Source organism: Leguminivora glycinivorella, chromosome 6, assembly GCF_023078275.1.
Source record: "Leguminivora glycinivorella isolate SPB_JAAS2020 chromosome 6, LegGlyc_1.1, whole genome shotgun sequence".
Taxonomy (NCBI): domain Eukaryota; kingdom Metazoa; phylum Arthropoda; class Insecta; order Lepidoptera; family Tortricidae; genus Leguminivora; species Leguminivora glycinivorella.
The window spans coordinates 19,295,987-19,440,165 of record NC_062976.1 but is presented as its reverse complement, the minus strand read 5'-3'; the positions used below and the strand labels follow the sequence as shown (position 1 = coordinate 19,440,165).

The 144,179-nt window shown below is 38.3% G+C and overlaps 5 protein-coding genes across 15 annotated transcripts in view; 2 read left to right on the top strand and 3 right to left on the bottom strand.

Moving 5' to 3' along the window:
* Positions 1–24,467: 24,467 nt before the first annotated feature.
* On the bottom strand, positions 24,468–64,709 carry LOC125227289 (dynein axonemal heavy chain 7-like). Its single transcript, XM_048131563.1, is given in 74 exon segments — positions 24,468–24,701; positions 25,038–25,181; positions 25,276–25,413; positions 25,486–25,637; positions 25,711–25,948; positions 26,666–26,832; positions 27,009–27,165; positions 27,535–27,776; positions 27,934–28,063; positions 28,145–28,297; positions 28,596–28,741; positions 28,837–28,903; positions 28,990–29,131; positions 29,489–29,652; positions 29,832–30,010; positions 30,078–30,219; positions 30,337–30,610; positions 30,683–30,816; positions 30,898–31,051; positions 31,142–31,299; positions 31,383–31,453; positions 37,049–37,244; positions 37,317–37,462; positions 37,543–37,768; positions 37,990–38,172; positions 38,395–38,620; positions 39,299–39,528; positions 39,622–39,810; positions 39,913–40,023; positions 40,160–40,273; positions 40,449–40,590; positions 40,697–40,869; positions 40,955–41,167; positions 41,395–41,542; positions 41,649–41,800; positions 42,240–42,415; positions 42,677–42,800; positions 42,883–43,080; positions 43,229–43,336; positions 43,424–43,537; positions 43,613–43,744; positions 44,230–44,412; positions 47,510–47,681; positions 49,252–49,412; positions 49,496–49,618; positions 50,149–50,274; positions 50,878–51,023; positions 51,977–52,142; positions 52,465–52,695; positions 52,950–53,086; positions 53,860–54,019; positions 54,209–54,324; positions 54,922–55,084; positions 55,639–55,767; positions 56,307–56,451; positions 57,218–57,444; positions 57,847–58,000; positions 58,095–58,217; positions 58,381–58,665; positions 58,777–58,898; positions 59,925–60,102; positions 60,181–60,305; positions 60,390–60,471; positions 60,594–60,815; positions 60,944–61,191; positions 61,339–61,467; positions 61,627–61,754; positions 61,757–61,817; positions 61,960–62,109; positions 62,197–62,350; positions 62,431–62,594; positions 63,500–63,635; positions 64,111–64,315; positions 64,490–64,709. Coding segments are annotated over 74 exon segments (11,931 nt in total). The 3' UTR covers positions 24,468–24,494.
* Positions 64,710–66,414: 1,705 nt separating this feature from the next.
* Positions 66,415–104,055, bottom strand: LOC125227386 (dynein axonemal heavy chain 7-like). Its single transcript, XM_048131694.1, has 75 exons — positions 103,839–104,055; positions 103,109–103,313; positions 100,024–100,159; positions 99,263–99,429; positions 98,631–98,784; positions 96,089–96,238; positions 95,817–96,005; positions 95,409–95,537; positions 94,983–95,230; positions 94,461–94,682; positions 93,975–94,056; positions 93,758–93,882; positions 93,336–93,513; positions 93,127–93,248; positions 91,089–91,373; positions 90,894–91,016; positions 90,522–90,675; positions 90,152–90,378; positions 89,926–90,070; positions 89,430–89,558; positions 89,069–89,231; positions 88,667–88,782; positions 88,421–88,577; positions 88,200–88,336; positions 87,893–88,123; positions 87,529–87,694; positions 86,791–86,936; positions 86,288–86,413; positions 85,977–86,099; positions 85,538–85,698; positions 84,677–84,848; positions 83,276–83,458; positions 82,894–83,025; positions 82,703–82,816; positions 82,494–82,601; positions 80,978–81,175; positions 80,667–80,790; positions 80,371–80,546; positions 80,114–80,265; positions 79,877–80,024; positions 79,582–79,794; positions 79,115–79,287; positions 78,897–79,038; positions 78,683–78,796; positions 78,481–78,591; positions 78,213–78,401; positions 77,883–78,112; positions 77,578–77,803; positions 77,124–77,306; positions 76,097–76,322; positions 75,859–76,004; positions 75,447–75,642; positions 75,231–75,301; positions 74,948–75,105; positions 74,544–74,697; positions 73,869–74,002; positions 73,517–73,790; positions 73,121–73,262; positions 72,313–72,491; positions 71,831–71,994; positions 71,605–71,746; positions 71,244–71,310; positions 70,852–70,997; positions 70,613–70,765; positions 70,397–70,526; positions 70,065–70,306; positions 69,558–69,714; positions 68,928–69,094; positions 68,575–68,583; positions 68,433–68,453; positions 68,078–68,315; positions 67,842–67,993; positions 67,434–67,571; positions 67,140–67,283; positions 66,415–66,796 (listed from the first exon to the last, which is right to left on the bottom strand). Exons 1-75 carry the CDS (start codon positions 104,053–104,055, stop codon positions 66,590–66,592), a joined length of 11,958 nt encoding a protein of 3,985 aa, XP_047987651.1. The 3' UTR covers positions 66,415–66,589.
* A 477-nt stretch (positions 104,056–104,532) lies between these two features.
* Positions 104,533–108,667, top strand: LOC125227098 (elongation factor Ts, mitochondrial). 11 transcript variants are annotated; one of them, XM_048131295.1, is made up of 5 exons: positions 104,538–104,691; positions 105,028–105,072; positions 105,442–105,579; positions 107,136–107,387; positions 108,021–108,667. In XM_048131295.1, the coding sequence occupies exons 2-5, from the start codon at positions 105,043–105,045 to the stop codon at positions 108,540–108,542; spliced, it is 942 nt and encodes a 313-aa protein (XP_047987252.1). In that variant the 5' UTR covers positions 104,538–104,691; positions 105,028–105,042; the 3' UTR covers positions 108,543–108,667. The 11 variants fall into 11 exon arrangements, with proteins under 11 accessions (XP_047987254.1, XP_047987252.1, XP_047987251.1 ...); XM_048131294.1 differs by having other exon boundaries at positions 105,430–105,579; XM_048131297.1 differs by lacking the exon at positions 105,028–105,072 and having other exon boundaries at positions 104,533–104,691; positions 105,430–105,579.
* Positions 108,668–118,437: 9,770 nt separating this feature from the next.
* On the top strand, positions 118,438–137,956 carry LOC125226832 (villin-like protein quail). The gene is given in 18 exon segments (XM_048130957.1): positions 118,438–118,597; positions 121,652–121,741; positions 129,612–129,725; positions 129,811–130,019; positions 130,271–130,386; positions 130,389–130,471; positions 130,627–130,932; positions 131,083–131,233; positions 131,382–131,527; positions 132,287–132,457; positions 133,428–133,514; positions 133,593–133,686; positions 134,164–134,394; positions 134,951–135,088; positions 135,949–136,104; positions 136,519–136,625; positions 136,708–136,893; positions 137,216–137,956. Coding segments are annotated over 18 exon segments (2,529 nt in total). The 5' UTR covers positions 118,438–118,567; the 3' UTR covers positions 137,330–137,956.
* A 22-nt stretch (positions 137,957–137,978) lies between these two features.
* Positions 137,979–144,179, bottom strand: part of LOC125226831 (rho-associated protein kinase 2) — a 23,533-nt gene continuing 17,332 nt past the window's right edge. Inside the window, exons 11-13 of the mRNA XM_048130956.1 lie at positions 144,076–144,179; positions 143,485–143,695; positions 137,979–142,725 (exon numbers count right to left, since the gene is read on the bottom strand). The exon at positions 144,076–144,179 is cut by the window's right edge and continues 22 nt beyond it. Coding sequence (XP_047986913.1) covers positions 142,632–142,725; positions 143,485–143,695; positions 144,076–144,179 — 409 coding nt within the window. The 3' untranslated portion in view covers positions 137,979–142,631. The remainder of the gene's footprint in view (positions 142,726–143,484; positions 143,696–144,075) is intronic.

The following is a 144,179-nucleotide window of genomic DNA, read 5'->3' as shown; positions in this document are numbered from 1 at the left end:
GTTGGATAGGTATTCAAAAACGAATAAGGGTTTACTAATATCGTTTTTTGATAATATCAATATTTTAGGAAATAATCGCTCCTAAAGGAAAAAAAAGTGCGTCCCCCCCCCTCTAACTTTTGAACCATATGTTTAAAAAATTTGAAAAAAATCACAAAAGTAGAACTTTATAAAGACTTTCTAGGAAAATTGTTTTGAACTTGATAGGTTCAGTAGTTTTTGAGAAAAATACGGAAAACTACGGAACCCTACTCTGAGCGTGGCCCGACACGCTCTTGGCCGGTTTTTTTTTATGTCAAATACTACAGAAGAAAATCATTTAATGTGCCAAATTTGATATGAGTCTAGTAGCCTATTGCGGAAGGCTCCTTCCGATCCCCAGTTTAGGGAAGTGAGAGGTAAGAAAGAGACAAAAAGTAGCCTATGTCACTCCCCATCCCTTCAATTATCTCCACTTAAAAAATCACGTCAATTCGACACTCCGTTTTGCCGTGAAAGACGCACAAACAAACAGACACACACTTTCCCATTTATAATATTAGTATGGATTCACGATTATGTTTCTTGCAACTTGCTCTTCTTTGTTTTCATTTCCCCATGTGGTTTAACAACATGTTCTAAATTACCACCAAGCACTGTACCACAGTTGTTTAGCGAATAAAGCATGTAAAGTTGTGGGCTACATAGTTTAGGACTAACTCTGCTACAGCTGGCTTTATATTGCTCGTCATGTTGCCGTGTAAATGCTTTTGTGATTGAGTTTTAACAAGCTAAGTTTTAAATTGCAGTTTACAGCTGCATTCATTTTAGCATTGTAGCTATTTTAGTTACTAAGCATTGTAGGAATAATTTTAACCGTCATATAACCCATCCGAAAAACGAAACATGTTTTTGATATTATTAACCGACTCCCAAATCTCAAAAGGAGGAGGTTATCAATTCGTCTGTATGTATAGACCGTCAACCAAATCTTGTCACTAGAAAAAGGCGGCAAATTTGAAAAATCGCGGGCTAGCAACACTAGTTTTGAAAATCGGTGGATATTCGCGTGTCATTTGTATCTTATCTGTGGAAACCTCCACCCTACGAAAAAGAGAAATATCTACCCTATATCCGTCCCTTTTTAATACATTATCTAATTCGTAAGGAAGTAAAGGATGAGTATACGCGTTTCATATGCTTTTTTTTATTAGGGAGGCATTCCAATGCTGCAGGCCCAATGAGCGCCTTGAAAAAAAATATCTGTGGCTGTTCGACGTACATTGCTGGTTTTTGTTCGTTTTATAGGGATACCATACTTTAGTTCGATGTACATTGCTACTGCCAAACTTTGGTTGACAGGCTATATTAGGGTTCCGTAGTCAACTAAGAACCCTTATAGTTTCGCCATGTCTGTCCGTCCGTCCGTCCGTCCGTCCGTCCGTCCGTCCGTCCGCCCGTCCGTCCGCCCGTCCGTGGATAATCTCAGCTTTAGCACTAGAAAGCTGAAATTTGGTACCATATTTTTTTTTTCAACGCCAACGTGTGGTATATTGTTGAATAGGTATTTAAAAATGAATATGGGTTTACTAAATTAGTTTTTTGATAAAACTAATCTTTTCGGAAATAATCGCACCTAAAGTAAAAAAAAGTGTGTCGCCCCTCTAACTTTTGAACCATATGTTTATAAAAAATATGAAAAAAATCACACAAGTAGAACTTTATAAAGATTTTCTAAGAAAAGTATTTTGATCTTGATAGGTTGAACAGTTTTTGAAAAAAATACGGGAAACTACGGAACCCTACACTGAGCGTGGCCCGACACGCTCTTGGCCGGTTTTTTAGGGTTCCGTAGTCAACTAGGAACCCTTATAGTTTCGCCATGTCTGTCTGTCGGTCCGTCCGTCCGTCCGTCCGTCCGCGGATAATCTCAGTAACCGTTAGCACTAGAAAGCTGAAATTTGGTACCAATATGTATATCAATCACGCCAACAAAGTGCAAAAATAAAAAATGGAAAAAAATGTTTTATTATGGTACCCCCCCTACATGTAAAGTGGGGGCTGATATTTTTTTTTCATTCCAACCCCAACGTGTGATATATTGTTGGATAGGTATTTAAAAATGAATAGGGTTTACTAAGATCGTTTTTTGATAATATTAATATTTTCGGAAATAATCGCTCCTAAAGGAAAAAAAAGTGCGTCCCCCCCCCTCTAACTTTTGAACCATATGTTTAAAAAATATGAAAAAAATCACAAAAGTAGAACTTTATAAAGACTTTCTAGGAAAATTGTTTTGAACTTGATAGGCTTAGTAGTTTTTGAGAAAAATACGGAAAACTACGGAACCCTACACTGAGCGTGGCCCGACACGCTCTTGGCCGGTTTTATTATTATTGCATGACATTGATTTAGTATCTTACGTATCTATAGCTTGCAACTATTATTATACCGTAGAAGACAAAATAAGTATTCACTAGCATCCTATTTCGTATAATCCTCACACTATTCACCAAATTACACCTACACCTCGGGCTTCGTCATAGTAATTTTCCGAATTAGTGGAAGGCTTCGGGGTATGAGCGATATTGAAAAGAGCGGCCTACAAAAGTTGACGGACGTCCGGCGTGATTGAGTGGGGGCCGATACAGGGCAGCGTGTGGTTTCAAACGCTTCGAGTGACAACGCATCAATTCGAAGTGTTTTCCGTGCTTCATATGTACATTGTGCAACAACGGGAGGAAGTTGAATATTACTAACGAGAGTAAGTTAAATCGCGACTCGAGTTAGTAATATTCATACAGCCCGAGTTTGTTTCTCATCACACTCGCAAAAATATGCAAATAGATGTAAAAATGTTAAGTACGGTACAAAAAATTTCATTATTTCCTCGGGAGAACGATTTTTCTATAACTCGCGCTCCGCCTGCGTGAAAGTACATTTAAAGTGCGGGTGTGATGAAAAAGTACAATACAAATGCAAATAAAAATTCAGTTGAATTGAGAACCTCCTCTCCTCCTTTTTTAAGTAGGTTAAAAAGATGAAGTTTTAAATGAGTAGCGATAAATTCTTTCGTGTATCGCATACGTCTTTTTCCCGCGTGTATCGTACGATGTTTTTCAGTACATACCTAATGGCCATTTGAAGTTTAGACATAAGCACATAATGAACCACTTCTCGTACTCGTTTCTAATGTACTATCCGCTGCAAAAGTGCATGGCGAATTTATCAATAAATTCATTCATAATTTCTCCGTGCACTTTTGCAGCTGATAGTACAGGGAGCTTCAAAATTACATGGCACAGTCTGGCGTGCGCTGCCATTACGTTCGGACGCATTCCTTTGTTTACTTGTTTGTAATACCGATTTTTAGTGATTTACAGCGAGTGATACAACTCTGAGTGTGTACAAAGTGATTATAATGTCTTTAGTATTGATAATACGTGAAAAACTAAGTTAATTCGTGGTTTATATTCGTGGAGGGGTTTTTTAAAACTACCCTCATTTTTTAATATGAGTGATCGGGAGGAGAACCCTGGCCCCGGGCCGGCTGGGATGTCCCCAGAATCAATCAGGAAGGTTATTTTGGGCTCCGAGGGCTCCCTTCGCGGAGATGGGGAGATGGACTTGCAGTGGGATGACGGAGATATGAGTTACGGTAACAATCACGCTCAGGAGCGCGAGATAGACGCTGCGGAGCTTCGAGGCGATAAGAGACGATTAGAGACGGAGATAGGGGGTGATGAGGATGATGAGGGTTATACGGTCGTATCTAGGAATAAACGTAGAGATGTACGTCGCTCACCCCTTCGATTAGCCCTCAGCCAAAGTCCGACGATATTGTCTATGAGATTTCCGTTAACTCCAAAGAAGTGCTCCCGAAACAGCTGGGGTTTGCAAAGCTTTTATCGAGTCATAATGTGCAGGGCGTCTTAAGAGTAATTTATAAAAGTCCGTACAAATTACTGATCAGATTTGATAGCGACATTAACGCAAGCAAATTTTTGGAAAGTGACGTTGCGAAGAAAGATGATTGGATTTGTAGAAATACTAATGAGTTGCCATTCTGCTACGGGGTAGTCAGAGACATAGACTTTGATGTTGATGAAAAGGACCTCAAAGATATTTTAGTGTGTGATTCAGATGCAGAGATCTTAGCCGTCAAACGATTAAATAAAAGAGATGGGCAAGGCAAGTGGGTAAAAAGTGAAACCGTGCGTATTTGCTTTCGAGGGTCAGTTCTGCCCCCTTATGTTAAGGCGTATGGATGTCGAATGGCGGTAGACTCGTATAAGTACCCGGTTACGCAGTGTTCGAGATGTTGGCGCTTTGGGCATGTCAGTAAGTTTTGTCCATCCAAGGCACAAATCTGTCCTAAATGCGGAGAAAAACACGAAAATTGTGAAACAAAGAAGTTCCAATGTGTGAACTGCAAGGGAAACCATTTATCTTTGATGAAAAGTTTATGTCCCGCGTTCCTCAGAGAGAGATCCATTCGCATATTCATGGGAGTAAATAGTTGCACATATAAAGTAGCTTTACAGAAAATTAACGAAGAAAAAAAACAGAAGACTGTTATAACTAGTGTATTCCAGGCTAGTCAAGCCTCGCTACCGAATTCAACCGGGGAATCCTTGAATTCCGCTTATAGAAATGTATGTGCTGGAGCTTCTGGTGTCAGTAACATACATTTGGAAGGAGAGCACCCTGAGATAGAAATAGAAGAAAGTGCACCTCAGAAGAAGAAAATTGAAAGCAAAAATAAAAAGCTAAGTGACAAAAAACAACGTAAATCGAGAAGAAAGGAGAAATATAATATGAGTGTTGATGAATCATCTGATACAGAAAGTATTGTTCCTTCAAATGACGCAGCCCCAGTTCAGCAATCTCGAAGGACTCGCAAAGAAAGAAAGTCATTAATTGATAGATTTCTAGACAAGATAAAAGAAGCAATTGCAAGCGAGGGAGATCTTGAAAATAAAGTAAAGCTATTTATGGATTTTATCTGGAGTGAGGTTAAGAAGTATGTTCAGAAATTTTTCACTATAGAGATGTTGTTAAAGCTATTTGAAAATCAAAATAATGGATAGTAACGCCCAAAAGGATTTGATAAGTATATACCAATGGAATGCTAACAGTTTAAAACCTAAAGCTCGTGACTTTGAACTTTTATTATTACAAAATAAAATCCATATGGCTTTTGTAAGTGAGACCTGGCTTTCTACTCAAACTATTCTAAAGTTTAGAGGTTATAACGTAGTAAGAGCAGACAGGCACGATTCTTATGGCGGCTTGTGTGCCATCATACATAGATCAATAAAATTCTCACATAGGCCTTACAATATAACTAATTGTGACATGCAAGTAATGATTATTGAAATATTTAATATTCCTGGCCTTAAACATATTATATCGATATATTGCCCTCCTTCCACATCTACTAATCAACATGATTGGGACTCGATCTTCAGTTTTGTTAAGTCAGAATGTTTAATCATAGGTGATATGAATGCTCATCATGCGCTATGGTCATCTAAGTCTGACCGAAGAGGAGAATCTGTCTACAAAGCTATGTTTGAAAATGATTTTGTATGCCTGAACGACGGTTCGCACACTCGCATTAAATGGGTTAATGGCAGTCTGCAGACTTCTTCACCTGACATCTCATTCGCTTCAACAGACATTGCTACTAATGTTACCTGGCAAACATGTAATGAAAATTTAGGCAGTGATCACGTGATAGTAAAGATGAACTGTGGATATATGCGCTCTAAAAATTTTATCAAGAAGAGGAACTATAAGGAGGCTAATTGGGCGGAGTACAATAAAGAAGCAGAAATAGTGTTTGATACTTCAGTGTGTGATGATGTTCAAACTAGTTATGATTTATTTTTGAATAACATCCAATCACTAGCTGATAAACATATTCCTTGGATCAAAATAAGTGAGGACCCTTCATCAAAATTTAGACCTAAACATTATTGGAACCCAGAAATATCCAAAGCAGTAGCAGAAAGACGTCTCGCCCTGGCAAAGCTGCGACGTAATCCCACTCCATTAAATCTTTCTTGCTGGCAAACTAAGGTGTCAAAAGCCAATGAGCTCATTAAAAAAGCTAGCTCGAAGGCGTGGAAAGACTTCTGCACTAGCATCGACCAAGAATCATCGGCTACCAACATGTGGAGGAAAATGAGGTGGATGAAGGGAAACTCTGCAGGCCGCGCTGGAGTTGACCCAGACAACGCTAGAATTTTGCTTCGATCATTAACCCCGGATAGTGTTGCTGAACCAGACCCGTCTTTTTCTTGTGGACAAACTTCTGTTTTAGAAATTCCAATTTCTCTCACTGAATTACTAAACTGTTTAAAAAAGAAGGATACTTCCCCAGGCGTTGATAACATTTCCTATTCTATGATTTATAACCTTTCAAACAATGGTAAATTAATGTTGTTAAAAATATTTAATCTCATAATGCAGACTGGTGTTGTCCCGGAGCAGTGGAGAGATATTCAAATAGTTCCTATACTTAAACCGGGGAGGGACCCTGGATTATCATCTTCATTACGTCCGATTTCTTTAATGTCTTGTCCGTGTAAAATCTTACATCTGATACTTATGAAGAGAATTGAATGGTTCGTTGAAAGTCGAGGTCTCCTTCCCAGCTCATCCACTGGTTTTAGACGGTCCCAGTCTTGTTTAGATAATTTAGTTTTGCTTACTACTGATATTCAGCAAGGATTTTCTAAAAAACAACCTACTGTTGCTTGTTTTATCGACATTGATAATGCATATAACAACATAAATATAAGCTCATTAATTGACATTTTACAAAGTGTAGGCATAGGTGAAAGGATATGTAAATATTTATGGAATTTTCTTTCTGATAGACGCTGTAGAATTCTTCAAAATTGTAAAGATAACCTTTTAATTAGACATACACACCAAGGATTAGCCCAAGGAGATCCCATATCGCCTCTCTTATTTAATATTGCAACTAGGAAGATAGGTAATAGTATTAATAATGTTTGTATTTCACAATACGCTGATGATTTTGTATTGTATAAAACAGTAGATAATGGGCGGACTTTAGATACAGTTAATGCTCTTCAACTTTCTATTGAATGTTTGGTTGATTGTTTAGAAAAAGTAGGCTTACATCTATCTGAGACTAAATCAAAAACATGTGTTTTTAAAAGATCACGAAAAGATGTTATGTTAATATAGTTGTTAATGGCAAGCCTCTCGAGGTTGTTCATAGAGTTAAGTATTTAGGATTATGGCTTGATTCATCTCTGAGATGGGGGCTTCATATAAAGGAGCTTTGTGAAAGAAATTACAAACATATTAATATTTTAAAGGTTCTAGCGGGCAGGTCTTGGGGAGTTCACCCTAAACATCTTAGGCGCCTTTATATATCGCTCTTAAGAAGTCGTCTGGACTATGGTAGTTTCATTTATGGAAGCTGTGCCTTCTCTCATTTGAAGAAACTTGATATTTTACAAAACAGAGCTTTACGCGTGTGCGGAGGCTTCATACGTAGCACGCCTATTATAGCTATGGAAAGTGAACTCTCCATTCCTCCCTTGTCTGTGCGGCGATATTGGTTAGGTTGTAGATTTTTACTAAGAATAAGATCTAAAACAAGTTGCCCCATTATATTAGCGTTACAGAACATTTTGACTAAACGAAGTCTATTTAGTGATACAAATTTTCCTTTGTTGGCAAACATATATGATGAATGGAATCATCTACCTGTACATCACTCTGACAAATTGGATATGTACTCTCTGAATACGTGGGTATCCTCGATCGACATTAGGTCATGTGTGATTGATAGAATTGATTATATTGATGTTCCTAAACGGCACCATCAGAATGAGGCGTTGAAAAATTCTACATTGAGAATGCTTACTGAGCAGTATGATCAATTCTATAAATTATACACTGATGGTTCGAGATGTGTACAGGGTGTTGGAGCAGCTCTGTTTGATCCTCAGTGCAATGTTTCACTCATGTGGAAGCTGCATGATGACGCGTGCATTATGCGAGCTGAACTTGTAGCTATTAAAGAGGCTTTGTCTTATGCAAATAATCTAGCTAATAGTACTCCCGTTGTAATACTATCTGACTCAAAGAGTGCACTTCAACACCTTAACCGTTGTGTTCATGGACAAAGAGGCATGCCTATTGCATATGAAGCTCTCCAGTTGATTAATGAGTTTGCTTGCAATGATAGGGTGGTCAGATTACAGTGGATTCCTTCCCACATAGGTCTAGCCGGAAACGAGAATGTAGATAAGCTTGCTAAGACCGCTGTAATGGATGGTTCTGTACTAGATTCTAAACCATACTCAAGTGAAGTAATTCCCAGTATTAAAAAAGGAGTTTACAAAAATGGGAATACCATTTTGGAGAACAATCGCTGTCAAAGGGTGTAGGAATCTGGTACAGAACTATTCAAGCTAGACCCTTATGGATTCCCTGGTTTGACTCTGCCAATCTCGCTAGAAAAGTGTTAGTCTCAGCTTTCCGAGTCCGGTCTGGGCACATTCCTACAAACAAGTTTCTGTGTATGATGGGTGTTAAGCCATCCTCACTGTGTTTAGACTGCCAGAAGACTGATGACCTGTCTCATGTGTTGTTGGACTGTGTCCGGAACTTGGACTTGAGGAATAGAATTTTTGGTGGTTCGGGCTCCATGCACAATGGACAGATCAATTGCTGGTTGGCAGAGCCAATGTCAGACAAGGCAATCAGTGTATACCACTTTATAGATCTCTCCCTTCAGTAGGGAGATTTGTAAGCACCCATGAGGCTGACATGTTCACCCAGAGTGTCCAAAGCCTCGACAAAAATAAGATTAAAAAAAAAAAAAAAAATTACATGGAAAAATTATGAATGAATTCATTAATAAACTTGCCATGACGACCGGTCTGGCGCAGTAGGTAGTGACCCTGCCTGCTGCGCCGCGGTCCCGGGTTCGAATCCCGGTATTTGTGTGATGAGCACAGATACCTATTTGTTCCTGAGTCATGAATGTTTTCTATGTATATAAGTATTTATATACACAATACAAGCCTTCTTGAGCTTACCGTGGGTCTCAGTCAATCAGTGTAAGAATGTCCAATAATATTTATTTATTTTTATTTATCCACTTTTGCAGCTCACTGTACCTACGACTAGTATATTTTTGCCGATTCAGTTTTCGTATGTGTTTGTCTAAATGATGGGTCATGAGTGCATGAGTCATATCTTAACGACTTTGGAGTCACAGATGACTATGAATCACATTACACTGGTTTACCCTGAAAACCGTTGGTAATGGCCGGTCATGTAATGGGAGCCGAACGGGCCGCGGGCGAAGGATCAATGAGGTTTGCGTAAGGCTCCCGGGCTCAAGGGCAGCTGGGGACCCGCGATTGTGATGGTAACACCACTGCCGGAGTCATTAATATACTCACTATGTTTATAATTGTGTTATGCTTGGACGGTGTTGATGTGTATCCATACTAATATTACAAATGGGAAAGTGTGTGTGTCTGTTTGTTTGTCCGTCTTTCACGGCAAAACGGAGCGCCAAATTGACGTGATTTTTTAAGTGGAGATAGTTGAAGGGATGGAGAGTGACATAGGCTACTTTTTGTCTCTTTCTAACGCGAGCAAAGCCGCGGGCAAAAGCTAGTATTTATATAAGGCGAAGTTGTACATATAACGGGAAGTTGTCATTGCAATACATTTTCTTATATCCGTGTCTTATTTGAACAACTAAAAATATACTTTAGCAATAACTGCGCAATATTTTATAATGGAATAGAGATAAATTATACCTAGAAATCCTAGAATAGATATTAATGACGAAGAATGCAGAGAAATAAATTGCATTTCGCTAAAAACTTCTCGTTCATAACCATGCAGATTTTAAAGCGCCCTCGAATTTTTACCATACTCAACTTTAAATAACGTGTGCGCTGCACAATTTTCTATTTGGATGTAAATGAAAATTCTCCTCGTTTTGGTAAAGATGTTTTTAACAGGTTTTGTGCATACGTCGCGTATCGTGTGGCGCGAGGCGCGCGGCTTGTTCGTTTGTTTGGGCTTCGCTTTATGAAGCGCTTGTTAGGAGCCGCCCACGTCTAGGATAAGTGGTGGAGGAGGCTGACAATAACAGCCATAACATCCATAACAGCTATAACTATTCGTTTAAATTAATTTACAAGAAACTAGCTTTTACCCGCGGCTCCGCTCGCGTTAGAAAGAGACAAAAGTAGCCTATGTCACTCTCCATCCCTTAAACTATCTCCACTTAAAAAATCACGTCAATTTTTATCGTGAAAGACGCACAAACAAACCGACACACACACACTTTCCCATTTATAACATTAGTATGGATTTCTTGCATATTTGACTCGATTTTCAAGATTTACGTAGAAACCATACATGTCCAAGTATGGTTTCTATGTGCACCCTGTGCTCAGAAATTATATAAGGGCTTAACTTTGTTAGTGTTCAAGCTTCTGTTGACAACAAATTGATCAATGCTACTCTTAGCAAGGAAGGGAAAAGAAAACTTGATTGTCATATACAGAGTGGGGCCTGTAACAAAGGCGAAGAATTGAACTGTAGGCTATTCTCCTTATACTGATCAACATTTGTTCAGTGACTTTTAAAAATTATGAAGTCTTTAAATTTTTAATTTTTCATACAAAATAAATATTAGCTTCAATGTAATACGCCATTATTGTTGTCATTGACGTTGTCTGTCACACTTTAGACTTAACAGAATTCGCAATACATTACCTCTTAGAAAAAACTTTCAAGGGTGATAAAAATCAAAATACAAGTTATTTTTAAAAGTCGCCGAACAAATGTTGATCAGTATAAGGAGAATAGCCTAGAGTTCAATTCTTCGCCTTTGTTACAGGCCCCACTCTGTATATTGCACTTATTGCAGTGACAGGTTGCGAGCTCGTCGAAACCGCAGTTGAACCCGTACCCCACAGTCTACTTCTACGACACACAGCGGGAAAGAGGGTAGTAAGCTAACTAACAGTCTTTGATATATAAAGAAATTTGTAAACAAGGGTGTAAAACAACTAAGCAACATCGAAATTATATAAACACTTGTCAGCACTAAAACACGATGCAAAGTAGTAAACTAAGGAAGCGCAGAAGTTTCGTAACTCGAGGGCTTTCTCACTCAGAGGCGAGGCGCTTTGAGCGTCTACAATATCAGCTTGCTCGTTTTGTTTTGCGATGAAATTAAAATCAAGGGGACGCCGACGGCCCGAAGCCCCGAGCTCCTCTTCTACAATTTTTACAGAAAATTGGCTGTCATGAAAAGCTCTCGCCTGCTTGCGGGATTTCCACGTAACGGGTAATTTTATTTTTCAATGTTACTCAAAAAGCTTTAAGCTTGCCAAAAGCTTACTTCACTGTTTAGTTGATACTCTTTGATCAATGCGATTGAATTGAGGCCCGTTTATGCATGTCTGTTACACCAGTCTCTTTTTCTTACATTGCATTTAAGTTTCTTACATTGAGCAATTAGGGCATATATGACGAGCTATATGACATCTTTCAAAGAAAATATTTCTGGGAAATACATGAAAGGCTTGATGTAATATTATTTCCACTTCTATTACTTTTTTTCAATCATACATTTGGAATTTAGAATCGGTTACACCAACATACTTAATAATATATAACAATTTTAATATCTTTTACCACTACTAAGGTCAATGGGACCCGTAGCGACATCTACCGTAAGAGTGATAAACATCATTTCGCTGGCTTGGTTGAAGTCTTGGTTGCTCAGAAAATAGCGCTGGAGTATCGATCCAGAGGCCTGAGTTCAAGTCCACCCAAGGCAGACATTTTCCACTTTATTAATTTATTCAAGCCTAACGGCATCGATTGCAGACGTTTCTGCTAATCAGAAGTTAAAAATTTTAATATCAACAAATTCTAATGCATGGCAAACTAAAACTAACTTAAATTATAAATATTTCAAAAATACTTACACACAAAAAAAAAACTACATCAACTCAATCATAAAAAAAACCCCATCCAAAATAAATAAATAAAATAATTTTATACCTAATGCATGACCAATTTTATACTCACAGCTTGTGTAACTCAATTCTATCTACATCATACATCTAGTTGGGTATGTATATTCAGCAGTTAATCTAAAAAAAACTTATTTTGCGTTTATATGATACGATTGTAGTAATCTAAGTGTACTATACTATTATTTAATCGAATTTATATCGGAAAATACTTCTAAAGAGGTTTATCTCTTGAGACGAACTTTGTCTTAAGTGTACTCCCAGTACTACATCACGTGTCAGCCCCTTTTAGTTGGATTAGTCGCTAGCTCGCATTGTAGCAGGATGAGATGTCGGAGATATGGTTCAAGAGGCATTAGCGGGCGGTGTCGCGGTCACTGGCGCGCTCAAAGGAAATCTCATTTCGCGTTCCTCCCTCCCACGCCGCGCCTGCCCGACCGGACATCTATTAAAATTATTTGAGATAACCACAGCACTTCGTACTTTGTATCATGGACTTGATGAGCTTTCATTTAGATACTATGATTTGGTACTGGATTTATTGTTCTTTAGAAGTTATGTTATTTGAAATTCATGAGAACTTGTTATTATTGCAGAATCACTAACTTGTCTAATCTATTGAGGATAGGAGGATATTAGTTATTTAATTTGGTTACAAAAGCATGCTGTCTTAACAAGCTGTGTGCAGGGTGTATGTATTAATGTCAATCTCTGAAAGTGTGTTATTGTTAAATACATTTTATATATCGATTATGTAACCGACATAACGATTATGTGACATTTTCGTTCATAATGTTATTTCCGTACATCTAATAAAATAATTTACTAAATGTTTCTATGCTCTCAGGAAAACGTACGCAAATGAAAAATCACAACCATATCCCTGTACACCCAGCCAGTTATTATCTAACATGCAATATACTCGTAGCACCGCGAGAGGATATCGCGAGACAAGTATAAATTCTCATCATCTACGGCGTAGCTCGTAGACCCGCTGTAGGTCGCGTAGCACTAAGTAATGGCAGTAATACATTACTGGGACGAGACGATGTATTGCTATACTGCAACTGTAGAATGCGTTATGATAGATTGAGTAAGCAGGTGATTATAATATTGAATTGAATATTTAGTTTAATTAGTAATAACGAAGAAAACAATGTAAAATTAGGAGGTTTAGAATATGTATTATGTAATATTTTATTTAATTTCATTTTTTTTATTATAAACGAATTCAACTTTAGCTGCGTCAAAGCAACTAAGTAATAAAAATAATATCAACGGCGAATTGCAAAAAAAACGCTATTAGAAATGCATCAAGCAATAAAAAGTTTAAGTGGAAATATTAAATCATCAAAAACAATTTAGGATTGTGCTCCAACGATCTCACTATAATATTTTATAATAAAAAGGTTTAGGTATTTATGTAGAACAAGTGAGAGAAACTCGTTTGTTTCTATAAAGGGAATTCGGAGTGGGCGTCGGCTTTCAGCGAGCATTACGCCTCATGCTTCTGTTCTGCTTTGTTCCGGCTCACAATTAATTTAGGCGATCGTGTAATCGCGCATTACGTCTTTCGCTAGAGAAGCTGCCAACAAAGAGCACCCGTACGTGAGCACGAGCGGCGAACACATAGGCGGCGTTTACATAGGTACTTGAATTATCTATGGAAAGCCCCGAGTACAATCCATCAAATTCGTGCCGTTTGACGAGCACCATTATTCGACGGCCGCGAAACAAATGATTACAAATGAATCGGGCGCGGGGGCGCGCGGGGCACGTAGCCATGGCGACGCGAGACGATCGATGCCCCGGCGCCCGCGCCTCCCCGCCACGTAATTAAACAATGATTCACACGTAAAGTGATGACTGGCACGCACGTCGCACCGGCCGCCCGAGCCTCCTGGGGCATAATCACGGCCTTCCTCCCGCCCGCTGACGACCTATCTGATGAAGTTTTTTTGGTATTACCGCTAACGAGTTGTACTAATTAGAGGCTGTGGTCGACGTGAAAGAAGTCTGTACGAATTCGCACGTAATGAGTCGCCGCCGTGCACCCCTCCCCACCACCAGCTCCCGTCTTTACAAACGACAAATAATTCAGATCCTTTGGAGCGTATTCCCTGCCTTATTGGGTTTGTCGTCTCTGTGTCAATAAGCCTACCTGCTACGTAAGTACATTTAAGTATATTTGCGAAATAGAAAAGAGGAAATGCGGCCGATCGTTCAATTCAGATATTTTCGTCACGCAATTCCGCACAAACGAGAAACACGTTGGCGTCAAATGAGATATACGTCAATGAGACGGGATCAAAGCCGAGTGAACACATTCCGTTGAGTGGATACCAATAATGTCATGAATGTTACAAAAGCGGCACAGGAGTTTGACAAGTTCATGCACGACTTTGCAACGTACTAACTAGAATTTGTATTTGCTGATGTGTTGCTAATTGCTGTTGGTTTTAACTACTTTACACAGTAATATTAATGCCCTTCACTTTGGTTTGAGGAACATAAACAAAGATAATATCTATTACTATCTACTACAGGCGTAATCAAAACAAGCCACTATCTACAAAGAGTTTTGATTCAGTACCTAACTGGGGGTCGACATTGCGCCTTCATTAGGATAAGTTTTAAATGTAATTAATTTCGATGCAAAATTCTTTTGAAATCTACTGAACGGAAACCACAATTTCGAACCCATTTTCGAGTTGAATGGACTTTTTAATTACGACAGATAGACCGCAACTCTTATTACATTGCTAAAAAGCAATATTTATTCGAAATTGGTTCGGTGGCGAGTGTTTGAACTAGCGGGCGGGCGGAGCGCGAATTAATTCGGTTCAGTTACATAACATTAAAATTGGAAGGCCGCCGGCGGACGCAGCCGCTCGGAAGGCTTTGCCTCCAATCCCAATAAGCGATTGGCTCCACGCTCTGCGCTGTGGCGGCCGAGCTAATAGCTACCACACACCCGCCTCGCCATATAAACACGGCCCGGGGACCCGATCGAACGGGCTTTTAACGGATCAGACTGTCTAAACTTTGACCAGCCACCCCAATAACGCTCTTCCAAATTATAAATGGGGACGAGCAATAATATATAAGACTGATTTTATATTCCGCCCGTATGGATCGGACTTCAAAGAATTGATAATCAAATTAAAACAAATTAAAACCTCTGGCGAAGGCGAGTGTTTATCATTTAATTAGAAGGGTTGGCAATACCGGCAGGTCGCTAACAAGTATGTGGGCCGGCGGCGACACGGGCCCGGCACGGCGGCGGCGGACGGGATCCGCGGCCAGATGTAAGTGCTGCATTTTAATTAAATCCTCCTTGCCCAGAGATAGCGCTGTGGACGGATTGTGCCGTTTTTTTACCGGTTTGCTCCTGAAAATTGAAGCAGCATTTAAAGCTAGAGAGCGAGCCAACACGCCTCCCATGATAATGATAATGCGCGCAACGGCTGAATTTTAATAAAACAGATTCTCTTAGCTCCCGGCGGCGGTTGCCGGTAATCTCGAGGATTATTATTATTTTTGCACACAATATTGTTTTTTGACGGCGGAGCGTGTCGGGCGGAGGTTAAATATTCAGCGCAAGATGAATAGGCGGCGCCGTGCGAGCTCTGCTGTTGACACGAGTCATTACGCCGCGTCACCGGGCACGCCGCACACCGCACGCCGCTAACAATGCGCCGTGCACCCACCTCATAACAACGTTTCTCACTTTCCTGTGACAGCAATATCATTAATACTTTTCACATACTACATTGATCCAACGCCGCAGGTTATGTACGTGATACTCTATAAAAACGCACACTCATCGCGATAGATAAGCGTATAAAAACATAAGCAATAATATTACGCAAAAAGCTACTCAGACTCCATATAATATTCATGGCGCACGCAGCGCGACTTTGCTTTTGCCGACCGTACCGACTCAAACTCTCATTTCACGGTTGTTATTTTTCACAAAACAAACTTTGTGCTCTTCAAGAACCGTAGCTCGAACAGTCCTCGATGCTGAGTGGGATTTATAATGAAATTCTTTACGAACGTTTCGGCTAAGCTTTAAATACCCAAGTATTTGTTTAACGAGGACTTCGCATTCAAATACAGGAGTTTTATAATATTAAAGAGGGATGGAATCCGGAAAAAGATAAATAGAAAAGTGTAAAATGAATCTCATCATCATTTTGAATAGCTTCACTTTACCTCAACGTACAGACATAAGTCTATTTACACTACCTAAATTGGGTATAACCTAATCTAAAGTGCCTAGGTCATTTTCTTGTCGTTCATTTGACAAATGTACAATTAAACGATGTCGGTTGTTACTTTTCTTTTATTTAGACTTAACTTTTACGGATTATTCATCATTCTCATCAATATTGATCGACATACATATTATTTAACAATGGCAATTGAATATAACTTGTACGGTGGACAGTCAGTCCCATAGCGGCCCTTAATGAAACCAACATGATAGCGTCCTCCTAATACTTATAGTTGTAACGAATCTCAAAGTCACATCAAACTGGTTTGCCGAATTAACTCCCCTGTACAATCATAGTCAATAATAGTCGGCCAATAGATTTTTACACCATGGAGGTGGAAAGGAACTTACTAAAAATATTGCTTCTTCGAGGTAGGACCCTATTTTTAAAGTTATAAAGATTTTAATAAGATACATTTTAAAAACGATAACATTATTTACATATGGTCTGCAAATTCAGAGTAAATTAAAATTTTGAAAAAACCCCCGACCGCGACCTAGTGAACCGATTTTCATGAAACATGGCTAAGAACACTCCCGACTAACTCAGCTTTCAGACAAAAAAAACTAAATCAAAATCGGTTCATCCGTTCGAGAGCTACGATGCCACAGACAGACACACACACAGACAGACAGACAGACAAACAGACAGACAGACAGACAGACATACACACAGACAGACACGTCAAACTTGTAACACCCCTTCGTTTTTGCGTCGGGGGTTAAAAACAAACGTAAGTATACAAAAACAAACGTGAAAATGTATATTAATGGAAGATTTTTTTTGATTGGGATATGTACATTACAGGCCGAAGTTATTTTTCATCAACCCTCCCCATCCCTCCCCCCTCTGCGTCACCCGTTGTGTAATTTCTGACAAAACCGTTGTAGATACCAATCCTTGATAAATTTACTACAAATCGTTCATTGAACTTTGGTTCTAGTCGTGATCCATCAAGATACTTGCAATTTTCTTTAGTGAACAGTTTTCTCCCAAATTGCTTACGAAATCTGTTTGATATTACTAAAATATTATAAACTGAAAATGAATTTCAGGGGGAAAAATCACTACCATGGGTGGGACTTGAACTCACGGCTACTGGATTGATACTCCAGGGCTCTACCAACAGCTACCAAAAGCTCATCCCCAGTCATAGATACACTATATAGATCAATGGTATTTAGCGACTACTACCGTGAAAATATTACGTCTTAAATAGTTAGAATTCCAAGACATATTGGAAATTCCACCCATGGTAGTGATTTTTCCCCCTTAATTTTATTTTAGTCATGAGTTACAATATTTTAGTTATATCAAACAAATTTTATTTCGTATGCATTTTGGGCGAAACTTAACAATTTCAAGTAGGTGCTGTTAAAGTGCTAATTCTTACAAAAACTGGGTTTGAAAGTAGGTGCTGTTAAAGTGCTAATTCTTCCAAAAACTGGGTTTGAAAGTGGTCCAGGAGTTTGCAAAGTGTATATTATTACGGTAAAAAACAAGCTTTAGAAGAGTGAAAGATTGATGGTGATTGTGATTAGTTGAAGACACTTTGGCTAAAATCATGATTGATGATAATGATGATTAGAATTAAGCATCCAAAACTTCCCCATTTTTTAGGGTTCCGTACCAAAAAGGTACAACAGGAACCCTTATGGTGCGACTCTGTCCGTCTGTCTGTCCGTCTGTCACATTGTTAAATATCTCGAGAACTACTTATGCTATCGATATGAAATTTGAAATAGTTATAAACATTGTGAACCTCTACAAGTTGAAAGTATTTTTTTTTAATTTTTTAATATAAATGATAGAAAATGGCCAAACTGAAAGGGGGGCAAACTGAAAATTTCAAGTAACTAGGTCAAGTGGGGTATCGTTAGAAAGAGCTCAAATTGTATATATCAAAACTATTTTTTATAATTTTTTGGTTGTGGAAAAAAAATGTTTTTTGAAGGAAAATGTAAAAAAAAATACCGTTCCCCCCCCCGTATCTCCGAAGTTTACCAACATAAAATTATGAAATTTTCACCAAACATGGCTATTATAATGAATATTACAGGAAAAATAAAATCGTATACGTATCTTGAAAACTTTTTTTTTATTTATAAAAAACCTTTCAGATTTACATTTTCAATTTCAACACCCTTGCGGGTGTTTATTGTGCCTGTATTTTTTAACAAAATAACAATGAAATTACCTGCTTTCAAATAGAGGCAAAATGGTTAAAATCGGTTCACGCAATAAACAATTATTCCATAAAAATCATCTTCCATACTAGCTCGCGTGCATTAGTTTACTCAATTTGCCGATAGATGTCGCTGTACGTTGAACGCTCATTTCCTACATCGCGTTTTTCCTGATATAATGAGGTCGGTTCAGGAGCGTCCTTGCGACATGTCGTAAGTCGTAAACTATTGAAGTCGAATAGTCTTGATTTTATTTGGACGTTGTCTAACAATAAAATTGTATATTAAAATATTACTTGTTATGTGGGAAATTGAGTCTTGAGGGATTTAGTCAAATCTGTAGAGTTCTCTGAATAACATTTTGATGATTTAACTATTGAAAGTTTGTACGGAACCCTCGGTGAGCGAGTCCGACTCTCACTTGACCGTTTTTTTAGCTAGGTGCCCATTTCACGGTCAATCAGACCCTGAATTGCAGATACTAATAATGTAGTACCTATCTAGTGCTCAAGTACTGCACCGTAGTTGCACGCTCCCGATTGATTCAATTATCGCGCCCCTGTTGCGAGCCGGCGAGCTCATGCGAAACATCTCGCTGAAGTTCTACTTAATGAAGTCGGGTTTTATTAGTGCTCTCACTGTGGGGTGTAGGTCAGTGATGTGTGGAGCCCGGGACACTAATGAAACGTTTCACGTTAAGACATTGATTAAAAACGTTTAAGTTTTTTAATTTCATGTTTTGTCCGATTCTTCTGATGTCCGAGTAATTTCAGCAAATAGTTATCGGTTAAATTTGATAGACATTGTTCATGTACACATAGCGAGTGTTTGATAAAGTCAACCTATATTGGTAACAATCAAAATAATAATTCTGGTAAGTACATTAAAACAATGGTAACATAATTATGGTTGCAAAGGTATCGTCTTCGATCGTCCATGACATGATCAAAGAAAATAATGTCGAATAACGTAGAGTATGTGCCAGGTTAAAAAAGGTAAACAATGATCAAAGACGACAGACCACTGAAATAGACAGGTACCGACGAATGTGACAAATGAAGAATGGGTCACGAAAGCAGAATGCAACGAACCTACGAATATAAGCACAAAAAAACGAATGGGACAATCTAAGACGATGTCATTTCAATTTCATATTTAAAACACTTTTTTAGAATTGTAAAAATATTTTTTTGAAATCGCAATCGCAACCATGTTCATGGATCTGCGTACAAGTGCCTTTTATCATTAGGGTTCGAGTTTATAGCTCCCGGCACCCGTTCGCCGTGCATTAATCACAAGTGTCACGGCGCAGCCAGTTGCGCCCGGTGGCAGGACACTCAGGACAGTCACTGTCACAGAGCCATCCGTAGTCAGCACACTATAGTAATTATCTATTGAGTTAGAAAGATTCTTGTTAATGAGTTTCAATTTGCTTAGAATTCGATTTTTAAACAATAAATATAAACTTTGTTGAAAGCGGGATCATGGTTGAAAAACAAATTTAGGGGCGTGCATGGATTGTGCCAATTTATTATTATTATTTATATATTTTAATATCAGTCCCTCTTAAAGCCAAAAAATACTTTTACGTGATGATGAACGAACTTCTAAAAAAAATAATCATTTTTGTGAGAGATTTGTCGATGCCACTGATAATCACGGCACAATAATTATGATTATATATGTTCTTAAATAAAATTCTACCTATCAAGAAAGTATGATCTTACTCGAACAAACATGTTTTGCTCCTGGAAATTTGTGGTAATAACCGTATTTGTTCAGTGTACGTGTTCAAGAAAACTTTCATTTTCCAACTCGGCTTGTTATTTTATAACTAGTGCGATTAAGTTGCAATTAAACCTTAAAGTTTTCTAGTCGCGCAGCTAATCAGTGTAAACGGTGGTTTACTTTATTCATTTAACAGTTTTGACCCTTAATCGGATAGCTAAATTTTATGATAGACTTAAGTAATGGACACTGGTTATGAAATATATGAAGGAGGCGCGTTCCTAGCACACAGTCTGAGCTCGTGTAGGTGAACGCGTACCATGCATGATGAGTGAAAGACAGGTCGACTGTTCGCGTTTTTGACAGGCGGTATCTGTGAGGTAACCGAGAGGAGGTGGGCGGCACTTTCAGCGGGGAGCGGCCATACTGTACGATAATACTCTTTATTATACTGTGGTAATGGTGGGGAATATATTATCCTTGTCTTATTGTACATCTATTAGTATCTGGGTGATAAGCTCGGAAAACATATATAAATGTGCATTTTCCCACAGATGAGACTACCAAAATACTGTAAATTTCATCGACATCGTTAGAGGCGTTTCCGTGATCCCCGAAATAAATAAGAATTGCTATTTTAAAGGTAGGTATACGATTTTAGCATCAATTAAAACTCTAGTCATGCTCAAGATTCCAGGCCATCCTGAAACATTATTTGCTCTGAAAATTTGAAAACACCTTCCTCATAAACCGTAATTTGCTCAGTTGCCATACGTTTCACCTATAGCTTTCCAGCCAGCTTAATAATAACAAAATTTAATAAACGGCACCACTTTTTCCCGTGTACCTAGCGTATAATATTATTAAGCCATAGTTAATATCACAGAGGACTCTTAATTTAATCAAGTTGCCGGATTACGCTTTCCACCGCATCACGAGGCATAAGTAAAATTTCTGTATTGGATTACGTGGAGTATGTTGTGCGAGTGTAATAAGTATTTTGTATCGCGGGAGGGTGACGGGTGGGTGGCGGTGCGGTGGCGGGTGGCGGCGCGGGCGGTCGAGCGGCAGAATCAAGGGCGCGCATGTGGCGGGGCGAAGCGCGGGGCGCGGCGCGCGGGCGGGATGCTGCGCGCGGCGCAGATCAATATCTCGCGTTACCGGGACGACGCCGTGCCAGACCGAGTGCCTCCCGTACTACGACCCCGCTCCACACCCCCTCCACCACCCCCACTACTCGCTTATTTAATACATGACGTATCTAGGATGCAAGCTTTTTCATGCTAAATGACAGAGCACCGTAATATGCCGAGTCGGGCTGTCAGCGCGTCCGCGGGCCGCGCGACGGGCGCAGCGACGCCGGCGAGCTGAGCCGCCGCTGATCCCACTCCTGTCAATAAATCTCCAATATAAACCATAATCTAATCTGCATGAGGTCTTTCTTTACCTATCCTTCATATATTCGGTACCTACTTTGCGAATCCACCTTTTATTACTTGCTTATTGCTAGCGTCTTCCCAATTACCGACTCATATTCCGAACATCAAAGGAACTACCGAGACGACATATTTACTCGTGAAATACCTTTAGCAAATGTTTCCACGAAAAACTAATATTCTTCATCTCGAAATAAATAGGTTTTGTAAGAACTCGCGCGAACAGATCGCGTAGCAATAAAGACTCGGTGGGGAATCACCTTGTGTAGTTGCTCCGATGGGTTCGCCAAGTTACTCGCAAAACAAATTGTGAGAAAATCTGCACCAGTCAAGCTTGCTTTAGAGCGATTGTGAACATACTCGTATCACGAAATCTGTAGTTCCAATTGGTATTCTGGTAAATGGTTAGTAATTTCTTCTATGAAAATTGCTGTTAGGATCAAATAAAAAGGATCCATATTCACTTGAAACATATAAATAGGGAAGTACTCCTTTGGAGACATATTCTTCTTGCTACTTATATTATTTATACTTAATCTAGTTATCTCTACATCAATCTACATGAAACTTATGTACATACTCAATACTCGTGTATCGCCATAGCCAGAAGGTGACAGCAATAACAACAAGCAGTGATCAGTAACGTGTAGCCATCGTGTAGCAAATGAGTCCATTGTCTCAGCAGCAACAGTTCATGTGCGGACGAATTAATTCCCGAGCTATTGTGCCGCCATTGTGCTGGGGTCGCCACGCTCTAAATAGGCTACTGGGTGCTTTAGGCTCTATTCAGCTGGTATTTACGTGGCTTGTAAAGATTATAGTCAGGCGAGAATGGAAGAAACATTTTAACCCACAATGTAAGGAGTGTTAAAGTACAATACAATACAATACAATACAAATACTCTTTATTGCACACCTCAATACACGAAACAACATAGCAAGTATAAACAACAACTTAAGAGGTAAAACAAGAGGCGGTCTTATCGCTAAAGAGCGATCTCTTCCAGACAACCTAGTTAGTGGAGAATAATAAATTTAACCTAACCTTTAATAAAGTAAATAATGGCTGAACGATTTTTATATTAAACAATTTTACGAGGTATTTCAATGTATTTGTATTTAACAGTTTTCTACATTATAATTGAAATTTGCAAGATAATTTCAATTATAATGTAGAAAATCGTTTTATCAACATTTGTTCAGCGACTTTTAAAAATAACTTGTATTTTGAATTTTATCACCCTTGAAAGTTTTTTCTAAGAGGTAATGTATTGCGAATTCTGTTAAGTCTAAAGTGTGACAGACAACGTCAATGACAACAATAATGGCGTACATTGAAGCTAATATTTATTTTGTATGAAAAATTAAAAATTTAAAGACTTCATAATTTTTAAAAGTCACTAAACTAATGTTGGTCAGTTTAAGGAGTGTAGCCTACAGTTTGATTTTTTGCTTTTGTTACAGGCCCCACCCTCTATAACCTTCACTGTCAGTATGAATGGTGACCTTGGGGCGACCGTTTAAAAGGTACCTACTTCTTTTGAAAAGAGTAGAAGTGATTTTTTGAATATTTACAAAAAAACGTGGCGGTCAAATGACGACCCTATTGTGTCATGAGTATAATGTAATAGGTAAAACGAATATTAATCGTTGAATTTGTTTATTGAGAATAAACAAAAAGCCTTAACACCATATTAAAACGAAGAATAAATAACAATTATCGCATACCTATATCTAAATAAAACAACAATAAAATTAAAGACTAGTTATATCGACTAGATAGGTAGTAGGTACATAAATCATTTATGTAAATGCTTTTATTCATATTCTATGAGTTCAATCACAAATCCCACCATTAGAACTAATTAACACACAAATTGATTTTGATTAATTTTGTAGTCAGGATCTTAAGATATGAATAACGTATTTTCAAAATTGAAATGCCGTTCTGTGTAAATAAATTATTATACAAATCAGGGAGGTCTAATCTCAGTAATGACTAGCTAGTCTAGCTACCAACAATAGGTGAGCGTCTTGGCAATAATAATAAGTAGAAAACATATTTCTAATCATGATTTAGCCAAAAATAATTCCCAAAAAAAGGGTCAAAATCAGATTATATCCCAAATCTCAAGTGTAAAAAAACTAAACGTCATTTGCGAGCAGTAGTACATTTTTAATGTGCCTCCTCTATGCGTCAGCGGTATTTTTGCGCCTCCCTCTGACGAACGAACCCAAGTAGGGATCGCTGGTAAGACGTCAATCTTAGAAGTTAATCTTATTACAGTCTGATTATCATGGTTAAAACATTACGTTATGGGTTCAAAATTAAATTAGGTAAGATCAAGTAGAGTGCAATAAATAGGAGGGTCTTAACTCATAAATGTATTACCTACCAATTTAGTTTGAAACAAGAATGATATTATGTTTCATGTAGGTAATAGTCCTTTGCAATACGGCCTAATTAAAAATTCGCTTTTAACTGACGCCATTATTGAATACTTCAAAGGGGTTACCAAACGCAGTCAAAAAACAGTTCGTCTCATAAGGACCAAAATTTCACCAAAAAAGTCAAAAGAAAGTAACTACTTACTACTTATAATAGTTTTTGTCACTCATCACTCCACATCCGCACAGTCTGTACATAGAACAACCTCACCTCGAAGTGCAGTTCTGTGAGCAGCGCGACGCTGCGCAGGATCCAGTAGCCGGGCGGCTGGCAGTCGCATAAACCGCTTTTGGTTGTTGGAATATCCTGTGGTGGACAGCATTCCGAGCTGGTCATAGTTCTTGTACACCGGACAGTCTTAGAACTCTCTAGAAGTGTAGTTGTGTGAGCAGCGCCACGCCGCGCATGATCCAGTGGTCGGGCGGCTTGCAGCCGGGCAGCCGCATGAACAGGATATAGTTGGTGGAGTGTCCCGTGGTAGAAAGAACACCACGGCGGTCGCCCGTCTTGTACAGCGGACAGTTGTAGAACTCCGCTACCGGGAGATCCACTGTCTTCATTGGGATCAGCCATACCTGATACCAAATCAAAGATTTACTACTATTGGTACAATGTGCGTGAAAGAGTGGAGCTGATTGTCACAAACCCACGTTTAATCTAAAGCGCGTGTGAAAGTCTAATCTTAAGAAAGCCCACAAAATGAAGGTAGTGTCAATCGTCACCTAGCTAATACAGTACACAATAGAATAAGGCATAACACGGGGGTGTGATATTTGAGGAAGGTTTAGATTTTGCGGGGATCACCTAAAAATTAAAGGTAACAAAGGAAAAAGTTAGAGAAATGTTTTGAAAGATCTTATGATATTTTTTTGTATTTTTGTCCAGTACTACTTTAAAAAACCAAGTCTTACCGGGGGGAATGTGTCGTAAAGAACTTTGGGGAACGACTCATCGATGAAGTAGGAATCCATGTTCCAGCGCGCGCCTTCCATAAAGAGCCCTTTGATGTACACCCCTTCTACTGGTGGCTCGTCTAGCTCGAGTATACGTTGCACCTGCACGTGGACAATACAAGTATTTGTACAATAAAGGTCACAAACAAAAGAGAAATGATTTTACTGTAGCTACTTTTGGTTGCGTTTTTAGTACCTCATAATGGAAGGCGAGCTGGTCGATGGGTATCTTGTACTTGCGGGCGTAACTCTGCTGCGCGGCGGTGAGGAAAGCTTGTGGGAAGTAGAAGCCCGACAGCCAGAACACCACCGGCGGTCCGTGCGCGTGCCATTGCTGTACAGAGTTAACGTCAAATAAATATACTCTCAGTAGGATCACTTCTAGCTTAATAGCAAAGAGAATCACCTGTAAGAAATCAAGTCGGGCTAGAAGATCGTCGACGTAGGATGCAAAGGGTTTTAGCGACGGGTAGCTTTTGCCGGCCCATAATGCAGGTATGCGTCCGCGAACCATGCTCGTCAGCACCTCCTCTGTTACGTCCGTTAAGACACTTACACCTGTTATATAGAACATTGCATTAATAGCTCACTCCAGCCAGATTACAGAAATTTTAGAGCTTAGATGTAGTACCTTGTACAGCGCCAATAACAGCTCGTGAGCTAGCCCGAACGATGTTGACGAGGCGGTCGAAGCGCGCCGCCTCCTGGATGACCACGATGGACATGGGGGACATCTCGGCCGGCTTGAGGTCGCCTTCGTGCGACGGCCCCGAGAGAATCTTGGCGGGTAGCCGCGCCAGCACGTCTTCTGCGATGGCCATAGCTTGCTCCTCCGGTGTTGCGCCTCCACCTCCGCCTGCCATTGTGTCCTACAAGCGAATTACTTATTTAGTTGTGTGGAAACACGGCAGAAAATTTTGTTGGTTTCTTCTGACTAAAACATGATTACATCCAAATCGCATTGAAAAATATTTATAGTAAGTATTTTAGGTACAAATTTGGCACTTACCGTAAACTTTCTAAATAAATCCTATATGCGTGCAAACAGGGAAATGTCAGAATCTTATTTACGTATATCATAATAATAAAAAGATATTGTAAAGATATTGTTGTTTTGTAAATGTTTTATATTTTATTTTTATATACATATTGTAAAAAACCTAGTAGCCTAGAGAATGAAAATAAATACTGAGAATAATAAAATATATTGTATAACACAAAAAAATTTACTTACCAGACGATCCTGATTTTGAGTACGCCGACAAGTGAATAAATGAAACATAAGAAAATACATTCAACACTAAACTACATACATATTATCTATCCTAGTGGACTAGTAAATTTAAGCAAGAAAAATGTTTCAATTTAACAAAGTTACGAATTTTCTAACTACTTATCTCAATAATATCGACAATTTAAGAGAAGCTACTGATACTAAATTTTGTATTGAGAGAACTTAGTTGGTTCAAATACCTAATAATTTGTATCAAAACCAGAACCCGCAACATACCTTAGACAAGGCCTTATGATTCAGGTAGCTGAATCATATAAAAGTAATAATCAGACTAGGTCAATCATTTTAGTACCTGTGTCTTAACGGCCGTGCCGAGCAGTTCGTTGGCCTCCTGGAAGTGTTTGGTGATGTCCGCATTGGAATGGAAGCCGAAGACGCCGGGCGGCGTGGCCACAGGCAGCGAGCGCGCGTACGCTATGAACTCGCCATGCTCCTTAAGCTCCGGGATGTAGTAGATGCCTGTATTCAAGGAACTTAAAAGTAATGATTCCGTGGAAGTACTACATAAACTGGCGAATGAAGCAATGATGGCTTGGTGTTCATAATCTAATTAAAAAGTCAATAAGTGCAGAGATTTAAGTGCTAATTTGAAAGAACCCTGAATACGCCGAAAAAAATGAATGTATTTCTCTTACCAGTTGAGTCAATGTTGTATTTCTTTTCGAAGATAGCTTTGGGGTTGTAAAACTTGAAGAGGATGGTGTTGAGGCAGCGACGATCCCAGTCATCTGTGACACGCCCGCCGTAGTTGCACTCGCCCGTCAGGTAGCGCAGAGCCACGAATTGTACGTCCTAGTAAGTATTTTAAGTAAGAGTTACATAAAAAGTGCTTATTGTGGTCTTCTCAAAATATTTTACAACCGTAAATCTCCTTTAGGTATTAAAATGAGCTCAGCCAAGTCAATACATTCCATTTTCAGGTTAATTTGCGACAATTTACGCTGGTAAGGGCGACTTGCACCAACGAAAATGGAGGGTTAACCCACCATTTTATATGGAATTGGACAGATAACAGCCCTCTAACTCTGAGTTAAGTGATTGGTGCAAGTGGGCAAAAGAATACTAACAAAACGTTCACGTTCAATTGTGTATTTAGTTCACTAAAAGATGGCAATGTCCACAAAATTTGAGGAAAGCTGAAAGAGGAGAAAGTATTCTCACTTTATATTCATTGAGGAACATGTTAAGCTGTGTGATGCTGATGCTGAGATCGGTCTCGTTGAACTCGTAGCGGATGTTCCAGCCGAGCGGGCCAAACTGCCGCCGCTCCTGCACCACGGCGTGGAAGAAGCACAGCGCGAACAGCAGCTTCTTGAAGTACACCGGCTGCTTATTGCCCTCGAACCACTCTGGGTTGTTGATGGGATCGCTCTGATATGACCGAGCGATATTTGCTCGCAACCCTGAAAGTACGTTCAAACAACAGGGGCTGAATAACATCAGCTACGTAACTATTTTAAAGATAAAAACATCTAAACGTCTTAAGAAATGGTGAAATTTCATGAATCGTCAAAATCATTTGAAATGTTTTGTGCGGAAAGGCTATTATTATTGTCTCACCTTGGGGTGGTTCATTGGTCATTTTGACTCCATTTTGTAGCACATAGACAGGGAAATGATCAGCGGGGTAGGAAGTCAACCAAAGCCTGAAATCCGGATGGGTAGTGTCCGGCTTTAGACCTTCACAAATCTGGAATAAGTTACCTTAATTAGACACAGATTCACATAGGAATGGTCCTATGTCATTTAGCAATTACGAATATATGAATACCTTTTCAAGCATTGGCATCCAACTTTTGGCTAGATGGCAATTCTGCAACACCACCCAAGTACCGCTTCGAACACCTTCTTCTATAAGTTTGACAGCTATAGGACCTTGTCCTTGGCCCAGTGACAGGGAGAAAAGACGAGAGGCTCCAAATCCCTTACAAAATAAATTAGTCATAAAATCGATAGACGGTCAACCAAATCTTGGCACTAAAAAAGGCGGCAAATTTAAACCTGCAAAATTGTTATCACAAAATGCGTGCCTGCCTAAATCTTGACGGTGGCGGAATCATCGACGAGAAATAACACTTAAAAATTTATTGAAAATGTAGGTTTAATTCCCATACAAAATTTGAATATCGCGCAATTTATTATTGTCAAAATTTGGTTAACCGTCTATACATTCATAATCAATTGGTTAAATATGCAAACATTGTTGCGCCTACTGGAATTACCTGATCGTCGGCAAATTTAAGCAGAGTTCCCATGGGATCTGATCCAGGAGTTAACACAAATAGAAGAGGTATGCAACAATGTGAATCCGAATATGAAGATTGTAAATCGAAAAGTGGAGGCTCAACAAACTTGCGACCCATCTTATCTAAAATTTAAAGTAAACAATAAAAGATTAGTGTACTCGTATTTTATGATACATTAATACGTAACTTATATAAAGGATCAAATCTCATTTCATACTTTGCACGAAGTCCTGAACGGCTGGTACCATCATGTCTAAACGAAGGCAACGAAGGATCATCATTTTCTGAAAGAAGAAATCAACGCGTTAATCCAAGAATACGGCATTATTATAAAAGTTTTTTAATATCAAATAAAAAATATATATTTAACCTCAAAGGGAGTACACTTCTTATTCCATGGCTCGGGCAGAGGCTGATCTTGTGGGTCCTCTAGGTCGCACCATTCTTTCCATATACTTATATGCGCCATGAAATGGTCCAATAAGCCATGAAATCGGTCGAATTCATTCAATCTGAAATTAATATACTTAGTAGTAAAAATAATACGGTCTTGTAGATCCGTAACTTTGCGTTTATCAAGAAGCTTGGACACTAACACTTTATGAAACGCAGCCCTGCAACGTCCTAGGGCATTTTGGGTTCGGATGATTTCGTCCTCCTATGTATGAGTATCCGTGACAGTGCATCCAAAGTATTTAAATTGTAGGTGAAAAATTAAAAAATAGCGTATTGATACTATGTACTGTCAAACTGTGTATGACTCCTCCGTCCTCCTGTTGCCAATGGTTCTTCACGTCAATTGCGCATTTTTACCTGCTGCTCATGTTATTCAGAAATCACTTAAAATGCAAATCATTTGCTATCATTACCCGACAAATTCAGCCCAGGCCTGGGGACCGAGGAACTGGACGGGGTTGGGTGGCACGTGTCTCGGCTGAGCGCCCGCCAGCAGGAACAGCACGTGGGCTTGCTCCAATTCGCTCTCGGCCACCATTATCGTGATCGTCAGCAACAAGGAGAACACCAGCTTATCCTAAGAGGAGGGAATAACGAGAGCTTAGCCGCTGATTTCCATTGACTTCGAACTATGTCTACCTCTAGTTAACTAATAAATGATGATATGTATCGTTGGGTCATTGGGTGACAAGCAAAAGTCCCTAATCAGGCGAAAGTGATATGCTAAATAAATAGTGTAATTATTTTTGTATGAACCTTTTCAAACAAACTCCTGCAGATGTTAGCGTACAGCGAGTATGTAAAGTAAGCGCGCAATATTCCCAATCGCTGTGGGATATCGTCAACCTTTTCTGTATTATTAATGGCAGCGGTGAACAAAGCTTCAAACCAACCCAAAGAATACTGGTACATCGGATCGATGTTTGCCAAGGACGCTGAAAAAAAATTATATAAATGTATGATACATTAACAACAAAATAACATAATAAATAAGTTGTTTACCAATGAGGAAAAACAGATTAGTAGAGTGAACAGCGATGGGTACGTAATCATCTCGAGCGGTATCAATTGCTTTCTCGGTGACCATGGCTACCTCCTGTTTTTCTTTAATTTCGTTCGATGTATCTTTAGCAGAGTTTAATATCTGGAAGTTAAAACATCAATTGACATGTTTCTGTAGGTTATTCGCACTGCTATTGTTCAGACATTAGAATGCATAGTAGTAGAGAACTCCAGTCACAACACATATGTTCTACTTTACCTGTACTGCCTCCTCGTCTTCTAAGAGATGCTCTGACGTAGACAATACATTAAGGATTTTTCTTTCAATCTCTTGCAGAAGCCTCCTGTGTTCGGCACCTTGTGTTGTCAGATCTGATTTAGCCTGTTGTAAGTCTGGTCTCTCTTTCGCAACTACGCGAGCTAGCAGTTGAGCTTCGAGGCCATCTTTAGCCAACATAAAGTTGACTAAGGTCACACGCACGCCCACTTCGGGTAAGTAGTGAGGGTTTGCTAACTTTGTGCTGATGTAAAGTCTACAAAAGTAAAAAATATAAAATAGACTGCAACAAATTAATGATTTATCATTATCATTACAGTATTCTTACTTGAAGTCCTTGCTGTATTCCACGATAGTATCACCTATTTTTATGCAGAGTGCGCCACCCTGACGAAACGTTTGCTGCTGGAGTAAAGGCTCCAACATTGGATCTAGTTCTTCTAGTACATTCTCTAATAGTACCTGTAATGTAGGTGCGTAACATTATATTAGTTCTATTATTATTTTTTGCATTTCAACAAATTATAAAAGTCTGAAATATACCGGCTGTCCAAATTGTACAGCATTTTCTAAAACTCGACCAAGATCCGCCTGCGTCATTCGCACTACATTTAAATTGTTAGGCTTTTCCATGTTTTTGATCCAGCGATTTGCTTGACCTTGTGGATCGATCATGAGAGGCCAGCGACGAGCTGTCCTAAAAACGATAACAGAAAGTTAAGATATCTATCTGTGTAAGAGTTTCCCATAAAATGTAATTAAATTTTAAATTTATATCTAAACTGACATTAGAATGATAGCGCTTTCAACGCTGAAGTCGTCTGCTGGCAGTCCGTCTATATTCCACTGTTGTATGGTGACTGGTTCTCCCAAAGTTTTAGTCAGGCTGTAGTTGAGAGTGCACACCATACCGCAAGAGTGACACGCGTGAGCCCATTTCTTAATCTGTGAATGGAATTAATATGTACCTAGTTATTAAAGCAATAACTAGTATAACTTCTTAGATAATAATTTACAAAATAACATACTTGATCAATTCGAAATGCAGCAGTAAATGGTCCAAGATAGGCAATAATACCAGCAGCGATGAGAATGTCACCTGAAAACAAATTCATGATAACATTTGTTTCATAATTTTATGAAGATAACTATACAATGGTATATTTAATAATCAAACGAACTTACCTGTGAAGTTTGATTACAATTATACGAGTATCCAAATCCGAGACAACAAATATTATTTACTATGCAGCACACGGAATCGTACCGTCCAAAGTCACACATTTCAGAGATATAAAATTTAAAAAACAAGTTCTCGCCATGCATACCTACTACCTTCAACATAGCCCAGCGCCCTGCGGCGTAAACCCATCATTATTTTAGAGTAGATCTTTTTGTGTCGTGAAACCATTTTATTGTTATTTTCGGGGTTGGGGGCGGGACTTTGTTGTCTCGGATTTGGATACTCGTATAATTGTAATCAAACTTCACAGGTAAGTTCGTTTGATTATTAATTATACTTCCTATCCAAATCCGAGACAACAAATATTATTTACTATGCAGATGTTCAGAGCCTTGCATGTCAATACAAATACTGCATGCGAAAATAAAATAAAGTAAGAACATCAAAATATGATATAGTGTTAAGTTTCGTATGAGTACCTACTTAATGGTATTAAGTATCTGATGATGTGACGTCATGATGACGTCATTAAGCAAATTAAAAGTTATTCCTATTATTTAAAGTTAAGTTATTCCTATTATTTTATATATAACCTATGCTTTTTTTTTTCATAAAGCTTAATATAAAATGTTATAATTATATTAAGCTTTATGAATGTTTTTGATATTCCCTGGTTATGGTAACACTGATTAGTTTGCAACTTCTAAGGTCTTAGAACGGCGCTTTTTGGCTTTTAATGAAATGTTTTTAAATTAGTATTAATTACGTTTTAAAGTCAAGGTCATTATAGTTTCATCAGTTTTCATTTAAGGTTTTTCTGATGTACAAGAAATCTCATGTAAAATTATGCGTAGCAACAAATTCCCTTTTGTGCATTGGCAATGCAAGCAATAAGCATACGCAGTTACAATGTTTTATTTATATTCTAAGGTGAATTAAAAGTCAAATTCAGTTACTATGCAATTAAAAAGTAAGTCCATACAATGCCTTAGTATACTACTTTCTAAATATTGTTTTAAAACGTCATATCACTTTGTTCATATAACATAAGTAACCTGGTAAGTATTATATTAATTTATATAGATGCCAACAAAAAAGGCTCCTATACTTAAAAAGGAAGAAGTAAACTTAGCTAGTTACTAGTTTAATTATTATGTAATTATTGCCGATGTTTTGAGGACAAAATATACAACATTCAATTTTAACATCTGATTGTAAAGTTGTAAAGAAGGCAAATGAGCAGACAGATCGCTGTCACCCATGAACACCAAAAACCTGAAGCATTAGAACTTTTTTAAAGGTGTGTTTGTCCGGTAATCCTTCAGAAGACAGTTCTGCTTATTCCACACTTGCCACAGTTTCCTTTATTAATTAATTGAGGGAGTAACAAACAACAAACATACATACTAATAAAATAAAATAACGTTACAAGCTGTACTATGTATTGTGATACAAAACTACAATTAACAAGAAAGAAAATATGTAGTTGGGTTATACAATCAACTATCATAACTATTTAAACTTTCTAGTTACTAAGCGAGACTGTATGTCAATCAGGGATTTCAAATTTAAATATTAATTTAATTGGAAACTTTATTTTCTAATTGGATTTATTAATCTAGCTGTTCACGGCTGCAATAACTCTGCATAACTGCACAACTATATTGTGTGTATTAGTTTCCATCGGCGATTTTACGCCCCGGGTATATAGGCCTAGATAATGTGCACCACCCACGAGTCAGCCCCTGTTTTCCGTACCACAATTCCCCTATAGTTTAGAGCTCTAAATATTGTATTAGATTTCTCTTTCAATCGAGGTATGTTAATTAAAGTGTAGGATGTAGGTAGTTAATGCGTATGTGGCAACGTACAGGTATAGTCGTTGCTCGCCTGGCCCCGTAGCCGAATGGCATTTCTCCGACGCCAAACGAAAGCGATACGCCGCTGGCTCTGTCGCGCCAATACGCAAGCGCGATAGAGATAGATATCTACTAGCGCTTCGTTTCGTGAGCGTTTCATGAGCGTTTGTGCCATTCGGCTAGCCACCCTGAAAGGGATTTATTGCGCCTTGATTATTTATTTTTATTATTATAACTATTATAACAGCGAGTAATTAATGATGACACGTACTAAGCATTGTAAAGTGATTTGTGTAGGTATAGGCTGTGGTATAGGTCATAGAGCTATGACTGAAGGGTTAATACGGCGTATATTTTATTATTTTAGTGTATGCATGATGCTCATATGGTGTAGCAACATTATATTGTATGTCTTGTCAGAGCAATAGTATTAGCAATTTTAAGGAAAATAAGATTTACATTTTTGTTTACTGTTCAATCATTGGTTCATTGGTTCAATCCTTAGACGAAAGTGTTCTTATATTAATTCTGTATAATGTGCGTTAAGTAGGTAGGTACCTACATAAGTTATATAACAACATTACATTACATTAAATCTGATTAACAAGTCTCGAGATAATGTAAATCTCATTAACATTAACACTTTTAAAGCGGAGTAATGTTACTATCTTTAATTTGTGAGAGACCAAGGAGCGGAGCGGCCGAAGAATAAACAGATTGAATACAGCGAGGAGAGAAGCAATCTAAGAACGTTGGAGTTGCGAGCGAAGAGCGAAGTGACCGATGAACGTAGCGACAGAAGCGTGAATCCACCGAAGCGTAAACCGATTGAAAAAACACAGTGGACAATGCACTGTGAGACCGGAATTCTCAATGTAGTTTGAACGAAAGAAGAGCTCCTGAGACAATTTGTGGAGAAAATATAGTCATTTTAAGGTTGACTTGATGTGCATATAGCTAGAACGCTATAAATACAATGTTCTCTATAAAATGTATCTATAAAAGTGGAGCCATCGATACAGTTTTGAAGCAAAGATCACACTATTAATGTTTATTTTATTTATTTCCTAATAAAGTGGAGCCCACAAAGTTTCAACAGTCAGAGAGCGGAGATCTTGACTTCATTCGTGGAGAATTACATAGTAAGTTTAATTTAAAATGATAACATTTTGTTTTAATTTCTTGTGTTTTATATATATAATTATGGTTAGTATTTAAATTTATCATTATTTTTTGACTAAGTTGTTTAAGATTATTTTAATTCCTTATTTATTGTATTATTATTTTTGTATTTTTGACATGTTTTGTTTATGCCATTAAAGGTTTTGAATTGAGTTGAATGGATAGCCTATCACTGTTAAAATGTGCCACAAACAGCTACTACGCCTTAAGCGGAGCCTTCGATACAACTTGTGAACAAAGATAGCAACGTTACTGTTAAAGTAGGGCACATATAGCTACAACGCATTTAGCGGAGCCCTCGACACAATTCATGAAAAAAAATTAGCCACGACACTGTTAAAGTGGGGCACATATAGCTACAACGCATTTAGCGGAGCCCTCGACACAATTTGTGGAGAAAAATAGCCACGACACTGTTAAAGTGGGGCACATATAGCTACAACGCATTTAGCGGAGCACTCGACACAATTTGTGGAGAAAAAATAGCCACGCCACTATTAAAGTGGGGCACATATGGCTACAACGCATTTAGCGGAGCCCTCGACACAATTCGTGGAGAAAAAATAGTCACGCTACTAATAAAGAAGGGCATTTTACTGTAGGTTCAGATATAATTTTGCATGCCATTTTTGGCTAAACATGTATTGCTAGTCAAAAATAGTAATGTACCAACTAATGTATACCATGTTTATCGCAATAAAGTAATTCATTCAATTCATTCACAAATGGCTACAACGCATTTAGCGGAGCCCGCGACACTATTTGTGGAGAAAAATAGCCACGCCATTGTAATCTCAATTTTCATCACTCATCAGGGTTTTATTTCTTTTCTACCCGATACTCAACCAATCATCCTTGACGCTATTATACTATCGGAATACTATTTCAAGACATGCTTACAATATTTATTATTGACACAAGTAAATCTTTATTTACAATAAGCTCTTATAATTATAATCTCTAATGTCTTAACAATGTCAAACAATATCTAATGTTCTAATGTCTTTATTTTTATTTCTTTATGATTTAATTGCTGGACATAGACACATGTCATCCAAATAGTAGGTAATTACTTACAAAAAGAGACTTGCTCACATAGGGTACTTGTCTTCACACAAAACTGATAGAAAAAATTTTGATGTGACCATGATGCCGAGCTAGAAACCCGTAATGTTCGCATAAATCCTTTCGTCGGCATCGAAGTACGGCCCGTACTATATACAACAGCAAGCAACAGGCAACACTGTCAACACATTTGTGATCCCTATTACCACGGCATAAAGTCTAACGATAGTCAGTTAAAGGTGTTGCTGTTTGTGCCATGGATTCGGTATTAGTTAAGGCGCCTTAGGTAAGATCGTGCAAGCGCATCCTGTTTAAATGCATCAGTTACTGGCAATGTGCAGTCGGTCATTATATTTATTAATACATTATTGAATGAATCAAAAGAAAAAATATAGTTTAATTATTGGTTCCAGTATTTGTAAATATTGCTACAACTATTGCTCGTTTGACTTATAAATATTGTTGAATGTTGTTACAATTTACATAACGATGCGTTTTTCTTTTAAACTTTTTATAAAAGGCGCTTTATCACCAACCAGAAAAAATATGTTTATAGATCAGACATGTTGTTAACGTATAATATACTGTTCTATACGCCTACGATATATACGAGTAAAATCATATTCGTAAATATTGAAGTCAGAGATCACATCGATTGTCAGTAGGTAGTTTAATAGTTACATATTACTGTAAGTAATCTGTGATTTACGTATTACTTAAACACATATACTAGTAATAAGGTAACACTACATCGTATTACTTTCCTACTGCAACTTAAGTATTCATACCGAAAGCCTTTTGTTTGAAAAAGAAGGTAGTCGTAGAAAATCCTATCGTATGACCAAATATGACCGCAAATAAATTTAGTATTTCGTTAACTTCTTAGTTCTAGTTATCAATAGGCAAGTGAGGCAAGCTACTTAAATGATAGTACAATTGTGTGTTAATGTGTAAAATCACATTAGCTCGTAGCTACGATCGAATGAAAAACAAAACTATTATACACTCGCCGATAACTAGACTAAACTCGCCGGTACTATACGGCGGTCGGCAGTTGTTCAAATATGGTTTGAATTCTATAATCACCATTTAGCGCACTATAGGTACATAAGTAGGTATTAAATCACTTACCGAACTTCATAAATTCACAACATTTACACTTTTAGAGGAACACTTATTTTGACGAAATTACGTGTGACTCGGACGACACAAAAACATGTAATGATGGGTTTACGCCGCAGGGCGCTGGGCTATGTTGAAGGTAGTAGGTATGCATGGCGAGAACTTGTTTTTTAAATTTTATATCTCTGAAATGTGTGACTTTGGACGGTACGATTCCGTGTGCTGCATAGTAAATAATATTTGTTGTCTCGGATTTGGATAGGAAGTATAATTTAGCATATACCGGTCAAAGAATTGTACGTTTCCCGCAAAGTTTTAGCTATCTGCGTCCACCTTGTCTTCTCTCCTCCTAATCCTGAGATAAGCATTTCGGCTCGCTTCAACTTGTTACTACAGTCCATCACCTCGTCATCGAGGATCCTTTGCTGACGACTTTGTTCAGCCAAAGCATCTTCTAATTTTGCTAATTTAAGTTGTACCTGGGAATCAAATCATGATATAAATTCTTGCAATTCTCAAACATGATTTAAATGTATATTATATCGATATACCTCTCTGAGCTGAGCCTGTTTAACAGCGAGCGCAGCCATAGCTTTGTCATAGACTGCTTGTGCGGCAGCGAGTCTCTGCTTTTTCGGCGCGACTACCTTTGCTACCTTGTCGTACTTCGTCATGGCAATCACCCACTTGCACATGCCTGCAAAATTCATCACATTTTTTATTATCATCAAATGCTATCTTGACAAGCAAAGAGAGTTAAATCGACAAATGTTATACCCTCGGCAGCGACGGAGACGGCTCGGATCTTCTCCGGCACGAACCCCTCGTCCAGCATGACCGTCTTCATGAGCTTGTTCATCACAGCGGGCGGGATGTTGTCCTTGTCATAGTTCTGCAAACCCTCTAGGAACTTGATGTCGTTTAGCAGTTTCTTCGATGGACCCCAATAGTCTTCTATTGTTCCGACTCCCGACGGGTTGGGAATCTTGTCGGGTTTCATTTCCTATTAAAATATTAAAACCTGTATTGTTTAATGTAATTACTTGAATCAGTAAAAGCCAGTAAATTAACAATCGTCGCCTTAAAGTGCTCTGTTTGAGAAAAATCTACTTACCGGATCGTCCTGTTAATAGGTAGGCATTAAAATAAAAATCTTATATTATAACAAGTACTTTAGATAAACGGGTAAGGCCGTGGACCGTTTAAATTATTTTTAATATTTACCTTTAAAATGCAAATAGCTTCCATCACGAGCTTGATCCCTTTAGGTGGACTTTTCATTGTTTTAATGAAGGTGATATCCTGCGGCGTGAGAGTATCAAGTGCTGCTAAAGCAGAATTAAGAATCGGCATGGCTTCTGCCAGATCTGCGTCGCACTCTTCTTTAATGGCTTGAGCTTCTGCTGCCTATAAATAAAACCAGTTGAGAAGACTTAGGCAATAATTTTTTTAAGCATTGGTTTTGCTGATTTGATAAATATTTTGGGCCAAGGTTCTATTATCCTTTTACATTTTTACTAATATATGTACAGCATGACCGAGGATTTTATCTATTATTTTAGAAACACACATAGATTAAAGGTAAGAAAGACGAAAAAACTCTTCTTTCTCCTTCTTTATTAGTCATACCTGTTCCTCAGCAGCAGCCTGATCTTTTAACACTTCAGCCTCCACCACGGCTACGCCTTCCTTCTCCAACTCCACTTTCGCGGTAGTCTCCGCTACAGCTGCAGCGCCAGCCGCCAATTTTGGCTGCAGCACTTCTAGCGCTTTCTGTAATGCTGCGACCGACTTAGCAGCTACAGCAAGTTGATCCAATCCAGTTAAATATCTCTTCTCACCCGTGAGTAATTCCCTGTGGATTTAAACGACCACATTCCTTCAATGTAAATAACTCTCATAGAGGAATAAGTAAGGGAAGTGTTGTAACTCGAGTCATCAGTAAATGAGGGTTATTTGTAGTGACATCTAGCGACAATCGCGCGCCAATCACGCGTCAAATAGCGTACATTATCTGGCCCCGTAGCCGAATGGCATTTCTCCGACGCCAAACGAAAGCGATACGCCGCTGGCTCTGTCGCGCCAATACGCAAGCGCGATAGAGATAGATATCTACTAGCGCTTCGTTTCGTGAGCGTTTCGTGAGCGATTGTGCCATTCGGCTAGCCACCCAGTACTGCTACTTGTCAATAGATGTCGCGACGAACGAAGAGTCTAATGCTCACCAATTTTTAACTAATATTACAATAGTATTAGTCATTATTCTGTTTTCAATTCCTTCTACTTTTAATATAAGTTGTAAACTGTTCTAATATTAAATTTTTGGCAGACGAGACACTGTTGATGCCTAGTATCGAGTAGTGGTACTGATAATTTACGCTATTTGACGCGTGATTGACGCGTGATTGTCGCTAGATGTCACTACAAATAACCCGCATTTACTGATGTATGGAGTTACAACTCTTCGCTTACTTATTCCTATTATAACTCTGTAAAGGATTAGCTAATTTAGGTACTTGTGTCTAATACTTACGTTCGTTTTTTACCCAGCAACGATTTGAACATATTGATAAGTTCAAGGTATGCAGTAGGTGTGACGTAGTTGTAGCGTTTGAGCCGCAGCAGAAAGGCGCGGGAAAGCTCTTGAGTGTCAGTGTGGAACACTTGACATAACTTGATGGCGGTGTCACGTTCCAAGTCAGTGAGCTCCACATCCTTCAAGAATCTGGTCGCTACCGCTAGCAAGGCATCCGGCGGCCATTCCTATGAAAATAGCATTTTGATTTTGTTTTTGTAAAGAATATTTGGCAAAACAATGATGAAAAAAATGAGATTTTCATCTTTACTAATACTTACCATGAACCAGTCAATGGTACAGCAGTTAACAAGCGAGGGGAACTTGCGGATGCGTGTGCGCAGAGAAGTGCCGGCGGGCGACATGGCTAGCACAATGTGCAGCTGGTCGCGCACGATCGACACGAAGTACGTGTACAGAGCAGTCGGACTACCATCTGTTTGCAACGACCTGTCTCTTTGTCTGTCAATCTACAAAAACACAATTAATAAAGTAAGTATTGTAACGTTATTATTATTACAAGAGCTATCTCTTTCTTATATCTTAGAGTTTTCTAGAAAACTTCTACTTACGACTCTTATCTTCTCACAGAGTTCTGCCTTTTCATCAGCCCCAAAAATATTTGGCACTTCTCCAGAGTTCAGCATGTTATTTACGTCTTCCAAAAATCCTTCTTCTTTAATCTTTAAAATTATTGAATAATCAGTACCTACTTTACCAACTACGGAAAATCATATTTAGAGTTCGCTACATACATATGGTATCTGTTTTCTTTGATTTATTATTTACTTGAACGAGAACGTTTATCTGTTATCTTACCTGAGATTCAATGAACAAGAACACCATGCACAAGTCGGGAGTACTAGACTTTCTCAATAAAGTCTTTAAGTCTTCTCGCCATTCGTTCTTTCCGTATGTACGGCTCATTTCTACCTAAAATTCAAATATTCGTTTAGTTCTGATTAGTCGTGTTAGTAAAAAGAATGGTGATATTTTTAAAATGTGTTTGCACGCAACGACCCGAAAGAATCACCTTAGTTGAGTATTGTTACGTTTCACATGTTCTATAACGAATCAGGAATGTCAATAAAATATAGTCGTAACACACCTGGAAAAGATCGTACTCGTTGATGCTGGCCGCGAGGCGCGTCAGGGACTGGCGACCGGAGCCCCCGAGCCCGACCAACAACGCGTGGGACGCCGGCTGCGCCAGCACGCGGCATATCCGTGACACATGCTCTATAGCGAACCTGCAATGAGTATTCAATCGTTCAAACAAAGAATACAAACATGTCATGAAACGAAGTTCCTCACTCATGACATATCTTTATGACATACACTAAGTGTAATACGAACCTGAATAACACAAGATTCATCGGTTTCTTTGACATCGCGTTGAATTCAGCGAGGAATGCATCTACGGTGGCATTCAAATGTTCCATGTCGGTTGTCTCCATGTAGAAACGTGTATCAACTTTCGGATTTGCAAAATTACAGTAGATTAGATTCCGAAGGTGTCTGTCAGTTATCTGTGGACGTAAATAGGCAATCATATACCTATTTGTACGCGATGTGGTCAACAGTATCATCCTTAAGTATTTTTAAAGAGTTTACCGAATCTTTAGGTCCAGTGAGAAGTCTCGAGAGCATTTTATCAAAGTTTTCGTTGAGGTACTCCTCTGTAGCTTCTCGTAAACATTTTACCATCCATTGCCGGTCGGAATCTTCAACTAGACGATCTGAGAAGACTCGGAGACATTCGTGTACCCATAAGCGCTTAACACTTTGAGTATCCGGGGTCACCGCCGGGACGGACAATAATACACCCTGTTTTACAGTAAATAGAAATTGAATAACGTAGGTACCAGCAGCGGCTGGTCCATACAAGCCGATTCCACAGGCTTGCCTAAAATTGATTACTAGTAAAGTACCTGATTAGGTAGGTTTCTTTTTGCTCAGTGTTGCCTAGCAGAAACTTTCACCAGCCGCCACTGGTAGGTACCAAACATAATCAATTTTAGAGAAGATTGCCAAGTAGGTAAAACAGGTCTTACCAGAATAACCCTGGAGAAGTCACGTAAGTTGAAGGTGTAATGTGACTTGGACGGTGTGGGTAGCAAATTTAATCGACATTGTTTATAAACTTCTAAAGTGCCGTTTACTACCTCTTCGATACATGGGTCAAAGTCTCTTGAAAATCCTCTAAAATTTTTCAACGTGTTATATTGAATTTATTCGAAAATTTCTAACATTATCATACCTCTAGGACTTTATGCAGGGTCATAACATAAGTTCAATATTAAATTACCTTGTATCTAGATGCCAAGCCATTATCCTGTTGAAAATGACTCTAAGGGTTTCGTCATCGAATTCATCAATGCACAAGAAGTTAAAATGACGAGAAAACCTAGGGGTTATCAGTTTTGCTCCAGGAGTTGGTTTGCCCATTGCGCACATAAACTAAAATTAGAATTATCTCGTTATAGCAGACAGTGTATATACCTATGTTAATTGAGAAAAGCTGGCACGAATGAATTAATCAATCATCATATGATTGACACCTGCACGTATCAGTATTAAATCAGAGCCATTATATTGCTGTGTGCGTAGCCGAATGCACAAAATGCTCACGAAACGTTTACGATAATATCTCTTTTGTAGCTATCTATCTCTATCACTCTTGTGCATTGGCGCGACAGAGCTAGACTACATTTCTGCAGCGTTTCGATGGCGTTTCGCGTCGTAAAAATGCCATTCGGCTACGGGGCCTGATTAATTAGATATACAAGTAGATATTTTTTATTCTCTCATTCATTCCGTTCGAGCCGATTCTTGTGAATTGACACAGGTCAAGTTTAACTAAAAAATAACGATACATTATGAAACATAAACATCTGACCTGAACATCTATTAACCGCATAGCAACATTAGTCTTGCGGTCATACCACAGCCCTAAATCTATGCCTTGCCGTAACACTTCTATTGGGGGTTGAGCGCCATAAGTCTCCGCCTGAGGCATGCTTACGTCGTCTACAAAAACGACGGAATAGCATCCTACTGGAGGACCGAAATAACCTGCAAAATATACGAGACATTTATTAAGATTCCATCATGTGTTGCCCTAGCTAACTTAGCACAATCCTTACTTAATATTTTATGAAAGTGACTAGATTGAACGAAGTTACCCAGATTTTATAACGTTTAGTGTCAAAGTCAAGCTTCGAGGTTCTAACTGAAAAAAAAAACTAGGTACATTCATGGCACCGAACATAAAAGTCACAAGTTAGCGCTATTCAGAAGTATCTACAAGCTGAACATATAATATGATAATTATACCTTTTCTTCTTTTGTCAAGTTTTCCCATAATTATGTCCTGCGTTTGATTGCAGTTAGTTTGAGCAGAGAATGCCATTATAAGTGCTTTGTATACTTTCGTGTCAACTCTTTTAATCAAATAATCCTAAAACAGTGAATTGTCAATTACATTTATAACTACAGTATTTCTGTACGATGAGGTCGATAAGAAAATAATGTAGACTTACAATGATATAGGATGATTTCCCAGTTCCAGTCGGTCCGACCATCATGACGGCCTTATGATGCGTGACCAGCAGCTTGAATAGAGCCAGATACGTGACGCTATCCAGGGTAGTTACCAGAATCTGATTCGGTGGGGTATCCTTGCTGATCGGAGGCGCGGAGATTACGTCGTCTTGCCAAGGTTTCCACTTACCTTTACCCTAGAATATGTTTTGTTTTTAAATATTATCATGATACCTTTCTGGTGCTGAGTAGCCAATAAGTATAGGGTAGGCTTCAAGTAGTTTGATTAAAGGGCCGAATTAAGTTTAGACTACAAAATAAATAATTTAATAATTATTCATGTACCTCCTTAATATAACGGAATTCATACACCGTTCCACCAGCTGGGATAGTAAGTATATACTGCTTTTCTGGTTTATTAATAGCTTTAGGATATTTCAATGCCTCCAGGGTCTGCAAAAAAAAAAACAAAATTTCCTCAAGATGTCTCGTGAGCTTCTGAAAATGATTTCTATTGAACTAGCCAACAATGGTTGTTACCGCATCTGGAAATTCTTTGTCTAGCAATCCTCGAAACATCATATCGAACTTTGGACGGCTAACAGCTTCCAATGTTGCTCCTATAGACCATATACAGGAAAAGAAGAAGACGCCCTGAAAGTTTTGTTTCGTTTTGTATACTCTGTAATAATAATTAGTATATTTTCATCAAAATCCGTCGTTATTTACCTCTAGTTGTGCTCTCACATCGAGATCAGATAATGAATCAACATATTTATCATTATAAAAATCATCCATAAATGTGTCATATATATTCATACACGAGTTTACCAAATTGCTTCGTGATGTTACGTACATTTGCTGTAAATGAACATGGAAAAACATTATAACTTTAATGATGTGTAGTAATGTACCTTGAACAGGCCATAATGGACACCTTTAATTTTATAAACACATTGACCGGGAAGCTGTTCGGCATGTTCTCTTATCGTAGCCATTTTATCTCTATCCGAAAACTGGAAACGGCTACAACCGTTAGGAAAACGTTGGTAGGTAGTTAATGCATGAAGACAGTGCCAGGTTAACACTTTAAATTCTCGCGTATTGTACACATTTTTTAAAGTCACACACTGGTCAACGCGAAGATTTTTTTGCCTTTTTTCCAACGTTTCAACCAAGTCGCGGAAGATTCACCACGTCTAGTGCAACCTGGCCAAACCGTTGAAAAAAAGTAAACAAAAAGTTATCTTATCGCGTTCAACCCGTGTATGACATTAAAAACACTGCCAAGTTTCCCAGAACAACAACAGAATATAATACCTTAGCCAAAGAACAGAATATAATACCTTAGCCTGTCCCGACAACTCAATTAGCCACAGCAACGGCGGCATGAAGCGTTTGAACAGCGTCCGGATGAGGTTGCGGTTGACGCTGTGCAGGGCGGGGGGGAGCGTGTTCAGCCATGACTCCAGCAGGCAGTGCCAGCCCAGCCCTTTGGGCTCTAAGTAGATCATGCCGCAACGGGATACCTAATAATAAATAAGATTTTCTGTCAAACTTAAAACAGTATATAGTTTCGATGAACTAAACATATTTTAATAGCATAATTGATTTCATGTTGAGGAATGATTATAAGATGTTGGTACAATCAGTTGTACACTCACGGACTTTAATTGTGATCCACTTCTAGCTCATTTTATACTGGAACGTTATAGCTTAACTATGAGATGTCCATAATATTGTCTTCGGTTACCGCGATAGTTACTCATGATATAAAACTTGAGCAACGTTGACCACGAACGCTGTAAAGAGTTCGAAACGTCGGGATGAATTTTAAATTCATTATACGCGATTTAATCCGTTTCCATAGTTTTATTTTATGAGATGTCCAGTATCGTCATACTTGTTATGGAGAATTTTTGGCCAAAAGCTGCACTTTTGGATGGAAGCAAGCCGCTTTGCATGGTGATAGTAGACATCATAGTAAACGATTTTTTCCGAGGATATCGAAATTTCATCCCTTAGGAAGCCGAGCGTAGCGAGGTGTTTTATGAAAATGAAAAAAATTCTATCTTTTTATTGTATCGTCCGATTTTGATAAAACGTATCTCAAATGAAAGGTATTGATTTGTGTAATTTAAAAAAAAATACAAAGAAAAAAAATTTGAAAGAAAAGTAAGAAAAAAATAAAAAAAGTAAATTTACGTCTCGCACTGAATAACTTCAAAGAATGACAGACAAAATGTACAATGTCGATATACGAGTTTTTTTAATCGAAGACAGATAAATTTTTAGTTGAAAAAACTGAAGACCGCATCGAAATCAGATTAGCATTTTTTAAGATACAAGTTGCCAAAGTTGGGAAAGATCGCTTTATATGGCCACTTTGAAATTCCTTTGCCAGAAAGTCAGAAATAATATGTTTTTCTGACACAGAAAAATACATAGTAACAGTACACATCAAAATAAAATTAAAAATTCCGAGGATATTATAATTTCATCCCTTAGAACGACGAGCGTAGCGAGGTCGGTTATTAAAACCGAAAAAAAAATCTCATTTTTTTGTACGTCGTCCGATTTTGACAAAACATGTTTCATTTGAAAGGTATTGCTTTATGTAACTTAAAAAAAAATATTGATAAAAATTGGAAAAAAAATGTAAGATTTTTTTTAAAAAAAACCTTAATTTCGTATCACACTGAATAACCGCAAAAAACGGTAGACACGGTGTATAATTTCGATATATGATTTTTTTAAATTAAAGACAAATAAATGCATGATTATAAACTAAAAACCGAATCGAAATCGAATCAGTAGTTTTTAAGATGCAAGTTGTCAAAGTTGGCTTAGTTTGTTTATATGGTCGCTTATAAATTCCTTAGCCAGAAAGTCAGAAACATTATATTTTTCTTACAGTTAAAAGTATGCAAAGGTAATAGACATCATATTAAACAATTTTGTACGAGGATATAAAAAATTCATCCCTTGGAAAGCCGAGCGTAGCGATGTCTGTTACGAAAAACAAAAAAAAGGCAGTTTTTTTTATTGGATCGTCTTTCTAAGGGTTTCTAAGGAATGAAATTTTTATATCCTTGTAAAAAAATGTTTATAATGATGTCTATTACCTTTGCATACTTTTAACTGTAAGAAAAATATAATGTTTCTGACTTTCTGGCTAAGGAATTTATAAGCGACCATATAAACAAACTAAGCCAACTTTGACAACTTGCATCTTAAAAACTACTGATACGATTTCGATTCGGTTTTTAGTTTATAATCATGCATTTATTTGTCTTTAATTTTAAAAAATCATATATCGAAATTATACACCGTGTCTACCGTTTTTTGCGGTTATTCAGTGTGATACGAAAATTAAGGTTTTTTTTTAAAAAATCTTACATTTTTTTTCCAATTTTTTTCAATATTTTTTTTTAAGTTACATAAAGCAATACCTTTCAAATGAAACATGTTTTGTCAGAATCGGACGACGTACAAAAAAATGAGATTTTTTTTTTCGGTTTTCGTAACCGACCTCGCTACGCTCGTCGTTCTAAGGGATGAAATTATAATATCCTCAGAATTTTTAATTTTATTTTGATGTGTACTGTTACTATGTATTTTTCTGTGTCAGAAAAACATATTATTTCTGACTTTCTGGCAAAGGAATTTCAAAGTGGCCATATAAAGCGATCTTTCCCAACTTTGGCAACTTGTATCTTAAAAAATGCCAATCTGATTTCGATGCGGTCTTCAGTTTTCAACTAAAAATTTATCTGTCTTCGAAAAAAAACTCGTATATCGACATTGTACATTTTGTCTGTCATTCTTTGAAGTTATTCAGTGCGAGACGTAAATTTACTTTTTTTATTTTTTTCTTACTTTTCTTTCAATTTTTTTTTCTTTGTATTTTTTTTTAAATTACACAAATTAATACCTTTCATTTGAGATACGTTTTGTCAAAATCGGACTACACAATAAAAAGATATAATTTTTTTAATTTTCATAAAACACCTCGCTACGCTCGGCTTCCTAAGGGATGAAATTTCGATATCCTCGGAAAAAATCGTTTACTATGATGTCTACTATCACCATGCAAAGCGGCTTGCTTCCATCCAAAAGTGCAGCTTTTTTTTCATAACTAGTATGACTAGTATAAAATGAGCTAAAAGTGGATCAACAATTAAAGTCCGTGACGTACCTATCAATTATACGTTTATATCAGACAAACAAAATATTATTATTATCAGATCAGATCAGAATAGTCATCTTTTTCTACTTTATTTAAATCCTGTTACCCGTTGCTGGGGTGTAGGGCTCGAGTCATATTTCTCCATCGACTCCGGTCTTGGGCAACTTCTAGGTAACATCCTCCCCCCTATCCCTTCAGCTCTTGTTGCACATAATATATTAGAATAGAATAGAATAGAATAATGTTTATTCAGGCAACACACACTATTGCATTACATAATAACAAATAAAGTACAAAGAAACAATTATAAAATCTAGAAGAAGAAAACAATACAAACAGATGAAAAGAATATGTGAAGCTGAAATGGTCTCCACTCAGTAATATATTAAAAGTGATCTACACTTTTTACACTTTATAAGTTATCTTAATATGAATACCGTGGCCGGAGAAGCTGCTTCAAGATCCATAGGTTCAAACACCAGGTTGGTAGTAGGCGCGAGCTGAATGATCTCGCCACTCATGAGACACAGCTTCTTATTGTCATCCAGCACGGTGTTCAAGTTCTCGATCCAGATGGCGTCCACCGGACCGTCAAATATTAACCACTTTCTACAAAAAATATGTTACTTCAATCGTGTAGTAATATTTTAAAAACAAAATTTTGCAAATGCTCGTCTTTATGGAGCGAAACATGTCGAGCAATCTTCGACTTTTTATACATTTGTGTGATATTTTATAGTGACGTAAAAACCGGCCAAGAGCGTGTCGGGCCACGCTCAGTGTAGGGTTCCGTAGTTTTCCGCATTTTTCTCAAAAACTACTGAACCTATCAAGTTCAAAACAATTTTCCTAGAAAGTCTTTATAAAGTTCTAATTTTGTGATTTTTTTCATATTTTTTAAGCATATGGTTCAAAAGTTAGAGGGGGGGGACGCACTTTTTTTCCTTTAGGAGCGATTATTTCCGAAAAAAATTTTTTTTTTTTTTTTTTTTTTATTGGAAAACCAACAGCACATGAAACATGTTAACAGAAACAATAGAAACAAGAGGCCAATTACAGGTTCTCACCGATAGAAATCTTATAGAAATTAACTTCACTAGGTATTAGGTATTACAAGTAGGTATACAAATATGCTTAGACTAGACAAGTACATAAATCTAATGTTAATACAGATGCGAAACAAAAGAAAAAACTGGGAAGATTAAAAAGAAGAAAAATTATCAAGCATACGAAATAGAAAAGAAAACAAAAAATAAAAATTAAAAGGCAAGCTCACATAAAGAATTTAAGATTTAAATTACGCCGTATAGCCTGGGTATTTGCATTAAATACGTCAATATCGTGCTCTCTAGATAGCCTGTTAAGTGTTCTAGCTGCGCGAACGAGGAAACTGTTACGTCTGTAGTTCGAGGACGCAAAGGGAATCGAAATAGGTGGATTGTACCTTTTAACCCTATTGGGAGTGTTGAACATAATACTACCAAGCAGATCAGGGCAATCAACGCTGCCGCTAGTGATTTTTAGGAAATAAGTAGTGTCAGCGATTTCCCGACGGTGATACAAAGGCAACATATGGTGTTTTTTGCATACACTAACATACTGAGATGAGTTATAAGGAGTACTTAATTTAAAACATAAAAACTTAATAAATTTTCTCTGTATCCGCTCGATCCTGTCTATATAAATATTGTAAATATTATCAAAAAACGATCTTAGTAAACCCTTATTCATTTTTAAATACCTATCCAACAATATATCACACGTTGGGGTTGGAATGAAAAAAAAAATCAGCCCCCACTTTACATGTAGGGGGGGTACCCTAATAAAACATTTTTTTCCATTTTTTATTTTTGCACTTTGTTGGCGTGATTGATATACATATTGGTACCAAATTTCAGCTTTCTAGTGCTAACGGTTACTGAGATTATCCGCGGACGGACGGACGGACGGACGGACGGACGGACGGACAGACAGACATGGCGAAACTACAAGGGTTCCTAGTTTACTACGGAACCCTAAAAAATGATCCTCCAACATATATTGTGATATAAGTACATACTCGTAATTAAAAGTATCCAAGCCGACGTCCTTTGAGGAAGCTTAATAATTTATAATCTTTCTTCTAGTGAAGTTAGGGATTGCCTCTCTCAACTCTCAATTCAATCTGTGAGGAAATTACCTGTTGTCATTAGGAGACACAGCAAATGCTCTGTAACTGACCGCAAGAATACCATCAGACCATTCATGCGAGACAGGGTCAAACTGACCGTACAATTGGCCCATTGTAATCGATTTTGGATTTATTACAGTCCACTCTACTGGATTTTCGCCCATCAAACCCTAGAAATAACAAACATATTTTAATAAGAACTACAAGTTACATCAATAAGCCAAAACATTTTTTGAACTATTTTAATACCTACTTTTTCATGGACACATCCTAGAGCTGCGCCGAGAGCGTGGTAACTTGCTGTTTTTCCAGAAATAGGGAACCCGACCAACATAAGCCCGTGCCGTACAAGTATCATTTCATATAGCTGAAGAACCTGAGAATAATTTATTAGTAGCTTTAATTTATTTTGTTGAATTTCGGATCATAATTTATACCAAAGAGGATTGAGTATTATAGAAAGTTACTGTCAAAGTAAAATGTGTAATCACAGTGCGTAGACTGCCATCTCTCGACACAAGCTTAAAACTTTTGAACCTCAGTTTTGACAATTTGGCCCATATTCTTAGCATGATATGTGTTAAAATGTCAAATCTTTTTAGTAGCGCCATCTAGCCGAGCGTTCCCCAAAGGTGTAACGCCATCTTGGCCACCGTACCTTTTTCATTATGGTTTTGAGGTACGTTTTTTTCTTAGAATTTATCCGTCTATACGGAGTTACATATGTCTTTGTTTATACTTACCTACAGTGCCTAAAAATAAATAACTGGAAAAGGGCTTACATTTGTTGCAATAAATGTAAATATATTTTCGAAATGGCCGTAAACAAGTTTATAATTGAAATTGCTCAAAATGCGTTACAATCTTTCAATAATAAGTTTGAGACTAAAACTATCTGTTACGTACCTTTTCGACGAAGAATTCATTAGCCTGTAAATTAAGAGGAACGCAAACTTCCTTTAAACATGCTACTAAGTGTGGTAAATCAGCCAAAGGCAAGGGTAATCCCGGGAACAAATCACCAATGATGCCCTAAAAATGAACAAAAATTGGTTGAAATAAAAATATCAAAAAACCTAAATTATAGAAATATCGACGACTTGCGGCTCAGCCACGACAATGGTCTAAGCGCGACAGCGGTGAGCGGCCATACATTGAAGCAAGACACAGCGATGGGACTTTTCATTCGCACGTATGGCTGCCGCTTACCGCTGTCGCGCTTAGACCAATGTCGTGGCTGGGCCGTTATGGTAGCCGCTCTTAGCTCTTTTTTTGAGAATATGTCTGCGGTTGGTTCCAATTTCTACAACACTTCATCTTGTCTGAAAATTAAGTCGTGGCAAACATGTTTCAAAAATATTTTAAGCGGGTTACTCACGTATCATGCGCCGCGGTGTGCGCCACGCTCTCGAGGAGTAAAGGCGGGGTCGCTAGTCTTGAAAAAGATCCTCGGAAATGGATCGAAACATGTCGAACGTTATATCGACTTAACACGTGAATAACCCGCTTAAAATATTTTTAAGTATGTTTGAGTCTCACGGGAATTTTATAGTAAATATTGTGGCAAGCAGACCGCAGACACATAGTATATTTTTTATAACGACCGTTTCCTAAGACATCATTCACAGAACATACCATGAACAAGGGCACATCGTGCTCAAGAAACTTGGGCAGGTTAACGTCCTTGATGGAACGCAGCAGGATGACGTCTTCCACCTCATCAGGGTAGCGCAGTTTCAGTGCGCCCGCCGCGCGCAGCACTGACTTCACGGCGCGCATGCCTACAAAACCGAAACAAGTGAAAAATTGGATAGATTGATACATATGTGATGGCCGCTGTACACACATGGCCAACAGTTCCACCAACCCCCTTGGCCATGTGTGTAGAGGGCTACTTGGCCGTAAGTTGGCAGTTGGCGCTTGCGCTTGCCGGCCAACCGATTCGTGTCGGTTTTTTGTCCACACATCAAAGGATCTTGGCGCCAATGGCCAACTGCGTTTACACGTTGGCGCTTCATTCAGTTGGTCGTCAGCCGTCAGAGAGGACGGTAGTGAAATATTTACGAAAATAATAAGTTTATCTATGTCAATAATAGTGTAGATTTTAGGAAATAAAATAACCTTGCAAATGTTTAATGTATTTCCTAAAAAAGATAAATGTTCTTATCATAATATTAAAAAAATTGTTAATATATCAAATAATTAAATTTTACTACGAGGTTATTATTTTTTAATCAAATTTTTCTGTCAATGTCTATGATCTAGAATTTCCTAGACTTTTCCATTCCACGTCCATCTTTCATGAAGAGCCAATGCCAAGTGATTGGTTCGCCAATGTGTAAACAGCGGCTCTTATCTTGGCCAAGGGGTTTCACAAAGGGCTGGTGGAACCGTTGGCCATGTGTGTACAGGGGCCATCATAGATGATATCTGAAAAAATATCTCCAAGCCCTGTTAATTCACGTTCACGTTTAGTATTGCAATTGAGACCTAAGTTGACAGTGATTTAGACAAATCCGCCGGTGAGTGTAATTTTTATAGTCAAACTAGTTATTCTCAAATTTATCTGTTTTAATGTTTTAATAAAAACCTCGCACATGCGGGCCTATCGAAGTTGCAGGCAACTTAGCTTGGTTTATATGACTATGGCTAATACACCAGTAATGCCTTAAATAAGGTGCCAATTTTTTTATAATAACTAGGTATATTAATTTGGTGACCAAAAATGGCTTACCGTAATCGTAATGACTCTGTGAAGACAACTGCTCCGAGCACAAACGATAAGTTGCTACAATCTTGACAGCGAGGGGTTTTGCATTCAAATACCCAAATGCATACAACTCAATCTCAGAAATTAATACATAATCCGGTACCATCATAGCCACGGAACGGAACAATGCCTGCAAATAATCAAATAAAGTCTGTTAAGCTATTTCCGTCTCTACAAAAAAGCGGCAATTCTGGCGCGAATGTTTATATTCTTATAGAAAATTTGACTAACGCGCCTTTCTCTAGTGACAAATTTGTTTTAATGGCTATATTAATGTTCATTTGGATTAACTTACATTTGGTTTGCATATCTATGGCTTTCCTTTACAAAAAAGGAATAGAATCAGAATATTTTCATCCAAAAGCTTCATATTCGACGTTCGTGCTTGTTTAATAGGTAAGCAAACTAGAAATATAATCTTTATTGCTTATTATTCAAAATATATGCTAAACCTTTAAATTATCCGGCAGCTCTGATCGTCCAGCGTAACCAGGGTTCATGGTAATAAACACAGCACAAGTCTTATCCAGCTGTACGAGAGTGCCTTCAAACACCATCTCCGTGGCGCCCGAGTTGATGCCTCGCTGGATGGACATGATCTGCTGGGCTACCACGGAGAGCACCTCCAGATCGATTCGGTTGAACTCATCGAAGCATGACCAGGCTCCGCAGGATGCCAAACCCTTGAATAGTAAAAAAAATGCACAACAGCACGATAAATATTATGAAACTCTTGATTCTTATAGAAATATTACCCTCGGTCAGGCGTCCCAGATAAGGTGAAAAACACTATGATAGCGAAAAACTTTGTGTTTCTCTATCATTCTTCCACCAGTTTTTGTTTGCTACGGAGCGTATACGATTGACTAGTTGGCAACGCGTTCAGGCATGTATAAAAAATCATTTATCATACAAAAATCAAGGAAAGATAAGGTACCTTAAAGAATTTGCCCAAAGCAAGGTAATCTAAACCATCAGAACAGTTAAACACAACGCATTGTTTCGCGACCGCCTTTGCCAAATCTTTCGTAGTCTCTGTCTTGCCAGTTCCAGCTGGGCCTTCAGGTGCACCGCCTGCAGTAATAACTTAAGTTATAGCAGCAAAGCTTAAATTAAATCATTTATTCATTTGCAAGAATGTAGTACACAAAACAAGTTATTATAGTACTTATGTAGTAACATATATAAGGGTCCACTGACTATCTGTTGAGTATTGGTAATGCTAAGTTTGCAGCGGCGATTTTGACAGCCTTTCGGTTCAAATGTTATTTTAAACGACAAATATGTATTAAATAAAAAAGTGAAGAATGTTTATTCATTTTTAAAACGTAGGTCAATTTACATTGATATGGATCTCCTAGTAGGTAGGTAGGCAGGTGGATCTCCTGCTACAGGTATTGTATACAGATATAGTGCGAAAAGATTTGCCTTCGTATTGTTCTGGAAACGTATGAACGGGTCATGTACAGGATGTACTGACATTGACTGAACTAGCATGACAAATACGAACATTTCCGGAAAAATACGAAAGAAACCCTTTTCGCACAACATCTGTACTGAAATGATAACATTTATTTTATTTAACCCATGTACAGTCAGCTGTAGAGAAAAGTAGACCCCCCTGCATACAAATGTGTATGCAAGGGGGTCTAATTTTCTCTGCAGCTGACTGTACTATCAGCTGCAAATATGCATGGAAAAATTATGAATAAATTCATTGATAAATTCGCCATGCACTTTTGCAGCTGGGTATCAAAATCGCTGCCAACTTACGTAAGTAGTTTGGTGAACTGATAAAATAACTAGGCCTCTAAATATAATAATAATTCAAGCATGTAACACTGTACCTAAATTCAAATGCAAAGCGCCGAAGAGCGTTCTAAAGCATCTGTCGGTGAGCGGAGTGACGACCAAGCGGCCCGCATTTCCGAGGTACTCGTAGCCGTACATCAACTGAGAGTTGATCATGCGGGTTGCAATTTGCCAACTTAGGTCCTCTTCTTGTTCCTTGGAATAATAAGAAATCGAGTTTTTTACGAGCCTATTGCTTTGTTTTTTTCATGGTATTTTATACGTTTCATATTATATACGTATAATAAGAGAAAATATAAACTCGGATGTCTCCGCAACTAAACTACGTGCTACGTCGTAACCCGTAGACAGACACTAGATACCCTAGAGCTTATGTAATCTTACCTCCCAGTAGTACCGTATCTGAGAGAGCCAGTTGAAATCGTTGTCGTGTTGCACTTTACATTCTATTAGCAGCATGAGCACATCACGAGCGTGCACATCCAGGACCACAAGGGCTCCTAAAAATGCAGTTTTCTAGTTACTTATGGATTTTAGTAATAATTAGAAATAATAGAGGTCATTTTTTTATACTAAGTTGGTGGCAAACGGGCATACGACCCGCCTGATGGAAATCACTCACAGTAACTTATGGACGTCTGCAACTCAAGGGTTGTCACATGCGCGTTGCTGCCCCATTTTAACAGACAATTTAATGATCGCGGAACTCAGTTGGAAAAGGTGCTATGCTAGGAATTTTCAAACTTGATCATGTATCTAAATACTAAATTATAATATTTTACTTATATTTTCTGCTCACCGTGACACAACTCGGACACTGGCGATGAAATATATAAAAGAGGCGCGTTCCTGGCACACAGTCTAAGCTCGTGTAGGTGAACGCGTACTTTGCTTGTATGAGCGAAATATTCGTCGACTGGTCGCATTTTTAACAGGCGGTAACTGTGAGGTAACCGAGATGGGGTGGGCGGCACTATCAGCGGGGAGCCAGAGTGGCCATACTGTACGATAGTACTCTTTATACTGTGACTGTGATATAAAATCCTTATTATGACGACGTTTTATTCCGATTGAAATAACTGATGTGATGAACGTACCCAAAGTAATTCTGTTCTGCAGACTTAATTCGCCACGAACCAAATCTACTATTTTCGAGATTTGGTAGTTACACTTATGCCAGTACTCCATCATAGCCGGTATATTGATGTGGATTGCATCCGTCACTTCTGAGGTCCAAAATGTCATTGCTACGCATTGCACCTTAAAAAAGTTATAACGTTTTCATAATGCTCCACCAATCCTACTGAATTGCAAAGTTTTTGCAACGAGTGCAAATATAAAGTTTTAAATGTTCAGAATAAAAATACGAAACAAATTTTCACCTTTATCAAAAATGAGTAAACTGCTAATGAATAGGTACAATTGAATTTAAAGAATGTAATATAAAATACCATAATGAGTTCTAACAAACAAAAGAAAATAGATCATTCTTGTTTATCTCATTCTGTCGTTATTATTGTTCCTATGATCCGCATAGGTGCGTAGGACCTTCACCAGCAGGGTCAGCACATGATTGCCGCGAGAGTATGTCGCCGCGAGATAGACTACCCGTCCTTATGTCATTAATACAGTTAGAAGAAGACGTGTCATCTATCTCGCGGCGACATACTCCCGCTGCAATCATGTGCTAGGCCTACAGATCCTTCTAAGTCCTATTTTTAGCCACACCTGCCTTGGCCTTATTCTAGCTCAATCCAAAGCCCACAAAATGCGATATTTACAAAAAGGGAGCCAAAAGTGAGGAGAATTCTTACGGCTTGTCCCGGCCATACGAGCACCCACTCCTGCCGCGCGCGCGCCAAGTAGTCATCATACGAGAGCGCCACCGCGTTGTGCACTGACACTTTCATTGATTTCTCCAACTCCAGCAACCATTTTTCCACCTATGTGAATACGACAAATCAATTGAGATTCAAAAACACAGTGCCATCTACCAGCTCCGAGAGTAACACAGGGAAATGCGCAATTAGCAAAAACCATTTATAGACAGATACAGAAATCGATATCGTCTAGGGTTAGGCAAACTGAGCATTTCTTTTTTTTTGCCAATAAAAAAAATTTGATTGTTTTAGGGAATTTTAGGTCAATTGTACTCAGAATCACGAGTACTTTCAATCTCACTGGGAGACAAAAAGTGTCCCAGAATTTCCATACATTTTTGTTAGTTTCCTCTTTTGTTACCCCATACAACATGTACGGAAAATGGTAACAAAATAAGAAAAAATCTTATGGGACAATATTTTTAAATACTAGGATTGAAAAAGCTAGTAATTCTGAGTAGAAATAGCATATTTTTTCAAAAATATCACACTTCATAAAAGTGGCAAAAAAAAAAAGAAATGCTCAACTACACGTCATTACGGATGTGATGAATTAATAAATATTCTTTTCATACATTATAAACTGAAAATATGTAACTAACCTGTCCTCTGGCAGCAACGGTGTTGATAGTCATAACCAGTTCCACGATTTCTCCTTCAGAGGAGCGCATATGCGTTACGACCATTTCACTTGTGAAAGATAGTTTAGCGATTCCTTCGAAACATTTTTTCAGGTGAGGCTGAACTCTGTGAATGAAAACCGCTATTAAAGTCCGTATTACCGTATTACAAAGGAGGTGGAAGAAAGACACTTAATCATTACAAAAGGTGTTTATTTTAAAAAAGTGATTTTGTTAAGTTTATCGATATGACCTCGAGTCGTTATCAAATTGATGAAACAGAATCGGCTTCTAATTTGAAAAGTAGCAACATATCTCAAATATATAGCTCAAAGTTAGCACAGGTTGATGTACGTAATCTAATTTGTAACGGGTTACATATAAGTAGTGACACATTTGGAAAGGCCCCCCCTTTTCAATTTGGAAATTTCAGTTAAATATATTAGTGTTATTAATTAGATTTATCAAAAAAAAATGTCCATTAAGAACAAGTCAGTTAAAAGATATTTATTGCGAAAAAATCTTTAAAATCGAGGTTCCGCTCTCGACTGTTTCCTCCTTCAAAACTTAATCAATCGTAACGAAATTTGAAAATCTGAACAACAATTAAATAATCTGTGTCGGACCGTTTAGTTCTTTGGCTAATTGTTACCAATCTTGAGTATCACACCTTTTTTACGCCATAATGAAAGACGTCGTTTTTAGAAATTTTTGATTGGCTCTAGCGTCTTTAAAAATAAAAATATCAAAAAAATCAAAACAATCCGACACAGATGAAAATAATAATAATCTGTGTTGAAAAAAATCATTGCTCTGTCTTCAAAAACCAGGAAGAAAATAGTCGAGAGCGTTTGTATGGAGAATTGACCTCTTCTGTATCGTCTTAAAATTACCGCATAGGATCTTTGGTCTCCGATAGAATTTCCAGCAACTCGTCATTGGACAGGAAGAAGAAGCGCGGGAAGTACAGCCGTTTCTTCTCTAGGTACGCATTCAGGCCCTTCTGGACCAACTCGAGCAAGTTGTTTGATCTCTTTAGTCGGTCTACCATTTTTTCTATCGTGATTACGTCTAGGACTCGAGGCTCCGTATAGCAAGCCTTCATAATTTCTCGCCACATCTGTGGAATCACCAAACATGTTTAAAAAATTAAAATCTACTTGATGCAGTAACGAATATGATATATTAAATGTACAAGTATCTCAGCTAAGCATAAGTCGCATAGCAACGCCGACGTAACTTGCGAAAATTCCTTATGACTGTGTGAAATGTCGCCCCCATTTAATTTCCCCGATTTGTGTCTGCGTCTAAACTTTGTCAAGCCATAGTCTAAACGTATGAAAAGTTTGACGGAGTTTAAGCATAAATGTACATTTCTGAATGTTGTTACGTTTATTTCGGAGTTATGCTTCCTACTCGTGCGTGAATATGCAGGAATACCAATCCTTCTAAATATGACACATAGATTCCATATTTTTAAATTTCTTAATAATATTCGATACTGTTTTTAGCACTGACTAACCTTATCAACTGCACTGAAGCGACGACCTTCTTCAGGGATCTGTTGTTGAATGTCAGGAGACGAAAATATAGGTTCTAAGTACATCCAGGTAGCCTGAACTTTTAACCATTCGTCTAAAATTTCTTGTAGCAGCACTAACTTTCCTTCCCAATCGCTAAAAAAATTTTAATTTACACGCATGTATAGTATGCATAAAATACATATTTTTACAAAATTTTACGAGTTCTAAGAACTTATTTTTTACTTACAGAATTATTTCTTCGAAAGGTTTGATGTACGGTGAGTTCTTCATAGTCTGTGTTTTTACAATATGGTCATCCAGCAGCAATTGAATTTCGTCAACACCGGATAATATGTAAGTTCCTGATTCTCTGAAATTTGTATATTTATATTTTGTATTCGTTCCAAAACTAATACAGTGTACTAGTAGATATTCCATAATATTATGTAGTTTTGTAATATTAATATAATTATACTTAAGCGCAATTTTTTAACTTCAAATCAATCGAAGCTCTTTAAAAATATTTCACTAACTTGTAAGGTAAAATTTCGAATCTCAAGTCTGCCCATTCCTTCATCATCTTATCCAATGTCTTCTCCAAGTTGTTTTCTTTAGTCGCAGCTTCTGAAATACTTTCGAACTTCTCGATGAAGTCCTCTAAGTTGAAGTCGATCACTTTCTGCAGTGTCAACTCCTCGTCCAGGATGATAGGAAACCCAACAATTGAGGATATCTTCTCCCAATGTCTGGGTTTTATGCCGGGGTTGCCTAGGGTTTGGACTATTGGCATATGCGACTTGAATTCGTCAATTTTTTCTCTAAAAATAAAAAAAGTGTTAAGTGTACCTACACTTGTCCAATAAGTGCTTTCTTAAAATTGGGGAATTTGTAAGATGAATATTTTTTTATGAAATTAAGCATGTACTCACCTAACGGCCACAGCAAGTCGGTATGTATCAGGCACATCTTGAAACTGTTTTTCTAGCTTAAAAACGTTTTTGTAATAATATCCTACATCGGCTTCGATGTCTTCTGGATCAAAAGTCCCAACCTAGAGCACAACACTCAAATAATTATAAAAAATACTGCTTTATGACAATAACTGTTATTGTTATAAATCAGTTGTGAATTACACAAATAACGTTTATTTCCTACAATTACAATTTTAAAAATAGTACATTGTTATTGTATTGATGCATCAGGGTACCACTATTAACATATTATAAATAATATTGTCTTCGGTTACCGCGATAGTTACTCATGAAATAAAACTATGGAAACGGATTAAATCGCGTATAATGAATTTAAAATTCATCCCGACGTTTCGAACTCTTTACAGCATTCGTGGTCAACGTAGTCAACAAAATGCGGGAGTATACAGGCTAGACTGTGAGTGCGGCCTGTCATATGTGGGACAGACGAAACGAAGTATTTCCACACGGGTGAAGGAACACATAGCGAATGTCAAGCACCGTCGGCGGCAAAGGTCTGCAGTCGAAGGGATAAAGTCAATCATGCTATAAAGTTTGACAAGCCTCTGGTTCTTGCTAAGGAAAAGCGATATATACCCAGAATGTTGCGCGAGGCCATTGAGATCAAGAAATATCCAAACTTTAATAGAGAGGATGGCTTTACTTTACCACCGGCTTGGGATCCAGTAGTACATCTGATAATGGAACAAGCACGACGAAGGCTGTGAGGCATTTGTTTTGTATGGTGTTGGACATTTGCAGTTTGTTTTTGTCAATTTTGTATAGATTAATTGGTTAATTATTTTTTAACATAGTAATGGTAATTTTTTTGAATATATACTAGCTTTATTAATAGTGTCTGAACCTGCCTTAAAAATCTATATTATTTGTGGTCATGGTTCGTTAATATTTCTTGTATGTGGGTAGCTTTTGCACATTGTAATTTTTCCTCAGTCACCCGTTGAACACGAACGCTGTAAAGAGTTCGAAACGTCGCGATGAATTTTAAATTCATTATACGCTATTTAATCAGTTTCCATAGTTTTATATTATAAATATATAACGTATTTAAAATTCTATTGACTATTGGAATATATTATTGATACCTGCGAGTTCACCCAGCTGTGATGTTTTTCGATAAATTCATAACCAGCATCAAATAACTTTTTAAATGGTACAAGTTTGTCATATACTACTTTCCTTTTTGGATACTGTGATAACTCATACCCAAATGATGCTTCTTCTTCATTAAATTGATCGATTTTGGTCAACGCTAAGGATAACCTGATATAAAAGTATTGAAAACATTTAATGATATGTAACAAAAAAAGAATAATTTACTAAACTTAAAAAACAACTTACTTATCATCAAGAGTTTTCGCTTTTGCGACATATATTGGCAACTCATTGATTTCTCCCCAATACTGCACCTCGTCACATTGCATTTCATAAATATCCAAATCATCTATAAACTTCGCGATTCGAACCTAAAACAAAATGTTTACGTGTTAAAATATTCAGTACTTTTAGCAAATGTTAAATTAGAAGTACAATGCAAGTATGAAACCTACCTTTAGGAGCTCCTGGTATTCTACCGTTTTCTGTTCACATATTACCTTACATTCTTCAATAATGCCCGGCAAGCGCGAATACCTAAATTCATCAACATCATAAAGTACATAAGTGTTTAACATTACTTGTATTAGGTTAGCTTTAAAGTACCTACTACTATGCAGCGCATGCACCTACATGTAATATTTTGCTATGTTATTTACCAGTGGAATGCTTGACTGTTGGCTTTGATCTCATTTGCTGTGAAAGTAGTATACTCGCCCAGAAACAAAATATATTGCATGACATTACGCAGCCTGTCTTCCATCTGATCTACTAAAACATCTTCGGCTTTTCCATAGTAATCTATCAGCTCCATCAAGGCTGCTGTATCTGGCGGTGGACGCAACAGAGTCGACGAAATATGTGAATAATCTTCGTGTATCCTGTTAGCACAATATTTTTGATGTATAGTTTCATCAATTTGATTATTTTATACAAGATTAGGCTCATTAAATAACTGGATAAATAATGAAGTATTACTAAAAATAGCTGGAATTTGAAATTAGCTTACGATTTTATCTCTCTCCGAAAATCATCAGTCATTCTTTTCAATATTATATTAGCCATATTCATCGCGGCTTGGCGCAGTATGCCGATCAGATCTGTTCTTTGCATCCTAAACATTCCAATAACGAGAGTTCCTTCCAATTTTAGTGTCATGTCCCTCGCTAACTCCACGTACTTGACTGCTTCATCGCAAAACTGCTCAAATGTTTTTTCAGGTACTGACTTTAAGAAAGCTTCAACTTTCAACCGGGACTAAAATAAAATATTGCTTAACTCTCTAGCAAGTTGTAAAACATACCCAACTAATCGTAACATCGTGTATAGGTTCTTAAAGACATGTTTTTTTTTAAATTAAATTTAAATTTAAATTCCAATTAAACTTTCCATTAAAATGCTCACCTCACCATTTAACAAGCAAATATAAGGAGCAAAATCTTTCGTTCGCAATTCGGGTCCAAGTCTCTGTTCATTAATTAAATCACTTATCTCTTTTCTGTATCTTTCCACAAGTTCCCGATCTATTTTTGGCTAAAATAATCAAATAACGCATAAATCATTTTTGCACATGTGTAGGTATAGTTCATAAATACTGACGACTGTTGTAGTTATACGCCTTTCCTAACATATCGTAAAGAAAAGCGGAAATAAGTCCTATAATTAACCGTGGCCTTCTCAGCGTGATTTTACCTGAAGCGTTGATCTACTATCAGGAACATAATCGTAGTAGAGTATAGTCTCCAATCGTGGATATTGTCGGCAAGCATCGATGAGGAAGTCGTATATAATAGCCAAGCGATCGATAAACTCATCAAACGGGGCTCGAAATCAATGCCATCATTTCGGAACACCGTGTTTATTATGAATCCTTGATTGTCGCCCTGTAAATGGAAACGTACCTATGATTATTACCAAGAGATATTCCAAAATTAATTCAATGATCCGTGTTTAAGGCTACGATGGTGGTTAAGTAGCTATACTATTCATTGAAATTAAGTGGAAAAGGAAATACATGTCAACTACCGTCACATCCATGATGTATTCTGTAAAATCTTTCATCGATTTCAAACATAGAGTTTGTAAATTATACGTCATCATGCAAGCCAGGCAATTGTAGTAATGCTTTATTTTACGCGCGTACTTTGTATCTGGAATCTGTTTCTTTTTGATTCCCTGTGAAATGAAAACACACACCTTTTATGTAAACCGATATCATATTAAACATACTGAGCACAAACATGTTTTATGTTAGAGTCATACTTGAAGAAAAACGGCCTGCAACGTCGGAATCCATTGAAGAGTAAGTACATTACAAGCTGCTTCAATATGTCTCTTGCACACGAAACAGAAATCTTGTAATTCGTACGCTTCATGAATTTGTGTTATATCCTTCATACTTATCAATCGAAGATTGCTAAAACAAGATTTGAACTAGTAATAATTATCAAAGCATTTAAAAAATTAATTGATTGTAAAAATATGAGTCAAAGTTACTTGAATTGTTTCCACCAAATTTGCAAGACTTGAGCAATACAAGGGTTTACGCTGTAGAGGTCCTTCAATAGAACTGCCTTAGAAGCGGCGTATCGGGTCCTTAATGAGCCGTCTTTAAAAACCGCTTCATTTTTAAACGATCCTTCAGTTCCTGTATCTTCTTTCTACGGAAAATTTAGAAAATTAGGATATTATGTTTGTCTAATTGTCTAAAAACTCTAACTTATCGAAATAGTACATTACATCAGAGGCCGGGAAAATGAGGATTTCCGGCCAAGTGGGTATATACGGAGTACAAGTAGGGATACGAGGCCGGGAATCCGTTTTCACGCCGAGGCATGTATAGTGCTTTTCTCAAACATACAATGAAATAAAAAAAAAATGCTCTAAAGGACAATATTTTATAAAGAAATTTCATGTCGTCGAAATTGTCTCCATAGTCATATCTCATATATTGTTGTATTTATTAGTATATGTAGTCTATCAAGCTTTTATATCTGTAGTATATGTATTTTATTTTATTATATTGTACAATACTAGCCTTCTCGTAAATTTTATTCCGAACGACTATCTGAAGGTTGTCTGTAAGAGACCGCTGTTTTAGCGATAAGACCGCCTGTTGTTACCTAATGTTGTATCTGTTCTGAATTATGTCTCCTGTAGTGTGCAATAAAAAATTAATTTATTTTTTCTTTATTTAAAAGCTTTTTATAATATGAATATAAAAGTAAAATACAAAAACACATACAAAACAATATAAAAAACATATAAACACATTATAAAAAACCTAACATGACAGTAGGGCTGAACAAAAGCTTACTTAAGAAAGTTACTTTGCAGGCCTAGGCCTAAAAAATAATATGAAATCCCTTTACAGTCCTCTCGAGTTGTTGCGCCCAAAAAGCGATACTTCCCAGTCCATTTTAAGGAACGTAAAGACAATATTTCATTGCATGTTTGAGAAAAATTAATTTACACCGAAAACGAAGCTGTTAATAATCTATTGGTAACTGACATCATGTAACAGTAGCTATGTGTATATGTGTTACCTATTTAATATGTGTCATACCTCGTTAGGATCTTTCAAAACGAAGTCCACAATTGCCTTCTTCATGCTCATGATGAAATCCTCACGCATTTCGGAAGTGATCGTGAACAGAGTGTCTTTCCATTGTCTCAGTTTTAGTGTCAGCAAATTATGCACCCTTGAACCATATAACAGTATGAGTAAATAAGATAGTTAATTGTGTCACAAAGGAGCAAAATCACATATATTATTTACAGTGAGTAATTTTTTTTGAGAGAATTCTGAGTGCAATCGGAAATACATGTCAAAGAATTAACGAACGATGTGAAAACCATTTTGTTACCGTGTGACACATAGTCTACCTCGTACCTACTTTTAACTTCACCTATGGGTAACGTATAACGGAGTACTTAATGTAAGTTGCAATGCTCTTTCTTAATGGTGCAAATTATTATAGGTACTAATACATATATCTAAGGACTAAAAGTAAACTTATCTAGAGATACATTAACACTTCAATTTGCATCTTAAATAAATAACCATGCGCTCAAGTGAACACGTACGTTACAGTTACGTAAATGGAACTGCCCCTAGATGAGAAAATTATTGTGTTCCTTAAATATTACTTGTAAATATGTCACAAGTAGGTATACCGAAGTATAGTTTTGTTGTCCAACGGTGCAACATGTATAGTATCGAGGCCATAGTGTATGTAGTAATAATATCGCGCTTTATTCTCCTCCTCAGTGGGGGGTCTGCCGTCTCCATCCTCGCCGGGTGCAGATTGACAAATTAAACTCATAAGTTTACTCCTGAATTCTTCTTTCGCTTTTCTTAACGCGTTAAAACTTTGAATCACTGCGTAAAATAAAAGAATAAGTGCAAATTAACCATAGCCATATATTATGATATTACTTTGATTAATACATAAGAGAAATAAGTCGAAAAGTTTTGTTAGTGATCTTGTCATAATTCGAAAGTTTTTTTTAATGTAAGAAATCTACCATACAATATATTATGAGTAGAGAATACCTGTAGGGCGTTTCTTTGCTGCTGGCTTAGATTCCTGCTTTTTCGATTTAGTAGGTTTCGAAGGAAATTTGAGAAGTTCTTCGGGTAATGAATAAAGTGGGTGCGTTCGTATCTTGAAGTCTTCCGGCATCATATCGAGTTTCCGCACTTTAGGCATACTACCACTAGAGGACGATTCACCTTGACTTTTCTTTCGGGTTGGTTTATTTCCACGTTGCATGATATCTAAAAATATACAACCAAAATAACTATAAATATTATTAAAGACACTATTTTGGATATTGATAACGCAAATAATTAGTTCTATTTTACCTGTTCAAAAGAGCCTCTCTTGAAGTTTATTGCAAACAAATTTTAACTGTCTAACTTATTCAAACTTAATTATTTAACAAAATAAATTATTCAGTATTTAATCTGAAAAACTAAAATAACAATGAACACTGACATATTCATAATATTGACAGAACAACAAATTATTCCGTCTCCATAGAAACGGCGGCTCGGTTTGTGCATAGACCCTAGTGACCCTTTGTTGACAACACTCAACGTCAACAGCCCAACCTATAATTATACTATAATTTCTGGGCAGGCTATAGGTATATCACCAAAGAGTATCTATGGTTCAAACTCTCTACGTTGCTTTAATATTTTAATACTAACAACATTGAAATCCTTCAACAGAAAAGTGCCGCTTTGCTCCCTCGTAACAGGAAAGAAAATTCCCCTTTCCAAATGGGTGGGGTAAAATCGCTGTTAGGTGCATTGTAAGTTTTAAACAGATTTTTAATTTTTCATACATTCCGTGGTCAAAAAAAAAGAGAAGTCTTGTAACTGTTATTGCGTAACATGACAGCAATCAGGGATCCGGTACCGGTACAGGGAACCTACAACGTAATTATAAAGGTTACTTCTGTTTTTTGAAATAAAATACCACGTTACATTTAAAATTAATTTAATATTTAAATAAATAACAACATAATTATAGCAGTAGTAACGAAGTAGTTAATAACACAAATATTGCACAAATAATACATGATCACGATCGATGACCAAAAGACTTAACAAATATGATGGAATAATGATATTCATTAGGAATGACATAAATTCTCAGTTTCTCTCTCAAAAAGTCTTCTAGGGATCTCTGGTAGAAGTAAACCTGTCTTGGTATTTGAATACAAAAATACTGTTTATTTCATAATTCCATGCTTAATCCGTAAGATGACATTAAAAGAGCTATAAAAATAATCTAAGAATACTTCAATGATATAAGATTATGCTGTATTATTTTTATAATGATGCGGTATTTAATTAAAAACCTGACTAGGGTAAATACACCGTGTTTCACTTAACACTAAAAACCTGAAAACCGTTTGTTCAGAATCGAGAGTAGAATCGATTGAGCTATATCTTGATGGGGGTAATATTTTTATTTAAATTAGTATGATTAGTTATTTTTTACGTGCCTATTCTATTGTATTCGTAATACAACATTGTGTATATATCGCATTGCTAAGAGGTTGTTTACCTTTTTCAGTATTTAGGGGTATTAATACTGGCTGGTTACTTGGGCGATTATTTTGTTCCGCTACGAGTTTGACGTTGTTTGTTAGTTTAATCTTAATGTTTATCATAAGTCATAACAAATTGAACTCGTATCTAATTACAACCTTGTCATTCTAAATATTGGGTTTAAATTTGCTTACTGCGATTACCTATCCAAATTGAAGTTTACTGTGACAAAGCTTTAAAGTGTTTTACAATGACATCTTAGCTGTCTATTGGTAAACCTTATGTCGTTGCAGTAACGTACAGAAATAAATAGTTTTATGGTTTATGATGGTACTTAGCAATTATTTTATTGAGTGTAGAGCTAAAAGTCAAGTAGAGCTGTACAGAAATCTAAAAATTCAATTTAAAAAAAGTAACCATCAGATTAAAAGATGAATACTCTTGATGAGTTTAAAAAAATAAAAATCTGTTGGGGTGTCTGAGGTTTTGAGTGATACCGGAAACACGTTGTATAAGTATTTGAATACGATAGCTGAATACCTAAACATTAAATACATAACATAAAAAGCATGGAAGCTAAGCCGCGATACTCTAAAACGGCAGTTGTGTGAGCAGCGCCACACCGCGCAAGATCCAGTGGTCAGGGGGCATGCTAGTGGGCAGCCGCATGAACAGGATGTAGTTGGTGGAGTGGCCCGTAGTGGACAGCACGCCGCGCCGCTCGCCCGTCTTATACAGCGGACAGTTGTAGAACTCTTCTTGGGGAATGTCGCAGCTCTTCATAGGAATGAGCCATACCTGAAGGACGAATAGAATATAATGTCGACGAGGCACGCTGAACCTCAGTGTCTAGCAATGACAGTGATCGTCAATGTTCAGTAAAAGAGCAATACTTTCGAGGAACTATGTACCAATCGGGCAATAAGTCAATCGGAAATTTAAAAAAGGCATATAATTAACCAGGCAACTAAAATATTAAACGGGAAGTTAAGTCGGGCATACATTAATATAATTTGGCTGTGTATTAATATTGTGGCGACAAAAAACATATTATATGAGCCTCAAATATACACTGACATTATTATTGAGACCCATGATGCCGAGATTGCTAAAAGGAGTAAGTTGTGCTATTAATTATTACCGGCGGGAACGTGTCGTAGAGAACCTTCGGGAAAGATTCATCGACGTAGTAGTCCTCCATGTTCCAACGCGCACCCTCCATGAACAACCCTTTGATGTACACGCCTTCTTCAGGCCGCTCTTCGAGTTCAAATACACGCTGCACCTGTTTAAGTCACGAGGAATAATGTAACGCTGTAAGGTAGCACGGGAAGATATACTAAAGTCCTATCAGGAAAATGATCTCGTATATAACAAAACTCTCTATCAACGATGTGCCGGGTAATATATACACACAAAAATGCAACTTGAATACCTCATAATGGAAGGCGAGCTGATCGATGGGTATCTTGTACTTGCGGGCGTAGCTCTGCTGCGCAGCGGTGAGGAAAGCTTGTGGGAAGTAGAAGCCCGACAGCCAGAACACCACCGGCGGCCCGTTAGCGTGCCAGTGCTGTACATACATAAAATGTAATTAAACCCAATCAGATATATCACTTACTGGGTACCAGAAGAACCTTCAAAATGTACCTAGACAAATTTTACTCGCATCATAAAGGCAAAGCTTGTCTCCCCATTCTTCACAAAGTCGGCTCGATATGGATGATTCTAAGATTTGAGTGTGTGTGTGTGTGTATTTACTGTGTAATGCATCTTCGTGTACATTCCAACAATGACATAATTAACTCACGCATGGTTTATTATTTATTTTGATAAAAAATACCTGTAAAAACGCCAATCGAGCCAGAAGATCATCGACGTAAGCCGCGAACGGCTTGAGCGACGGGTAGCTTTTGCCGGCCCATAATGCCGGTATGCGTCCGCGGACCATGCTCGTCAGCACCTCCTCTGTTACATCCGTGAGCACACTCACACCTGTGTTAACAATCATCATCAGTATTCCTTAGATTATTATTAAAGGTCTTAAGTTGTTCAAGCGTTGGCAGTGGCTGTAAGTACCTTGTACAGCGCCAATAACAGCTCGTGAGCTAGTCCGGACAACAGTAACGAGACGCTCGAAGCGCGCCGCCTCCTGGATGACCACGATAGACATGGGCGACATTTCAGCCGGCTTGAGGTCGCCTTCGTGCGACGGCCCCGAGAGAATCTTAGCGGGTAGCCGCGCCAGCACGTCTTCTGCTATCGCCATAGCTTGCTCCTCAGGCGTGGCGCCTCCACCACCTCCGGCCATTGTGTCCTATACGCATATAAAAAACATTACACAACACTTTTTTTGTTAAATTTCTGTTTACTAATGGTTCAGATTTTTTTATTAAGGAACAAAATACGTTTTATACATAAGTTTATTGCTTACCAAATATTTCTTGTGAAGATCCTTGTTGCGTGTGAATAATAGTAAATGTGTTTATTAAAATAGTACTATGTGAATTTCAAATTGTATTAGTAAATATCGAATAAATAAGTAAGTACTTTATAAAATTATAAATGTCACTTACCAAACGATCCTTGTGTCGCCAGCCGGAAAATGAATGGATGAAACATAAAAAAATATTGATTTCTACAATCTATGTTTTACACACTAAATGCAATATGTGAGTACTTATTGCTACTAATAGTTACCTAAACAAATTAAAATTACTATTAATAATAACTATTCTGTTTTGTCACTAATCTGTTCTATTTGTGTAACCAGTCTGTTCTATTTTGAATCAACTAAGCATCAAGTGACTACTGTAAGTAAATATTATTAGGTATATACTTGTCAACGTATCTATTTAAGTTGAGGCACTAGGCCACATTGTACATACACATCGAACATTAAACGACAGTAAGGTACAGTATAGGTTACCTGAGTCAGTATGGCGGTGTCGAGCAATTCGTTGGCCTCTCGGAAGTGCTTGGTGATGTCGGCGTTAGCATGGAAGCCGAAGACGCCGGGCGGCGTGGCCACAGGCAGCGAGCGCGCGAACGCGATGAAGTCCGCGTGCTCCTTCAGCTCCGGGATATAGTACGTGCCTGTATAGTACAAAGGATTTACTTATGTGACCGTCCACGGCTAAAGGGTCCTGATGGCAGGATCAAATGCCCCTCCCCCCCCATCTAGCGTCTCGCGAGCGTAGCGTCGGGACAACTGTATGGAAAAAGATGCCGCGTCGACGACGCGTCAGGCTTTGCCATGCAGTTGGCCCAACGCTACGCTCGCAAGACGCTAGATGTGGGCGGGGGGGGACATAATATGTTTAAAGACCGATTCCTTTGACCAATTTGAAAATATCGTCATCTTATTTTGATACGACCCCACTCTTAACATGCATGCATACCACCATCAGTCGTCCTTAGTTGCTAACATCGTCTTACAAGGCACGAAGATGTCTTGTGACATGATCTCCATTAAACTAAATACATAAATAATATACTTAACCTTATTTATACAAGTATAGAATTTTTACCTGAAAGTATATCTAAACTCACTACTTACCGGTAGATTCAAGTTTGTATTTGTCTTCACGGATAGTCCTGAGGTTGTAGAACTTGTATAGTATAGTGTTCAGGCAGCGACGGTCCCAGTCGTCAGTAACACGGCCGCCATAGTTACACTCGCCAGTCAAATATCGCAGCGCCACAAATTGTACATCCTGTCACAATATTTATATTATTACGATATACCTATCAGCATGCACCAGAAGGTACTAAACATGGTACAGTCAACCAATTGGAAACCTAGGCCACGTTACAACCATGTCAAAATGACATGCAGTAAAAGATTTCTTACAATCTGATTTATAACGTCACTATGACATAGTTCTACAGTGGCCTAGGGTTTGGTTGACTGTACCTTCATGACACCAATGTCATGTAACTGAATTCGTGTCATGCTTAGATGTGTACAGTGCCCTACTGTACACATCTAAGCTACATTATAAAACTTTATTAGTTTAAAAAATGTTAAGTCCAGAAGAAAAGTCTGTTGACTTGGGTCACTAACGTCATATTCATTGAGGAACATCGCCAGCTGAGTAATACTGATACGTAGATCGGTCTCGTTGAACTCGTAGCGGATGTTCCAGCCAAGCGGGCCGAACTGCCGCCGCTCCTGCACCACGGCGTGGAAGAAGCACAGCGCGAACAGCAGCTTTTTGAAGTTCTCTGGCTGCTTGTTACTTTCGAACCACTCTGGGTCGTTGATCGGGTCGCTTTGGTATGAACGAGCAATATTAGCTCTCAAGCCTAAAAAACCGGTTAACGACCATTAATTATTTAGGACCCTAAAAACAAGTAGACAGATAAAGCAAGTCCTGCAATGTTACAAAAAATTACCTTGCGGAGGTTCGTTAGTCATCTTGACACCGTTTTGCAGTACATAGACAGGGAAGTGGTCGGCGGGGTACGACGTGAGCCAAAGTCTAAAGTCGGGGTTCACATTGTCTGGTGTCAAACCTTCACATATCTGTAAACCATAAACACAAATTTGAAGAGGAATTGTCAAAAGAATATTCCCTACTTACTAGTATGAAACACACGAGATATACCTACCTTTTCCAGCATCGGCATCCAACTCTTGGCGAGATGACAGTTTTGTAGCACTACCCAAGTACCTATTCTTACTCCTTCATCGATAAGCTTCACAGCGATAGGGCCTTGTCCCTGTCCAAGAGACAAGGAGAAAAGGCGCGACGACCCAAAGCCCTATATAAAAATAACCATTGTTAATTTGTTTTACTCGTATCCACCATATAATTTCTACATGAATGTATAAAAGTATCTTTCTTCACCTGATCATCAGCAAATTTAAGAAGCGTTCCCATAGGATCTGACCCCGGAGTAAGAACAAACAACAGAGGGATGCAACAGTGAGACTCCGCGTATGAAGATCCTAAATCAAAGAGAGGCGGCTCAACAAACTGACGACCCATCTCACCTGAAAAATAACCTCAAAATAATCTTTGTACATTGATATTATTATTAATCTTCAATGATATCTAGATAGATTTATCTATCTATATATACAGATAATCTTAAATAATAATATGACAAGTTAACATTTTTGTGAAATCACTCTGTACACATGTACCAAATGCAACTTTTTATTAAGTCCCACAAGAGAGCTTTTACCAGCTGTTGTGGTGAAAAATAACCATAATCGATATACTTTTGTTTGCATTACCTTCTACAAATCTCTGAACCGCATGCACCATCATATCTAAACGCAAGCAACGTAAGACCGACAATTTCTGAAAACAACAAGAGATCAAGTTTTGTTTACGGATAACCAACAAGCCACTACAATGTTACAGTTATGCAACATCATTAACAAAAAAGCCTCTCTCAATTTTTTCAACGAAACTCTTTTAATGACCAGAATAACTACGAATTCGGATTATTATTTTTGAGTCACAACGTAATTTGTGATTCAAATAAATTCATCTTAATATATCATTAAATAACGCAATTTTATATAAAAAAAAATAAAAAAAAACAAACGATTAATTGTAAATAAATTTATCAAAAAGGTGATGAAGCTATACCTCAAATGGCTTTAATTTCGTCTCCCAAGGTTGAGGAAGCGGCTGGTTATGAGGGTCCGGCGTGTCGCAATATTCTTCCCATGCACTGATATGGGCCATAAAATGGTCTAATATCCCATGAAACACGTCAATCTCGTTCAACCTTTGAAAAGTGTCAAATATTAATTGGTCGATTATGGTTTATTGCCATTAATAGAAAAACTTAGAAAAGCATTTGTATACATACGCATTAAAGTCAGCCCAAGCTGATGGACTGAGAAACGAAACGGGGTTTGGAGGCAGGTGCTTCGGCTGGCCTCCACCCATTAGGAACAGCACATGATGTTGAGCAATGTGGCCCTCCGCCACCATTATAGTTATCGTTAACAGTAGGGAAAACACCATCTTATCCTAAAATACGAAAAAAATCCGGGTACAGCTAAGTTGGCCTTTTTAACCTATATCTGTAAAAGCAGTTACTAAACTGAACAAGGGCCGTAATTAGGTAGTTTGAGTACATAATCATATTTAAACGTACACAAATAAATAGTGTTATGGTTTATGATGGTAGTTAGCAATTACTTTATTGAGTGTAGAGCTAAAAGTCAAGTAGAGCTGAACAGATAATTAAAAATTCAATTAAAAAAAAAGTAACGATCAGATTAAAAGATGAATACTCTAGATGAGTTTAAAAAATAAAAATATAGGTGTAATAAGACCTAGATTAACCTTTTCGAATAAACTCCTGCAAATATTAGCATAGAGTGAATACGTGAAGTAAGCGCGTAGAATCGCCAGACGCTCTTCAATCTCGTCAACTTTTTCAGTATTGTCGATGGCGCCGGTGAACAGGCCTTCGAACCATCCCAACGAGTACTGATACATGGGGTCGATGTTCGCTAATGATGCTGTAAATAATACATTTATTAGTAGTATTTCATTTACAGCAGTTATTTGTTTTACAAGGGGGCAAAGTTGTTGTTTAACCGCATGTGTCAAAATTGATACCCGAGCAAGCGAAAGATTCCAATATTGAACCGCGAGCGTGGTTTAAATCGTGGAGTCTTGAGCGTTGGGAGGGTTTTAAGGCACTAAGGTTAAACAAACTTTGCCACCCAGTGATATACAAAATTGTTCACCACACCAACACATAAATAAAATACTGACTATAAAACATCAAAATAAATCAAATCCATAAATTTATTCAACAGGTATTTATGATTCAATCACCATTTACAGGTAAATTCTACCAGCCAGCTTAAGACATCAAGTTAAAATTTGTATGAAATTACTTTGCACTCTTGTGGATAAAATGCAATTTTGCTATCTGTTTTCGAATAGCAAAGAAAGACTTTAGCAGTTGGTGTTGCGAAAACTTAATTTATCTTTGAATTTTCATATGCTCGAGGGTAGCATATATCAGTTGAGCTGAAATACATTTTATTCCTTCTGCAAATATGAATATCGTATTTTATATCACTACGTAGTAGGTAGGTACTAAGTAATGGTAAAAGAAAGAAAACAAAATTAAGTTTACCAATGAGGAAAAACAAGTTCGTTGAGTGCACGGCGATGGGCACGTAGTCGTTCCTCGCTATATCAATAGCTTTTTCAGTCTCCACGGCCACCACTTGTTTCTCTTTTATTTCATTTGCCGTATCTTTCGCAGAGTTCAAGATCTACAAACGGAAATTAAATCAATATACAACGAACGAGCTCGTTGTGACTTTGGTTTGTTATCTTTGAATACATTTTGATTTCATCAATGGATGCAGTCCCATAATTTACACAATGAACTCTATACATTTTGACAATATGAAAAAAATATACTACTACTTCAAGTCTAAGAAATATTAGTAGTTCGTAGTCCAAGTATAGTATTTTGTTATGTAGTAATGCGTCGTAGTTTTCAGTAACTTTGGTTTTAACTTGCCTGAACAGCTTCTTCATCTTCGAGTAGGTGTTCTGATGTCGCTAACACGTTTAATATTTTCTTTTCAATGTCCTGCAAAAGCCTTCTGTGCTCTGCACCTTGCGTGGTCAGATCCGATTTGGCTTGCTGGAGGTCTGGTCTTTCTCTCGCCACTACACGAGCGAGCAGTTGAGCTTCTAGGCCGTCTTTAGCTAACATGAAGTTTACCAAGGTCACACGTACACCCACTTCTGGTAAATAGTGAGGATTGGCTAACTTTGTACTAATATAAAGTCTGAAAAATAAATAATCAGTAGACTTTTTGTTGGGTACTAATTCGAGACATCATTATTAAAGTAGGTAAAAATCTTACTTGAAATCCTTGCTGTATTCAACAATGGTGTCCCCTATTTTTATACAAAGGGCGCCTCCTTGACGGAATGTTTGCTGTTGAAGTAGAGGTTCCAGCATAGGATCCAATTCCTCTAAAACATTTTCTAGCAATACCTGTAGTAAATAATGTTGTCTCAATGGTCCATTCAATAATAACATTTTATTGGTTTTCTCTGCACATAATAAAAGGAGAACAGACTAGCCCTGTTCTCTCCAAAGAAATGTACTAGTAGTAGTAGTAGTAGTAAACACTTTATTGTACAGAACAAATTACATGTACAGAGAATAATTACAACGGTTATGTACAAAGGCGAGCTTATCCCTTTAATGAATGTAATGAAATGTTTAAATAAGTACGTACTACTAGATACAATTAATCCATACTAATATTATAAATGGCAAAGGGTGTGTGTCTGCTTGTTTGTCCGTCTTTCACGGCAAAACGGAGCGACGAATGGCGTGATTTATTTAAGTGGAGATAGTTGAAGGGATGGAGAGTGACATAGGCTACTTTTTGTCTCTTTCTAACGCTAGCGAAGCCGCGGTAAAAGTTAGTCGTAGATATTTAAAGAATGAGGATGCGTTTATATGCAAGTATACAATAATAGCGAAAGGTTACGCGCCGTATCAAGTTTGGTAAACGAATAAAATATACCGGTTGTCCAAATTGCACCGCATTTTCCAACACTCTGCCAAGGTCCGCCTGAGTCATTCTTACTATGCTCAAGTTGTTGGGCTTTTCCATGTTCTTAATCCAGCGGTTTGCCTGGCCCTGCGGGTCGATCATGAGTGGCCATCGCCGGGCCGTCCTGTAATATTACACGTTGCTGACAAAAACCATAGCCAACGTCACAATCGCTTACTCTTCGTAAGCGTATCTTCCGTAGTGCCGCGACAGAGCCCGATTGCATTTCGATCGCCACATAGCGTCTACGATTGGATTGTCTCGTTGGCTAGGTCAGCTAGTACATCACAAAGTAAAATACTCAGAACTTGAACGACAACCCAAGACAAATGAATGCATAAGATAGTATGTAAGTAGACAAGATTTCTGCTTACATGATAATAATGGCGCTCTCAACACTGAAATCATCAGCCGGCAAACCGTCGATGTTCCACTGCTGAATGGTGACGGGTTCGCCCAGTGACTTGATAAGACTGTAGTTCAGAGTGCAAACAATTCCGCAGTCGTGACATACTTGCGCCCACCTTTTAATCTGCATATTAAACATCTTAATGTAGACGCTTAGAAAAAATGTTAATTTAACAATTATAATTTGGAATATGATTCCAACTGCGAAAAAATCCAAGCCAAATATTACCAAACTACTTTTTAACATACCTGATCGATGCGAAAACTAGCTGTAAATGGACCCAGGTATGCGATTATACCCGCGGCAATAAGAATGTCCCCTGTAAAAAATAATTTAAAAAGGCTTATTGTAAACCTACTTAAATAAAGAATATTTTGAATTTGTACCTAATTTCTGCCACTGTAGTTTTTACATTTGTTATACATCTGCTTATAAAATGTATACACATTATCGAATACTCATACCCGTTAAGGAATTGTAAGTTGCTCGCAGATCTTTGGCAATTTGAGTCCATCTTGTCTTTTCTCCACCTAAGCCTGAGATAAGCATTTTGGCACGGTATAATTTGTTACTGCAGTCCATCACTTCGTCATCAAGTTTCTTTTGTTGGCGACTTTGTTCGGCTAACGCGTCTTCTAATGATTTCAGTTTAAGTTGAATCTAAAACATAAGCACGGAAATGTGACGAGTGAAAGAATAGTAAAAGAATTTACCTTATGACAGAGGCGAGAATCTGATCGCTTCGGGTGAACTCGGCTCAGGTACAGAAGATGTAGGTTATTATACTCGAATTAAGTGATGTCCACTTGCACACCAAAGTCACATGCAAATTCACATTCAAAATGTAAATGACTCCGATGTTTCAATGAAAATTACCTCTCTGAGCTGGGCCTGTTTGACGGCAAGAGCTGCCATGGCCTTGTCGTAGACGGCCTGTGCGGCAGCGAGCCTCTGCTTCTTTGGAGCTACAACCTTGGCCACTTTGTCATATTTGGTCATAGCTATAACCCACTTGCACATGCCTGTCAAAAGAGGACGAAACAAATGCATAAAATTCACGATTATGAATTAGGTCTTAAATTTCCAAAACGACAATATTCGATCAATTGTTTACCCTCGGCAGCGACAGAAACAGCTCGGATCTTCTCCGGCACGAACCCCTCGTCCTGCATGACAGTCTTCATGAGTTTGGCCATCACGGCCGGCGGGATGTTGTCTTTGTCGTAGTTTTGCAATCCTTCCAGAAACTTGATGTCGTTCAGTAGCTTCTTTGATGGGCCCCAATAATCTTCTATAGTGCCTACTCCCGAGGGGTTGGGGACCTTATCCGGTTTCATTTCCTGAAGAGTGGTATTAAAAAAATGTTTTAGTTATAGGTTATTGAATATATGTACCTATATGCGGGTAAGTTAAGAATGTGTATATGCAACTTACATTTGCTTATTTGAAGTAACTAACTAATATATACGGTAGCATTTTTAATTGAATCATGCTAATCAATTTTAAGAGTGATTATACTGATTATGTGACATTCTATATTTAAGACAAAGCAGTGGGAAATTCTAAAACCATGCAATATTTTTAAAACGCTTGCTGCACTGCGAGCTGTTGACAAAAAAAACCACTTACCGGGTCGTCCTATAGGCAAGTAGCGTTGAAATAGATAATTAAAACGGATTTTGTAAATAATTAGGCAAAACACAACGTTTTCTTTAGTCAATTCAAGAAAATACTCAAGTTTTCAGGGTTTTATTAACTTTTTAACAGGCATGCGCGTCCAACGTCCATGGACGGTTCATGCAATAACGCAAAAGTAGATATAGTTTGAAAAGGCTGTTCAGCCATGCACAAAATGCACATACATAGAATACACTTAGTATTGCAAATCATGAACATATCGATTTTAGATATATCCACTTCTCAGTGAGTTGACAAGACCACGTCACATAAGTGTTGTTTGACATGCAAGTTATACGCGTAGGCAGTTCACAAGTCGTAGTCATGTTGTTACTAACCAAATTTTTCACAAATCAAGTGATAAAGATTTCCCCTATTTTATATGTTTTTAATACGTATCCCATGACATAATTATGAGACGCGCGCCGACTTCACCGAATACTCCCCGAAAAACATGGTGTTACCTTCAAAATACAAATAGCTTCCATAACAAGTTTAATGCCTCTTGGCGGGCTCTTCATTGTCTTGATGAAAGTGATATCCTGAGGAGTTAAAGTATCCAAAGCAGCTAGAGCAGAATTGAGAATTGGCATAGCTTCGGCGAGATCCGCGTCGCACTCATCTTTTATACCTTGAGCTTCAGCCGCCTAGTAAAAAAAATGTTTGTTATATTCGAAGTAAGGTGGAAATTAATACACCTCACCCTGTGTGAACTGTGAAATTAATTATTTATTTAAGCTTTAATGCACAAAAGATAAACTTAATGTGCAAAAAGCGAACTTAATGCCATGAGGCATTCTCTACTAGTCAACTTTTTCATTGCCACACAATATCATCAGATATTAATTCCAATTCCAATTACTACAGGTCACAGATCCTGCCACTCAAAGAATTTATTTGATGAAATTATGTACCGACCTGCTCTTCAGCCGCTGCCTGGTCGACTAATACATCAGCCTCAACCAATGCAACTCCTTCTTTCTCCTTCTCCACTTTGGCTGTGGTTTCTGCAACAGCTGCAGCGCCAGCAGCCAGTTTCGGCTGGAGCACTACCAAAGCCTCCTGGAGCACTGCTACTTGTGTTGCGGCGACGGCAAGCTGGTCTAGTCCGGTTAGATATCGCTTCTCACCCGTAAGCAGCTCTCTGTTGATGATAAAATGTCGTTAAGGCCAGGGCAAGAGTTACAGTTAGCAAGAACCACGTATTTATTCGTTGTGCTTACGTCCGTTTCTTAGTCAGCAGTGCTTTGAACATGTTGATAAGCTCAAGGTAGGCAGTAGGCGTGACGTAGTTATACCGCTTGAGCCGAAGCAGGAATGCGCGTGTAAGTGCTTGAGTATCCGTGTGGAAAACTTGGCATAGTTTGATGGCAGTCTCCCTCTCCAGGTCTGTTAATTCTATGTCTTTTAAGAACCGAGTCGCCACCGCCAGCAACGCATCCGGAGGCCATTCCTAAATGTAGGTATACAATGCAATAAAACATTTGCCTATAACAAACATATCAAAACGTCGCTTATGTTTTGTAATTCTTTTCTATTATTTCTAATGGTACCTGGAACCAGTCAATAGTGCAGCAGTTGACAAGTGCAGGAAACTTGCGGATACGTGTACGTAGTGAGGTGCCGGCAGGAGACATGGCTAGCACGATGTGCAGCTGATCGCGCACGATCGACACAAAATACGCGTACAACGCTGTGGGCGTGCCGTCCGTTTGCAGCGACTTATCTCGCTGCCTATCTATCTACAACATAAAATTGTTCAAGTCAAAAGAAATCTTAAACCTACCTTTATTTGTATTATTATTCACAAAAGATACTTACGACTCTCATCTTTTCGCATAATTCTGCTTTTTCATCTGCACCAAATATATTAGGCACCTCTCCCGAGTTTAGCATATTATTAACGTCTTCTAGAAAACCTTCTTCCTTGATCTATTATTATTATCGAATAAAGAATTAGTATAATTTTTGTAATATATGTGGAAGTTATTTCAGTGAACACAACACATGTTTCGTTACTTGCCTGGGATTCAATAAATAAGAACACCATCATCAAATCGGGAGTACTTGATTTCTTAAGTAAAGTTTTCAAGTCTTCTCGCCATTCAGTTTTACCGTAAGTTCGACTCATTTCTACCTGTAATAAAGTTGATAGGTAAAATATTTCATGTGGACCAAGAGTTGATAGATAAAATATTTAAGTCTCTGTATTAATTTTGACTGAAACATGACCTTACTTGGAAAAGATCATAGTCGTTGATATGAGCTGCCAGGCGCGTGAGAGATTGTCGCCCTGAGCCACCGAGTCCCACCAATAACGCATGCGACCGGGGCTGCGCCAGGACTCGACAAATGCGGGATACATGTTCAATGGCAAATCTATTTTCACAAATAATAATTAGAATATTTGTCAATCATAGATAAATCGAAGGCTACAAAATTGATAAAAACGCACCTAAACAACACGAGGTTCATTGGTTTCTTGGACATATTATTGAACTCTACTAGGAAGGCGTCAACTGTCGAGTTCAGGTGTTCCATATTTGTCGTCTCCATATAAAACCGTGTGTCCACTTTAGGATTCGCGAAATCGCAATATATTAAGTTACGCAGATGAAAATCGGTAATCTGTGAATAAGTAAGTATATAAGGTTAATAGGGGTAAATGTGTCATAAGGAGAAGTTTGTCTGTCCTTCACATTTATCCCGTTTAAACCAATGATCAGTGTTTATTGAGAGTTCATACGTTTACCACTAATAGCAAGTATACTTGCAAAAACAAATGTGACAATGAATAAAAAGGTCGTGGAGGCCAGGCACACTTCCCCTTATGACAACACACATACCCGTATTGACCTTAACAAATTAGGTGTATTTATCATATTACAGGACACTAACATATCAATATTATGGTTCACTCACCGTATCGTTAGGTCCAGACAGCAGTCTTGAAAGCATGTTATCTAATTCATCATTAAGATGTTTGCGCGTGGCGTCCCGCAGACACTCGACCAGCCACTGCCGGTCCGCTTCCTCGACCAAGCGGTCCGAAAATACCCGGAGGCACTCATGTACCCACAACCGCTTAATGGATTGGAGGGAAGGCGTCACTTCCGGTACAGATAGCAGCACACCCTGTAAGATTTATTGGACAAGAGGATTGCCTATACTTTTACAGAGACAGCAAGCGTCAAGCCAAGCAATTGTCAACTCTCACCAGAATAACCCTCGAAAAATCACGCAGATTGAACGTGTAATGTGACTTGGCAGGTGTTGGTAGCAAATTCAAGCGACATTGCTTGTAGACCTCTAATGTTCCGTTCACGATCTCTTCGATACTGGGATCAAATTCTTTGGAGAAGCCTCTGAAAGTAATGATTAACATAAATGTTTCTCTTTTCTCCTTACGTCTTGTCGTCAAATAAAATAAAAAATATATTTTTCTCGGAAGCACCTTGTATCTAAATGCCACAGCATTATTCTGTTAAATATAACCTTGAGAGTGTCCTCATCAAATTCGTCGATACAAAGGAAATTGAAATGGCGGGAGAACCTCGGAGTAATCAATTTTGCTCCAGGCGTTGGCTTGCCCATCGCGCACATAAACTGAAAAAGAAAACAGTCAACTTATATAAACTAGTACTATTATGCTCTCGACGTAATGAAGGTAGATAATCATTAGTATTTAAATTAACTATTGCAATATGTTACCTGGACATCTATGAGATGCATAGCAACGTTGGTTTTGCGGTCATACCACAGCCCTAAATCTATGCCTTGTCGCAAAACCTCTATAGGAGGTTGGGCGCCGTAAGTTTCTGCTTGTGGCATGCTCACGTCGTCTACAAATACTACGGAATAGGATCCCACTGGTGGTCCAAAATAACCTGAAATATTAAATGTAAAATTATAAGCTTAACTTTATTGTAATGGTCAAAAGGTCCCTCAATCCGTTAATTGAAATTGAATAGTTTATAATATAGATATTAAATTAACCTTGACATTACCTTTTTTCCTCTTATCAAGCTTGCCCATAATAATGTCTTGAGTCTGATTACAATTGGTTTGAGCTGAGAAAGCCATTATGAGAGCCCTGTAGATTTTTGTATCTACTCTTTTTACTAGAAAATCCTAAAAATTTGGTGAGTTATCAGAGTTTAATCAAGTATAATGTTATGAGATGGTCGTAAAATAATAATAACTTCAATTTCGTTAGTAGCTAATATTGACGTGAAGCCTGGGAGGTTCGATGCCCTTGTCCAGTAAATTAATCACGCATAGAAACATGCTAAAATAATCATACACTAATAAAACTTACAATAATGTAGGACGACTTGCCAGTCCCCGTGGGACCAACCATCATGACCGCCTTTTGGTGCTGCACCAGCAGCCTGAACAGCGCCAAGTACGTGACGCTGTCCAGCGTGGTCACAAGGATCTGGTTCGGAGGGGTGTCTCTGCTGATAGGCGGCGCCGACACCACGTCGTCTTGCCACGGCTTCCATTTGCCTTTACCCTACGTATTCAAGTATTTCACATTCAATATGCTTACCCCCTTATTCAATAAACGTTCACTAAAGGTATCAAACCGATAAAGTTTGTCCCTTTCTCTCACACCAATACGTCAGAAAGGGACAAACGAACTTTATCGTTTTTTGTAAACGTTTATGAATAAGGGGGTTATAATGTCAATGCAATACCTAAATATACATGTCAAATATTACGAGGGTCGTTTCGAAAGTTTTTACCTTTTTATTACTGAACCGCTACAAAATTATGACACTAAATAGTAAAAAAAAGAATTGGGGGTGGGGCCCCCATACATGTAACTGAGGGATGAAAATTTTTTTTTTCGATGTACATACCCGTGTGGGGTATCAATGGAAAGGTCTTTTAAAATGATATAAAGTTTTCTAAAAAACATTTTTCTTAAAGTGAACGGTTTTTGAGATATCAGCTCTCAAAGTCGTAAAAAGTATGTCCCCCCCCCTCTATTTTTATAACTATGGGGTATAAAATTCTAAAAAAAATAGAGGTGATGCATGCTAATTAACTCTTTCAACGATTTTTGGTTTGATCAAAGTATCTCTTATAGTTTTTGAGATAGGTTGATTTAACTGTAATTTTGGCAGGTGTATAAATTGACATAATAAGTTTATTATATTTGCTGCTACGGAACCCTTTGTGCGCGAGCCCGACTCGCACTTGGCCGGTTTGTATCAGAAAATCGAATCTTGTATCAGAAATGGGTAATGCATACTACTTAATATTATAAATGGGAAAGTGTGTGTGTCTGTTTGTTTGTCCATCTTTCACGGCAAAACGGAGCAACAACTTGACGTGACTTTATAAGTGGAGTTAGTTGAAGGGATGGAGAGTGACATAGGCTATTTTTTGTCTCTTCCTGACCCCCCACTTCCCTAAAATGGGGCTTGGAAGTTTGTATGGAGCACTCCGCAGTTTTCAAATTTAACGCGAGCAAAGCCACGGGCAACAGCTAGTCTCCTATATATCCCTAAGAGCGTGGTTGCCCGTTTTTTTACATACATAGGTAGTTACTTATCTGTTGGGTTAACATTATCCATATTATTAATAATTATAAATGTGAAAGTGTCTGTTTGTTTGTCCGTCATTCACGGCAAAACGGAAACACGAATTGACGCGATTTTTTCAGTGGTGATAGTTGAAGGGATGAAGAGTGACATAGGCTTTTTTCTAACGCGAGCAAAGCCGCGGGCAAACGCTAGTATCTAATATGTGTAAATATACATGTCAAATATTACGAGGGTCGTTTCGAAAGTTTTTACCTTTTTATTACTGTTTCTAATACTGACCTCTTTGATGTACCGATAATCATACACAAGTCCGTCTTGTGGAATAGTGAAAATGTACGGCTTTTCTGGCTTGTCTATCACCTTTGGGTATTTCAAAGATATTCGGACCTGAAAAGCGAAGACGTTTTCACGGAATATTTAATGAGTCGAAAATTCGGTAAAGGTTCTAAGGCTAAGTATGAAAAAAATATTAATTAAATTATGTTTACGTCTTCTGGAAATTCTTTTTCGAGTAAACCTCTGAACATGATGTCAAATTTAGGGCGACTGGCTGCTTCCAACGTTGCTCCAATGGACCAAATGGTAGAAAAAAAGAAAACGCCCTAAAAATAGTAAATTAATTAATAGTGATTTACAATAGTTGCTATAATTTAAGGTGTGCATTGGTTGCATTGCGTACCTCTAATTGTGCCCTAACGTCGAGTTCCGCGATGGCGTCTGTATATTTTTCATCATTAAAGTCATCCATAAACGTGTCAAATAGATTGAAACACCCAGTAACAAGATTACTGCGCGATGTCACATACATTTGCTGAAATACAAAACTTTAAATAAAGAAAAATACATCAATTATATTATTAATCCAATCGTTTGGTAAGGTCTGGGTCGGTGCCATTATTGTGCCATTTCTTATTTTTAATTTAAAAGCTGTAAGAATGCTTCCGGGTCGAAAAGGTTGGATGATTGCTTTTTCAATGGTGGCAATTGAAATTTAACTAGAAAAACTAAAATTTATTGAACGAAATTCAACTTCTCATTTTCATGAAAAACTACTTCCATACCTTAAGCTGCCCCGATAATTCAACCAGCCAAAGTAATGGCGACATAAAGCGGTGGAAAAGCGCTTTGATAAGGGTACGACTAGCTGCATTCAAGAACGGCGGCAGAGTATTCACCCACGAGTCTAACAAACATCGCCAACCCAAACCTTTGGGCTCCATGTATATCATACCGCAGCGCGACACCTGTAAAATATTTAATAACTAATTATATGGACAAAATGTTTACTAAATGTGCATTAACTCAAAAAGGTAGAGGTATTAAAAAGTTGAACTGTGTAAATAGGATTGAATTTCGCATACATTTTTACACAGTTCAACTGGACCTATTCTGGATTAACGATTTGTTTTAATTTTGATTTTGTTATGAAATGACCTTTACTAAACTTTCGCATGCTGTGTATTTCATGAGGGCAGACAAATACAAGTAAGACACCTAATCTCATATCTCCCATTGCATTTCGGACACAGAGAACCTCCTATAGAGTGGCAGTCTTGTATATTTGGTTCGCGATACGAGTCACCAGTGTTTGGGGTGCGAGGAGCGGGCGGGGAATGTGTTAAGCGCGCTGTGATTGGCCGTTTCAAGGACGGCGGGCAGTCGCGCCAGATGAAAAGGGACAGAAGTATGACTGTCCCTCTACTGACGCGTAAGTGGCCAATGTAAGTTGACCTATGCCGGCTCTGAATAAATTATAAATATTACTTATTTGTGGAATGTAATGCCGTCTGTTTTTAAATTTGAGCTTCTTGTTACCTTTCCACACCATTTCACACTACAGGTGGACATCTTTAAGGCATCAAAATACCCTTTTCCAATTTTTTTGTGCGAAAAACACGCGCTGCTTTCGGGTCTGTTACTTGGTCGATACTGATCGGGCACGGCGAGCGCCCGCGCTTATATCAGTGCAAATACTAGGAAGGCTGGCCACCGCGAGTCGTCTTGTAATAGATGTCTATAGGGGTTGGTCTGTGATTTCGGATGAACCAATCAGCGCGAGGTCTTGATCATCGTATCATAACAAGATTCAAAATAAACAAATTGTAGGTTGGAATCGGTCTAAATAATATCGTTTTATCGTTTATCGACTTCCTAAATTGTAGAGTTTAATATTAGCCAATACAATCATTGGGCACGACAGTTCGAGCACACCTCGGACAATGGCGATCAAATATATGAAAGAGGCGCGTTCCTACGCACACATCAGTCTAAGCTCGTAGTGGTGTGAGCTCGTGTGTTGTATGCGTGAGATATGACAGGTGGACTGGTCGCGTTTTTGACAGGCGGTAACTGTGATGTAACCGAGACCGGGTGGGCGGCACTTTCGGCGGAGCGGGAATGGCCATACTGTACGATAGTACTCTTTCTCTTTACTGTGGTTCGAGCGTATAAAACTGTGATACCGTAGCAGGTGAAGCAGCCTCAAGATCCATAGGTTCAAATACTAGGTTAGTGGTGGGTGCCAGCTGAATGATCTCGCCACTCATCAGGCACAACTTTTTATTGTCATCCAGCACTGTGTTCAGGTTCTCGATCCAGATGGCGTCCACCGGACCGTCGAATACTAACCACTTTCTGAAATGTACTTTATAGATTTTTTAAAGAGTAATTAAAACCAGGAAACAACACTGGTTACAAAAACAAGTCATAGTGATTTTTGTCCCAGATATTTCTGCAGCGCGATATGTTTTACTATAGGGAATTCGATTTTAATAGTTTACCTATAATAATACTTACGCATTTGAACATAGGTGCATAATTACATACTGAAATTTTAGATCAGGTTTTATTATAACTATGGCACACCCATATGAACTCTTGATACAGATTCAGGAGTCAAGAGAGAGACACACGCACACAAATTCGTAACAAATTTCAACGAAAACTGTAGTAAACTGTTACAGAATAATCGGCATCCATCTTCATCATTCTTTATTTCCACTTAGTGTTCAGGGTACGTAGCCGAATGGCACAAGCGCTCACGAAACGCTCACGAAACGAAACGCTCGCAGATATATATCTCTATCGCTCATGCGTATTGGCGCGATAGAGCCAGACTACCTTTCGCGGCGTTTCGTTTTCGTTTCGCGTCGCAGAAATGTCATTCGGCTACGGCACCTGAATAGTTCTGAGCGAGCATTCGTTCGTACGTTCGTGCGCAGATAAAAGCACTTGACTTCCATATCTTTATCGCTCTGTTCAGAACACTAAGTGAAAACGCAGCTTCGCGGAAGATGTTCAGGTCTACTTTGCGATCAAATTACCTGTTATCGTTAGGAGAAACTGCAAATGCTCTGTAGCTTACTGCCAGGATGCCGTCAGACCATTCGTGGGACACGGGGTCGAACTGCCCGTATAACTGGCCCATTGTGATTGATTTCGGGTTTATTACCGTCCACTCTACATGATTCTCGTCCATTAATTTCTAAAACGATAAAATAAGTTAGATACAATTCGGGGTTAATGCTATCATGATGACACTTACAGCGTCGCGTAGGTATTAAATAAATCCTTCTGGTGCCCATGTTAGTAAGAAGAAGAGCGCTAATTATGGTATCCAGTTCCAGTATTTAATTTACGTAATTCTTATTTTATTTGTATAGGTACTTTAGACGGGAGTGAAGCCAAACGCGATTCAATGTTATTTAAGTTCGCGTTTGAGATGAACGAGTAAAAGTAAATAACAGAGACAGGATGGCATACCTTGTCATGCACACAACCTAATGCTGCACCAAGAGCATGATAGCATTTCGTTTTTCCGGAAAAAGGGAATCCTACCAACATGAGGCCGTGCCTTACGAGGATCATTTCATACAATTGAAGAACCTGTAAAAAATATGCGACTTTGTTTTTAGTTCTAACGACCAATAATTTTTGTTCCCACATTATTTTTACATTCAGCTACATCGAGAACTACCCTCAAATTGCTGTTTATAATTCTGAATATCTATTTTAGTTTCATTTCATACCAATATTGATATTAATGCACAATTTCAATAAAGTTTTAGCAAAACCTTCTCAATGAAAAAGTCGTTGGCTTGCAAATTGAGCGGAACACAGACTTCTTTACAACACTGCACCAGATGCGGCAAACCAGCTTGTGGTAGTGGTAAACCAGGGAACAGATCACCAATAATACCCTGTAACAAATAGGAGATAAAACTCATAAACTTCTTTATCCTACCGACTGCGCCATATACTTTATTGAATAAAACAATTGATGAGAATGATGAGGTCTTCAATGGTGTATTTATTATGGAAAAATAACATAGTTAACTTGATTCAATATTTCGTTAAGAGTGAGTTGTTACTCGTATGGTCTAGAGCAAAGAAGGCGGAGCAAGATGTCATGGATAGCTAGGTTTTGTTAAGACCGCGTGACACCAATCAGTCTTAAGGCGAGTACACACTCTACTACAGTACCTACCTCATTTACTTGTTATTACGGATTGTACATTGTAGGAACGCATGACAATAAACAAATGCACGTAAAATTGGACTATCACTTCAGGCTTACCATAAAAAGTGGAACGTCGTGTTCAAGAAACTTGGGCAGGTTGACGTCCTTAATTGAGCGCAACAAGATGATGTCCTCATCCTCGTCGGGATAACGCAGTTTCAACGCTCCTGCCGCACGCAGCACTGACTTCACGGCTCGCATGCCTGGTACAGTTAATCATAATATGGGGACTAAATATTATCTAAGTATATTAAAATCTTAGTAACAAATAGAGACAGATCGTTTTTAGGATTCCGTATTTAATATAATATGACATACTTATAATATTGTCTTCGGTTACCGCGATAGTTACTCATGAAATAAAACTATGGAAATGGATTAAATCGCGTATAATGAATTTAAAATTCATCCCGACGTTTCGAACACTTTACAGCATTCGTACACCCCCGTGGTCACCGGTTGACAACGAATGCTGTAAAGTGTTGAAACGTCGGGATGAATTTTAAATTCATTATACGCGATTTAATCCGTTTCCATAGTTTTATTTCATGACATACTTATGTTGTTTGAATCTTACCTCTTTTATTAAAGTAATTCGTCTCAGTGCATCATTATTAGACTATTAGGAACTTCATACGTCAACTAACAACGATTACAATTAAGGCACTTAGGATCGAATTTCAATGGTAATTGAAAACATTTTCGCTACATACGGGGAAACCCATGTAATCGGCTACGCTTCTACGAGCGGTGTGCCCGACAGTCGGGTTCCTGGTAGCGAAAGTGTTAACTTACCGTAATCGTAGTGACTCTGCGAAGACAGCTGTTCTGAGCACAATTTGTATGTTGCCACAATTTTAACAGCGAGTGGTTTTGCATTCAAATAACCAAACGCATATAACTCGATTTCAGAAATAAGAACGTAATCCGGTACCATCATGGCCACAGAACGGAATAGAGCCTGAAATAGCATAAACAAGGATTTTAATTTAACATGCAGAACTAGTGATAAACAATGCAGAATGAAATGGACACATAAAAAGACGACTTAACTATTAGTGATTGACACATATCTGATTAAAAAATCACCTTTAATAAAAATCAATCATTAATTTGACAAATACTCAAGTAGCAGAAGTCCTTACAATATGATAATTACCTTCAAATTGTCAGGCAGTTCTGAACGCCCAGCATAACCCGGATTCATAGTGATGAACACAGCACAAGTTTTATCGAGGTGCAATAAAGTGCCCTCAAACAACAACGTAGTCGAGCCAGAGTTGATGCCACGCTGGATGGACAAGATTTGTTGCGCTACCACAGAAAGCACCTCCAGGTCGATACGATTGAACTCGTCGAAGCATGACCAAGCACCGCATGATGCCAAACCCTGGAAAAATATGTATTAAATTATAGTAACAAATATTTAGGAATGTAAAACGTAGGTCATTAATACTGATTGTAACCTTGAAGAATTTTCCAAGCGCAATATAATCTAGACCGTCTGAACAGTTAAACACGACGCATTGTTTAGCGACGGCTTTTGCCAAATCTTTTGTAGTTTCAGTCTTGCCAGTCCCTGCTGGGCCTTCTGGAGCTCCACCTAAAATAATATATCGTAAGGATGATTAACAGTTGCGTCACTTAGTCACTTACAGTTACAAATCAGCCTGGAGTTATCGTATACCTAAATTCAAGTGTAAAGCGCCGAAGAGCGTTCTAAAGCATCTGTCGGTGAGAGGAGTGACGACCAAGCGGCCCGCATTTCCGAGGTACTCATAGCCGTACATCAACTGAGAGTTGATCATGCGGGTTGCACACTGCATGCTCTGATTTTCTTGTTTCTAAAAATTAATTTGCAATTAAATACTTTGGATTTGGACACACTTAAGAAAGATACTCAATCATTTCACACAAGTTTTCTTTTACATACCTCCCAATAATAGCGTATTTGAGAGAGCCAGTTAAAGTCGTTGATCTTTTGAACTTTGCATTCGATAAGTAACAAGAGCACATCCCGAGCGTGTACATCCAATACAACAAGGGCTCCTAGAATAATCCTTTCATAAATAAAAATATTTATCTGGCAACCATGACAGTACAATTTTATTACAGATCATTTCACAAAAACTGGCACGAATGGAATAAACGAAACTTTGATTGTATGAGTACCTGTATCGATACATAGTCGTAATTGTCAAAAGCCACTATTTTATTGGTTAACCCACACATCGATATTTCCATTCACTCAATCGTTCCATTCGTGCCAGCTCTTGTGAATTGACCTGTACCTACTAGGTTGACTAGCCAAAACAGAAAATAATTCAGTTCATACCAAGAGTGATTCTGTTTTGCAAATTAAGCTCCCCACGTACAAGGTCAACAATTTTGGAGATTTGAAATTGACATTTGTCCCAGTACCGCCTCATGGCCGCTACACTGATGAGAATAGCCTCGGTAACCTCAGATGTCCAGTATGTCATTGCTATGCATTGCACCTGTAAAATATTCAAAGCATCGAACAATACCAATACCATGCATAACAAATATTGCCTTGAGCGACGTTTGAATCTGTGATCTAATCTCTCAATATCGGTGTCGTGAAAAAGATCATATTTCAAGCTCTTCGCTATTGATTGTTCTATATTGGGTACGGACCGCTCGGGGTTAGAATAAGAAAAGTAAAATAAACTTACAGCTTGGCCCGGCCACACGAGCACCCAGTGTTGCCGCGGCACCTTCATGTAGTCATCATATGAGAGAGCCACGGCGTGATGAACGGAGTCTTTCATCGCAAACTCTAGTTCGAGTAACCATTTTTCTACCTATATTCAATAAACACTTGTTTAACGAAGATTACGAAGAATCTAAAAATTTTGTGACATAAGTAAATATACTACAATTAGAAATCATGTGTAAAAATAACAATATGGGTGTACACAGATGGCTCAAGATATTTTTGTGCACATGTTTACACATTACTGTAATTGACCACGGAATTTTAATGTGTATTGAACGCCATGTGTATAATATTAATATGTATGATTCTTAATACATCATCACATTTTTGACACAAAGGCTCTAAAATCAAGAACTCAAAAGATGAAACAAAACGCCGAACATATTAAATTGTAATAACAAAGCAAAGTGTTCCAGGCATACTTTTCAAATGATCATAAGTACGAGTATTACCTGTCCTTTTGCTTCTACGGTATCAATAGTAATAGTTAGTTCCACGATCTCTCCTTCCGATGATCGCATGTGGGTCACAACCATCTCGGGCGTGAATGAAAGTTTTGCGATACCCTCAAAGCATTTCTTGAGGTGAGGTTGCACACTATAAATTTAATTATTATTTATAAGTAGGGATATGCATAGCTACATAAGTACAACTTGGTAAAGGTGAGTAAATACTGACCGCATAGGATCTTTAGTCTCCGATAGAATTTCAAGCAGCTCGTCGTTGGACAGGAAGAAGAATCGAGGGAAATACAAACGTTTCTTCTCGAGATAAGCGTTCAAGCCCCTCTGGACCATTTCGAGCAAATTGTTGGATTTCCTCATTTTGTCCAACATTTTGTCTATCATGATCACGTCTAATACTCGGGGTTCTTGGAATGCGGCTTTCAAAACTTCACGCCACGTCTACAAATATCATCGAATTAGGTTTAGTTAGGTATATTGATAGGATAATACCTAAACAATTGGATTTTTTGCATAAGAGCGTCAACAAACACGTTCTTTGGGTTGGAAAACAATATCATAATAAAACATTATTAGCTGGATACCTTATCAACAGCGCTGAAGCGACGTCCTTCCTCGGGTATTTGTTGCTGAATGTCTGGAGACGAGAAAATGGGTTCCAAGTACATCCATGTGGCCTGGACCTTCAGCCACTCATCTAAGATCTCTTGCAATAATATCAACTTGCCTTCCCAATCGCTATAAAGTAATTATAATACAGTTAGCCCTACTAAAATAAATAAGACACGTAGATAATTATTTTCATTCGGTGGTCCGATTAGGACCATTATGATATCATATCACCGTCTACATGAATCAAACGACTGGTCACTAAGCGAATATTATTTTATACAGATACGTAGGTGCCATACGCAAATAAATATAGTATCTAAAAGCCATCGATAGCCAGGACTTACATAATGATTTCTTCGAATGGTTTTATATAAGGCGAATTTTTCATAGTCTGCGTCTTGACAATATGGTCATCAAGCAACAATTGAATCTCGTCGATACTCGATAAGATATATGTTCCAGTATCCCTGCAATTATGTTTTCATTAATTAACAAATTTTCTTTTAATATATATATTGTATTCATTTAATAATACAAACTTGTATGGTAAAATCTCGAAGGTAAGATCGGCCCATTCCTTCATCATCTTATCCAAAGCCCTTTCGAGATTATTTTCTTTTGTGGCAGCCTCCGAGATGGCCTCGAATTTATCGTTGTAATCCATTAGATTAAAGTCGATGACCTTTTCGAGGGACAAGTTATCGTCCACGACGATCGGGAAGCCGACAATGTCGGAGATCTTCTCCCAGTGCCGAGCTTTCATACCAGGATTGCCTAGGTTATTAATAATCGGAAGGTGAACCTTGAAGTCATCCATTCTCGCTCTATAAAATAGATAAATGACTGATTGTACGTATAGGTACTCATATTAGCGAACTAAAGGCGTGCTTATCTTCGTCTCTAGACGGTGTGATAAAACAGAAGCGTGTTGTATAAATAGACAATTAGACATCGTGGTGTAATTGAAGGCATGTTTACAAAAACAACATAACTAACATTTTTTGCGGATTTGAGTTTTTGGTATCATAGCATTCGTCTAAGCAGGATCTATACGTAGAGCAAAATATAGTGTCCAAAAATGACCCCAATTGTCCACACTCAGTCCCCAAAAATATACCCATTTTGCAAAAACTACATATCTACATTGTTTTTACAAAAAGAACATAACTGTATATCGTTCACGTAAAAAACTTAATTTTCAATAAAATATATACAAACTCTTTTTAGTTTACGTAACGTTTTAGGTTATGTAACTGGCAAATAAGTGTACGATTGTAAAAAAAACGGCCAAGAGCGTGTCGGGCCACGCTCAGTGTAGGGTTCCGTAGTTTTCCGTATTTTTCTCAAAAACTACTGAACCTATCAAGTTCAAAACAATTTTCCTAGAAAGTCTTTATAAAGTTCTACTTTAGTGATTTTTTTCATATTTTTTAAACATATGGTTCAAAAGTTAGAGGGGGGGACGCACTTTTTTTTCCTTTAGGAGCGATTATTTCCGAAAGTATTAATATTATCAAAAAACAATCTTAGTAAACCCTTTATCATTTTTAAATACCTATCCAACAATATATCACACGTTGGGGTTGGAATGAAAAAAAAATCAGCCCCCACTTTACATGTAGGGGGGGTACCCTAATAAAACATTTTTTTCCATTTTTTATTTTTGCACTTTGTTGGCATGATTGATATACATATTGGTACCAAATTTCAGCTTTCTAGTGCTAACGGTTACTGAGATTATCCGCGGACGGACGGACGGACGGACGGACAGACAGACATGGCGAAACTATAAGGGTTCCTAGTTGACTACGGAACCCTAAAAATGGAAACAAAACTATCGCATTTGATGTACGTAACCTATCCAGAAATTTCTTTCACACCTTAAAAATGAGTGGAAATAACATTTCATCCCCAGAATCGTTGAAAAGTCTTACCCTAAAGAATATTGCTAAAATTTTAAATGATGTCGTGCTTATGAGTCTTCACTTCCCCTTAATCCTCACAAAGTAGGCGACTTGAGAAAATTGATGCAGGTTTTGGTCAAACCATCGAGCCATCAATTCTACCAATCAATTTTGTATAATACGTGTCAAGAATCGTCGTCTCTGGAGGTAGATAACGATGACAACAGCAGCGGATGTGAAGATTAAAGTAGATCCACTAGTTTAGTAAGATAAATGATAGAATACAAAACATAATTTCTATAGAAACTTGTTTTATTTTCTAACAAAAAGAACATAACTAACAAAATTTTACAAAAACAGCATAACTGACGAACTTATTTTTAATATTTTTTCCAAAAATAATTGTCTTTGAGATGTGTAATCGTGTGTTTCGGAACTAATGGCCACTTACTTAAATAACGTATACAACGTTTATGTCCAATAGCTAATATATAAGAAGACATTTAGTTTTTTTCGTTTCCTGTAAATTCATGTCTAGTGTAGTTATGTTGTTTTTGTAAACATGCCTTCAATTCCTTCTTTAAAGTTGTGTAACGTAAGAGTAATATAATATCAAATCAAAAGTTTAAATAAGTCTTTCTTTAAAGTTGCGCCAGCCTAGTCTTCATTTTACCTTATTGATGCAGCTAGGCGGAAAGGTTCCGGATAGTCTTGAAAGGATTTTTCGAGTTTATAGATTATTTTATAATAATATGCAATATCACCCTCTATATCTTCCGGTTCAAAACTTCCAACCTGTAAAAGTAATCTACAGTAGAAATAAACGTTTCCCAAAATATATATTTAACTTAAAATCATGAAATTATCGAAAGTGAAATATACCTTAGAAGTCATCCAATTGTGATGTCTTTGGAGGAAGTCGTTTCCAGAGTCATATAATCGTTTATATGGTACTAGTTTATCGTAAATGCGTTTCCTCTTAGGGTACTGAGATAATTCGTACCCAAAAGCAGTTTCTTCTTGGTTAAACTGATCGATCGTCGCCAATGCTTTGGCCAACCTGAATATAGAAAACATTTTACTACTACACGTGTCTAACAGTACCTACATACAATCATTTTCAACAATAGGGACATTAAGAATTTCCACTCAAGTTGGTGTTTAGGCAAAACAAAATGACTATACTTAATAAATAATTATAACAACGAACTGATTCATCTGACATCGTAGTACAAACATACTTAGGCTCATAGTTACATTAATTGTGTAAGTTACTTAAATAAAAGCTTGTTAAAACCACTTACTTTTCGTCAAGCCGCCGAGCTCGTGTCACATACTTCGATAACTGTTCGATATCTCCCCAATATTGCAGATCATTGCATTGGATTTCGTAAACATCTAGATCCTTAATAAAGTCAGCGATTCTAGTCTAGAATTTAAAAAAAAACATTGTTAGTTCAAAGTTTCAACTTACTTCATTGAAACATAATTTACAATGACATATAAGTGGGGAGTGTTTACCTTTAGCAGAGCCTTGTATTCAACCTTCTTTTGCTCACAAATAACTTTAGATTCTTCTATAATACCGGGCAAGCGAGCATACCTTTATAATCACAATACATTATACAGTCAAATGCTTACGTTATAATATTTATAATAAAATATACATCGTAAAATATATTTATACCTACACCTATTACACTTAAATGTAAATACCTCCAGTTATCCAAAAATACAAAGACTAGTTACGTGCATTTAAATTGACCTGTATAACCTGTGTGCGTAGCCGAATGCACAAACGCTCACGATAATATCTCTATCGCTCTTGCGTATTGCCGCGACAGAGCCAGACTAACTTTCTGCGGCGTTTCGATTTCGTTTCACGTCGCAGAAATGCCATTCGGCTACGGGGCCTGTAACTCAATTTACTGCATAAATAAATACGTCACTGAAGAGCACATATGTACATCTAATCTATACTCAGCAATGTTTTTTTTTTCAACTAACCAATGGAAAGTCTGGTTGTTAGCCTTAAGCTCCAGCGGCGTGAAGTTGGTGTAGTCCCCAAGGAACACGATGTACCGCAGCACGTTCCTCAGCTTGTCCTCCATTTCATCAATAAGGATCGACTGAGCCTTCTTGTAGTACTCTATGAGTTCCATCAGCCCGCTTGTGTCTGGCGGCGGTGTTAGGAGTGTGGTCGAGATCAGGGAATACTCGTCGTAAATGCTGTTTGAATGGGATTTAATTAAAATTTATTGGTAGATGCAGTCATTAGGCAAGCGGTTCAGGGGTTCAGGGTGAGGTGTCTTATTTTATTATCCTTGAGATATAAATTTCTTTGCAAGCGCTTATAGAGGTAGAATAAGTACCGAAATATATAGATATAGGTACCGAAGCATATTGCAAAAATTGTCAAAATTCAAGGAACGGGCTGCAGGTGCCTATAGGTTAATTTGCCTTAGTATACCACTGTGCTAAGTTACTCAATAATCAAATATGTGTAAATGAACCCAAAAAAAATCTTACGCTTTAATCTCTGTCTGATAGTCATCGGTCATCCGCCGTAAAAGAGTGTTAGCCAACCTCGTCGCTGCCTGTCGAAGTGAATTGATAAGATCTCCTCTTTGCATCTGAAACATCCCTATCACGATGGTCCCCTCTAGTTTTGACGGTATTTCTTTGGCCAGTTCTACATATTTTACCGATTCCACGCAATATTCCTCGAAAGTTTTAGGAGGGTCAGAGTTGATGAACGCTTCCACTCCCGACATAGACTGAAAGAAACACATCCTATGAAGTGTATGAACAGAGACGAATAAATATATTTCAAACAAATACCATGTATTTCCGTCAGGCGGACCGTATGCCTGTTTGCCGCCGACGTGGGAATAAAAAAATCAATCCAATGAATGCTATAAGTTAGAAATCTATGTATAAATAAAGCACACGTACCTCTCCATTCAACAAGCATACGTAGTCGTCAAAATCCTGAACTCTCAGTTCCGGTCCAATTCTTTGTTCACTAATTAAATCTGATATTTGCTTTTTGTATCCTTCTATTAGTTCTTCGTCTATGATTGGCTGACAAGCAAACATACATATGAATGAATACTCCAAATACATGTAAATAACTAGGTACCCCACCTATTAGTCGGGGTAAATGACACTAAAGATTCATTATTCTCTGTTTACTTCACCAAAGGTAACATTGTAAGTACCTAGCTACAGTCTAGTCAGCGTGAGCAGAGACTTGCTTCGCCTTATCTCATTAATTCTATACCTTACTCACTAAACTTATAAAATAAAGAAGGACAAATTGATAGGATAATCCTTACCGTATTTTATAGATTTAACGTTTACCTGCAGAGTAGTCCTACCAGGACAGATCGTCTCCTTATAAAGCATAGTCTCCAGCCGCGGAACCCTACACGCGTCCGTGAGAAAATCGTACAACAGCCTCAGCTGATTTCTGAACTGTTTGAATGAGGGCTCGAATTCTATCGCCTCGTTCGCAAATACAAGATTTATCACAAATCCTCGATTCATACCCTGCAAAAACGGTGACATAAAATATTTACTGAGTTAAAGAAAAATACCTACTTAATTATCTCAGCACATAAAACCATACGTACCCCCACGTCTAACAAATAGTCAGTGAATTCTTTCATAGATTTTAGGCATAACGTTTGTAAATTGTATGTCATCAAGCAACCTAAACAATTATAAAAATGTTTTATTTTAGACGCCTGTTTGGCTTCTGGAATCTGTTTCCTTTTGATCCCCTGTAAAATGAACAAAATGCGAATCCAATGAATTAAAGTTACGCCGTAGAATAATGATGTGCAAGTTGCGGAAACTTTCCAAAAAAAATCTTAAATTTCTTAAAAAAAATTCACGAAAAATAAAGGGAATTTAAATTTATGAAATGGAAAGTTTCCATCCATACAATTGTCCATACAAAGTATGGAAAGTTTCCGTTGTTTTCCTATGTGAAAATTTCAGAATTTTGGAAACTTTCCGTGGGCACATCAGTACCGTAGAATAGGGAATTGCCAGCCGACTGTCATAAAGCCAAATAATTTCTATATGTTTCTTATGCTCTAAAACCAGTAGGTACCTAGGTATTTATCTTATGTGGGTTCTCTAAATAAATAAAGTTAATCATAACGTAATACGAGTAGTATGTGTGGCACGGGCATAGAGCAAAACGCCATATATTTACGACGAGGGCGAATCCTGAACAAAGGACAGGATTCTATCACCAGGATGATGCAATAATTACCTATGTTCCAAAATATTAATAATGATAGTAAAAATTGACAAAAACATTATATATGTAGTCGATTATACATGTGTAAACTCTTTTCGTAGTGTTAATATTTTATATTGGCAACATATTCCTTAAACAGAAAAGTGCCACTTTCATCTGTTTTACAGGGGAGTAAAATCCCCTTTTCGAGTGGGTGGTGTGAAAACTACACATTTTCAATAACAATACAGTTTGGATTGATTAATTACGACTGGAGTCAGATGATGCAAACTAATTACAATTAATTTAATTTCTCGGTCCGTTCGGGTCAAGATCGAGACCAAACGCTATAACGTTGGGAATGTTGGGATGCAATACGCGCCTTTGACAAACGGAGCGACTGATTGATGCTGCATTGGGCAGCTTCTTGATTATGACGCTCCGGTGCACTGTAATATTACGAGTGCATTTGTGCTTACTTGTCCGAGTACAAAAGCGATTGTATCGCTTTGTAGTCTTTAATTAAATTAGTATAACTACCTAATCAATAGAACATTAATAAAACTCCCCTAAGTACTAACATTCATATTTTGAGGAGAACCTTTCAAATTCAAATTGTCTATGAAAACTTTACAAAACTAAGCTCTTGAAAACATTTACATTTATGCCTTAATATTTATATTTGTGTTCTTTATTGTGAGAGTATACACTGTACCTAGTGTTAAAGGACATAAGTGAGCTGCAAGTTTGCTGAGAACGATTTCATAAACGAAAGAGGTAGTGACGGATAAGTAATAGGAAAGTTGGTCCTGACAGCGACACCATACTCGTATAGTATATATAAAGTGAGGAAGAAACAGTTCTCCATTGTGATAATTTGCACATTAAGTGCCGCTGACTCAAAATTAGGGTTATCTACGGGCAGGTAGATGCTGTACGCTACATGCGCAATTGTCCCATCGGCTACGCTCGTAGCCCGTAGCACGCTCTGGGACTTTTTATTTTTATACACCAAACAAGGGATAAGCTCGCCTTTGTACATAACCGTTATAATTATTCTGTGTACATGTAATTTGTTCTGTACAATAAAGTGTTTACTACTACTACTACTACAAGTAGACAGGTCGCCAGAGAGAGGTTGTAAGTGCGTTGCCGGCCTTTAATATGGGTGATGACGCCGTTGTCTAGAAGGTTTAAAGATCGTAGCGTTCCGAAAATACCGCAGGCGACAGTTCATTCCACAGTTTAGCTGTTCGAGGCAGGAAATTTCTGGTGGAATTCTGCATCTAAGAGCTACAGATGGAAATGTTGCGTAGGGTGATAACGAAAAGAAACGGCCTGTTCAGTGCTAATCGTTCTGCCTCTACGACGATTTTTCGCTTCAGAAGTCCATGTTATCGGACTACGAGCTACGACGCAGCGCTACGAATGTGATAATGTGTCAAAAGGTCAGTGGCATTATGTTTGATGTTGACCCATTTAGTGCTAATCAGGACAAGTTATCGTTCTGCCTCTACGACGCTTTTTCGCTTCAGAAACCCATGTTATCGGATACGAGCTACGACGCAGCGCTACGAATGTGATAATGTATCAAAAGGTCAGTGGCATTATGTTTGATGTTGAACCATTTAGTGCTAATGAGGACAAGTTATCGTTCTGCCTCTACGACGCTTTTTCGCTTCAGAAATCCATGTTATCGGCTACGAGCGACGACGTAGCGCCACGAATGTGTTTATGTGTCAAAAGGTCAGTGTCATTATGTAGCGGAAATACATCAAGTAATACCACCGGGCACCGCACAACCAGGTCACAATCTCTATTTAATTGACAGCAGCTACTATCAAATAAACAATAATATCTATCTATGCACTAGAACTACGAACGGCGCCACGGTCGTAAAAAGGGCTAAATTAATAAATAAATACCTGTAGAAAAAGAGCTTTCAGCATAGGCAGCCAGTCGTTCATAAGGATATTACTTGATATCTCGATATGTTTTTTACAAATGAAGTTAAATTCCTGCAACGTGTAAGCTTCTGATGCCGATGTTAGGTCCTCTAAATTTACCAATCGCATATCACTGAAAACAATATTTCATAATTGTGAAGCTTCTCCACCAGATAATTATTCCGAATGGTACGTATATATTTAACACTGCAAAGTAAAGGCTAGAAAGTAGGGTACGTAGCAAAATGCTCTATCGCTCTTCTGTATTGGCGCGACACAGCCAGGCCCCGTAGCCGAATGGCATTTCTCCGACGCCAAACGAAAGCGATACGCCGCTGGCTCTGTCGCGCCAATACGCAAGCGCGATAGAGATAGATATCTACTAGCGCTTCGTTTCGTGAGCGTTTCGTGAGCGATTGTGCCATTCGGCTAGCCACCCAGATTGCGTTGCGATCGACGTCTAGCGCCAACGATTGTCATCGAAATGACAGGCTAGGCTGTCAGATTCTGAGTACCAGGCTATTTAAAAAAAATACCGTTAGTCAAATCTCAATTTAAAGTAATACAAAAAAAAATCTAAAGTGTCGAGGTGTAAATAAAATAACGCTTACTTGTAATGATTCCACCAAATCTCCAAAACTTGTGCAATGTAAGGGTTGAGAATGAATAGTTCCTTGTTGAGCTTCTTGATTGCCATGGCGTACCGATTCCTCCAGGCGTCATCTTTCATTGCCAGCTCTTGCTTGAGGGGAGTGTCTTCTTCTTCAGCAGTCTCTTCCTAATACACGTTTTAAGATAATTGTAGACATATTAATAATTGTAAGCAGGTGGAACAAGACCTTACCCTAATACGCTAGTGAATACTTAGGGTCAGCAAGGCAAATCAGCCGCTTACACAATTTACACATCACATCATATGTATGTACGCCACGTCACAATTAATTTCCTATTAAAGAAAACGCTATCAGGCTTCGAATAAAGATTAAAATAGAAAACTGTAGCCTAATGGTATCTACCTTTTCGATTTTTTTGTTTTTTTCGGCGACAATGACATCTGATATGAGGCTTTATCTATCTACTCTCAATCGCAAGTGGGTAAAACATCCTTCCAGATTATTTATTTACCACGTTCAGGGTGCGTAGCCGAATGGCACAAACGCTCACGAAACGCTCACGAAACGAAACGCTAGTAGATATCTATCTCTATCGCTCTTGCGTATTGGCGCGCCAGAGCCAGACTACCATTCGCGGCGTTTCGTTTTCGTTTCGCGTCGGAGAAATGCCATTCGGCTACCGGGGCCAGATACCACTAACAATATCTACACAATACCTAATTCATAGACTAATTGAGAATTCCGTACGGAATACGTACCGTATTAGGGTCTTTCAAAACGAAATCTACAATGGCTTTCTTCATGCTCATCATGAAATCCTCGCGCATTTCGTCTGTAGCTGTCTCCATTGTATCTTGCCACTTTTTTAGTTTCGGTGAGATCAAGTTGTGAATTCTGAAATAAGTTATTTAAATAGACGACTTTCGTAATAACCTAACCACAAAATTAAAATTTTGAAAAAACCCCCGACCGCGACATAGTAGACCGATTTTCATGAAACATGGCTTTCACTCCTCACTCAGCTTTCAGACAAAAAAAACGAAATCCAAATCGGTTCATCCGTTCGAGAGCTACGATGCCACAGACAGACACACACACAGACAGACACGTCAAACTTATAACACCCCGTCGTTTTTGCGTCGGGGGTTAAAAATACACGATTCCAAATAGGTAGATAACAATTTATCTGGCACGACAGCTTGGCAGAGTTACCTGTCGTTAGCCACGGAGAGTGAACGCTTGTGACTTTGGTTAAGACGGCAGGCACACGCGAAAGTAAGGCTGCGACATAAAAGTAAGCTAATGCTTGTGTTGTCCGACTGATATAACGTCGGTGGCAAACAGGTAATCCGCCTGATGGAAAGCGGTCACCGTAACCTATGGATGCAACTCAAACAACATGCGCGTTGCCACCCATTGAAACTTGTCCCCGCATGCTGCCTGATAAGTCGGTAATTTAAAAATGTCGGTGGTATACAAGCTTTCGAGGTGTGTTTCAAATGACAGACGATATGCCGTAGAATATTTATATTCCTCCTGACCAATTTCGGCCGCAGTGACTGTATCGACTGTATGTTCTGGTATATACATTCAGTTTTAAGAACGTATGTGCAATTATGTACCTACTTGTGCAGGTGCCGTTGAATAAAACTTTTATGGCACAAAATTCTATAATAAAACACATCCCTTTTTAGGGTTCCGTAGTCAACTAGGAACCCTTATAGTTTCGCCATGTCTGTCTGTCTGTCTGTCTGTCTGTCCGTCCGTCCGTCCGTCCGTCCGCGGATAATCTCAGTAACCGTTAGCACTAGAAAGCTGAAATTTGGTACCAATATGTATATCAATCACGCCGACAAAGTGGTAAAATAAAAAGTGGAAAAAAAATGTTTTTTTAAGGTAGGTTAGGGTATCTGTCCCCACTTTACATGTAGGGGTACATGTAAAGTGGGGACTGATTTTTTTTTCATTCCAACCCCATCGTGTGATATATTGTTGGATAGGTATTTAAAAAAACCGGTCAAGTGCGAGTCGGACTCGCTCACCGAGGGTTCCGTACAAACTTTCAATAGTTGAATCATCAAAATGTTATTCATAGAACTCTACAGATTTGACTTAATCCCTCAAGACTCAATTTCCCACATAACAAGTAATATTATAATATACAATTTTATTGTTAGACAACGTCCAAATAAAATCAAGACTATTCGACTTCAATAGTTTACGACTTACGACATGTCGCAAGGACGCTCCTAAACCGACCTCATTATATCAGGAAAAACACGATGTAGGAAATGAGCGTTCAACGTACAGCGACATCTATCGGCAAATTTAGTAAACTAATGCGCGCCAGCTAGTATGGAAGATGATTTTAATGGAATAATTGTTTATTGCGTGAACCGATTTTAACCATTTTGCCTATATTTCAAAGCAGGTAATTTCATTGTTATTTTGTTAAAAAATACAGGTACAATAAACATCCGCAAGGGTGTTGAAATTGACAATGTAAATCTGAAAGGTTCTTTATAAATAAATAAAAAAGTTTTCAAGATACGTGTACGATTTTATTTTTCTTGTAATATTAAATTCATTATAATAGCCATGTTTGGTGAAAATTTCATAAATTTATGTTGGTAAACTTCGGAGATAAGGGGGGGAACGGTATTTTTTTTTACATTTTCCTTCAAAAATCATTTTTTTTCGACAAGCAAAAAATTATAAAAAATAGTTTTGATATGTAATTTGAGCTCTTTCTAACGATACCCCACTTGACCTAGTTACTTGAAATTTTCAGTTGCCCCCCTTTCATTTTGGCCATTTTCTATCATTTATATTAATTAATTTAAAAAAAATGCGTTCAACTTGTAGAGGTTTACAATGTTTATAACTATTCCAAATTTCATATCGATAGCATAAGTAGTTCTCGAGATATTTAACAATGTGACAGACGGACAGAGTCGCAAAAAGGGTTCCTGTTGTACCTTTTTGGTACGGAACCCTAAAAATTAATAAGGGTTTACTAAAATCGTTTTTTGATAATATTAATATTTTCTGAAATAATCGCTCCTAAAGGAAAAAAAAGTGTGTGTGTGTGTCCCCTCCCCCCTCTAACTTTTGAACGATATGTTTAAAAAATAAAAAAAATAACAAAAGTAGAACTTTATAAAGACTTTCTAGGTAAATTGTTTTGAACTTGATAATGTCAGTAGTTTTTGAGAAAAATACGGAAAACTAAGGAACCCTACACTGAGTGTGGCCCGACACGCTCTTGGCCGGTTTTTAGGGTTCCGTAGTCAACTAGGAACCCTTATAGTTTCGCCATGTCTGTCTGTCCGTCCGTCCGTCCGTCCGTCCGTCCGTCCGTCCGCGGATAATCTCAGTAACCGTAAGCACTAGAAAGCTGAAATTTGGTACCAATATGTATATCAATCACGCCAACAAAGTGCAAAAATAAAAAATGGAAAAAAATGTTTTATTAGGGTACCCCCCCTACATGTAAAGTGGGGGCTGATATTTTTTTTCATTCCAACCCCAACGTATGATATATTGTTGGATAGGTATTTAAAAATTAATAAGGGTTTACTAAGATCGTTTTTTGATTATATTAATATTTTCGGAAATAATCGCTCCTAAAGGAAAAAAAAGTGCGTCCCCCCTCTAACTTTTGAACCATATGTTTAAAAAATATGAAAAAAATCACAAAAGTAGAACTTTATAAAGACTTTCTAGGAAAATTGTTTTGAACTTGATAGGTTCAGTAGTTTTTGAAAAAAATACGGAAAACTACGGAACCCTACACTGAGCGTGGCCCGACACGCTCTTGGCCGGTTTTTTCCTTAGCCTTACCGTTTAATAATCTTGCTATCAAGCGGAGCAACATGAATATTATCAATGCCGTATCGTAAGTAGTAGTAATATCGTAACATGTTCTGCTCTTCTCCCGAAGGAATGCAATCGCCGTCCTCCCCCGGCTCGGATTGGCAAATTAGATTCATTAGCTTAACCCTGAACTGCTCCCGGGCTTTGCGTAGAGCGGTGAATTTAGCCATCACTGTAAAAAGAAAAAGGATTTTATGGCACATACTCTATTTAAGCTGGTCAAGTTGGAGTATAGCCAGTATACGCAGGCCCCGTAGCCGAATGCCATTTCTACGACGCGAAACAAAAACGAAACGCCGCGAAAGGTAGTCTGGCTCTGTCGCGCCAATACGCAAGAGCGATAGAGATAGATATCTACGAGCGTTTCATTTCGTGAGCGTTTGTGCATTCGGCTACGCACGCCGATACGCACAACACTCTTGGCCATACCAAAAACGATACGATACGATGAGGTCCAATATATAATTCATGTAATACACTAACTAAGGTACTAAAAGGCCCTACCTACTTAAACGCTTGTTATTTTTATTAAATTCCATAACGGGGTAGGCTGAGCACATGGGTTGAAAGAAAGTGACATTGCAGTGACAGGTTGTCAGCCTTTTGCCTACGCCACAATTTAAACCATATACAGTCGACTTCTGCGACACCCACGGGTGTTATACTTATTAAATAATATAAAATTAATAAAGTTCACCAGAGGACTGTCTTCTAGGGGCAGCAGTAGGCTTTTTCTTAACAGGTTTAGGCGGTGGTGGTAATTTCAAAACTTCTTCAGCGAGTGAGAATAGTGGTCTTGTCCTAATCTTTAAACTTTCTGCTGTTCTCATCTTTGGAAGCTTAGGTAATTTTGTTTCGGATGTGGATGGTTCCGGGTGACTTTTCTTTCTCGTTGATTTCTTGTTTTTGTCCATGACGGCTGAAATAGACTAATAGGTAATTTCTAGGAGATCAGAAGTTAAGGCTTATTAGCGAAGATACAAGTGATACAACCGTGATTCAATCAAAAGTAGTATGTACTTAAGTAAGTACTTATTAAAACTGATATACTTATTTCACTAAACTAATACCTAACATTGTTTGGGTAGGAAATTAAACATTTATTTTTAGAAGATAAGGCTTGAACGAACGTAGGTATAAGGAACGTAGATTTGTTTTGTACCTACAGAAGGTGTGTGTATTCAGTTTTACTTCCAGAAGCTCTACTCTCAGTTATGTACGTAATTTTTAGGTATAAAATGCGAGGTATGCGAGGGTTAAATTTAAATTACTGCTAACCATCTGAACGTTACTTTTAACGCCTTTTGGAAAATCAATGCAAAAGTGCCCATCGGAGCATAAATTAAACGCAAACAGGTAGGTATTTTACGTCACTTGCAATCGACCGGCATTGACAACTATTAAATGTCAAAAATTGACATATTTCCTTTCCGCGAATAATTTTCGCTTGTAAATTCTTTTACATGACATAAAAACTGAGTGTTTTGCCAAGTCTATTTATTAGTTAACTCATAAAATACTTACCGATCCCACAAGTAACCAAACAAAAGGTAAGTTGTCTTTTGAAACTAGGTTATGCTCAATACTTTTTTGGTTATGTATCTCTGTCCTATCGATCCTCTTAACTTCTCCTGGTAATTAATACTATTATCCTATTAGAAAAACCTAAATTACAACAATGAATTATCTACAGAACTAATCTGACATATCAAATCGATCTCTTATCCATGGTAACTGTTTGAAACCTTCATTTGTTTCTGTATCTATGGTGATTGCTTTGGCCAGTATGTTCATGTTGAAATCAATCACCAAAAAGTATTTATGCTTATATTATCATCCACTACAATGTCATTAGATATACGACTGATAAAAAACTTAATTTATAGGTTAAGAATCAGTAAATGAAGCAAAGAGTAAAGTGTTACTCTAAGGTAACTAATCCTAGCTGTTGCTTACACTATCGCTATATAGCTACATACATAACCACCATAATTCGTCAGAACATTGGCCTTGATTGTACGAGTACCTAGTGCCCCTTCCTACTCAGATGATGTCATAGGCTTGGCAATGGCTTGTTGAGCAAAACATTGATCAGTTTGTTTTTACTGAAGTGTTTAAAAATATCTAGGAGTTATGTGCAAAATGTAAACTTGTGTATTCTCTAATTTTTTCATGTGTGAGTGTGTTAGTCATTTAAAAATAAAACATATTCATGCTCAACTATCAATTCATATTGAACTGCTATTTCTAGAATGTTTCAATATGGTAGTTGTTAACAATAATTTCAGATGATATTCCAGTTAGTGCGGAGTCTTCACACAAGCCCTCTTTGCAGAGCAGTAGAATCTTCGCTACTGGCTAAACTTCGGAAGAAAACTGGCTACACCATTGCTAATTGCAAGAAAGCTCTTGAGATGCACAACAATGACTCAGAAAAGGTATGTCAGGCAATAATTAAAGCCTTACATATATGAACTTGTGTATTTTGTTAATCTTTAGCATACTAGCAGAGCTAATCAGATTTTCGGTTGCCACTTGGGCAAAGGACCTAGATTTAATTTTTTTTACTTGTCTTATACTTTAAAAAAAGTAATTTCGAAAGTTTGTAATAGTGTATCCTTGTAAGTATTTTAATTTGATATACTGATGACAACAACATACAAGGCTAAGTCTGCAATATCTTTTTGTAGCAGATAGCACCTTGTATGTTGTGGGTAAGGTGCAATTTTCTGAAAAAAATAATTGCAGATTGTACCCTATACATTGTTGTCATCGATACTGCAGTGTGGTATCCAAGATACCGATCACTTGAACAAAATACTAATACAAGAACAAATTATGACCTTTGAGATGTATTTAAGTAAAACATAAAGCAGATTCAATTTATTTTGTTTTGTTTAAAACATTGTATTTCTCTTAATTTAACAGCCAAATTTTCTGGGCTGCTAGTGATAATCTTCTAACTTACTAACCTGAGTGCGACAGTCAGTTTCAAAGCTTCAGTCTTCAGACAAATACTATTTCACTACCTTTTGATAGCTGGAGTTGGAACAGCTTGAAGCCTTGTGTGAAATTGTCTAATTTTATTAATATCCACACGCTCAAATAAATAAATAAATATTGGGGGACACCTTACACAGATCAACTTAGCCCCAATAGTCGGTTGCTAGGCGACGATATACTCACTTATATAGATAAATACATACATATATACATAGAAAACATCCATGGTTTATGCGTCGTTGGACTAAAAGTAAATATGGCGATGTATAAAAATGTCTACTTGCATAAGTCCATGCGTATATAATTTCGACGAAGTATAAAAATGTCCACCTGTATATTAGACCAAATATAAATATGTTGCGGCACTAGACTAAAAGTAAATATGACGATGTATAAAAATGTCCACTTACATAAGTTCGGGCGTATATAATTTTGACGAAGTATAAAAATGTGCATCTGTATATTAGACCAAATATAAATATGTTGCGACACTAAAAGTAAATATGGCAATGTATTTTAAAATTACTCTTTGTTATATTTATTATGAGAAACGAAAATGTATGCATGTAAAATTTATTAAGGAATAAATGGCTAAAATTATAACAATAATCGCTTTCTCAAGAAGGTCGTCCGCAGGCAGTGAGCCAAGATTAGATAGATAACGCCCGAACTAAGGAAGTTGACAATTGTAGAACCTGTCAACTTGGTGAAATAGGGGCCTGGACCTATGTAAAGAAAGTAGTCATTTTTATATTCCGACTTGATAAGACTTAAGACATTTGTATACTTTGAAAGTAGTCATTTTTATATTCCGACTTGATAAGACAGACATTTTGAAGTATAGGCTTTCTAATACTCGGACCAATTTTTATTTTATATGTAGACATTTATACATCGCCATATTTACTTTTAGTCCAACGACGCATAAACCCGGCTTAGCAGGCAGGGTCAAATTAATGAAATAAACTAAGAGTTTTTCTTTTAATTACAGGCTGAAACCTGGCTCAATGAGCAAGCCCAAGCAATGGGCTGGGCCAAAGCTACAAAGCTGGCCGGGCGCACAGCACTTCAAGGTCTCGTAGCTGTGAAGTTTGACAAGAGTCATGGTGCCCTGGTGGAACTCAACTGTGAAACAGACTTTGTAGCGAAAAATGACAAGTTCCAGAAACTGATGGAAGACTCTGCTGCCGCTTGTTTCAAATTCGCCCACACCAACCTGCAAGCCAAAGGCCCAGTGACTAAGGTACTATAAGTTATTCAAGTTTTTTAACTTGACAATGTCTATACAAAATTAAGTTTCCCAAGCTTATAGTGGGATGTGGTCACTAACGCAGTCGGCATATACACATTACATTGGTACATACATTTTGTTTAACCCTCAGGACCCTTTTTAAGGTAACTACTATGATTCCAAAGAAGGCGCTGAATAATACGGTGCTGTTACACAGGCAACACAATAGCCAGCAATTCACATACCCTTGCCGCGTTTGTCCAATACGCACCAACTAACTATGGAGCAAACGCGGCAATGGTATGTCAATTGCTGGCAATTGTGTTGCCCGTGTAACAGCGCCGTTAGAGAAATGCTAGTTGATGTAAATAGGTATGTTCAACTCTGTTTTACTATATGAAAGATAAATCAAGGCAAGTACTTATTAGGTAATTAAAAGCATTAACATTGCATCTCATGACAAAAATTTTGTTTTTCTAGGCGCCAAATTTCATGTCAGTTTTTCACTGGTTAATTTGATTGTATCAGTGTGTCATTCATATCATAATAGAATTATTTAATTGTTCTACAATCCTTACATGTTATTTACTGCTAATAGGAAAGTCTGTCCACTATTGTAACTGATATATCCCTTTCTAATTGCAGATGGAACTCGACAGCGAGCAGCTAGGCAACCTATCCGCCGACGGCAAAAAATTATCCGAAATCCTGGCGCTATTCATCGGAAACGTCGGCGAGAACGCCGTCCTGAGACGTGCCGAGTGTTGGAAGGCGAACAACAAAGACGTGAAGATCGCCGCCTACACGCACCCCGCGCCCGCCGCGGCCGGGGATTACTCGGCCGGCAAGTACGGCGCCATGCTCGCCTACCGCCAGCCCGCAGACACGCCCGACGTCGGCCGCCAGCTCTGCCAGCACATCGTCGGCTGCGCGCCCGCCAAGCTCGGCAGCAAGGACACCGACAAGCCCGCCAAGGACTCCGACGACGAAACCTGCCTCATCTACCAAGAATACCTCTTAGACCCCTCCTATACCGTCGAAGAAATACTAGAACAGAACAAAGTCGAAATCGTGGATTATGTTAGATTCTCGTGCGGTGAAAATGTAGAAGCCAATATGCCCGGCGTCGAAAAACAACCGTTGGACACGGTGCAAACGCTACAGTAGGTTTAGAGATGTATGAATATCAAATATACTTGTAAAGTTTTTGTTACGATGTTATTATTTATATGCGCGTAAATTAGGTGTTACTAGTTATACAGAATTTAAGAAATAAATAGCTTGATTACTCATTTAACTTTTTAATTAAGTCAATTACAGTTTTGCTCAGTATTATTTAGTCAACATTGAATACACGCGGCTACATGTAACAGGTAGCTTATTTTTTATGAGAATCTGCATGTATCACGTTCTTCATTTTAGCCTGGCCTTTCCACAAGAACATTCTACAGTCTTTCTTCCAGAACATGGCTATTTGGCTGGGCTCAAAACAGTATCCGTGATAGTTGAGTACCTCCGGGGATACGACGTGAAGTGCCAATGTGTTCTGTTCCCTAGTACGGAAGGGGACGGCCGTGGCAGGTCGCAGGAGACACCCGCAGGGACAAACCGTGGCCACTTTTGGTGCTGACATCACATTTAACCTATTACACAAATTCATTCTTTGGAAATTGCCACAAAGTCGAAGCTCTTCCACAGCTCCAGTAAAGGATTGCGTCGCTCGCAATGCTAATGGCCGAGCATTTTGATTTTCTGTACTGCTTCGGAATCCTACTGATGATAGTGACTTCTTCATAATATTCGGACTACCCTCAGGACTCCTGTCTTCATATTCGCTCTCTTTATCCGAATTATCATCTGTTAGCATTATCCTTACGAAATTTTGGCAGAATAAAAATATATGACAACATCTGTCAATTGTTTCGCGCCATAGACAGGGTTTTTTTTTACTTACAGGTCGATTGTAATAGGTTTATAAAGAAAATGAAAAAAGTTAATTATACTTTTTTAAAGGAGTTCTTTACACTATATTCAAACGACGACCGCAGCATTAGTCCGTTTTCACATTATCCGATCCGATATCGGATGTCGGAAAGATTTCAAAGGAAAAAAATCAAAGATGGCGGCGTGAATATATGGGATATCGGTCCGACATCCGATATCGGATCGGATAGTGTGAAATCGCTCTTACGGCCCAGCCACGACATTGGTCTAAGCGCGACAGCGGTGCGCGGCAGCCATACGTGCGAATGAAAAGTCCCATCACTGTATCTCGCTTCAATACATGGCCGCCGCTCACCGCTGTCGCGCTTAGTCCAATGTCGTGGCTGAGCCGTTAGGCCGTTTTCAGACTATCCGATCCGATATCGGAAGGATTTCAATGAAAAAATCAAAGATGGCGTATGGGATATCGGTCCGACATCCGATATCGGATCGAATAATGTGAAAACGCACTTAGGGCATGCATGTCTGCCACATTTATGGTCATGTTTGTAGGAGAATAAAAATCTCATTTTAGCGCAATTTCATTTTATGTACAAATCTCTCACTAGATGTCGCTGTTTCATATGTTAAAAATTCTGAATCGCGCTATTAAGAGGGCTTTCGTGTTAAAAATAGTGAAATCGCAACCGAGCGCTCGATCATACCGTGTGTGGTATCAAATTAATAGTTATTTGTTATACAAGGGGGCAAAGTTGTATTTTAACGCCGAGTGTGGAATTGAAAAACGAGCAAGTGGAAGGATTCTATAGTTGAACCACGAGCGAAGCGAGTGGTTCGAGAATAGAATCCTGAACTTGCGAGTTTTTGAACACACGAGAAGTAAAATACATTTGCACCCGAGTGTAACACAAAACTTTTCCCCTCACTATAGCGAGGAAACTACAACGCAAAAAATGCGTTTATCGCTGCTTCCAGTAGTTCCACAGGTAAATCATCTTTATTACTAGATTCACCTACTTTTATCAATTTTAAAGCAGTTAATTTGACTTTATTCAAGGTCAAATTACTTTACCAACTAGTGGATAAAATGCGTTTTTACCCGCTGGTATTAAAGGACAAAACACGTGTATATCACATTATAGGACTTTTCTACTTGGTCTAACAAAATATGAGAAAATGTCCAAAAGTGGTAATAATTGTACCGGTGAAGGCTCGTTTTCAAAAAATTGGCAAAAATCAATAATAGCAATTTATAATCACTAAGGCATAACAGCAATTTAAGTAAACGTTGCAGATTAATTTAGTACAAAACTTACTTCGATGTGATGTAGATTTTCAAAGAAATTGTCACATAATTTTAGGTAATTTCTGAAAAAAATTGAATTCGCCTTAGGCTAGTTTACTCTTTTTCAAAAACTTAAAATAAAAATCTAGTCCGAAATGATTGTGGTACAGGATATACGAATTATAAATTTACCCGTTTTAATATTCAAAATTGTCCAAATTTTACAAATAAGATCGACTGATTCAGCTCTATACGTGCGTTTTTCTAAACGTGCATTAGAGAAAAATTCATAATTAATTTAGTGAGTTAGTTTTCAAAAATCCAGTCTTATAAAAATCAAGATAATAAGATGCTCTAACTGGAACTTGAATTAAATAAATCTATTGGATAACGGAAAGTGTAGTATTTCACCGACTAAAACTATCAATTTTACATTCTTTTGACGTTTTTTTTGAAAGCAGCCTTAAGTTTTTTCTACACTAAAATGACTAAAATACCCATGGTTTTAATATTTAATTCCTGAATTGAAGACTAGATGGCGCTGTACAATGTCATAAAATTCCTGAATCGCGCTATATTAAGGCTGCTTTCAAAAAAAACGTCAAAAGAATGTAAAATTGATAGTTTTAGTCGGTGAAATACTACACTTTCCGTTATCCAATAGATTTATTTAATTCAAGTTCCAGTTAGAGCATACTATTATCTTGATTTTTATAAGACTGGATTTTTGAAAACTAACTCACTAAATTAATTATGAATTTTTCTCTAATGGACGTTTAGAAAAACGCACGTATAGAGCTGAATCAGTCGATCTTATTTGTAAAATTTGGACAATTTTGAATATTAAAACGGGTAAATTTATAATTTGTATATCCTGTACCACAATCATTTCAGACTAGATTTTTATTTTAAGTTTTTGAAAAAGAGTAAACTAGCCTAAGGCGAATTCAATTTTTTTCAGAAATTACTTAAAAGTAAGTGACAATTTCTTTGAAAATCTACATCACATCGAAGTAAGTTTTGTACTAAATTAATCTGCAACGTTTACTTAAATTGCTGTTATGCCTTAGTGATTATAAATTGCTATTATTGATTTTTGCAAATTTTTTGAAAACGAGCCTTCACCGGTACAATTATTACCACTTTTGGACATTTTCTCAAATGTTGTTAGACCAAGTAGAAAAAGTCCTATAATGTGATATATATTTATAAACTACTCGCAAAGCCCTTTAATTTGATACCACACACGGTATGATCGAGCGCTCGGCTGCGATTGCACTATTTTTAACATGAAAGCCCTCACGCATGGGCTTCATGCTCACTTCACAAATTGATCACTAAATACTCTAGCTAGATAGTAATGTTCAGTGAAACATAATCCCTGAATCACGTTTTAAAAAAATCTTGGGATTATGACCCTAAACGTCCAACTAAAAGAGAAAGAAAAAGTTGGTAAATAATGTAGTGCCTGCCAGAGCACAACCTCAAAGCAACTCAAAGTAAAGAATTGTTTTTTTTCCATGAGCATTTAAATATGGTAGATGCTGGTAGTTGAATTCTCACCGACTGCAGGATAAAATTCTCATCTTTAAGAGGTCAAATCAAATAATCCGATACCGTTGCATTCAAATCGTAACGAAGTTTACAATAGCAATACAAAAGCAAGGTCGTTTTTTGCTGGCTACTCAACCGTGCTGTATCGCCTGTATCGAATCAATTTGAGCAGGAACACATCACGCCCGGTATTGTGTAGGTGTAGTAACGGCAAATGCAAACAATCTGGGGCGGTAACTTTGCCAGTCATCGTAATACCTAAGTAGAAACAAATAGGCAGGCCATGCTATCGCCGTGTCTTGCGTGGGCGACGGTCGCGCGACCGTCGCGCGACCGTCGCCGTCGCGTCTCATACTTCCATATCGATAAGGTTTGATTTCGTATGCGTCGCATCGCCGTCGCCCACGCAAGCCACGGCGTAAGTTGGCGGCGATTTCGATACCCAAATGAAAATGTTTGTAGGTAGACAATGAAAATGTTAAACGCTATAAAGTAAGTCAATGAGTAAGTAAGGGCCCATTTAGACGGTACGAGAACTCGTAGACGAGTTTTATTAGATTGCGATATTGGATAGCTGTGAAAAATTGTATGTGACCTCAACAGCCCGCATTTGTAGTCTGTCTTATCAAAATTCAAAATCTAACATGCGAGTTCGCACGCCGTCTAAATCAGGCCTAAACGTCATAATTTCCCAGTCAAAAATCTTCTTTTAAATAAACATAAATCAAATTTTAACAAGAAAACTACAATTATAGTCTTGATAATAATACTCTAATCCTTGGCAATGACTAAAATGTCATGTATTAACTCATAATGTCATTGAAATTAAAAAATTAAACGTTTAAAGCAACTTCTTCTTCTCCTTCATTCCCTTAATGCTGATTGGGCTGATTCAAACGACCTAAGTACCTATTATAGAATAGACTTAGGTTTGAGAGCAACACGGGAAGCATGGTCGCGCGATAGACGATAAAATAGCAGGCCGTCCCTATCGCACTATTTGTAAGTGTGATAGGTTCGGCCTGATATTTTATCATCTATCGCGCGACCATGCTTCCCGTGCAGAGCTTCTTCTTCTTATCGCATGAAGCGATCATACCTAATTAAATTGGATAATAGTTTAGGGGTAGATAACATTTGTGAGCGTCAGGAGTCAGGACCCCTGGAGATATTTGATGTTTAGTACATACTAAAATTTAGTACCTATTTGGTACCTGAGTACATATATTTGGTACCTCCACTGATATCGAAAAATCGAGCGAATAAAGTGGCCAGACATTCTGACGTCAGGATGTCTGGACCATTTTTGGTTTACATAGTTCTAGACAACACTACTAATTGATATCTTAGTCAATATTTACTACCTATTTGGTACCTGTCAATATATTTTTTTCAATTTTTTTTGGCGTACCAGAAAAAAGTTATGACGGAATTTAAAGTTGTGAGCCCGGCCGTGCCGTTGAAGTATGTAGCGCCTGTCAAAAGTATAGAGGCAAATCCGCCTGCCCTCCTGCGCGCGTCAACTTAAATAGGAATTTAGTTTTAGGCACTCGCACATCATCTCTATTACTGACTAGTGGCATTAATATAGTCGAAATATAAAAGTAATTAGTGTAATTACACTAGTTTTCCATTTTCCTCCTGAGAGACCTAAACACGTGGCAACAGTTGGGCAAATTCTAGGGGGGAAATAGCATAAACTGTTATAATTAACAGCGTCATTGGTAATATTGGTATATAGGATGTATTTTGATGATGTGGACCAGTCTATGGTCCACGAGCTCCGTTATAGGGGTTTATCATATAAATAAACCACTGCTTTCGGTAACATTTGTTTTTTGCATCGATTAGTGCCAATTATGAATTAAGAATAAATACAAACATCAAATCAATCATCTACTATCAGTACCTACAACCACAATGCCGCCAAATCTGCCATACAGCTCTACAGCTGCTGAACAGTCGCAAAAATGACCGGCTGTCAGGGGTAAACTGATTTACAAATTTCTCCGAGATGTCTCTCAGGGACATGACATGACATTAGACGTTCTTGAGACTGTAGGAGGTTTTCTCAGGAGGAAAATGGAAAACTAGTGTAATTACACTAATTACTTTTATATTTCGACTATAAGTATATTAATGCCACTAGTCAGTAGAGATGATGTGCGAGTGCCTAAAAATAAATCCCTATTTAAGTTGACGCGCAGGAGGGCAGGCGGATTTGCCTCTATTCTTTTGACAGGCGCTACATACTTCAACGCCACGGCTGGGCTCACAACTTTAAATTCCTTCATAACTTTTTTCTGGTACGCCAAAAAAATTTGAAAAAAATATATTGACAGGTACCAAATAGGTAGTAAATATTGACTAAGATATCAATTAGTAGTGTTATCTAGAACTATGTAAACCAAAAATGGTCCAGACATCCTGACGTCAGAATGTCTGGCCACTTTATTCGCTCGATTTTTCGATATCAGTGGAGGTACCAAATATATGTACTCAGGTACCAAATAGTATCAAATAGGTACTAAATTTTAGTATGTACTAAACATCAAATATCTGTAGTGGTCCAGGGGTCCTGACGCTCACTAACATTTACATGTAAACTTTGCATTTTGAATTTCAATACATTCATCATCCATAGATAGATTAGACAGGTATAATAGTTATTTGTTATACAAGGGGTCAAAGTTGTATTTTAACGCCGAGTGTGTAATTGAAAAACGAGCAAGTGAAAGGATTCTATAGTTGAACCACGAGCGAAGCGGGTGGTTCGAGAATAGAATCCTGAACTTAGCGAGTTTTTCAATACACGAGAAGTAATAGTTATTTGTTATACAAGGGGGCAAAGTTGTATTTTAACGCCGAGTGTGGAATTGAAAAACGAGCAAGTGAAAGGATTCTATAGTTGAACCACGAGCGAAGCGAGTGGTTCGAGAATAGAATCCTGAAGTTGCGACAACTTTAAATTCGTGTAACACAAAACTTTTCCCCTCACTATAGCGAGGAAACTACAACGCAAAAAATGCGTTTATCACCGCTTCCAAGTAGTTCCACAGGTGGTAAATCATCCTTATCACTAGATTCAACTAATTTTATCAATTTTAAAGCAGTTTATTTGACTTTATTCAAGGTCAAATTACTTTACCCACTAGTGGATAAAATGCGTTTTTACCCGCTGGTATTAAAGGACAAAACACGTGTTTCCGAGCTAGTGAGGGGAAAAATACATTTGCACCCGTGTGTAACACAAAACTTTTCCCCTCACTATAGCGAAGAAACTACAACGCAAAAAAGGCGTTTATCACTGCTTCCAGTAATTCCACAGGTGGTAAATCATCTTCATTACTTGATTCATCTACTTTTATCAATTTTAAAGCAGTGATTATCCCTTCAGGTGGCGAAATCCGGGAGCCGACCGCACGTAAAGTGGCAGGTAACCGGGAGCCGGACTTGAAATAAAAAGCTGTTGAGTGGCAAGGATACCGATAAAATGACAGAAAAAGTTTACCCTTGAGTGGCGGGGCCCTCACGGGTGGTCATCGCGAATGTCACTTGTGTTACAAAAATTATAATTTCTCAAAAAGTGTAGGGATGTTGTGCATAAACCATATATCACTGGATTCATTATGAAACGGCTAAAATCATTCCATAGCAAAAAAATACATTCCATTTATGTGAATTTTGCTAGACTCGATCAAATATCAGGTGGCTACGTTTTCCACTTCCATGTATTAAAGTAACTTTATTTAGGAAAACGAACAGTAAATTGTATAAAAAAGTAATTCAGGGACTTAAATATACATTTATTTACACTTATATCCCTTTTTTTAACATATTACAGTACAATTTTTGCAAAAAAGACGGTTTTTAAACACGTGTCTCAAATATGGCAGGCGGTTGGTCCAATCAAATTGGGTCATATTTCAAGCTGTTTTGAAGTTGAGGGTGTTGGACCTTTACTGAATGCCGTCCTTGTTTAGTGACGAATGGTTCGTGCAAGTGTGAGGAAGCTAGATACAGTTTTAGAAGGTTTTATTTATATATTTAGGTATATCGTCGCACGGGGTCCGGGAGCCGGTCCTTGCCACTTATCGGCTTGTTTTTCCCAGAGTCCGGCTCCCGGCGCCTGCCACTTAACGGAATGTTTTATAAAACGACCGTGCCACTTATCCCCTATGCAACTTGTAGCTCCGCCACCTGAAGGGCTATCTCTTTATTTACATGAACATATTTACATAATTATATAAGAAACTAAGACTAAACTTAAAAGCTAGCTAATGTCTAAAATAGGCCCTTGAGGCATTGTACCAAGGATACTGGCGACATTTCCTCGCTGTATCGCAATGCTGATACGTTGTGCGAGGAAGTCGCCAGCTCTTCGGTCACCAGTTACCTCAACCAGACGCTTCGCGATTTCTGTGAACAACTTGTTCGCGCTGGGGCCCCATGGACCTAGAGTTTCTACACCAAAGGGTACAAAAAGGTATTCTTTGCCAAGACTTTTGTATTTATTACGTTTCAAAATTTCGGCACTTTCTGCCGCTGCGCCCGCTTTTATCTTGGTCCGTTGGAGGTGAGACGGTGCCAATGTGTCTACGCAGGTAGCATCCCACACTAACATTCGTCCCATACTCCAAGGGACCAAGGACACTCCATCAGGCCTCTTGCCATCATCTCTGATTATGCCAGTCGGCTCAAGGAGAGCAGGCACATTGATGGTTGCAAGGGACCGACGGATAATGTCATTAAGCGACGCATGTCTCGAAAAACGGCCTGCACTTTTTTGACAAGATAATTGAATAACAAGATAAAGCAGTTAATTTGACTATATTCAAGGTCAAATTACTTTACCCACTAGTGGATAAAATGCGTTTTTACCCGCTGGTATTAAAGGATAAAACACGTGTTTCCGAGCTAGTGAGGGGAAAACTTATTTGGCTAATCAATTTCGTGTCTACCTGAATAGCTTCAGTCTCCGAGACGCAGTATGTATTAAGCATTGTTTTACAGACACAAGTAAAATATCATGTTTATGTTTCCATCAAGAATGTATTTTTTGCGGGTAGACAGCTAATACATTACTCACATCGCAATTTGGCAAGTATTTACCTCATGTATTGTTTTGTTGTCACATCATTGTGTTTACGGACGTTACAAATCCAAAATTATAAACGAAAGTGAATGAGCTAATGTCGAAGAGCACAAAGTGCGCGTCCGAGCGTGTATCCTGGCCATGATTATTGTCCAGTGCCGGCCAACCAGTAGAAGTGGTACAAGAACTATACCATAGTTTTTGGAAGTCGAAGTTCAAGATACACTGGTTAACCTTATATGACTGCTCGGCTATGGTCAGTCGGTGGAATAATCGCAAAATCCCATAGTCCTCCAGCCCAGTGGCAGTGTATGCGAGCCTGGGGCCCCCGTTACTGTGGCTTGTGAAGTTTATGCATTCCGTGAAACCAAGTAAATAAGAAAGTGAGATAACACAAGACGTGGATGGATGAATATCAGGTTGGGTATCTTGCATGCATTGTGGAAAAACTATTTTAATTGGTGTGCTTTATGAATTTTGTTGTTTTGATTAAGTTGTGGAACGTGCGCGAATAAATTAAATTGCGCTAAACAAAGTTGGCGATTTATGGCTCCGTTGTTGAACAGAGATACAGTGTAAGGTATAACCTACTACCTCGGCATAAATAACAAAAACCCAAGTAAGATGTTTATCATGGGGTCTGAAACTGAAAGTTGAAACATACGTACCTGCTACCAATAAGTGAATTATTAAAACGTATCTCTAGGTACACACTTTGAATAAGATCAAAATTACCATTCTTTCACACTTACTTGTCGTCATCATAATTATGAGGTTAACGTTATAATACGAAAATACAGACTTTTGAATTTTATATTTCAATACACTCAAGAGTAAAATTGATACTTAAGTACGTGCCTAACTCATCTCATAGGAATCAAAATTCTTACACGTTCCTCAATGATCGAGATGTTTAAACGCAAACTGGAATTCGAGAATCGCCCCGCAAAACAATCTAATCGTGGTAACGAGTAATTTGTCGTTCATTACTTCTAATAATTGAGTGAGTTAAGACAGCTGTCGAAGCCAGATGAAACCGTGATAGCGGCCACCAATCAATCGGACGTACGTCCCGCCTAGACTTTCGCGGGAATTAATGTATTCTCCATTTTATTAAGCGTCAGCGCAAGAAGCGTGAAACAATTTTCTTTTTTCACATTATTCGCTGGCCGGCGGTTAGTGCGCAGAGAGTGTGTGAGCATTGCGGTCGCCTGGGTTGTAGATAAAGTTCCAGTGTTTACAAATCTAGTCTTCGCGATCTGGGAGTGTGGCGCGGTGATGGGAGCGGGCCCTGGGTCCTGACCATACACGGAAATGCATATCCTGGAGATTGGCGCTGACCAAGTAATGTTTTAATGTCAAGTGTTGTGTTCTAAGGGATGATAGTGGAATTAGCATAGTGAAGATGTTTATGCGAATAGATATGCTGCTTGGTGTTATTTTGTAATTAATTTTATTATTTATGGTTTGTATTTCACAATCTAAGGTAGTAAGTATATACTTACTTGTAATAATCTTGAATCGTGCTATTAATATTCTACTTGAAATAATGACCTCAGACTTACAATCTTATTTGATTTACGAATGTAACACTAGATGGCGTTTTTCAGTTAGCAAAGAACCTGAATCGCACTATTCACATTTTTCTTGAGATAATCACCTCCTGGTCAAGACATGGTTTAGTTCACAAATATTAACTATTAGATGGCATTAATTAGTCCAGCAAAGATTTTGCTATTAACATTTTTCTTGAGGGTCAAATTGTGGCGTAGGCGAGAGGCTGGCAACCTGTCACTGCAATGTCACAGTTTCGTTTTCTTTCAATTTGCCAAGAGTGGCACTGAAACTTGAGAAGTTTCATGTGCTCTGCTTACCCCTTCATGGGATACAGGCGTGATAGTATGTATGTATGTATGTATTTTTCTTGAGTAAGCACCTAATATCTCAGAGACCTTACACATTTTAGGCTCACTTGCACCAATCACTTAACTCAGGGTTAGGGGATAGTCATCTATCAAATCCATAAATGGGAAAGTGTGTGTGTCTGTTTGTTTGTCCGTCTTTCACGGCAAAACGGAGCGACGAATTGACGTGATTTTTTAAGTGAAGATAGTTGAAGGGATGGAGAGTGACATAGGCTACTTTTTGTCTCTTTCTAACGAGAGCGAAGCCGCCGGCAAAAGCTAGTTCTATATAAAATGGCGGGTTAACCCTCCATTTTCGTTGGTGCAACTCAGCATAGATTCTGAATCGCAATTAACACCCGACCATTGGGTCATGAGGTAATAGTTATTTGTTATACAAGGGGGCAAAGTTGTATTTTAACGCCGAGTGTGGAATTGAAAAACGAGCAAGTGAAAGGATTCTATAGTTGAACCACGAGCGAAGCGAGTGGTTCGAGAATAGAATCCTGAACTTGCGAGTTTTTTAACACACGAGAAGTAAAATACATTTGCACCCGAGTGTAACACAAAACTTTTCCCCTCACTGTAGCGAGGAAACTACACCGCAAAAAATGCGTTTATCACTGCTTCCGGTAGTTCCACAGGTGGTAAATCATCTTTATTACTAGATTCACCTACTATTATCAATTTTAAATCAGTTAATTTAACTTTATTCAAGGTCAAATTACTTTACCCACTAGTGGATAAAATGCGTTTTTACCCGCTGGTATTAAAGGACAAAACACGTGTTTCCGAGCTAGTGAGGGGAAAATACTTAAACATTAGTTTTTACTCAACTACGGCAACGCAAGAGGACAGATATTTTGACTGGAATGTACTGTACCGTGGGTAGATTTCAATACTCAGAACTGCTCTGATTTGTGTTGAATAAGGTGAGTATAAGTACTTAACTTGAGTAAGTATATTTAATTACAGTAGGTAGTCTAAATAGTAAATAGACAACTGTTAACCGCTCCCAGATGACCCCGATCCTTTGTAAAGATAGCCAAGTTAGCCACAAAAACGTATTCTTCCATTACGAAGGCTCTGGTACATAGAATTGATCCAGGGGCACTCCCATAGCATTGGACGCACCCTTTCTTAATACATTAGCCTAACTATTGTCCAAGAAGACCCACCCTACATTACTTACATCTGTACCTAACTTGAAAGTCCATAGTACCTATTATCTAGATTGTTTTGCTGTAGGTCACTAACGACATATTATTATTTATTAGTTATTTACATAAGTATCTACATCATGATTAAACATTTCAAGTTTTTAGGCAGGGTTCGTAACTTTCGTACCAATAACCTAACCACAAAATTAAAATTTTGAAAAAGCTTTCAAACAAACAAAATTACATCAAAATCGGTTCATACGTTCGGGAGCTACGATGCCACAGACAGACACATACACAGACCGACACGTCAAACTTATAACACCCCGTCGAACCTTGTTGAATGGGCAGAATTATGTACGTAGTGTAAATGTTTAGGTTTAATTTAGGCATACAATAATGATATGTAAGTACATACACTTCATCTAAGATAGGATATTAATTTTTCGCCTCACTGGCTCGGAAACACCTGTTTTGTCCTTTAATACCAGCAGGTAAAAACGCATTTTATCCACTAGTGGATAAAGTAATTTGACCTTGAATATAGTCAAATTTTGTGCTTTAAAATTAATAAAAGTGGGTGAATCTAGTGATGAAGATGATTTACCATCTGTGGAACTACTGGAAGCAGTGATAAACGCATTTTTTGCGTTGTAGTTTCCTCGCTATAGTAAGGGGAAAAGTTTTGTGTTACACTCTGGTGCAAATGTATTTTATTTCTCGTGTGTTAAAAAACTTGCAAGTTCAGGATTCTATTCTCGAACCACTCGCTTCGCTCGTGGTTCAACTATAGAATCCTTTCACTTGCTCTTTTCTCAATTCCACACTCGGCGTTAAAATACAACTTTGCCCCCGTGTATATAAACGTATCTACCAAAAACTGCACTCAATTAGCGTTTAAAAATAATGTATTCGTATGGAAATCTGTTCTATAAGACATATTTAATTACCTTTGAGTATTAGTTTCCAAGCCTTTTTATTTCCTTAACCTCTGGAATAGTACATTACATCAGAGGCCGGGAAAATGAGGATTTCCGGCCAAGTGGGTATATACGTACGGGAATCCGTTTTCACGCCGAGGCATGTATAGTGCTTTTCTCAAACATACAATGAAATAAAAAAAAATGCTCTAAAGGACAATATTTTAATAAAAAAAAGTTACTTTGCAGGCCTAGGCCTAAAAAATACTTAAATGAAATCCCTTTACAGTCCTCTCGAGTTGTTGCGCCCAAAAAGCGATACTTCCCAGCCCATTTTAAGGAACGTAAAGACAATATTTCATTGCATGTTTGAGAAAAGGAATTTTATTAAACAGCTTATGTTTGTGGTGACAGGATGAAGATGGCGGGAGCACTCGGGTCGCGGAGGCGGCGTTTCGGACCGTGCCGCGCGACCACACAGCCTTCATCATCTGGAGGGTCGCCGTAAGTATTCCAGAAATACAGTATGTAAATCTAATACGGGCGAATCTCTTTACGTTGGTTAGTATAGGTCATGACATAAGAAATGTAATTAGATAACTTTTAGGGTAATTGTATCCATACTAAAATACTATTGTGTTTTACGGGTAAAATCCCCGGCTCGTACCAATAAGTTTTTCGGAACTATGTGCGAAATGTCATTTGATATTTGCCAGTCGCTTTTTGGTGAAGGATAACATCGTGAGGAAACCGGACTAATTCCAATAAGGTCTAGTTACCCTTCGGGTTGGAAGGTCAGATCGCTTTCGTAAAACTAGTGCCTACGCCAAATCTTGGGATTAGTTGTCAAAGCGGACCCCTGGCTTCAATGAGCCGTGGCAAATGCCAAGGTAACTCAAGGAGGATGATGACTTACCGTAATGTACGTAATATCTTTTTCCCCTCACTAGCTCGGAAACACGTGTTTTGTCCTTTAATACCAGCGGGTAAAAACGCATTTTATCCACTAGTGGGTAAAGTAATTTGACCTTGAATAAAGTCAAATTAACTGCTTTAAAATTGATAAAAGTAGGTGAATCTAGTAATAAAGATGATTTACCACCTGTGGAACTACTGGAAGCAGTGATAAACGCATTTTTTGCGTTGTAGTTTCCTCGCTATAATGAGGGGAAAAGTTTTGTGTTACACTCGGGTGCAAATGTATTTTACTTCTCGTGTGTTAAAAAACTCGCAAGTTCAGGATTCTATTCTCGAACCACTCGCTTCGCTCTTGGTTCAACTATAGAATCCTTTCACTTGTTCGTTTTTCAATTCCACACTCGGCGTTAAAATACAACTTTGCCCCCTTGTATAACAAATAACTATATAATCAGCAAATTCGTAGGTAAACCTTTCTTTCATTCAAATACCCCATGCAGGCCATTACTGTTTTCTAAATAATAACGTTTTCTCTAACAATAATGTAGCCAGATAAGTCACCTGACCTATCACGCACGCCTAATGCTTCACTTGTCATTCACCTCACGTGGGTAATTTGAGATACGACTACCTTTTACTATGGGCGGTTTGGGCAAATTTAGATGGCGGATGATGGTTTGCCTGATGCTTGATATCATCTGATGATGGTTTGCCTGAAGTATTTAAATGATGTAGTGTCTAAAATGTTAGCCAAGTCATAAAGTCAAGCCACTACGACTATTTACAGCCTTATTAAACAAGTAGGTATGGTTAGTATACCTATGGCACTTAAACACTTACCAAACCTTATAGGATCATGAAGCTTACGCGGAGAATTTACTTTTCTACGACCATGCACTTAGTTTTTAATAGTTTTCTTGAATAACTTTCGTCAAATTCACACTGTTTCCTGTATTTTGACGCAAAGGTTTGCACTGTCAGCTCAGCTGCCTTTAGCATTCCCGGGCACGCGCACGCGCGCTGTATCGTTATAATATAATCATGCGTTGCCATGGTTACAGAGCCAAACAATGCGCTTTCAGTTTTTTCAATACTGCGCGCGTGCGCGGAAGCCGGTGGACGCTGGCTTTGGGCAATAGACTTTTAAGTAGGGTTTTAAAGATCTATGCACGACCCTGTAAATGACGAATAACAGTTCGGGAGTAGAAAATTTTACAAATAGGTACGTATGCTTTTTTAACCGCCGCCCCAAATCTCAAGCAAGGTGGTTCTCAATTCATCTGTATGTTTTACTTTTTTTTTTTTTAATGTCTGTTCCACGATATTTCCGTTGTTACTGGACCGATTATGAAAAAAAATTTTTTTAATTCAATGTATGTATACAGATTGGTCCCATTTTTATCAGAACCCTGTTCTGATGATGGAATCCTGGAGAAATCGAGGGAACTCCTCAAATCTGAAAGTCATACATATGGTGATTTTTGTGTTTTTAAAGGAACAGCTTGCGTTTACATTCAGAACAGTGACATTTGGTGCAGTGGACTTTCCGATGATGATCAGAACGGAACTCCGATCAAATCAGAACGGCACACTTATAGTGACTTTGGTATTTTTATAAGAACAGCTTTCGTTTACATTCAGAACAGTGACATTTGGTACAGTGGACTTTTCGATGATGATCAGAACGGAACTCCTCAAATCAGAACGGCACACTTATAGTGACTTTCGTATTTTTATAGGAACAGCATGCATTTAAGTTCAGAACAGTCACATTTTATTTTTTAGGAGATTTGTTCCTTTGTTATGGAAACGAGCCGCACGTGCGCAGCGTCGGGCGATAGGGTTGCCTATGGATTATACTCAGATAAAATGTTATACTATTATATTCAAGTCTTAGGTACTTTCCAGGTATATATATACATACAGTATTTATATATTTTTTTCCCTCACTAGCTCGGAAACACGTGTTTTGTCCTTTAGTACCAGCGGATAAAAACGCATTTTATCCACTAGTGGGTAAAGTAATTTGACCTTGAATAAAGTCAAAATAACTGCTTTAAAATTGATAAAAGTAGGTGAATCTAGTAATAAAGATGATTTACCACCTGTGGAACTGCTGGAAGCAGTGATAAATGCATTTTTTGCGTTGTATGAGGGGAAAAATTTTGTGTTACACTCGGGTGCAAATGTATTTTACTTCTCATGTGTTAAAAAACTCGCAAGTTCAGGATTCTATTCTCGAACCACTCGCTTCGCTCGTGGTTCAACTATATAATCCTTTCACTTGCTCGTTTTTCAATTCCACACTCGGCGTCAAAATACAACTTTGCCCCCTTGTATAACAAATAACTATTGGTCCCAACATCACAAGCCTAGTTGAACTTAATCAATATTAGATCTGTGTATGATTGTCCTATTCTATTCATGATGTCTAACTCTAAACATTATTAGTCATTCACACGCGGACATCGCATATGAACCTTAAAAAAAAAACTCGCGACGTAAAGTAACAATAAAAAGTGCGAAGTGCGCTCCGTGAGAACGCGCGCCACCCCTGATTAGTCCGCGAACTCGCGGCCGCCAGCATGTACTTGTAGCGCGACGATAGAATCGCGGAGTGAGTCGGCCCTGGTTATGCTTACATATTGAGTTTTAAAATTTTGTCAAGCTCGATTTCTTATAATCGGATATCGGATTCATGAGGAATTGAGGAAACTCTTCAAACCTTAACTGTATACGTATATTCATTTGTGTTTCCATCAAATAATCATTGATTTCCATTAAAAGCAGTTTTAAAAAATACCTGCACATTTCTACATAATCCAACATTCGGATGTACCTTTCACCAGAACCCCAAAAGCGGCGGTTGTTTTTCTAAAAAATTATTCAGCAGCTTATCAGCCATGCCATGCCTACAACATATGCCTACCAGCCTATCCTAAGCCTACATATAAACATCACACTTCAACTTTAAAATATAAAGATTCATACCTAGGTGAGTGAGTACCTATAGCTTGCTGATTTTTTTTCATTATAGACCCGCAAAAAATTACCATTTACAGATTTTACAGTTGCAAAAATAGATTAGGTCCAACGGCTGCAATAGCTCTAGACGTTTCCGATCAAATCGCTCGAGTGCCGTTATCCGCGCCCAACGGAAACGGTTAATTATAACAATGAGAGGGTTCTCGCTCAAAAACCGTAATTATCTTCTTCCTGTCACTTTAATAGTGTACGTTAGCGACTTAATCTCAAAAATCTTAATTAATAAAAAATAACAATAGAGTGAATGTCAACACATTTAGGTTATAGCTCGCTTTAGCAAATTTTTCGTGAGAACTACTTAGATACATTGAACAAAAAAACATTTTTGACGAACCATCGTAACCGCGGAGTCGTGTGAAAGGTCAGCGGATAGAAAGGCGTTGTTTTGAATACCAACATACCACAAATGATTGTGTTTCCGTACACAGGTATGAAATTATTTAAATAATGCAATTGGGGAAAATTGGACGCTTTCGAACACATTAGGTAAACGTACAAAAAAGACAAAGGTAACTAAGTTATTTTATAGATAATTGGATAGTAAGTTATATCATGAACACGATCATTCGCATCGTAAATTTTTATTACTTACACTACATTTTATTTAGACACACTATAAAATATCGGTTAAAGTATCAATGGCTGTAGATCCATTCTTTGGCGTTATCACGACTGCACAATGGAAAACCGATCGTGATTTTATCATAATCTTCATTTCTCTTGCGCAAGTTGTAAATTGGCTTATATTAGTACCTTTTGTGTGAAGAAGTCATTAAGTCTGGCGCGATGGCGTAAGCCTGTGAGATATGCGAGTCACACGTTCGATACAGATTGTGCACACGATTTAGTCGTTACAATTTACTGTTTGAAATAATAAACCAATAAATGTATTAGCAAACTGTTATCTTACTTTGAATTTTAATGCAATTAGTGTCATTTCAAGCGGAGACTTCCTGACGTGAAATACATAGAGTTGCAAGAGAAAGTGTACAGTTAGCCGAGTGCAGCATAAATTGCAGCGAGATGCATGCTAACTAGCGGGCGATGCGGCAGCGGCACGCTCGTTGGTCGCGCGCAATGCGCGTTGCTACTTGCTATTGCTAATGTGGATTATCTAAATCGCATCATGGGAACGTTTAGACAGACTTTAGATACATAGAAGCAGTAATTGTCACGCTAATCTCCCGATATTTACTCTCAAAGCACAAACCTACGAACCGCATTCGCACTGCTTGCAATCAGTGAACTGTTTTGAGATTTGGTTTATAACCGATACCACCACCACACTACGCTATTTCATTACGTTGCCATATTGCTAACCGTAACAAAACTGCACACATAATGGCTGTCCCTAAAAACATAAGCACCCAATTAAAATGCAACGCACCACAATTTACAAAACTTTGAAAACTGTCACAGACAGAAAGCCGTGCCGTGCCGTGGCGTCTATAGGTTACCGCTTTCGATCAGGCGGACCGTACCTATGCTTCTTTGCCACCGACGTAGTATTAAAAAAAACTGTCACAGAAGACAATACTCTACATTCACGATTTTTACAGAGTAAATTGAGTGTCCAAAATTCCAAATATTTATGTAGCTAACTAGCTTTTTCAGCAGGCAGGTTCAGGTTAGTTTTAAGTACTCTGGTTTTATACTCGTAGTCAGCTCATAGGTAGTTATTGATTTAAAAAGTCTTCAGCAAAAGCAACTGTAACTTGTTGAGTCATAATCACGAGAATCTTCGTCTACAAAATCTGATAATACCTATTTATGATAGAGTTTCATTTCATGCAAATATAGCATTTATCACTGTGCCGTAAGAGCCAGTCAAGCGTGCGGCATTATCGCAGCATCGTGAAATGTAAAGTGACGCAAAACTCCTGATATGGAACATATTACGTTGTAGTAAGATCTAAGAGTGATCAATATAATGTACAATTGTAGATAGATGGTACAATACAGCTTGTCGGCCGCCGTGGTCGCCGGCCGTGACCAAGAAAGCAAGAAAACATTTAACAGTCTGGACTAGACTTTATACACCGTGTTTTTTTGTTTTCCGTTAAATTCGACACGTCGTTAGTTTCTTTATTAGGAACCACACTGTATATCACTTTTAGTTAAATTCGAAAAAAATGTTTCATCATTTTCATACATAACAAATTAATTAATCAGTGTGAGCGACCCTTAAGAATAACATTCAAGTTAGTGTCAAGCAAAGAGGATCGAGTATTATAGAGAAAGAGAGTTACTGTCGAAGTAAAATGTGTTAATCACAGTGCATAGACTGCCATCTCTTGACACAGGCTTAAAACTTTTGAACCTCAGTTTTGACAATTTGGCCCATATTATTAGCTTGATATGTGTTAAAATGTCAAATATTAATATTAGCGCCATCTAGCTGAGTGCACAGATGGTTTTTTTTACGCACTAGAGCGAGAAGTGGTTCATGATATGCCAGGTCGAAACTTCGGAGGGTTATCTGTACTGAAAAACGTCGTACGATACACATGCGAAAAGGAAATTCGTAACTCGTGTCGATTTAAAATTAACGGAAGCTTCCCTTAAAATTAACGGAATTCAATAAAAACACGGTGTAGATTATTACTGAAGGACTTAATCGCGTATACATACATTTATAAAGTAACCTCCAACGGCTCCAACGTTTATAAAGACGGCATTAGCCCTCACGCAATTACAAAAACAAAAAAAAAGTTCCGATTTAAAATTATCTGCGTACATTAGACCGAATTTTTCACCCCGAAAACCCCCACAAAACAAATTTCAGCGAAATCGTTAGAGCGGTTTCCGAGATCGTTAGAGCGGTTTCCGAGATCGTCGGTATATATAAATAAATAAATAAATAAATAAATAAATATACAAGAATTGCTCGTTTAATAGTATAAGATAATGTGCAATAATCGTGAAATTTTAAAGTTTAGGAAGTTACGACAAAGTTTGTCGTAACTTCCTAAAGTTTAAAATTTTATGTCGGACATTATCGAATTATTATGTCGGACAAACTGTTTTCATCTCATAACTCCGTTATTAGAAGCCGTATCAAGATTAAAATAAATAGAACAGGCTGATAACGATTTTTTTCTGATTTCTATGCAATATTTAGTATAGGACAGAATGTCCCTTACGACATTTAAAATTTCCGCGTCTAGCCAACTAAACAAGTCTCGTAAACTAGACAGTGTTTGCAGACTAATGTAAATAAACAAAACAAACCATTAATTATTTATAATCATTGAGCTATGAGATAAACTGTCGAAAGTGCCTGGATAAAAAATGAGTTTTCGTGAAAACTCACGACACGCGCGTGACAAGATCGCGCCGTATGCATGAATGCACTCGCGTAGCCCACGGGCATTATATTTTCTCTGCACCGTAATCAACTTAAATCACCGCCTCAGCTTTTGATCTAAATTGCATTTGGAGAAAACGGAGGCAATTAGAATATCTTATTATGAAATGTTTTACTCACGAAGTTAATTAAGCCTGTGGTTGTTGTGAATGAGTTAAATTTAGTTGAATTTGACTTTTAATTGAATACTTTTTAGCTCAACGCTTTCTATAAGATAAGGCACACTTCGGCCAAATGTATTTTCAATTTCGATTTGCTACTTATTTACTTTGTGAACTGTTCCAATTACTGTTGTTATTTGCTAATATGTACAACCTAACAGCAGCGGCTGGTCCATATACAAGCCGATTTCCACCGGCTTGCCTAATATTGATTACTAGTAAAGTACCTAATGTTGAAGGTAGGTTTCTTTTTGCTTTGGTGTTGCCTAGCAGAAATTTTCACCAGACGCCACTACAACCTAATGACCACAGTGGGAGAAGTATTAAAGAAGATAATGGTATGGCACATGTTAGCTAAGTTACGAGATTCGTAATGTCACGAGTGTTCACAAACATTTTGGAATTGTGCCCTTCTGTGACTCACGTCTCACAGACACTGCAAGTTTAATCGCCGGTACGGATGACTGGTCATTTGTAGCCTAATGAGGGACATAACTGCATTTCACTTTCAATGGTCAGTCTACTCGTACTTGAATTACACGATGCATATCAATGTCATGATTACGCAAGTGCATCAAACAAATGGACATGTAAAGCTGAGTTTACACCAGCAAGTTATTGCTGCAAGTTTTGAGATGCCACTATGGGTAAGAGTGAGTGGCAAATATCTGCATCTCTTTCTTGCATATACTCTGTTTCAAAACTTGCAGCAATAACTTGCTGGTGTAAACTCAGCTTAAGGCTTTCTTGAAGCGTTATTTTCATTTCATACCAGTAGATTAAGATACCCACTAAACACCCAAATATACAGTAACTCCACCTAGGTGTTGATCTTTAGTAAGATTAAGTATTCACTAGAATAATATAACTATTTTCGATGCAGGAATCGGGCACGGAAATGCTTCCGCGGACCCACTACGGTACCTTCTACGATGGAGAAGCCTATTTAGTGTATTCCTCGTCGATGCCTGGCCAGCCAGCGGGCCCAGATGTTATTGTAAGTGGAACTGACTTCATAAACATTAAAACACTGACCTCAGTACCGTGTCTTGGAAAATTGTCATATATTTTTACATTTACAGCGTAAAGAAGTCAAAGAGAACGGCAGCACAGAATGCGCTGAACGCCACATCCACGCGTGGGCAGGCGAGCGCTGTGGAGCCCTAGCGGCCTTAGCGCTCCGCCGCGGGACCCAGCTGGCGGCTTATCTGGCCGTGCCCACTGTCATACACCGCGAGGCTGCCACCAAGGAGTCCCCTAGGCTGCTGTCGTACTTCCGTGATGGAATCAGGTTCGTGAAATATTGGCAACTTTAACACACCTAGAGGCCGCCACCAAGGATTCTCTCAGGCGGTCCAGGACTGCTGTCTTTCATTCTATGGTATATTTGAAAAACAGTATCTTCTTCTTCCCTTGTCAAGTCAACCGGCGAACAGTGTAAATTAAACTAAATTTTAACTTTAATTTTAGCTTGGTGCATTGATATAATGGCGCTGAGATAGCTGATAGCAGCTAAAGATAAACTATAAATGATTGTTCCAGAATCCTGCGAAGCGGCTGCAACCTGAACGGCGGAGCGCGCCTGTACCGCGTGCGCGGGCGCCGCCCTGTGCTCCTCCAACTGGACCCGGTATCTTGGTCCCAACTCGCGGCTGATGGGTCTTCGTGCTCGATACGGCTTCGTTGCTCGTGCTGTGGCTAGGTCGTGCGGCCAACTTGATCGAGAAGATGTTTGGTGCTAAGGTACGCACAACATTCTGGGTAGCGTCTCATTTACTGTTACTTGTATGATTCAACAAATTCCCCAGATTTTGTCGTGAAATAGCAATCTCCACACTTAGCTTCTTTGGCTATCGCCCCAGTCTTCTAGCGTATTTAAATGTAAGTTTTTTCTTTAGATCGCATACCGCATGGCTCGGGGCGCCGACAAAGGCATGACAGCCCGTCGCATCGCCATCGCGCACGACGGCTACGAGCAGACCCTTCCACCTGCTGACCGCGCTCTGCTCGACGCACTTCTAGAACTGCGCGCGCGTTCCGTGCGCCCCGCTACTCCGCCTGCAGAGCCGCCGCGACCAGCTCGTCTGTACCGAGCGACGCAGCCGCCGCGCGTCGCTCCTATCACCACTCCGTCGCAGCGACCGGCAGCACGGCTTGAGGAGGTCAAGCGGGCGCCATTGTTTAGGGAGGATTTGACTGATGATGTAAGTTTTTGGATTGATAATCAGTAGGTGTTTTACCAGTGGGCCGTTTTGTTGATCTTTTGGGATTGCCTGATAGATGTACCTACCTACTAAACGGTAATTCATATGTTAGCAAATGGGAAATGAGTACAGAACCTTTGAATTTTCCAGGGAGTTTACATCGTGGATGCCGGTAGCCGCGGCGTTTGGGCCTGGGTAGGCCCGTCGGCTGGACCATCTACGAGCCGTGGCGCCCTCGCTGCAGCTCGAGGCCTCGCTCGCGCTCGACGCCACGTAGGCCCCGTGTCTGTCACCGCTGCAGGTTCAACTTCTAATTTAATTTTATATGCAATCATCTAAAACCGCAAAAATATTTTTTGTCTAATGTTGTGGAACCTCTGTTAAAGTCATGATTAGATTTCTAGTCAAAAGTCTTCCAATTTGAAAAAATCTTCCATTACTTTTAATAGGGCGCGAGCCACTGGAGTTCGCTGCGTTGTTCCACGATTGGCGCTGGTGCGACAAACGCCGCGACAATCGCGTGCGAGTCGCTCGGTCTGCTACAACACGACTCGATGCCGTCAGTCTGGCATCAAATGCGTGGCTTGCAGCCGAGGTAATAACTCATAAGAGACGTAACCTATAACTCACCGTTTTACAACAAACATACCAAACTTATACTGTATTTTTCTTACATATCATGGTAACGCATGGTATACCATGGCTAAAGAGCATGGATATATTTAACTGTACAACAATTTCACTTAAGCAAGCATTTAGATAATAATTAATATACAAATATATCATACACCTATATATATTATTTGAATGGTTCAAAGCATGCTTTTCTTAATGTTGTATAGGCGCCCACATTTTTACATCTTTAATTTTTTTCCGTTTTGTTTTTCTTTACATGTCAATATAGTATTGATACTCTGTTGGACAAAATTACTTAATGCATTTGATTGAGTACAAAATAATAATAATACTTAATAAAAAACAAACACTGTTATCTTTACAAAACAATTTCTTTTGTATGTAAAGTATTAGCTTCGTAATTCTTATGTGCAATTAAGGAAACTATAGGTCTGGTTTTTTGTTGCTTATTTTCTGTTATTTCTTGTATATGACTGTTTGTTTCTAAATAAAGAGAAAAAAAAAAAAAAAAACCCTGTCAATAATCAAAATCAAAAAGATTACTTTGCTGATCCGCGAATAGATAACGTGCTAGTCAATCGGTCAGCAGCAGCAACAAATATGCCTGGGAGAGAGATCTCTCTATTGCCCTACGTATGAATTTTTCTACAACGCTTTACAAATGTAGCTGTATTATTAGTAGAAGATTTTATTAATAAACTTACGCTTGTCCATCCAGGCGCAGCTTCCAGACGACGGGTCAGGAGCACTACGTGTGTGGCGCGTTCAGAATGGACTCATAGAAGTGGAGCGTCCACAGGCTGCAGTGTTCTACGACCGAGACTGCTATGTTGTGCTGTACACCTACCACGCGCCGACTGGCGACCAGTCTATTCTCTATTACTGGATGGTGAGTCTGTCAGGAGTTAGATTTGATGACTAGAGCGTCCGTAGCAGCGCTGCTGTGTTACCCACCGTCCATGTGATTGTCGACTCTAGTGGTGGGCAAAGCACGGCCCGCGGGCCCACCACCGGTCCGTTCAAATGTAGTGATATGGCCAGCAGCCCAGCACTGTAGTAAAAATGCATTTTTGGTGTGGCCCGCCTCTAAAATTCCTTCATGGGTGCGCCAAAGTTCATATAAAATTGTTATATAGATTATTGGTAGTCCGAAAATGTTTCTCATACAATTTTACATTATAACGATCATTATTTATAACAATTTTATGTTAATAACTATCGTAACTTCGAATGACTTATGTTCATAATGTCATTCATCATAAATACGTTTTATACTAATGTTTATGTTTATATATTTATTGATCATAACGATTGCGAGTAATATAATTTATCGTTATATTATTTTCTTCTATAAATGGCACAAGTTTTTCATAGAACTTTTTAAATAATTTTATGATGAATGATTTTCTTAAACACAAAATTATGAATGTTATTAAATATTTGTATAGAATTTATGATTAAAAATTTTCGACTAAATGATTATTATGAACAGTGATAGTAGTACTATTGATAATAATGAAACAAAATTATGACAAGTAAAATTATGAGAAATGATCATTCGGAGCACAAATCGGTATAAACAATAATTTTATAACAAATAATTTTATATGAGCCAATATGGACCCTTCCTTCATATTTTAGCCCCCAATGAAAAAAGTTTGGCCACCACTGGTCTTTGTCTATTGATGGTGAGGCATTAGTTCATTCATAGGCCATCTGCAAATGGAATAGCGTTGGCACACAGAAGTGGGGCCCGAACTTCGCTTTTACTCCAAGCTATCGTCTTTTATACTGCTTATTTCTGTGGAGATAAATGTTTAAAAGTTAACGTGTTATGACTTCAGTAACCATTCTTTCAGGGTGGCTCTTCGCCAAATGATCTGAGGAATTTGGGTGCTAAAGAAGCCAAAGACCTCTACAATAAATTGGGGCGTTTTCCCGTCCAGGTACATTATCTTACATTACTTCTTTTGCATATAATAAAGATTCGAACAAGTTCGTACATTTATAATTATTTTTTCCAGGCGTGGGTTTATCAAGGCAAGGAACCGGCGCACTTCCTGCAAATATTCAAAGGACGCATGATCACTTACGTCGGCAGCGCTTCAGACTACGATCGTAAGTAGTTTTCATGCACTTATGTTGAAGATTTTGATTTTCTATTGGTTTCAAAACTTACGAAAATTACAGACGGCATATACCTATATTATTAAATTAAAACGGGACTTAATCGCGTAAAACTTACGTTTTATATTTAACCCGACGTTTCGAACATGACATTACGTCCGTGGTCACGGGTAGACTGGCTAGGAGTTGTATCAACATCTTCTAGCTGTACGGACGTAATGTCATGTCCGAAACGTCGGGTTAAATATAAAACGTAAGTTTTACGCGATTAAGTCCCGTTTTAATTTAATAATATGAGTGAAGATCGTGTTAGTTTAAATCGGCATATACCTATTCATATATTAATCCATAGATTCCACAGCGCTACAGCTGAGCTGCAAAGAGCTTCTGATACTGGTCTTTATTTAGTCAGACTCCACTGACGTATGAAAATATACTCTATTCTTATCTTCTTTGATGATTTGCCAGCTATGGGGCGTCGTGTGGTCGCTCCTTCGCGCGCGCTCATCCTTGTCTCAGGGCAGTACGCGCGCGAAGCCCGCGGAGTAGAAGTTCGACGCGGGACCCGCGGTCGCGGAGCGTGCTATGTACTGCGTGAGGGTGCGCGTGTGTGGGTGTGGTGCGCCGCGCACGCTACTGGCGATGAGCGCGAGGTCGCCAAGAATATGGCCGCGGCTGAACATACGCTCGTCATGCAAGGTAAGTGTCAGGACAGTACGTTCGTCAGTAAGTTTGACGTGGGACCCGCGGGTGCGGAGCGTGCCACGTGCTGCGCGAACCCTCGCGTGTGATGCGCCGCGTGTCATTCTTGTCATGCCAGGTAAGTGTCCGAACAGCTCACGACGTGATGATGGCGAGTGGCACACGCGGGTTGTACCTGCAGCTGCAGCTGTACTTGCAGTACCTACTGCTACAGCACGATGTAAGGACGGAAAACAGCCTTGGTAAGCAGAAGAAGTGCCTGAAGTTTCGTAGAAGTTCTTGTATCAAACGTAGAAGATAACAAAAGAAGAGGGTTTTATCGTAAAATACCGACTACTTCCAGATAACCTTTTTTACGTACCTGGTATAAATAAATATCCTGTAAATACTCATCGTCAGCCGCTCTCAGTTCTGGCACATGGTTACAAACAATCTTCATGACGACGAGATTTAACAACTATTGCTCCACTTACCTCATCTGCTGACTTATCTTCTCTCCCCTCCAGCGTACACCGTTGAACAGTATTATGGCAAAATGAAGTTATAATTTCAGGCAAGGAGAAGCCAGATTTCTGGGCAGCCATCGGAGACCGGCGCGACCTGTTGGTGGCGTCTCCGCTGAAGGAGATGGAGCGCCCGCTGCCGCCGCGCCTGTTCTACGTGGCTCTGGGGGCTCCGGGGCAGTATTCTTGTAAGTTCTATGTGATTTATTACATAATTTAAACGCTGCACAGTGATAGACGACTCCGTAGATACAACTTACGTGGAACGGAATTTTACGAGTTGTAGGTAAAAGGTTTTAGTTCAGACTGCATTAATCGCTTAAAAGCAATAAACTGAAGCTCTTCGACAAAACAAATGAAAGGGCATTTTCGCGAAAAAAGATTCAAAAACTTTTTTTTCTAAAATAGATAAATTTTATGTTTTTCCTACTCAGAATCACGAGCCCTTTCCATCCTACTAGGCGGAAAAAAGCGTCCCACATTTAATTTTTCCACTTTGTTACTATTATTCAAACACTTTTTACAGCGGTTACAAAGTGGAAAGTATGCGAAATAATAGAAAATTTTGGGACCATTTTTTTGTCTCTTATTTTTTATCCTAGATCGAAACGGCTCGTGATTCTGAGTAGGAAAAACATAAAATTTACCTACCTTAGTAAAAAAATATTTGTGATTGTTCTAGCGAAAATGCCACAATTAAACTTCTTGGGTCTTTCAGTAGGTACAATGACATATACTTGTGCTTACTTATTTGCATTATGTCATATAAACCAGTCTTTCTCAATTCTTGATGATAACGCAACTACATTGGGTTGCTCCCAATGTGGTTGCGTTGCCATTAAGAATTGTAGTATTAAAATAAGGTCAGTGTACTTGAGTTTTGAGTTTTCCGTGATCATGATGCATGCAACTGCGTCGAAATATCGGGAGCTCGACAAAAATCAAAAAGGTAATCACGGTCTATATCCCGGTCAATATAAGTCTAATCAGTGTACTTGGTTTTGAATTCTGTATCATTTAGTAATTTTATCACTTGCTGTATTTTCAGTTGAGGAAATCATCTCGTTCAGCCAATACGACCTGGCGCCAGAAACAGCGGCATTACTGGACGCGCACGCCAGTGTGTTCGTATGGCTGGGCGCGCACTGCTGCCAACGCGCCAAGGACGACGCTCGCGCTCTCGCGAGGGCCTACCTCGCCCAAGGTACCATATCACGAAGCTCTAGACTATATTCTCACCTGTAGCTACAGTTAAGATGACCTCGTTCAGCCAATACGACCTGGCGCCAGAAACGGCGGCATTCGTATGGCTGGACGCGCCAAGGACGACGCTCGCGCTCTCGCCCAAGGTAGGAATATCCTTCTTTTCTTTCTCACTATTCTTAGGACCTCAAATATCGCAAGTACAGTCACCGGTGTAAACAAGTGATGCTTTCTGTACTGTTGAAATGTCATACGAAATTGTCAAATGATTAAAAGCGACAAGGTGTAGAAATCATCACTTCGTTATGCCGGCGACTGTACGTATATAGCCGCGGATGAGAACGACCAATTCACAAACATATGATTGTCAAAAAGTACTTATCGTGCGTGTTGTTAAAGCTATGTGTACTTCCAGATCCAGCAGCCCGTGATCCCGAGACGCCGGTGATCGTGCTGAGTCAGGGCCGGGAGCCGCCGCACTTCACTGGCTTTTTCCCGCACTGGAAACACTCCATGTGGAAGGTAAATGTTAATACCTATAGTTCTTAGTAATGTTTCTACACTAGGTACAGCTATTTTCTTAATTTATCAATGACATTAACAGGGCCACAAGACATTCAGCGCTATCATCAGTGCCCTTGAAGGCAAAGCGATCGTGCAGAGTGGCAACAGCGCACTACAGAGCGGCAACAGCGCAAACCGCTTCGACCAGCACGAGAAATACCCGCTGGCGGTGCTTCGTGGGCCAAAAGACCATCTGCCGTCTGACGTCGACCCGTTGGCTAAGGAGGTACGTGCAAGACATTTCTAGCGACTGAATTAGAGGTAACTCGGAGTCGGAGTAATAGCAACAACGCTTCAGTAAAGCGCTGCAAAATGCAGTGACTTAGCTAGCCAACTAGTAATGAAGGTAGAAGGTACTTACCCACCGTCAAGTAGAGCTCATCTCCGTTCGCACACTATTGATTATTTACCTTAACGCATTCACTACCATCAGACTACCGCCTAGCGGGTTCTCTGGCATCTGAGCAAAGTTTACGAGTGCCCACTAGGCGGGTTCTTGGTTGTAAAATGTTAAGCATTTCACTGATCATCTGAACATTTGTTTCCAGCTTTACCTGACGCATGACGACTTCGTGTCTGCTTTCCACATGCCGTATAGCGAGTTCCGCGCCCTACCAGGCTGGAAGCAAAAGGACCTCAAAAAATCCGTTGGCCTGTTCTGAGCACACGGCTCTGTTCTCTCTGATTCTAGTACGACTTCCGTTGGTATAGCATGAAGAAAGCTTTGGATGCACTGGCATCCGTCAGTCCATTCAGTATCTCTATACTCGAAGTTATCTCTACACCGAAGTTGGTAAACTGTACATCTTTCTTTTTTATTTCAATGAAGGCAGAGAACGATGGCGGCTATTTGAGAAGTTTAGTATTCGTGGTTGTTCCTTCTTTTAGGTTTTACTAACAATTCCGTTCTAGCAATAAGGTGAAATCTTCTTTGAGTAAATCAATAGGAAGTTAAAGTCAATTCAAGAAAAAGCGCGTTTAAACAGTCTTCGGACTCTTCGGAGCTAATAGTATCAAATATAATGAACGGGAGCAAACGCAAACACGCCTTTCATATCAGTATTCACTTAGTCGTAAGCTCACAGCAGAATAGAAGTTACGCACACACGGCAACGTCGTTGCGGGTCCTAATGTATTGTATGGAACCACATCGCACAGCTAGAACATTATTGTATTGTATTGTATTAGTCATTCACGATGTTATTGTTAACTTTTGTGTAATCAAATTGTTGTTATTGATTGTTTTATTGCAATTTTTATTAATGTTGTATGTAATTATTTATATTAAGATTTTCGAAATAAAACAATGAGTTTTTAAATGTTATTTATTTTTCACAAATGTAGCACTTATTAGCTAGGCATTAATTTTATGATAAAATTAATTAATAATCTTTACAATATACAAATTCCTTAAAAATCCATAAAATATCGGTTTATTTTAAAAACATATGTACATTACAATAACTATTGATAGATTTAACATAGTTTGCCTAGATGATATGGGAGTGGGCCGTAGCTAAGGCACGTGGTATTAGTATATTGCATGACACGTATGACGTAGGCATATACATATAATAATAATAATTCGCTCAGCCCCCGGGGGCGCGGGCGCATACTCAATTCCGAAATAATTTTATAAAGTAATAGATTCATAATGTATTAGAGTAAAATTGTTACACCTTTTCTACGCGATAACTGTTAAGCCGAACACTGTCGGCGACAAGCTAACTGCGAAGTATCTTTACAAATGAGAAGCTAGCTAGTTAGGAACTTACAATTTTAGCTCGATAAATAAAACGTTACAATAAGAGATGTAATAGAATTACAATAAATAATTTACATAATATGATTTTACATTGTCCACTATTGGAGTTATACGTCAGACAATTTGGGAGTATTTCTTAACATACAAACGTGTATAAAGGATAAGGCTACGATTACTTAAAAAAATACTCCCGAAAAATGTCGTGTAATAAAATCAGGTTTATAATTATGCATAGTAAATAACAATAATTATTATCATACTGAATTAATATTAATGACAAGCACGGAAACAAAACGTGGACTATTAAAATAAGACGTGAAATAATTTTGTTTATGCTGATTTTCAAATTTTCTTTGGCAAACGAACCATTTCCAAACGCGCGAAAAATAAAATATCATGGAATGGAGTAACACAATGCAACAGCTGCCTAATCGTATATATTTAAAAATGCATCTCAAAAATAAGCGTACAACTACGGTGATTGCAATCTATCAAACACTTAAGTACCTAGGTAAATTTGAAATTCGTATGTCAGTACCTACATAAATGAACAGAGATTGTTTCGGACTTACATCTAAAAAAATATAAAAGCGATAACTGGACAAGCGAGAGAGTTGAACTTGAGTCAATATAAAACTAAGATAAACAAAACTCAACATAGCTTTCGTCGGAGGAATGTAAACAGTGTGTAGAGCAATAATAAAGGCTCAGGACCGCTCCCTCCACAATCCTATTTCATCGTCGTTTTAAATAGTCTATAATACCATCTCGTCAGCACACAATTCCTAATCGTCACCTTCCTAACTCGATCACGTTACTTTGACTTCAGTCCCTAATCGTCTATCTATATTATTGTACCATCAATTATTCTGACTGACTTATATAAATGAGACATCATACAACTGAAAAGTTTTGTTAGGCCAGTCATTCACATCTTTGTCAATTCCAGCGCTAGCGAAAGTGACGACATAGGGACTCCTCACACATATCGAAGCGGAATTGGCTTTCGCCGACCAAAAATCGCTCGTTAGTATGAACATACGTAAGGATGGGTTCAGCGACGACGCCACACTATTAACGAGCTACTATTAACGAGCGATTTTTGGTCGACTAGAGCCGATTCGGCGTCGATAGGTTTGGGGAAACCCATAGGAACGTCGACGATTTAAAACACTCCACCTATTGCAATAAAAACAAGGTGATGAAGTAGGATCGTGGAGGAAGCTGTGGTGAGCCATAATAAACAGCGCATCTATTCAACAAGAACCACTAGTAACAACAATGCGTCGGAGGCCTGCTTCCTGTAGCACCACGGGTGTTCGTAGACACGTCTTCACTATCACAGCTCATCGAGCGCGGTACGGCGTTCGAGAAGGCTCAAGCAGACGGATAGCATGATAATGTTACGTTTTTGTTATTAGTCAATATTTTACAGACAACAAAACAGTCGATTAAACAGTCGTTTGAACTATGTTGAAGGTTCAACTTATTGTCAACTGACACTGAGAAGTAGCTTAGAAATTCAATATATCAAGCACACCCGTATTTTCTGGCACTCAGGGCTGATGCATGGCGCGCCATGAGACCGTCTTCTTTGTCATTTTAAATCACACAGAAATAAAGTTGATAATCTTTCGATCTTTCAAGATAGTTCTAACGACATTTCACTATTGTATTTTGTGGTAAACATAAGTATTGTTTTTTATTTGGATAAGCCAAAAACGAAACACTATACTGCAACTTACTTCAGCTGCGTTGTCAATGTATAGTTTCTATACGTATAAGGTGCAGGAATGCATTCTGTCTGCTTGTGCCTTAAACAATTGAGCGAGCCGCCAAGTGTAATACCGCATTACCACTTGACTTCTGGCAAGGTCAGTACAATGAACAAGATGTACTCTCGACACTTTTGTACTTTCAAATCACATCTGTAGAAAATGCTATATAAACCTACGAAGGCGTATTCAAATTGGTGTTTATAAGTATTGACTTGGCATCGTAATAACCCCTTGATTGACGCCGTTTGGCGGCATTTAGCTACTGGGAGTTATTACAAGTTTTGTACAATTAATAGTTAATTAGTCAAATCCCACATTTGGCACCCATATACTCCGAATTAGACTATAGTAGTCGATAATCTGTGCGACAACCGATTTTATTGCTTTGAATCATATAAATATCAGTGCCCTGTCGAAGATTGACATCAGACACAAAATTAGGTATTTAGATAGTATAGTTCGCGTAACCTACAAACCGCCATTGTAATAACGATACAATAAGCGCAGTACACTAGTCTTAAACAGTAATGATCGTATGATTCAAGGAAGCCCGAACGGGAGTCTTATATAATTAAGTAACTCGCTGGTTTTAGTGGAAAAATGGTTTTGAGCAACTACCGGAGCCGTTTCACTAAACAAATCACTTATGGCACTGATTTCGTTAAGTTGCAAGTACGTTGCTTGCACTAACACGTTAGGTCCCGCCGAGAGTGCTCACGGTACTTGTAATACTCCTACCTACAAGATGGAAGAACGCAACGAGTGCAGGTGAGAATAGTTTAGTAACCAGTGCAGATTATTAGTACAGTACTGTGATTCTAAGTCATTAGAACAGATCTAGAAATACAAACGGACCGATGTTGTAACGATGTTTTCATTAAAGAAACATATGCTAGTTTTAAACATTTAATACCAGAATTAATGGCATCTTATGTGTATATATGTACATATATCATTAGTTAGAGATTAAAAAGTGCAATATGACATCCAAAATTGTATCTAGAATCAGATTATCACCAAGTTAGAGCCTACTCAGTCACAATTCCGTCGTTATACCGATAACATTTAATTGGAACGTTTATGGCCGTGCTAGGCCATTATTTTTTAACACGTCACTGTAGGCCGTACAGGATATTTACCATTTACATTGATAGTATTAGTATCACAAAAATATTATTCACGAAATTCTGGAACCTTTTCTACAGTACAGATATACCGAATTATAAGTTGGTTACGAACAAGTTAACACAAAGAATTTTAACACAAAAGTGTAACAAAAATATCTAAATATAATAAAATGCAAATCTGGTTATAGGCGTTACAAAAATAAACAGAAAATATACTATGTCCGATTAATGTAACATAGATATTATTGTATGAACATTTAATAAGTGGTAGACGAATTAAGGTACTTGTTTATTTTTTAGTATGGAATTGCAAAGCAGATCATACATAGGTAGAGAATTGAGGTCCCAGAAAAAATGCCTAGTTGTTTTGATAACACAGAGAGCATAGTTTTTAGTTTCTTGTACTTTTACTGTGTTTATCAATAATTTAGTAAATTTTACACCATTATTACAAGTAGCCAAATCTTTTGTAAACTGCAACTTTATGATCGTTGCCTAGTTGTAAGGTTGAAAGCGCGTGTACAAAACTACCGAGTAATCGTAACTGGATGGACGCGAGGAAGATACCCTGAGTCTACGTATTGTGTAATAACACCCTAAAATTAATATAGTCTGCGTATGAGCTATTTTATATGCTGCGGTATATTAACACGAGAAAGGATCGCGGTCGTGATCGCCCAGGCACGCCTTTCTCCTGTATATTCGAGAAAATACCAAGAAATGTGCCGTTTTTGCGGTTCTTCGTGAAATATGTTATTGAACGTATTACATACAGACACGGACAAAGAGTCAAAAATATGTACATACTACCTTAATGTATTATGTAAGGTCATGTATAACTGTTAACATTACATATTGTGTAATAGGTCAACACGGCGCAATTGGCATAAAGGTGCGATTGCGAATACTTCGCAAATGTGCAGGGCGTAAATAGTGTACCTGCGACTCCCCGACCGATCCAAACGCGCGTCACTCGTAAGTACTCACTTGTAAATCATCAAAAACTATCACAGCGATCAAGCTGAATCATTTAACTTAGTCGAAATTTGAACTTACTACATGAGACTAGCTTATTTTATAAATCACTGAATAAGTTACAAAAACATATTTTCAATAGATTCATCGAAAAATATCGTAACAAAATATAACGCCGTCGAGCGGACGAAAACCGATCACAATCAAAACAAATGATGTCTACGAAAATATAATGTTAGTACAAACCGATGGGTGATGAACGAGATGGGGTTGCGAACATGTGTCCATCGCTAGTGTACGTGCACGACAACAGGCGGCGCTACTGGCGCGGCAGCGACGCGTTGGCCGGCAGCGTGGAGCTGCGCTGGCTCGCGTTCATGTACGATATCTTCAGGTTCGAGCGCATCGAGTCTCTGCAAACCAAATACCATCGGTCAAATTACCAATTTATTTAATATAATAGGTATGTAACAACACAATAACGTTTCTAAGTATTTTGGGATTATTGCTGCTAAAATTAATGATCATCATCTTATATCAAAGAAAATACTCGAATATAAATTATCATTGAAAAACTTTAAAACTTATTTTAGAAATAAGTTTACGATGAGATGAGGCCATCATTCGGCCAAATGAGCTGTCGAGACTGAAAATCGAGGACAGTAATTTCATATTTCTATCGTGTCTTAGGGAGACACCTGGCGCCATCTACCGTTAAGATATATAGATAAGTTTCATTATTGGATTGGAAATTCACCACAGTAAATAGCTAGAAAGAGTGTTTTTGAAGTGAAACTTCTAATGCGACTTCCAACTGACTGAATTGGAATGTGTGTGTTTTATATTTAGATCGAGTGCAAAATGAGTTTATGTTTGTTTTTCAATAATTTGAGCAAATAGCAATGTAAATAAAATATTTATAACAGTAAAAAGATGGACGTAACTAAACACAAAAACGTATTGGTCATTTGACAAAATATTTTCGAGGTTATATTGTTTGTTTTGTGTTGTGTTGGAGTTGTTTATGTTGAAGTTCCACTTCTTCCACGCGGAGGGACTCCACGCACTGTTTTTTTTCTTCGCTTTTAATGTTTGTAGAAGCAGTCGGCAGGCTTGTGGACGTGGGTCCCTCTTAGGCGGGTCGAAGCTGCAGGAGGAGACTGGACTGATACCTGGGCGAGAGCTTGGTGTGGTCGTGGTTGGTGTGCGCGGCGCGGTAGCCGTAGCGCTGCACGCGGCGCGCCAGGCGCGCCACCCAGCGCCGCTGGTCGGGCGCGCCCGGCGCCAGCAGCAGCAGCTCCCGCGCGCGGTCCGCGTGCAGCTTGCACGCCGCCACGCTCTCCGCTTCCGACACGTGCTCGGCGTGGATCTTCATGCGGCAACCTGCACATAGACAAACGTTTATATCGTCAGACATCACTTGCGTTCTGCCGCGCAAATCCAAACATGAGGTTAAGGTAGATAAACGACACTCATCGGGACGACATCCGGAAAGTTTAAGGGCACTTCTGGGTGAAATTAACTCGTACTCGATGCGTGCCTATGCTCAAAAGTCAAGTGTAAAGGCCTAATATTTGATGATCTCCAGGCAACTCGGGCTGATGTATTAGGCGGGTTTGACGTAAGGAGTTTTTGTTCCACTCGTGCTTATGTATTATGACATAATCACAGCGGACGCGTGCACACCTCGCACGCCAAGTGGCACGTGATGCTCACAGGTCGAGCGCGTATGCTGCAGTGTGTTAGTGTGTGTGTGTACTCACGGCGACACTCGTAGGCCTGCGGCGGACGGAACATGTGCCACAGCGGGCGCGTGCACACCTCGCACGCCGTCGGGATGTGGTACGTGATGCTCACTAGGTCGTGC

Bases quoted from the DNA above. Each gene is read 5' to 3' on its own strand.
- LOC125227386 (XM_048131694.1), bottom strand. From the start codon at position 104,055: ATGGACAAAAACAAGAAATCAACGAGAAAGAAAAGTCACCCGGAACCA. The intron at 93,249-93,335 runs GTATATTTCACT...TTACTTTTACAG, and splicing joins ACAATTGGATGACTTCTAAG to GTTGGAAGTTTTGAACCGGA. The intron at 67,994-68,077 runs GTACTTACAGCC...TTGTTAACACAG, and splicing joins TGTTATTGGCGCTGTACAAG to GTGTGAGTGTGCTCACGGAT.
- LOC125227098 (XM_048131294.1), top strand. From the start codon at position 105,043: ATGAAGCAAAGAGTAAAGTGTTACTCTAAG. The intron at 105,073-105,429 runs GTAACTAATCCT...CAATAATTTCAG, and splicing joins GAGTAAAGTGTTACTCTAAG to ATGATATTCCAGTTAGTGCG. The intron at 105,580-107,135 runs GTATGTCAGGCA...TTTTAATTACAG, and splicing joins ACAACAATGACTCAGAAAAG to GCTGAAACCTGGCTCAATGA.